This window comes from Pithys albifrons, chromosome Z (assembly GCF_047495875.1).
Source record: "Pithys albifrons albifrons isolate INPA30051 chromosome Z, PitAlb_v1, whole genome shotgun sequence".
Classification (NCBI taxonomy): domain Eukaryota; kingdom Metazoa; phylum Chordata; class Aves; order Passeriformes; family Thamnophilidae; genus Pithys; species Pithys albifrons.
Window position 1 is genome coordinate 26,857,721 of NC_092497.1, and position 143,647 is coordinate 27,001,367.

The 143,647-nt window shown below is 40.8% G+C and overlaps 5 protein-coding genes across 13 annotated transcripts in view; 3 read left to right on the top strand and 2 right to left on the bottom strand.

Moving 5' to 3' along the window:
- The first annotated feature begins 17,736 nt into the window (after positions 1-17,736).
- Positions 17,737-57,655, top strand: FAM169A (family with sequence similarity 169 member A). 2 transcript variants are annotated; one of them, XM_071581343.1, is made up of 13 exons: positions 17,737-17,904; positions 32,259-32,396; positions 33,869-33,968; positions 35,044-35,129; positions 36,514-36,685; positions 39,223-39,402; positions 40,803-40,931; positions 44,466-44,569; positions 46,776-46,830; positions 47,179-47,317; positions 53,280-53,445; positions 54,327-54,533; positions 55,301-57,655. In XM_071581343.1, the coding sequence occupies exons 2-13, from the start codon at positions 32,262-32,264 to the stop codon at positions 55,832-55,834; spliced, it is 2,007 nt and encodes a 668-aa protein (XP_071437444.1). In that variant the 5' UTR covers positions 17,737-17,904; positions 32,259-32,261; the 3' UTR covers positions 55,835-57,655. The 2 variants fall into 2 exon arrangements, with proteins under 2 accessions (XP_071437444.1, XP_071437443.1); XM_071581342.1 differs by having other exon boundaries at positions 17,737-17,899.
- A 5,436-nt stretch (positions 57,656-63,091) lies between these two features.
- Positions 63,092-67,493, bottom strand: NSA2 (NSA2 ribosome biogenesis factor). Its single transcript, XM_071580825.1, has 6 exons — positions 67,385-67,493; positions 67,008-67,195; positions 65,797-65,947; positions 65,285-65,464; positions 64,002-64,194; positions 63,092-63,357 (listed from the first exon to the last, which is right to left on the bottom strand). Exons 1-6 carry the CDS (start codon positions 67,385-67,387, stop codon positions 63,290-63,292), a joined length of 783 nt encoding a protein of 260 aa, XP_071436926.1. The 5' UTR covers positions 67,388-67,493; the 3' UTR covers positions 63,092-63,289.
- Positions 67,494-67,649: 156 nt separating this feature from the next.
- GFM2 (GTP dependent ribosome recycling factor mitochondrial 2) lies at positions 67,650-87,138 on the top strand. Of its 3 annotated transcripts, none has more exons than XM_071580817.1 (23): positions 67,650-67,814; positions 68,195-68,290; positions 68,562-68,645; positions 69,196-69,280; positions 69,629-69,674; positions 70,600-70,697; positions 71,633-71,758; positions 72,159-72,247; positions 76,215-76,303; positions 76,550-76,610; positions 76,708-76,893; positions 79,186-79,266; positions 79,980-80,128; positions 80,641-80,781; positions 80,860-80,959; positions 81,516-81,705; positions 82,857-82,933; positions 83,442-83,580; positions 83,704-83,889; positions 85,197-85,312; positions 85,586-85,768; positions 86,217-86,335; positions 86,588-87,138. In XM_071580817.1, exons 3-23 carry the CDS (start codon positions 68,583-68,585, stop codon positions 86,598-86,600), a joined length of 2,337 nt encoding a protein of 778 aa, XP_071436918.1. In that variant the 5' UTR covers positions 67,650-67,814; positions 68,195-68,290; positions 68,562-68,582; the 3' UTR covers positions 86,601-87,138. The 3 variants fall into 3 exon arrangements, with proteins under 3 accessions (XP_071436918.1, XP_071436917.1, XP_071436919.1); XM_071580816.1 differs by having other exon boundaries at positions 68,195-68,261; XM_071580818.1 differs by having other exon boundaries at positions 68,195-68,261; positions 86,217-87,138.
- On the bottom strand, positions 81,282-108,909 carry HEXB (hexosaminidase subunit beta). 5 transcript variants are annotated; one of them, XM_071580820.1, is made up of 14 exons: positions 108,545-108,909; positions 108,297-108,457; positions 105,070-105,135; positions 104,262-104,308; positions 103,947-104,057; positions 101,486-101,587; positions 99,805-99,934; positions 93,914-94,094; positions 92,860-92,946; positions 92,216-92,288; positions 91,416-91,590; positions 90,523-90,613; positions 90,203-90,307; positions 81,282-81,588 (listed from the first exon to the last, which is right to left on the bottom strand). In XM_071580820.1, the coding sequence occupies exons 1-14, from the start codon at positions 108,835-108,837 to the stop codon at positions 81,552-81,554; spliced, it is 1,659 nt and encodes a 552-aa protein (XP_071436921.1). In that variant the 5' UTR covers positions 108,838-108,909; the 3' UTR covers positions 81,282-81,551. The 5 variants fall into 5 exon arrangements, with proteins under 5 accessions (XP_071436921.1, XP_071436920.1, XP_071436924.1 ...); XM_071580819.1 differs by lacking the exon at positions 81,282-81,588 and adding an exon at positions 87,283-87,453 and having other exon boundaries at positions 108,545-108,907; XM_071580821.1 differs by lacking the exon at positions 81,282-81,588 and adding an exon at positions 89,066-89,324.
- A 30,150-nt stretch (positions 108,910-139,059) lies between these two features.
- ENC1 (ectodermal-neural cortex 1) overlaps positions 139,060-143,647 on the top strand; it is an 18,164-nt gene continuing 13,576 nt past the window's right edge. The window contains exon 1 of one of the 2 annotated variants that reach the window (XM_071581099.1): positions 139,060-139,370. The gene's annotated coding sequence lies outside the window, so the exon portion shown is untranslated. Of the gene's footprint in view, positions 139,371-140,576; positions 140,616-143,647 lie in introns of those variants that run through there. The other variant, XM_071581100.1, reaches the window with a different exon arrangement.

Sequence of the window (143,647 nt, forward strand, 5' to 3'; positions counted from 1 at the left end):
GACCATCATGATCTTTGAGGAGATAATGAATGGTATTATATATTGCCTTTTTGTGGTAACTGCTTCCATCATTTTTATTATCAACCACTGAAACTGTCTCTTCTCAATTAGGAGTCTTCCAGTGAGAGTGATGGTGCATGGAGAAAAGTATAGCACAATTTCCGAGAAGACAAACATGGGGGAGATTGTGATTAGTGATTCTGACTGTTAAGGTCTTTGGCTTCAGTTGTTCTGTTGCAAGGTATGAATGGCTGGCTTGCTCTGAAATGAGAGAACCAGGGATAAAAGCAGAATGAAGGTTGCAGCTACCTCCTTCTTGCACACACTTAGCAAAAGTAGTTTGTCTAAGGGAACTGAGCACACACACAGACAAGACCTCTTCCTGAGCTCCATCCTGTCTCCAGGTGATGGAGTGAGGTGGAAGGTGACTGCCCTTCAGACCAGTGCAAAAATTCCCCTCAGTATCAAAGAGCCCAATTTGCTGTCTCTTGAGCACAGAAAGGCAGTCCCAGAGGAAGGTACCATGTAACACATACAGAGATACACCAGTAAAGCTGGTGGCACAAATGGAGAATGGTGCTTCCTGCATGAGGACTGACCCACAGACTCTGAAGGCAAACAGGAGCTGAACAGGCCTGTACCCACAGCACCTGCTGGGGATGGGAAAGAGCAATGAGCAGGAGAAATCGAGCTGGAAAAAGTAATTTTCTCCTTTCTGTATCACTTCTAATTTCTCTCTTCCTCCCTACATTATGACCTATGTACAGTGTAAAGTGATCTATATAATCCTGGAGAGTTTTCACAATTCACTGTGTTTTAATTTTGGTTTTGGTATTGATGGCCATAATGGAACACTTTTCAAACCATTAACCATTTCAATTGTCACACTGGTCAGATTTACTTTTCAGGATCCTTCCTCTCTGCCAACCAAACTGCTTTAGTGATGGTCAGGTGGGAGTGACAGTGTGAGCTCCAGCCTGAGGGTGAACAAACTTGGATAGATTTGCTCTTGTTTACAAGAGAGGGACCAGTAAATTTCCTGGCTATGCCTCAGGAAATTCTCCTGCCTTCATGTAGTGTTATCACACTGTGGGCATTGCTGTATCCTGGAGTTCTGGGAATTTCTTGGGAGCTCAGCTGAAGTCAGGAATGGTCAATGAAGAATTGAAATCAACAAAAAAACTATGTATGGGCATTATGTCAGATTTATTAGTAAGTATTTGAAAGCCCAGATTTACATCTCAATTTGTCATGTTAGAAACAACTTCACTGTTATGTTCATGTTATGGGTTTGGCCAGGTGGGACAAATTTTCTCTTTTCTGTACAAATACATGTAGTTAGCTTCAGCATAAACCTGGGGTTTTTTGAGGGTTTTTTCCCTCTCCCTCTTCTTTTTCCCTTGGCTGGTTGAGGGGAGGAGGAACCCTTTTCACTCTGTCCTGGACAGTCGGCATTTTGCCAGCTCAACCCAGGACAGTTCAATATCATAAATAGTTAATACACAAGATATGGACCTACTTTAAAAGATCGTATTTGGATATAGAGCAAAGCAAAAGCAGTATTTTATGTTAATATTTACCTTTCACTTTTTGAATTTGAGGATTAGGTTTGGCCCACATTGAACCTTTCAAGTCAAATTTAAGCTTATCATAGAACTCATCTATTATCAGGTTATGGAAATCTGTTTCATAACATAATTTAGTTAAGAAAATTATTAATATCTTTTTAAGTCTCTTTAGGCAACCCACTGTGACTTTCAGATGAGCTCTAGATGTAGAATGAGATGGTAAACTAAAATTTTTAACTACTGTGTAGTATACCTGAATTCATTGTAAAATCTGTGCAGTACCTCAGAAACCTAAAATGTCCTCAGAAAAATTCAAAGTCTACAAGCAGAAGCAAAGGTAAACTTTTTTTAGCAACCTCTACAAAAGCTTTTTAGACATCTCCAGATATTCCCTGGGAAGAAATAAAACCCCCAACGTTGTGGTGGTTTGTTTTGTTTGTTTGTTTTTGTTAACTGGTCTGCTGTAATGCCAGTCTGGATGGCTGATTCTGGCTTCACAATTCCAGCTGTATAAGACACTGGACACTTCTGGTCCTAAACTGCTGCTTGTGTTCACAGTGGCCTGATCCTTCAACTCCAGCAGCACCAGGAGGATTTTGGGCATCCCACTGTGTATTGGTCCCCTTTAAACAGGAATACAACATCAGAGCAGGCTGTTCCTCATTAACTATAGTACACAAGTGGTGTTGAAAGAGAAGATATTTTTCACTGGGACTAATGAGCAGAGTCTTAATTGCAGTAGAACCAGGACAACAACATTTCAATTGCATCATAACTGATTGAGGTAAAATGAGGATATTCTCCTCAGGTCATTCTGGGCCTTTTGAAATTATCAGATATGCAGATACCGGTACTTTATAACTGTTCTGTGGGATTGTTTGCTCTGTGTGGCAATTCTTTTTTTGATTTCAAATACAGACTAAAAATATATACTAATGCAAAATTTGTAGTAATTTATTTACTCTTTCTGGAATTGCCAGAGACTCTGAGAGATACAGGAGATGAGGAATTATTTTTCCCCATTAAAAATGCCATATTTGGGATTCTCGTTTTTCTAAATTGGAACAAGAAGCCAAACTCTCTCTTAGTCAAAGCAGTTTGAGTCAGGGGTAAGATTTTGTTATTATAAACAAAGCAAAAGCTCCTTGTTTGCAATGAGATTGTGTTCATGTGACACCAAAACCTTCTAATGGAGAGAGCACACTGGGTAGTCCAACAGAGAAGCTATTGCAGCTTCACACTCCCAGGTCCAGCCAGGATCGAGGCCAAACAGACACACATATGCACATAGACAGAGATATACATACACACATATACCTATGCACATAGCTAGCCACACTGATGAAGTTAGACCAAGAAATGTACCACTCACACAAACACAAGCTGGACAAATGCCTTCGTACTGTTCCCTTTTGTGGCTCATCAGGATGAAAGTCAGTTGATGGGAAATGCACCTATATGTTTAAACAAAATATAGATTGCTCCAATAACTGACCGAGACCCTCACTAACTGGTCATGGATCCATAGTTATAGTTGCTAACACCTCTGTACACAAGGCCCCCAGTGACTGCAGCCTTAACTCATGAACTTAAGCACACCCTGGATTCCCAAGTGTCACCTGGATCCTCTTGCCTGCAGTTGTCTCACACAGACACAGACACACATAGAGATGGAAAAGAATCTTTCAGTTGATCCCGGTCCCCACTTTTATGCCTGGACCACCAATGCCTTCAGTAGCCAGCTCCTTCTGTGGGCTCACTCAGAGATGCTTGTACCCCCAGTATCCATGATCATGCTTTCCACTGAGTCCAGCATGGTCTTTGCTTAGTGCTCACATGCTTGTTTGCACACCTGCACTCATGCCAGTCTCTGGCAGCATGGGTGGCTGGGTGTCTGTGATGTGTGGTCCCTGCTTCAGTTTCTGGCACTCAGACACTCATGCCCAGATGTGCATGCAGAATAGATAGACCCTCACTCAGGAAATTGCTTAGAAATACATTTTAGTGAGAAGACAGAACACCATCTGACTGCAGTAACCAGGCACATGGCATCGCCAGAAAAGCATGCTGAGCAGCAACAAACAGGTTTAAGGTCACCACACCTTGAGGGGAAGCTGTGTGAAGAGTGGCTCATGTCACTTTGTCTGTTGAGACTGGAGAAGAGGAGGTTGAGGTGAGACCTCACTGCAGTTACCACTTCCTCGTGAGGGGAAGAGGAGGGGCAGGCACTGATCTCACCGTTGTGACAGAACCCGAAGGAATGGCCTGAAGTTGTGTCAGGGGAGGTTTAGGTTGAGTATTAGAAAAAGGTTCTTCACCCAGAGCGTTGTTGGGCACTGAACAGGCTCCCCAGGGAAGTGGTCACAACACCAAGCCTGACAGAGTTTGAGAAGCATTTGGATGATACTCTCAGGCACATGGTGTGACTCCAGAGGATGGTCCTGTGCAAGGCTAAGCATATTCAGCAATTCAGTGATTCTGTGACTCTCTTATCCCTATATTTCCCATACCTGTTCCTCCCCAAAACATCTGGATCCCTTGCTTTCTCCCATAAATAACCCTCATTAAATCTTAAATAATTCCCAAACACTCTTCTTGGTATTTCCATCATGGTTTATGATTTATCCTCAGAAGGCAGCTCAGCCTGACACAGTCACTCAATCACATTACCCTCCCCCACCCCACCCCCCCCGCCCCCTTCTGTCAGTGAAATGTGGGAAAATCAGAAGGGTACAAGCAGGAAAACTCATGGGTGTGGATAAAGACAGTTTATCAGGCAAAGCAAAATGCACCTATACAAAGAAACCAAAACAAGGATTTAATTCACTGCTCCCCATGGGCAGGCAGGTATTTAGTCATTCCCAGGAAAGCAAGGCTCCATCACACATAACAGTGAGCTGGGAAGAAAAATGCCATCATTCAGAATGTCTCCCCTTTATTCTCCTTCACCCAGCTTTATATGTGGAGCATGACCCATACAGCAGGTGCTGAGTTGGGCTCAGCTGCCCTGGCTGTGTCCCCTCCCACCTTCTTATGTAACCCCAGTCTCCTTGCTGGCAGGGCGGTGTAAGAAGCAGAAAGGCTTTGATGCTGTGCAAGCATGGCCCAGCAATAACCAAAATATCCCTGTGTTATCAAAACTGTTTTCACACAAATCCAAAACTTAACCACATACCAGCTACTAGGAAAATATCCAACAGCAACTCCTTCTTGCTTTGGCTTCTGTTTGGAATTTATGTGGTAATATTTTTCACTGCACTATTTTGTCTATTTTATAATAGGTAGTATGAATTAATATCAAATTGAGAAATATGCAAACCCCCACCATTTCTCAACAAAAATAAAATCTTGCCGAAGAATCATTACTTTCCTGTCTGGATAATATATATCTGTCATTTGTACAAAGCATACAACATAAAAAAAACCCCAAACAAATATAGTTCCTGGTCCTGTAGGAACATACACAAGTATTTACTCTGAAGAAGCAGAATGCTAAACACAGGTAGTAAATCTGTACTTACTTCCAGTTATCAAGAAAGGAGTTGATTTTGTTTGGCTTGTTATGATTGTTGACCACAGAACACATATCACTAAAGATTATTCTTGTTTTAAGGAAAAAAAACTTTAATTCCTTTCTCTGTAGACAAACTGAGGTTTAGGTCTTCCTGATCACAGTTGCTTCAAAATAGAACAGTTTCTTGCAGAAGTGTGGATCAGTGTCACTTACCCAACAGTAAGGTTCATTTCATTTTACATTTATATTTGTTTATGCTCTTGAGTGTTTGATTTTGCAGGATGAAAGTCTCAGATTGGTATTTGGAAATGTTGAAGGATGTGGATAATTTGAAGAGAATGGAACATGAAGATAAATTTCAGACTGGAATTCAAATGTCACCTTCAAGACTGGATCACTGGGCCCCAGCTCCTCCCCTGTGAAGACTGCTTCTCAGGCAACTCCACAGGGAACCTCAGGATGAAGTATCCTTTCTTTGTGCTTCAGACCCTTCCAAATCCAATAAATTGTTTAAGAAAAGACTTGTGAGTAATGTGGCTTGCTTGTCACAATAACATGGTGTTAAAAACAGTTGCCCTGCACTGTGGGAGAAAGCTCTTAAAAACTCTTGAGTGATTCTTTTAAGCTGAAGATGTGGCAGCAACAGAATGGTCAGGAAAAGCAAACATCAGAAAACTTGGGTAATGCCTGAGAGAAGCTCTTTGAGGGTGATAGTAAGAACTACAGGTACTGTATTTGTGAAGGAGAAATCAAATGAGGCAGGTAGCAGTCCTTAGAAAAGGACCTGAGTATTATAACACATTGCAAGCTGAATATGTGTCAGCAATGGTATGAGGAAGAACTTATTTTCATAGGTAATTCAAGTTGGACTTCAGGAGATGTCGATTTCAACTTTCTGTTGGAAGCAAGGTCATCTAGGAGTAAGACTAGGTTGCTCTAGGCCTTATCATGTCTCACCATGAAAACCTCCATGCACAGGGACTGCACAGTCTCTGGTCAACCTGTTACTGTCTTCACCATTAAAGAAGTGTTTCCTTATATCCTGTCAGGATCTCTCTTTTTTCAACTTTCCAGGGTGCATTAACACAAGTAATGATGACAGTGGTAGTTATTTTGGTCTACTTCCACTGGTAGAGTCTCATTTTTACAGTTTGCAGGTTTTGTATTTTTTCCAGTTTGGTGTACTGTGCTTGAAAGTATTCTATCAAGTTCCAGTGTTGAAAGAACAATAAATGGTGAAAAGAGGATCAGAAACATAATCAGGATGGGTTGGTTAGTGAAGAAGAAAACCCAACAATGTACAGCAGTGCATATAAAAGTGTTCCTTTAGGCAGTTTTCATCATGGCTAGGCTTCACGAACGAAGATTTGAGAAGGGCACTACCCACGCTTGCTGCAAGCGTGCTGGTGGCTAAAAAGGCCGATATGGGATAGGCAGGTCCGGTCACAGAAGGCACAGCGGAACGTCTCCCTAGGTGACCTTGGCAAGGAACGGTTCTTTCTGCGTTGTCTTTTCTCCTCCAGACTGACTCTCCGTGCATTCTCAAAGGAAGCAGCAGCGTTGTGAACGGTGTGTCTCCATGAATCCCGATTGGAGGCCAGAGTGGACCATTGGTGGCAGTCAATATGGCCAAGGCTGAGGTGTTTTTTCAGGGAGTCCTTGTATCTCTTCTTCGGGGCTCCTCTCTTCTGGCAGACAGTGGCGAGTTCACCATAGAGCACAATCTTCGGGAGGCGGTGATCCTCCATCCTGGAGACGTGCCCTGCCCAGCGCAGCTGAGTTCTCATCAGCATGGCCTCGATACTGCTGACCCCTGCCTGTTCAAGAACAGACACATTGCTCACGTAATCAGACCAGTGGATGTTTAGGAATGAACGGAGGCAGCGCTGATGGAAGCATTCGAGAAGCCGCAAGTGGTGGCGGTAGATGACCCAGGATTCAGATCCCTATAAAAGAGTAGACAGTACAATGGCTCTGTAGACACTGATCTTTGTACTTTTCTTCGGGTGTTTATTGGACCAGACTCTTTTATGGAGTTTTCCGAAGGCTTTGTATGCCTTTGCTAGCCTGTTGTCTATTTCTTTGTCGATCTTACTGTCTGAGGAAATGATACTTCCCAGACAGGTGAACTGCTGGACTGACTTAAGCTCTGAATTGCCTATGGTGATGTGAGGATGATGGAAGACTTCTTGAGGTGCAGGTTGGTAGAGTACTTCTGTCTTCTTCAGACTGACTTCCAGCCCAAAAAGCTCAGCAGCCTCTGCAAAGCAGGATGTTAAGCGCTGCAGAGCTGCTTCTGTGTGAGCAATGAGGGCGGCATCATCAGCAAAAAGCAGCTTGCGGACAAGGTGATTCAGGGTCTTGGTGTGGGCCTTCAGTCACCTTAGGTTGAATAGGCTTCCCATTGGTATGATATCAGATGCAGATGCCGTTTTCTTCATCGAGGTCTGCTGCGGCTCTTTGGAGCATCATGCTGAAGAAGATTGTGACTAGAGTTGGTGAGAGAACACAACCTTTTTTCACACCAGTGGTTATTGGAAAGGGCTCAGAGAGTGCATCGCCATATCTGACTTGTCCACGCTGATCCTCATGTAGCAGAATGATCATTTTGAGGAACTTGGGGGAACATCCTAAATGTTCCAAGATCTGCCACAGGCCTTTTCTGCTCACAGTGTCGAAAGCTTTGGTGAGGTCAACGAAGGTTACATAGAGACCTTTGTTCTGTTCCCTACACTTCTCTTGCAGTTGTCTGAGAACAAACACCATGTCTGTGGTGCTCCTATTGGCTCTGAAACCACACTGGCTTTCAGGTAGAAGATCTTCTGCAATAGTGGGTACTAATCTGTTCAGAAGTATTCTTGCAAGGATTTTACCAGCAATGGAGAGCAAAGTAATACCTCGGTAATTTGAGCAGTCTGATTTTTCTCCTTTCTTCTTGTACAGGGTGATGATGACTGCGTCACGGAGATCTGGTGGTAGTTCCCCTTGTTCCCAGCAACGCACAACAAGCTCGTGGAATTTGGCATGGAGTGCTTGACCTCCATGCTTCCAGATTTCAGGTGGAATTCCATCGACTCCAGCTGCCTTGCCAGTTTTCACCTGTTGTATGGCCTTGAGTATCTCTCCCATAGTAGGGGCTGCATCCAATTCATGTTTCACCGGTTGTTGTGTAATGTGCTGAATTGCTGAGCCTTGGACTACACGGTTGACACTGAAGAGAGTCTGAAAGTGCTCAGACCATCGGTTCAGGATGGAGGTTTTATCTGTTAGAAGCAGTTGACCATCTGCACTGAGTAGGGGGCTTTGAACCTGGTGTGTGGGTCCGTACACTGCTTTCAGGACCTCATAGAATCCTCTTTGGTCACCCAAATCTGTGCATAGTTGTGTCTTTTCTGCAAGGTCGAGCCGCCATTTGTTCTGGATGTCTCGAAGTTTCTGTTGGAGCTGCTGCATGCAAGACGAAAGGCGGCTTTTTTTATATGGCAAGATGGCTGAGCAAGGTGTGCTTGGTGAACAGTTCTCTTCTTCTTCAGCAATTCCTGGATCTCTTGATTGTTCTCATCAAACCAGTCTTTGTTTTCTTGGAGGAGAACCCTAGGGACTCTTCAGAGCACTGCAGGATGCAACTTTTAATATGTTGCCAAAGTGCTTCGGGAGAGGGATTTATGGGATTATCTTTAAGTCTAGTTTGAAGGTTTCCCTGAAAGCTGTCTCTCACTGTGGCTGTTTCAAGATTGCTGACTTGGAGCCTCCTCCTTGGAATGCTGCCTCTCTTAGGTTTGGGCTTGAAGTGGAGGTTAAGTTTGCAACGCACAAGGCGGTGGTCTGTTTGACATTCTGCACTCGGCATCACTCGAGTATGACGGACATCACTGACATTTCTCTGTTGTACTAAGATATAGTCAATGAGGTGCCAGTGCTTGGATCGAGGATGCATCCAGGTTGTCTTCAGGCTGTCTTTCTGTTGAAAGATAGTGTTGGTGATGGTGAGCTGCCGTTCTGCACAAAACTCTAGCAGGAGGTGTCCGTTGCCGTTGCAGTTTCCAACGCCATGCTTGCCCAGGACTCCTTTCCAGGCTTCAGAATTCTTACCTACTCTGGTGTTGAAGTCACCAAGGATTATGATCTTATCATCTGCAGGAACATTTTGGGTGAGGCGGCGCAGGTCTGTGTAGAATTTGTCTTTTTCCACTGGGTCAGCTTGGAGAGTTCGGGCATATACGCTAAAAAGAACAACATGTTGCTTGTTGTGTAGAGGGAGGCGTAAGGACATAATGCGATCGGAATGACCTGTTGGCAGATTTTCAAGTTTGGAGGCAATGGAGTTTTTAATCAGGAAGCCAACTCCTGAAAGGTGTCTTTCGGTTTTGGGTTTGCCTGACCAGTAGAGTGTGTAGCTGGCACCATGTTCTTTAAGGCTGCCTTCCTCATGAAGACGAACTTCACTGAGAGCTACAATGTCAATGTTGAGCCGTGACAGTTCGTGGGCAATTAGAGCAGAACGACGCTCAGGATGTCCACTATCCCCAGTATCAAGCATGGTTGTGATGTTCCAACATGTGAGTGTTAGTTTGAGCACAACTTTGCAGGCAGGTGTATGCCTTTGAAATCTCTTTGTTTTTGTTTGACCGCATGGAAGATGCCGGTTGGCCGCGGTTATCCAACCGGGTGTGGAGATGAGCTTTGTTTAGGCCACCTTTGCTAGGCCCCTCTCCGTGTGGAGCAAGCAGTGCTGTCCCTAGAAAAGGCTGCTTCAGGATGCTGCCGCAAGAGACTGTCATCTCCGGGGTCAAGTCTCTAATGACCCATATCCTGAACCGCCTGCATGCAGGGTTGGGTCTGCAGCTTCCACCTGCTTCCTATCACCTGCCGTTTTCGACCCTCACCTGTCACTACAGGGCTTTGCAATGTGGGTGAACCCTTCAGGCCTGCGCAATGGATTTTTTAGGTGAGGCACAGCGTGCGCAGAACTGGCCCCACCCTTTACTCCTAAGGTTCATCTGCCACGGCCCAGCGAGCTTGGACAGTGACAGCGAATACCTCAGGATGTAGGTTTGGTTAGAGCATCCTTCTCTTAGATGGATGGCCTTACAGGGCTAAGCGAGACCCATCTGCCCGGGTTTGGGGTTGGAGTTGTCCTTCTCCTAGGATGGTTGCCAGACGGCTAGCGAGCCCATCCTGCCCGTGGACACACTTTGTCTGACCCTTCAGCTGAGACCTGTCTGGCATGGGAGACCCTGCTGGTGGCACAAACCACCTCCAGCATAGCTCTCAACCTCATGAGGGCACGCAAGCTTCTCCCCCGCGACAAGGGGGTGTCCCCGGAGAAGCTTTAGGCAGTAAGGGACTGTGATCAATCGTGTTCTTGGACACAATGACAAGAGACAAAAAACAATTGACCAACGTAGATGTGAAGTTTGGTTAGAAAGAAGGGATTTTTTAAAACTTCAAGGTTGATTTTGTGGATTACTCTTCACCAAAATTTAAAAGAGCATGTTTAGAAAACTGTCAGAGCTGTACCTAGGATCAGACCTCTCTCAATACAAAGGAGTGGACTTATGTTTCTTCTAGTCCCATGTTTCTGAGAGAAGACTTGCTACTATTAAATGAAGAGGAACAAAAAAAAATGTAAAAATTAATACGAGCTTGTCAGATAGTCTTTCTCTCCCTCTTACACTCCTACAAAGGTCTTAAATGCTTATCTCTGTCACTTTACTACTCCTTAGTGCGGCAGTGGGTTTCCTCAGGGCCACTGGTGATTTTCTGGCCTTCACTGGGATTTTTCTGCAAAACAGAAAAAATTTAATCTGTCATCATCTAAGTACTTTGTCTTCAGAGTGCTGCCAAGGGAGATTGCTCAGTTTTCCAGACATAGTTTTAGAAGTTCTTCACACCATGTCCCCAACAACTCCTCTGTCCTCTTCCTCACACAAAATGCTAGTTGACAGTGCCTGTAAGAACTAAGACTTAAAAGTTGTGTGCATTCACTTCAGAAACACACAGCAGAAGCTGCTTTTCCCACATGGACATTTCCTCTGGAGTGTGAAAGTGTAGGTGCAGACACAGGGCAGTGCCAATACCATCACTGTCCTGTGCATCAGGATGTGCAGACACACACTCTGCAGCAACAGGGGAATCACCATACAGAAAAACGTGGTATACAGGAAGAGTTGCAAATGAATTTTAAAAGCAATTTATGCTGTCAACCTGGGGAGTAAAAAAGGCAGAAAAGATGTTTTTTTCTGAAAAAGTGACTGTCCCGTAGGTGAGGTCACTGAAACTCAAAAGAAGTAATACAATTTATATTTTACAGTAATAAACAGACATAGATATCTGAGGATGAAAGAAGGAGTTTGCTATTTTCCAGCTCTTTGATATTAAAAATGTGTGTTCAGTTAGAGCAATTCTTTTCATTCTTTCACACATTGCAGATTTCTGCAGCATTGCAATGTCCACTTCTAGATGGTAATGTTAAGTCTAGCGACAGCAAACTTTCCTTTTATTTAGTTATCCTGCAAAAATCCCATTAAAAGTTGTCACAAACCCACACACATATTTATCCATGTTAAGAATCACTGTATTAGACAAGTGAAAATATAAGGTTAGGAGATATTTTTACCTAAAAAAACCAGAATATAAGTCACATGCCTGTCACATGCACAACAACCTATGATTCTTCTGACTGTATGGAAGCTATGGAATGAAATCCTGACTTCAGAGTGACCATTTTTATTGTGATAACTTGTGTGTGGTATCTTAGGACAAAGACTGTCCTTCCTTTTTTCTTCTCTGCAATAAAATGTTAGTCCTGTCATAAGTGGGTCTTATCTATGACCAGAGGATGATTCTTGTTCAAAGAATTGACAGTCTCATGATAGGAAAGGAATATGAGGGTTTATGGGCTGACTGAAGAAACATGAGGCCACAAGGACACAACAGTGACCATTCTGACAAGACTGTGGCTTGTCTGATTCCACCCATCTGTTACCAAGTGTTTGCAGCTACCATAGACAAAAATATGTATTAAAAAAAGATTTGAAGGGAGCTTTGGAGACTGAATTTGGTATTTATGGAAAAATTCATTTAAGTGCAAAGAAACTGGGTGTACTTCTGCCACACATTAGGGTGAAAGCACAGCAGATTCTTTTTATTTTTAATTAAGGGCTAACCCTCATGCAGTTAGCTTATACTCATCAGTGGATAAAGGTGTCCTCATGGGTAGTTATTAATTATTAGTTAAATCCACACAAAGAACTGTTTCAGACTAACTTGCTCTTGTTTCTACATATTGAAATAAGTTGAGCTTGCTTACCTTAACTCTTTTTGCTCTTCAACACTTAAAAAATGTATTGTAACTAAGTTTTTCAGGGTCATCTAATGGCAATTTTTCCATTTTGTGTCTTTTCCCTCGTTCTTGTCGTGTCTGCCCTGCACAGGGCCCCTCTAACTCTCAGAGACTGTGACTACTGAATGCTTGGTTGACTTTTTGCTGCACAGAGCAGATGAGACTGGTGCTGTATTTCATTCCACACCAGGAAAGCTGTGAGGGACCATAAGTCTTGCAGCCAGAAGGAGCAGTAAGTCATGGGGCCGGCAAGAGGACAGGGGCCACAAGGCCAAGTTTCAGATTAATTCCATAATAAGAGCTTTGTACAGGCAGATAGGGTAGCAGGGCATACACATCCCTCAGAGGCCAGGCTGCCGATTGCAGGCAGTACTAATAATGGAAAAGGTGGAGGGTGAAAAACTAATGAAATCTATGTGTCCGAGCAAACAAATTTTGGCCAGTCTTAGAATGGTAAAGCTGTTTTAAAACTGTTGCAAAGTGTCTTCTCCTGGGTTGCTCTGTGATGGTAGAGTCCCCTCTAGAGAAGTTTCCACATCAGCAATTCCAAGTGGCACCTTCTTTGAAAACACTTAAGAGGACTCTGCATCACTAATGGCCTTTTGCTACAAATAACAGAGCTCACCTCTGTGGCAACCACACATCTGGGATTATTAACGTGTCTGTTGTGTGGCAACCACATATCTGACTGCAACATTGGCATGCACAAGAGGAAGTCTGTGAAGGTGCTTTACAATGCAGTTTCACTTGTGTGAGATCATAAAATCTCCACATACATATGATACAACTCCTTAACACATGGCAAGGAAGAATTGTCCAGATTTGCATTTATTTGCATTTATTTATTTTCTTTTACATGAGAAAGCTTTCTATTTGGATCATTTAGAGTACCTTTGATTTATGTATAAATGCCAATTCTGTGCTCCCAGAGTAAGAAACTTCTGTCAAGAAACTGAAGATGCAGACAAAAGTTTATGGAATAACCCCCAAATACTCCAGAAACTTCACCTCCTGGTAAAAATAATTACGATCTCTCAAAAATACTTTTATACCAGAAGAAAGAACACAGAAACTTTGAGAAAATAGGGCTAGGCAAAATAAGATCAGAGTGGGAAAGCAAACCCAACAGAAGGAAAAGAGAGATTTCAGACTACCAAATCAGAAATTGAAAAAAGTTGCTAGCTTAGGAACTGTTATTGCTATTGCATGCACTGGATATGCAATAAACTTCTGATGAGAGAGAAAAATCCTTTAGCATGTGGAATAAGCTGACCAGAAAGAAAGATGTTCCTAGCCTGAAGAGAGAGACAAAGGGTTTTTGTGATTGTATTGGGTTTGTGTGGCAAGGATTTGGTAGCAGAGGCTGCTTCTCTGAGAAGCTATCAGGAGTTTCCCTCATGTCCAACATATCCAGTTCCAGCTGGTTACAAGATGTACCCAGCAAGTGACAGAGCTGAGCTAAATATCAGTGGTGGGAGTGCCTTTGTGATAATGTATTTAAAAGGGGGTGAGAGAGAGAGATAAGCGGGAAAATGCCAGAAACTCTGCAGATAACCAAGGACAGTGAAGAAGGAGGGAGAGGAGGCAATTTGCTCCAGGTGAGAGAGCAAAGATTCCCCTGCAGCCCATGGTAAAGACCATGGTGAAGCAGGCTGGTGCCCTGCGGTCCATGGAGGTCCAAGACAGCATATGTAGCCTTGTAGCCTGTAGAGGACACCATGACATAACATGCTGGAGCAGTTTGTGAAAAATTGCATCCCATGGAAAGGACTAACATTGGAGAAGTTAGTTCCACGTGTGGGACTCCATGCTGGAGCAGAGGCAGTGCATGATGGACTGATTGCAATTCCCATTCCATGTCCCTTTGTGTTGCCCTGGGGAAAGAAGTAGAGAAATTGGTAGTGAAGTTGAGCCTGGGAAGAAAGGAGGAGCAGGAGCGAGGTGTTCTTAAGATTTGTACTTATTTCTCATTATCCTCCTCTGATTTGCTTGGCAATAAACTAAATAAATTCCTTGAGTTGAGCTTGTTTTGCCTGTGATGTTCATTGGTGAGTGATCTCTCCCTGTCTTTATCTCAAACAATGAGTCTTTCATGATATTTTCTCTCCCCTGTACAGATGAGGAGTAGGAGCTGCTGGTTGGGCATATGACAGCAGCCAAGATCATCCCACCACAGTACATCATACAATCTTTTGCTAATAAGTCACAAGGATGAAAATATCAACAGAGATGGCAAGATGACATCACTCTTAATGGAGTCAACATGTTTATGCAAAGGATGCCAAGGCTGCCTTTGTCCATGCTGTGGGGGGCTGTGGGCAAGGTTAAAGAAGAGAAAGATGGAGGATAGATGGAGCTCACATACCTCTAAAAGAACCTGTCAGTAAAAGGAATTTCAAGATGCATGTTTCTCTCCTTAAACCTTTCCTTATTTGCACATAAGTTAACAAGACCCCTAAGATTGACCTTTTCTATGGATGAAAGCAAAGAAATATAATGAGACGGACAGCGACTGTGATTTTGCCTGCTTTGTATGCTTGGTTTGTTATATTTGGATCTGTTATGTAAACCTTGCAGAGAGTAGGGTTGTCCCTTTTTCAACATGGCTTAGGCAGTTGTGAATCATTAGCAATAAAGAACTAATTCCTTGGTGGCCAAGTCTTGCTGGTCATAACTGTGCCCTTAAATGGGATTGTAGCCAGAGCTACCCAGCAATACCTGCCACCAGCTTGACAAGGATTCTTTGTCAAGACTAGTGCTCTTTCTGGTAATTATGTTAATCTCACTGCAAGTTTGTGTATCCACTCCTCTCCTGTATCATGCTTACACTGCATATTTTTAGAAGCATGTTCAACAAAGAATCCTTTGTCAAGATCTCTGTAAACCTCAAAACAGCAGGAAGTACATATTTATTTGTGGGGTTCACATGCAGATTCTTGCAGACAAGAGATGGCATGAAAGAAGTAATAACAGTTAAAAAAATTAAATTTGAATGTAAATCTATTTCTAAGCAATATTGGAGATGACCTGTGAAGGCAGTAATTTATTTTAGCATTTCTGGCTTAATTTATTTGTCTGCCTTAAGATCTTATCTGTCTTTTTATTTCCTCTCCTGAAAGATTTTTATGATAAGGATTTTAATAGCACATCCATATCCCAAGCAACTAAGAAGAGAAATACTTTTATTAAATTACATTATGTATGTTCAACTCTCCTTACCTACTTTCAAATGTTTAGTAAACAACTATGGCCAAAAGTTTTTCACAAAAAAAGGCCCAAAAGTGCTTGGTTATTCTATGAATCTGTCAGCAACAATGAAGGTAGAAAAGCACCACAAATTTCTAGGTTCTTTCCTTCATTTGTTGTGAAAGCAAAAAATACAGGAAGTGGAACTACTTATTTTAAGAATTCCTCACAGGCAATCTTGCTCCATTAAAATGTCTTATTTTCTACTACTATGTATTGCAGAACAATTTTCACTATATAACATTACATTAAATTTTTTTAAATGCAAGTGCAAAATAAAATCAGTATTACTCTAATTAGGAGAAAAAATTAAGGGAGCATAAATCTTGACCCTTTTTTTAGCCAAAAGAGTGCTGTCAGAGCTTGTAATAAATTGAGTCTTAAGATGATCACTGATTTTAAAAAGCTAGGTTGATGCTGTCTCCTAAACTCCCTTTCATAATCTGTTTCAGAAAAGTTACATTATTTTGTGTGATCAGTTGACTCTGACTGGATACCAATTGTGCACCAAAGCTGTTTGTCACTCCCCTCCTCAGCTGGAGAGAATACAACAAAAGGCTCATGGATTGAGATAAGGAAAGGGAGAGAGCACCCACCAAATACCATCACAGACAAAACTCACTCAGTTTGGGAAAAATTAATTTAATTTCTCACCAATCCAATCACAGTAGGATGAGGAGAAATAAACCAAAATATTAGAAACACTTTGCCCCATCCCTGTCAGAAAAAACACTCCTCAATGAACTTCTTCAGTATAAGTCCTCCCCAATTTGTGCCCAGCCTCCTCTGTCCCACAGATGCCATGACAGCTGTGACACCTACTGCTTCCCCATCTTAAAGGACCATTGTTTTGAGATTGCTTGCAAAAAGTGAATTTCTGAGCAATCCAAACTGCTTCAGCTCCGTGAGAATCATGCTGATACTTCAGCCTGCAAGGACACACACCTGCTGTTTGTCCAGTAGGCGACGGTCACTCCTTGCAACTGTTTTCATGAGAACGTCTCAACTGCCTTCCTGATCTCCGGACATGGACCTCAAAACATCGGGATGAGATAATACAAACACTGGACTTGTGAGAGATAGGCTTTTAACCAATTAGAAGTTCTAGGGTGTTGGGGTGAGACCTTTTTAGCCAATAACCCTATATAAACCGTGTGCTGTGTGAAATAAAAGGTCTTCACTATAAACTTCATAAGCTTGTTGGTGAAGTCCTTTCTCTTGATGAAAGTTTGTTTACTTTAGCTTTATGAAAGCCTTTCAGCAGGCATACTCCCTTGTGACCACTTCTATGAAGCAAAGGTACATTTTACAGCTGGTGTCAAGGGCAAGTGCTGTCCTCTCACAAAAAGCTTTCTTTTGCATTTGGTGTTCAACTACCTGGCATGCAGGTCTTGGGGGTGGATGCTCAGGTGCTGTGGCCAGTGGTGGTCAGTGCTGGAGAACAGGAATGAGTATGTCCCTTTGGAAAACACCCTTTTGCCAGTAATTGAGTTCAATCAATATCCCAGTTTGGCAAACAGGAACAGGAGAGAGACTTTGGGATTGTGGGTGTGTGTGGAGATGGGAAGGCAACCCTCACTGACTGCAATCCATGATGTCACCTTTCCTGCAGAGGGGATATTTCACTCCTGGCGTCATGGAGAGCTGCCCAGCACTAGAGACTACGTGTGGCCTTGTTCGTTCCTTCATGCAAGTACCATAGGTCTCTGAGGCAGCTCTGGGCTGCCTCTGTGTGCCGGGGCCATAGGACAGGTGCCACCATCCCCGTGGTGGTAAGCGTTTGTGTGGGTACCACCGAGGCTACCATGGAGCAGGCACCAGAGCTGCCGCCGTGGTGAGCGATGGCACAGGTACGGCAGTGTCTGCCGTGGCGGCAGGGCCGGTAGTGCAGCTACCGCCACACTACCTGCCGGTGCGGTGATGGCGCGGGTACCACAGCCCGCGCCGCGGAAGGCGGCAATGCAAATCCCCCACAGCGGCTATGGCGGCTCGAGGCGTATCAGCGGGAGTGCGTCAGCGGCGAGGGGCGGGGACGCCGCCGGGGAGATGATATCAGGCGCCGCGCAGCAGGATCGGACGAAGGCGGAGGTGAGCGGAGACTTACTGTGAGTGCTGTCACAGAGCTTGGCCGTCTCCGTCACCTCCGTCTCCATCTCCGACTGCATCTCCCATCTGCATCTCTCCCTGCGCCCTCGCACGCCGCCGCCGCCGAACGGGCCGGCCGAGGTGAGGTGAGGCGAGGCGCGGCGGGGTGTCGGGGATAACCTGCCGGGGCGTCCCGCATCTCGGCGCTGCCCAGCCGGCCCCGGCCGAGCGAGAGGTGGGAGGGAGGCCAACGGGAGGTCGGTGGGTGGGCCCGGCCGCTACTGTGTGTCCCCTCGCCCGCGGCAGGCGCCCAGGTGTCCGCCGCATCCCCGCCGCCGCCCCCCGCCGCCGCCGCGGGGCAGTGCCCGGCCACCGCTGCCATCGCAGCCCGGCCAGGGCCGGCGAGCCCCCCGTGGGCCATGGGCGGAGGTGGCTGCCGTTCCGCCGGGCGTGCAGCTCGCCAGGCTCCCCCGCAACGGGAGGGGCCCGCCGGGCTCTCCCTCCTCGCCTAGTCTGCGCGGGGCTTGCGCCGTGCCGAGTTCGGTGGGAGCGCTGGCCGGGCCACTCCGCGATGGCCAGGACCAGCCATGTTTTGTAGGGTCTTCCTTTACAGCTTTGAAATTTACGTGTTACAGCCACACACACGTGTAAGATCCATTTTCCATCCATGTACCTTTTCACTTACATGAAAATAATAATTGCAATGCTACAGTAGCTGTCTCCCGCAAAGATGGCTCTGTGCATGTATGTGTGCAAATACAGATGGGAATGCACAGCCACACGCACACGATTCTGTTTTCCTACATGCGATGTGTGTGTCTTTTTGAATTTTATTTTGAGGTAGAGTTGACTCATGACACAACATGGGGAAGGATCTTGCCTAAGATACTCACTGATGTAGCATTGCTGTCTTGCTTGTAGAGTGCTAATTGCAGCCTGAGAAAGTGGGTTACGGTTTTGCTAGCATTAATGGAAACAAAATATATTAACTCACCAGTTTTATACATGTATTAATGTTCTGTTCAGAGAAAACCATGAAAGAATTATCTGTAAGCTCTTCTGAGCTGTGGAGTTTTCAGTTATTAATTATCAGACGTTTGGAAAACTAATCTGTGGTGTAGAGTCATTGTCCATTGTTTTTTCATGTTTGGTGCATGCAGGAGACAGGAGAAAACTTCTTTCTGCGTAAGTGCACATACTCATTTTATGTGTTGGGCTGCACCATTGGTCACAGCCTAGTGTATAGTCCACCATTTTTTTTATGTGGAACAAGCACTGTGGCAGACTGATCAGTATAATAAAATCAGTGGTGCCTCACTGGAGGACCTTTAAAAGATTGCTACCTAACAGAGTGATCATGATCTTTCTTCTTCATCAAACTCTTCCTACAGGAACTGAGTGCATCTTCTCTCTATTTCCTTAACCACATTGGCACCTTTCTTGTTTAATTGACCTCTGCTTAATTTGAGTACTGAAGAACTTTTGGATTTTTGCCTTAATAGTGGCTAGTGAGAAGATATTGTAGCACCTTTTTCATAGGGGGCAAGCATTCGGTCAGAGAGTGTTTTATGTGATCAATATTTAAAGTCAGGTGGTGTCAATGAGCCATCTCAGTTTCATTACTGATTTATGACCTGCTGAGAACTCTGATATAGCAGCAGGTTTTAAAGTTGTTTTGCTATTCCCCTTTCCCCAATATGATCTTCATTACATTCTTCTGTTGACATCAAATGTTTTACAGTGTCTCTCTTTGTTGCTGTGCAAGATGAGTAATTAAGATGGGATTCTTCTGTGCTTTTGTAATATACTCTCTCCAGCAATGCGTGATCCATGGATACAGTAGCATGTCTTTTTGGAATGTTTCATAACTAGTCCCTTTATAAAGGGACATTAGTCTGAGAAATGACTTGGAAAATACTCTTAATTTCTTGAGGGCACGCATTAAGGTAGATAATATCTTTTTCCTTTAATGATCAATACTGTGGGGTTTTATATTTGTGTCTGTGCATGTGTTTTTTCTTTTTTTTTAATTGCCTAGTACTATTAAAAAGACAATACAACTCAAAATTATATTAGAACTCTTCTTATTTATACATCCTGTCAGCATATTTGGTTTAAATAGTTGCACTTGCATACCTAGTCCAGTGCAGAATTTTGGCCAGTGAAAAAAAGAAGTTCACTTCACTGTTAGGTCTGACACTTACTAATGCTTTTATTTTCATGTTTGATACAAAATCACTGGAAGAAGAGCATGGGATTTGGTGGTATTAGAGAAGCTCATCACAGTAGAAGAGCCCTCAATTTTCTTCACATTCTTAGGTCTTAAGAGTTGGTATCAGTCTCTTTGTGTCAATCAATCAATGAATATCAAGTAATAGTGATCATTTAAAGGTGTTAGCAATTATGTTTCTAAACTTCAAATTCAAAAGGTAATGTAAGAGCTGAAGTAATGTCTGCTTACACTTATTTTCACACTGCCATTCCTGAAATATTTTTCTGTGTAAGGTAGTAGCTTTTCATTTGCTCACAGATAAATACCTTGCTCCCTGTTTCAGAGTTGTTTTTTAGCCATGACATTTTATCAACTGTACATTCCAGAAAGCTGCAGTCATCCTTTGATCTGTGGAAGTTTGGGACAGCTATGATAGAGATGAACCCTTTATAACTGCTTTCATACAATAGAAGTGGGTTAAAATTCTATCAGAATTCAACTCTCTCAAACTTACACTTCCAACTGTTGCAGAGTTGATTAAACAAGTCTGAGTGGAAAAGCCTCCTCTAATGTGTTTCCTCTACTGCATTACTTTAAATATGACCAAAAGGGCATTATGCAGTGACTTGATAGCTATTCTCTGACATTCTTGCAGTTTTGTATGCTATGGTGAGTTTAATTTTTTTTCTGAGCATATATTTATTAAATCATTATAAATTTAGTCAGTGTTCTCCAGTGAATCAGATTTCAAAGAAGCTTTTACATAGCTCGCTAAAATATGTAAAAGAATCCTGCCCCAAAAGTGATCAGCTTTCAAATCTTCCCTAAAATCTCACAAAAATTAGTGAGAGCTGTTAGGACTAACATATCCCTTTCTTTATTTTCAAAGTTAACTGGACAACTTACTATTGCTTTAAATCTTACTTCTATATGTACTAAATAATTCCTTGAATTGAAAAATTAGAAAAATCCATTTGTCTGAATTGTGTAGTGAACTGTACATCGCACAGCTATTCAAAGTAGCCTTTCTGATTTGTTTTCAAATCTTAGTTCCTCTCCTGGTCCCTTTTTTTGTAGTAAATTAACATCTTATGTTATAATGGTGCAGGATGGGGGACCTCCATATTCACAGAGTCAGCATCTCTCACTTTTGCTTATGGTTAAAAATTGTTTAAGGACCAGGATGAATTGGGCTCACAGTTACCCTTCCTTCTAGGCTCCATTGAAACATCTCAACTAAGGGTGGTTAAATAGGTTTCTTTAATTCTGTGGATCACTGAAGAAGAAGAATAGTGGTAAGAATCAGTAGCCCCTGAGGCAGTAGAAGAATACACCCTCTTCAGAACTTCTGGCATAGCATTGTTTGTGAGCCCTGTCCTCTGCTAGCCTTTCCCAAGCACTGAGTATTGGTCTTCGGATGGTATGAAATGCTGTTTTCACCCTAAATGTCTTCATACTTCTCATATACCAGGTATAAAAATTTGAAGTCTGTTTAATCTATAGACGTGTTACTAGAAGACTAGTCTTTTAGGTAGCTCTTCTGCAGGTAGCAAATTCTGCAGATAGAGAGGTTTTAGCTTGAATAGTATTTCTCACAGCTGTTGCAGTAGTCAGCAATAATCATAACTGGGGAGTTTGAATGATGTGTGAGTCGCTAATGATAAAATAGCTGGAGATATTAACAAAATAATGTAAATGTTACTACAGCACAGCACAGCCAATTTGTAAGGATTTTAAAATGCTGGAGTAATTTATTTCTTTTGATACTGCAGCATGGAGAGTTTATGTTGTGAACCTTTAGTTTGAAGCTACATAAGGGAGTTTTTTGAAGGTGCAGGAGATAATAAACTGATTCCTGATAGCTAAGGGTTATTTAGGGTTAGTATGAGGAGTTAGCAGTGCTAATACTTTTTTCTTTTTTTTTTAAGTACAGTATAGTAGTATGTTCAGAAATCTGATTAGCTTATTTATCTTATTCCATCCCTAACAATCAGCTAAAATCTGCATTTCTAGTGAAGTTATTTGAAGCTTTTAAAGCATTTGGTTTGTTTTTTCTAAAATCTAAGTACACCAGTAACAAGATAGCCTAAGTATAGCTTAGAAGTTTGAATCTTACAGACATGTGTTACAGTGAGAAGCAGGGGAAGTGAAGTATATTGACAGAAGTGTGTAAGTTCTTGGAATGTCAGGATAGTTGATTGAGATAAGGACAGGATGACACCAGGGAGGAGGTTGTTTGCGAATTCCTTTCTGCTATTAGAGACATTTTTGCTAAAATTCTCAGACATACAGCTTCAGTCTTTTAGTGGCATGTTTACTGATACCTAATGAGTGCATGTTAATGACTGTTTTTTATAATACAGCTGTGATAAGTTGAACAAAATCAGCAGTGTCTATACCCAGACAATTGTGGGAAACAAAAATTAACTGTCCACAACTATGAGATTGCTGAAAGAAAAGGCAAAACCAAAGCTGCTCAGGAATGAGCTCTGTCTGCTAAGGATTTTGCTAAATCTTAGTTTGGATGGCAGCAAGTATGAACAGTGGGGAGAAGAGATTAATTTTGGGGGAGAGGGATGTAAGTCAGTTGATGGCTGAACAGATTCTTGATTCTGACTCTGACCAATGAAATACTCTTTTTGATGTTTTATTCTACCTTTGTTTTGGGAACTGGACTTGTACACAAACAAGAAGTACCAAACCTTGCTACCTTCTTTTTTTTTGCCAGCTTGAGCAGCTGACAAGGTGCGGTGCTTACTTTTCAGAGGGTGGAGTTTAGGTCTAGTTCTGTAGTTTGAGGTCATATGTGCCTTTTTTCCATCCTTCTGAAGATGGGATAAGGAAGACAAAAATATTCACTGCTGAGTTCAACTGTGAACTAGGCAAGGGTAGTCTGTTTGTGTGACCTTTGTAAAGATGAGGATGTATTGGTGCTGTTTAGCATAGACATACAGAACTGCTTACCCCTACTTGTGTGTTTGTGAAAATGCCTGTCACCTGGGATGGCAGGTTGAAATATCTCTTCGTAAAATGACTGGGCTTAGTCTGGGGCTCAGTAATGACTCCTTATCCTGTCTGTGGGCTGAGCATGTTGTCTAAATGCCCAATTATTTCCTTTGAATGTTGTTTTTGGTGTGTGTGATATTATTGCCATATGACATTCACCTTATATTTCCTTTGGGAAAGGCAAGGTAAAATTCTTTCTAGTGATCTGCATCCCTAGCTGTTTTTAAGTTCTTTGATTCTACACTATTTTGCTAAGTCCACAAACTACATTGTCCAGGAAGTTCATCATTCTGTGGTAGTTTTTCCCTTGTGTAAAGCAGCTGTGAGAGAATTTGCTACAGTAGAACACTGAGCACAAATAGCAGATAAAAGTCAGAAGTTTGCATTAAACACAGTGTTTTTAGCCATCTGTCAGCTTCTGATCAGTGTAATATCTTCAAAATACTGGAATAAAATCAAGAATTTCGAGGTGGCTGCCTATTCCCTTTCTTAAAAAAAATACAATTCTTAATCTACAGTAAGTTTTAAATTCTCACTGCTCTAAATGTGTTATACTTACTGCAGTGCTGCTTTCAGGATTCTGATTCTGAGGCTGTTGTGAATGGGCCATAGTGCCATATAGTCAGACTCTGAAACATCTCAATTCTGCATGCTTGGCTGATTTGTAAGGAAGGTTTATGGTTGGCTGATGGGGATCTCTTGTTGCAGCTTTGTTTATTTTTCTTTCCTGCTTCCCTTCTGTGATTTACTCTTACTTCTAGAAAGATTTCATGTTAATTTCTACCCCCCTTTCTGTATTTTCACATGAATCACTCACAAAACCAAGTGAATTGCTGGTTTCTTAGTTGTATCCTGTTTTCTCAGTTGTAGATCTCCTGTTGCAAATGACACTAAGAAGCAGGCAAAACCCAGGAAACCAACTACAGATAATTTAAAAAAGACAGAATACTACTTAACTGTTGAACTTCCTACAACTTCCCTGCTGAAAGCTATGACATCCAGACAGTTTACATGGCATAGTTGTAGCTCAGACAACTGTTTTAATAATTCCTTGTGTATGGAGAGTCTGACTGCAAACTTAGTCACATGCTTCTTACTGTTAGTAGCCATGGTCTCCATTTCTTGAATTTGCATGTTGAATGTTCTCAAAGCAGCCATAGGGAGAATTACTGTACTTTAGATGATGAGACAAATTTATTAGACTGTGCTGACATGTGTCTGTGCTTGGTTAATCTCATCTGTGCAGCTTGACGTCTGCCCCAGTTGTGGGGATAGCCAATAGGACAGCACTACCAAGTGTTTTATAAATAGATGCAAATGCATACATAGAGTTTCTGCAATTCCAGTCTCACCATGGTGTTAGGTTAGTTTTGTTAGGCTTGATAGTCCTCCATCTGTCTACCCAGATTCAGTGGATTTTTTTTTCATATGTGTAGTAAAAGGAAGAGCTTCCTTTTTTGTTCTTATCTCTGAATTGCCTGGGTGTATTTATGAGGTGGCCCTTGCAAACCAGAGGGATAATGTTAGAGGAAAATGTGAAGGATGACAAAGGAACAAGTTGGCAAGAGACATGGGTGCCAAGTGGAAGTATGATCTTCTGATAGCAAGCAGCAAATAAAGCTGCAGAATATTGTCTTGTTAGATGAGTGGAGAAGTAGGAGGCAAACCCATGCAAGCTGTGGAAGATGAGCAGGTTTAGAGCAGCATGGCTGTGTGTGTGTCCATCCCAGGTGGTCCTGCTGAGCTATAGAAGGTCATTAAGATCTTTAAGAGCAGATGATGTGGGGTCTCAACTGCAGGAGCAAAATTGGAGGGAACTGAGGATAGAGTTGTAGGACTGTAGGACCACTCTAAACTGCTGCGGCATGGAAGGGGGAAAGAGTCGTGACCAGGGAGGAAAGGTGGGTCATGAGGCATCTGTGTGGGGGGTTTGGTATTATTTTCTTAGCCCCCAAACAAGTTTGTTACATGTAGTGAAGGGAAGATAGAGATTAGAAAGAAGAGTGAGTGCTGAGTACTGGGAGATCAGATACACGGCAGAGAGAGGCAGATTCAGGAAGTAATAATCCCACTTAGCTGTATTTTTCTGTCTTTTTCATGTTAATAACTTTCAAATACAAATGGAATGGTTTTCATTTTGTGTGTGGATATATTCACCTTAAATCTGAGAAGTTGAAAGGGAAGGCATGAAAGATTTGTTAAAGAAAAACTAATTTTCTTTTTTTTTTGAGCAGTCTCATAATTTTGATTTAGTATATCTCTGGTGCGCTTTCATTGTAAGACTCACATGTCCATAGCAGTTTCCAAAACTCCCTGCTGAAGGAAGTGCTCTTCAAGAAATCAGATGATAATGTCATTAAAATGTGAGACTGGAAAAATGTGTCTACAGGTTAGTAGTTTGTATACCTAAGATCTTAGTCTTTGATTAACTAGGCTGTCTAATTAAATATCTGATTTTAATCACTTGAGCAAAATGCCAGTGGTCTTACACAGGTGCCTATTTGGACATAGGCTTGAGAACCTTACCTGCATGTGGTGGTTTTGAGACTGAAGTTGTATATCTTCTAATATTACCTTGTCACTTCAGTCTTGCTAACTGATAAGTTTTCTGTCTTGTTTTCATTAAAGCAATAAAATTTTGTAGTTGTTAACAGAGTTCATGTTTTCTGCAAATCTATCCAAAACTTGATTCAAACCTCTCTTTTGCGCTCAATTGTCAACTCTTATGTTAGCACATTTTAGTTTCAGTTTAGTTTTACTCTTTGGAAGTGTCAAATATAATTTTTTATTACATTAGAACATCGTGAATATATTTAAGTATAGAGTGAACTGTTAGATACTCTTTTAAGACTGTATTTTATTTTAATGAAATGCATATACATTTTTTCAGTTTTTTTTAATTGAAAAGTCATGTGCAAATACTTTTTTTTTAACATCGAGGACTCTTTCCATCCATATTCTTGTTTCTTTGGACAAAAGGGTCTTCAGACCCAGTATTTAGAACATTTGACCATTCTTCTTGCTGGGAAATTGAATCCTATATGTAGATTTTCTAATTCTGCCCTCTACATGTAAATTAAAATTATGTTGTGTTGGCTAATTAATGAATGCCAGGGATTGGCTATTTTTGTTTGTTTATTTGCATTCAAATCAATTACTTTGATTTGTGTGTCTGATAGAAAACCTGAGTTGCATAAGGTGCTTCAAGCAGATTATCGGTAATGTGATTGGCATATTAATTCAGAGTCTTGGTTAGTGCTGACACCAGTTTCTAGACTACTGCCCTGTATTTCCTTAAGAACTTTCTATTTGTGATTTTATCGGTGTCTTGAGTTAAACACAACAGGCTATGAGTAGATGTTGTTTGGGGTATATATTACTATAAACAAAACCAAAACAAATAAACAAACTGATTTTTCCTTTTAGGAAAAAAAATAAAACCTAAACCAGAAAATTTGTCTGAGGTGGTAAGAATTGTATTTCAGATTGATGTGTCTATATGCTTGAAAAATGTGAACAAAAGCCATGCAAACTGCAAGGAAATAGTATTTTTATGTCTTAGTGCTAGAGTGAACGTAATGGTTTTAAGACCAACTAGAACTATATGAAAACAAGCTTTTTGACTTATACCCAAGAAAAATTACCTCTAAGTATATAAATTTGTTGAGTGTGGAGGGTTTGAGTTGTCTATGCAATGTGGAATGAAATAGTGTATTATGGTTGCTTCTTCAAGCTAGTATGGTTTTCAACAAATCCTAATATAGGCTCTATTGTTTAAAATTTAAACAACTTCTCTTTCCTAAAATGTCTTCCTCTTCCTGCAGTAAATGTACATTACATGACGAACCAAAATTAACAGAATTTTAGGAGAAGGAGGTATTTGTTAAACATAAAAGCTTTGTCACAACAGAAGTCTAAATTGTTAGTTAGGGAGCAAGTTTTCTCTGTATATTGCAACATACAAGACTCATGATAGATCAAGCACATACTCTCTCTATATATATTTATTATTTATCTTAACATAGATTTAAAATTTACTTATTTTTTGTTAGAAAATTATAAACTACCTTTTTACTTATTCAAATACATCAGACTGTATTTTTTTAGAAACAAAAACCTCACACATTTAAAAACAACCCCTCTCAATTTAAATTATTTGATATTGAATGAAGAAGAAGCAAAACGAAGTTGCTTTGTGTATGTAACACAGCAAAATGGAAATGATGCTCCTGCTGCTCAGATCAAGATGGTTGCTGGTTTGGTGCCTCATCAGTGTGGGCCTGGAACTTGGCTTGGTTTTCCCTGGAACTGGTGTATATATGGAGATACATGTTTGGTTTGTTACTTGTGTCTCTTCCCATGATGCAGTTTACAGCGAGCCTGGGAGATCATAGTAAGACCATGGATATGTTTTTAACATAGAACTTGTTTTAAGGTGTGTGATGGTTCATACGAAATGCATGGCAGTCCTTGAGAAGTTTGTGGGTCCAATACTCCAGCACTTATTTGAGTAGATTAAAACTTGGGTCAGACACTACTGCAGTTTATTTTTTGTCCATGAAGGCCACTGTTTCTTCATAGGACTGGATCTGATGTGTACCCTGCAGGCTGTGGCTGGATTGATTGTCCTGGTTTAGCACCCTGTTCTGCACCGTGGTATCTCTTAACTACAAATCATAATTAAAAAAACCCAAAACAAACAGCGAGCAAATGGACAAATTAAATTACTGTAATATTTATTGTTAAACACTAATTTAAATATGAAGATTTTTCACCTGCATGATTATTTATCCCAATCATTATTTTATGTTGAAAATACCTTGGAGGATTGTTTTGAGGGTTTGGGGTTTGGTTTTGTTTTGATTTTTTGGGTTTTTTTTTGAAAATGAGCTGTGCAGTTAAGTTGTACTTATGTTGTGTTTATTTCCAGTACTTGTCAAGTTTTGATACAATTTTTGTTCTTCAAATATTTCGTGATCTCAGTAAAGTGTTACTCATACTGGTCCCTGAGGTAATGATTTTTTGTGTTTATAGATGAGGTGTTCAGGCAGATCAGGTAACATTTCTGTGGTCACATGAAATCTGTGCTACAGCAGGAAATTCATTCTGATTCCTCTAAATCCTTGGCTGTCAGCCTAACCACTTAGACTTCACTTCCCCTGAGATAAAGTCACCCAAACTCAGTTTTAAGCTATGTTTAAGCCCTCTGATGTGCTGTAAGAAGTAATACAGCTTTTGGCTTCTTACCTTTCTGCTGTGTTGTGACACATTATTTAGGGTCTTCAAGGGGATAAACAGATCTCTCGATTTGTGCTGAAATCCACATAGGAGCCGGAAGTTGCATGTATAGTGGATCTCTCCTTCATACACTTTTAAGATTAAATAGTGGTTGTAGGCATAATTTATAATTAAAGCAATTTGCATGTTGCCCACTTATTCTGTGTTTAGTTTTTTTTAACCTTAATGCTTATAGTAATATCTTGTGAATAAAGAACTGCATGTGTTGCACAGAAATATGTTCACTCATCCTGCTAAATATGTTTTCTATTGATATTCTCTGAATTGATCTGTTACCCTCTAGTGCTGCAGTTGTACTATTTCTTGTGTAGTAGCTTGCATAATGTTGACAAAGGCAGAAAGGCATGTGATTCCGCATTAAAGCAAGTATTGCTTATGAGAGTTTATTACACAGAATCTTTAATAATATTATGTGAAATGATACAGTTTTAAAGAGTGTAAGATTTATTTTCTTTTATTTGAAAAATGAAAAGCGTTAAGTTGCCTCACTTGAAAAATAAAAATTTCTTCCCCCCTTCTAAACACACACTTCTAATATGCTTTTTTGTACAAATGGTCATGATGAGTTTGGATGCTTAAGGCTGCATTGCATGTGCTCAGTGAGCCTGGCTGTTTGCTATCCAGCTGGAGTGGTACCCTGTGAGCAGAGCATGGTTGCACAACATGTGACGAGGATTTGACCTGACAGTTTTACAGTCGAGCAATGCTTGGAGGCTTAGAGCAACAAAAAGGGACATGAGGGAATGCACAGCAGAGACCTGCACTTGTCCTGCTTCCTCTGCAGCAAAAAATGTGTTAATGCTCTTGGCAAGGAAACCTGAAAAGCTATTTTCTCCTGCCCATTTTCCCTCTCCTGTTTTACTTGAGACTATCTAGATGTGGAACCATTTGTATTTTTACTCTAGAACACTGACAAACCAATTTTGTTTTCGTGAGGGACATATTTGTTGTGAGAGACATCCATTACTGTTGGAAGACATTTGTCTTTAGTAGGTTATTTTGCATTTCAAAATTAAGATGCTTGTGTTTTGAACTGTTGAACTACTTACTTATGCTTTGCTGTAGATTAGCATGGAATGTTCTTCTTTCATCACTTGTTTAATCCTTTTAATATAACTTTATAACTTTGTGAACGGTTATTTCTTCAGGGATGTAGTGAACTATTTCCAGTTGCATCAACACTGAGACAAAGTACATCACAGAAACGTATGAGGGCTTGTAACTTTACATGCCTAATCTGCTGTGTGGTACAAATGATATGAGGGGTGCTGGTTTTATTTGATTCAGTCTTAAAGATTGCTGTGTTGTTTTCTTCTGCGTAGTATGTTCTCTATAAATGCTATAAAAGAAAAAGTCAAAAGGGACTACTTATAAGTGAGTTGGGAGCGAATAAAATCAAAGTGTGCTATGTGAAATTAAATAACCCAAACAGCTATACAGAGAGAAGGTCTGTCAATGATTTTGGGGGTAATGTAATTAAAGTCTTAATTAGAAAAAAAAAATATTTTTTTGGTTATAAGGAAACATATGGTTGCTGCTAATTTTCATAGCAGTTTAATGAATGGAACTCAGATAATCTACTGAATTTCTTATTGCATGTTTTCTGCTCTAGTCCTGAATAATTTTATTCTAAAAAAATGTCAGGAATTAATACCAGAGGCTTAGAGTTTGTGGCTTGTTTGTCTGTTTGCCATGTAGTAATGAAATTTCAGATGAATTTGTTTACCAGAGTTATCCAAGCACTTAGGTATTTATTTAATAATAGTAGGGGGTTTCCCCTTTCTGCAAGCATACAGAAAATTAAATTTTGTGGTTTTCATGTACCTGTATTTCTTGACTACAGAGTTTACCTGGCCTGTTGCAGCTAACCAGGTGCTAAAACCTCATCCTCTTGTAGAAATAGTGTGTGGGTGCTGGTGTGCTTCAGAGCTATAATATGGGCAGGTAAGCTGTATCTGCTAGAGGTGGATGAATTTCATCCTTGACAGCAGCTCCTCTGCTGTGCATTGCTGCTGCGCTCAAAAGCAGACACACCTCACCTTTGGCTCTTGAAGTCAGTTTTCTTGCAAACAGGAGGAACAAATGGAGTGGGTGTCAGGTGTCTCTTGCCTGCTTCTGCCCTGTTAGCAAGGGCAGCACCTGAAATGTGGGAAGAAACAGGTAGAGAATTAAGACATGCAGCTATGTATCTGATGGGGGCAGTGAGCAATAATGGAAGAAATGTGAGAGACTGCAACAGAGGGCAAGAGAAAATGCAAATAACAGCCAAGGGGAAGGAATGACCTGAATTTGAAAGGAAATGGCTGTGAGGAATGTGTGTGTATATGTGAACAACAGCATTCATGGAAAACATTTGTGTTTTCCTCAGCAACAGCATTAAAAATGGCAGTTGTAGGTGCCAGTTAAGTCAGTTCAAAGTTTGTTGTTCAATTTTAACAGGAAAAAAAAGAAATCTTTTGTAGAATAAGCAGCTTCATCTATTTGAGCAACTGAAAGTAGTATATTATTGCTGTTTAAAAGCTTTTAAAATGCAGACTTTTAATTGCTACTGGGTGAATCACAGTAAATTCTTTTGCATTTGATTTACTTGTGTAAGAGCACTGAATGGTGGATTAAGTAGAGAGGCCTGAAGATGAGGTGGAAAAAAAAATCACTGCACACTAGGATTTAAAATAAAACTTAAAAAAGACTCCATAGTGGAGACTGGAAATTGTACAACTTGCATGAAAACTCTTGTGTTTTGAGATTGGTGAGGAGTAGCACAGCAAGACAGATCAAGATCCCTGTGTTCCTCCAGAACAGGTTGTCGTGAACTTCTGTTAGTTCAGGCTTCTGAGAGTTTGAGACATAGCTTGAGAACAGCTGAGAGGTCTATTTCTATGTATATTTTTATAGATCTGGGGCGGTCTCATGGGGTAATGGAGAGCACCCTGGACTCTGAATCCCAAGGTCCTGAGTTCGAGTCTCAGTGGGGACCATCACCTGGCAGTTCAATGCCTCCCTGCCAGCCCATCCTGTCAGATCTCGGATGCTCAACACGGTCAGCCCTGGTTAGTACCGGGTGCTGTGACAGTCCCAAGGACTTCCCTGTCACTGTCCAAGTTCACTTGGCCATGGAAGATGAATCTTAGGAGTGAAAGGGTGGGGCCAGTTCTGCGCACGCTGTGCCTCACCTAAAACATCCACTGCGCAGGCTGGAAGGGCACACCCACGTGGGGAGAGCCCTTCCCAAATCTGTGTTCCGTGAAGTCTGGCCATACATACGGTTTATAGACCTGGAAGAACCTTACCTGGAGAGCACACAGGGAATTCCAGGAGCTCTTGTTCACCTTAGTTTGATGTTCCTTTGACAGGGAACATTCAAGTCTAAGAGCTTTTAAGAAGTTATTGCCACTGTGGTTCAACTTCAGTGCTTGTTTTTGTCTTGTCACCTCCTTAAAGTGTGTCTCTTTAGTCTGTTGCAGGCTTTTGTTTTTAATGAGCTTGTATCATTTTCCATTCACAGTCAAAATGCTTTTGGAAACAACCATCTGTTAGACACACTAACTAGCTAGTTGTTGAGAGAAGTCCTCAGCCATGCTTTGGTTTCTTCAGAGATGTATTTAAATGCAAAGTCTCAAAAGTAAATGAACCCCTTCTCAAAAACATCATCTGGAAGGGAGATAACTGCATCTGCCACCTCAAGGCTGCATGTACTTGTGCAGCAAACAGCGGGTTTGTATGTTGGAAATCTGCGGCAACTGGATCTAGGGGTATCTATGGGCCAGTCTCATCCTCTTCTGCTTGTGAACATGGATTTGGTTAAGGTACTGTTTTATAGATTCAGTGACAGTAGTCACCATCCTAATTAACCGCCTGGAGCATTTCTGTTGTGGATCCAGAGAGCTGTAGTGAACAGCAGAGTGTGGGTATTCAACAGCCTTATTTATGTGTACATTATATGTCTTAAACTACCTGTGTTAATAATGTTGTTTATTTCTCCAGAGGATGTCATTCCCTGTGGATATATTGGACAATTACAGTCATGAGGACTTGGAGAACTCAGCAGAGGAATTCGTCTTTGACCTTCGGTGGGGGAATCTAAATGGTCCTGTATTCTTCTCTCTGCCAGACCACCGCAAAGTAAGAACCAGCAAATACCATAGTCCTTGTGTTCTAAATATACGTGTAGATTTAAGAATACCCACTCCTAAACTATTGAATTACATAACTGTTTTAGCAAAGCTTTTGTATTTTCCAAATTCTAAATTTGTGTGTTAAACTCTACTTATTTCTTTCTGTAATTGATTTAACTCTGGGTATCACTGACTGTGCTGCTTCTAGGCAATGGATCTGTGTGCATTAAGTAATTTAAAAAAACCCCAAACCATAACGTTAACATTTCAACTGATAATTCAAACTCTTTCCTAAAAAGGACTACTTCATGCATTCTCAAAAATCTGTGATCATCACCAAGCAATTCCTGATTTATGGAGTCTGACTGGCTCTTTTTGTTTCTCAGACCTTCAGTGTTCTTTCTTTGGTTTCAACTCTTGATTAGTCAGTTTCCCTAATTTCAGAAGTGATTCTTTTCTCTCTATTGGAAATATTCCCTACTGTTATTGAACTCTAGTAAAGGCTAGCTGTGACAAAACTATGCTTTAAACACTTACCCCTTGTGCTTTAGGTTAGTTAGTGTTGGTTCTGTCCAGACAAACGTTTCTATTAGAATTAGTACCCATAAAACCAATGGTGTATAGCCTTAATGAGAAGTGAAGCTGAGAGGATTCTCTGTGAGATCTAAAGGTCAGTGCTGCAGATTCCTTGGCAGAAACAGTCTTGACTACTTTCCTGCATTTCTGCAGGTACCGTGTGCTTAAATAGTTTAATGTCCTCATTTGTGACAGTAGCATGTCATAGTCTTCTTAAGTTGGTTAAGCAAGTTTACTTATCACACTATTAATGTCTGTTCATTTTTATACATTAATGAAATACTGGAAATATGAATTTAAATATCAAAATGCATTTCCACAAAGGTACTTACTTCCTTAAAGGAGGATTATTTGACCCTTTTCATGTTGTTTATGATGGGAAAATCAAGCAGCCAAGTTTGTAATTTCTAAAATGTGTGCTATTTAAGGGAACAAAACCCTTTTGAATCCAGCCTTCTCACCACAGTGCTTTAGAACTTGTTAACAAACAATTTTGCTTGCCAGTTTATTTCTGTGCTTAATTCTGTGCCTGCCTCACTTATCTGTTGGCTTTGGCAGCTTGCACTGTTGGGACAGTTGAAATAACATGATGCTGGTTAATTGTGGACCTTACTTCAGTTACGCATACAAATGCAAACTGTTGACAGAATAGAGAAATAATAGTACAAATTATTACTGTAGTTAAATCTGCCAGAGCATGAGAGTCAAGGTCTTTATAATGTAAACTGTCTGTAGGAAGAAATGTATAAAGTTAGGGCTGGGCTCTGATACTTGTCTGTTACAGTTACCTGTTAAAGACTCAATTTTCAACTTTCATCTTGCTTACCTTGCTAAGCATTCTCTGTGTATTTTACTAATGTTGTTTTAGCAAGTGTATTGAAATATTGTACATTCTTATTTCAGGTTCCTATTAACTTGACAACTGTGGGCTTTGTTCCTCTTTATGGTGAAGAACAGACACATAAAGTTCTTGCACTGTTTGCACCATGGGACTCACTCACAGGTTTCATTTTAAGTTTTTTGTCTCTGAGTTGTTGTTTCTTCTTTTTTTTTTTTGTAATAAATACATGTAATCAGACTCTTGCTCATTCCATGCTACTGTAGCTCTCAACTTTGGCACTTTTGCATTTATTGTTCACTGGCTTCTTGTTCACATACTATTACATTTTGTTCTGGATTCATATATACAAGTGATAGAACTTTGCACACTAATCAGAGAAAAACTGGTCTCATTGAATTCAGAAGATAGGTAGCAAAACAATGTGGTGCTTTTCTCGATCATACTACAACATGTGTCTCTTTATGTACACTTCACCTCTCCAAAAGGAATTTAGTGAACATTCTTAGAATCCATTAATTTGCCCATGAGTTTTGATGCTCTTTTTTGATAGCAATTGATCAGTAGCAACTGTAAATTTGTCTTTAGTTTGAGTTCCTAACACAGTTCTGGCTAAGATGACATCTCACTGGTTTTTGTGTTCTTTTCTCCTCCTGTCCCCCTTTCTCGCTCCCTCTCTCTCTCTCCTTCTCTCCTTGTTTCCTTCTTTTTTCATTTAATGCGATGTATAGGATTGCTACAAATGCCTATAGATCACACTCTTCCTGGCTGCTACTCACATGACCATCAGCCTTTTTACATTCATCTGACTCCCTAAAACTTGCACAGTTTCAATATCAATATCCACTAGCAACGCAAAACTGAAATACCTGTATAAATGAGACTCCTCTTGGCAGGCCCAGTTTTTAATGGAAGGAGGTGCTAGAGCACAAGTGTTGAAGGATAGTGCTTGTATCTGAAAAATAGTTCCTTTATATCATACTGCACAAAGTATGCATTTAGGTTTATTATTCTCAGTTATCAAAAAGGATTTGGACCAGGAAGCATTTCATATGGGTGGAGTGTATAGTGCCACATTTCATGTGCTAGGGTAGTAAGATACACATTAATATAGTTTCATCTTGAAGATGCTTAACTTTGTTACTATTGTGTTATTCCTGATTATTTAAAACGTTAATGAATATGTTTCTTTTGGAATAGTAAGAATCACTAACTTTTTATTTCCCTTGTTTCTTTCAAGCTGTAGCCCTGTATCTTGCTAACCAGTGGTGGTCGATTGATGACATTGTGAAAACATCTGTCCCTGCTAGACAGGGGCTCCATCAGGTAAAGCGCTCCACCATTCACCTAGGAATTAATCTTCTACTTCAAGATAATAGCAAGTGTGCGAGGTATTACATGTTTTCATTTTATTTGGAAATTAAATGGCTGTAGCAAGTCAAAGGAAATAGAGGAATAGGTACTGCAACCAGGAAAGGAACCTGATTTTGAAGACGGCACTTAGAGCAAGAGTGGCTCTTGTACAGTAGCTTCATATGTAGACTGTTTAAATGTTAATGATGTTTTTCTTTGCTCCTTAGAATGTTGTTATCTGGTTGTGTTGAAACATCTTAATAGAGTCATGTACCTATTGGTCTTATCAGGAGACTGTTAAGCGAAAATTATTTTCAGGAACTGGTTTGACAGAAGCTACTTGAAGCTGGTGGCTTGCCTGAGGCTATGGTGAAGCATGGTGGCTATATATGTGGTCTAGAAAAGTAAGTTGTCTGGTATCAGCTTTGCTGCGCATCACTGGCCTTTGTTACCATTATTGACACCAGTGTAGCATGGAGGTAGATTTTTTCCAAATTGAGAATCTGTATTTTTCTAGGAGTGTAACTTATATCTGCTCATGGAATCTGGGAACTTATCTTTGATTTTTGCTTTCTTTTTTTTTTTTTTTAATTTTCTGTATAGAATTTGGCATGTAGCCTTGCTTTCCCTATGCTTCTTAATGGTAAGATGGTGTTTAAATCAGGAAAGCTTAATTGCTTACAGGTGGGGTAGCTGAGACACTGAGCACTGGGAAGAGAGCATGATTGCTGCTTCCTTCACAATGGGTAGAATAGTGGTGAGCTTAAATTTCTTGTGTAAAAGGAACCCTGCAGGTCAGAGAAAGGGATATTGAATTCCTTGTTTCATGCCACAGAAACTGTTGTAACTAGTTTTTTCACTGCATCGTGTCCTGTTGCCTGCCACTCTATCAGCAGTGATTGAGTGTGTGAAGTCCTACTACCCTCTGAGGCTCATCATATCTCCTTTGTAAGACTTCAGTTATCTGCTAGGCTGGGAAGTCTGAGGCTGCTGTACTGCTACGGTGTTTGGTGAACGTTTAAGTCCAAAAATAGTTTTGAGTTAAATCATAGCATTCACACTCCACTGCCCTTCTGCCAGCACTTCTCTCAGCTTTTATTCATTGCATAAGAAGTGACATTGAAGTAATGAAATATCCTCTATGATAGTGATTTATACCTGACCTATTGTTATGGCTTCTGAACATCTCCTTACCCTCACAGAAACCCCAGAGAATCATCCTGCTTTAGCACTTAAAGCTTTCCTTGACTCCGTCTGCAGCTGTATTAACTGGCAACTTTGAAAAATAAGGTCCTTGATGTGTGGATATTAACTAATCTGACTGATCTTCTAAAATGTTTTTTCTGTGTTCCCTTAGGTGAAGTCTGTTGGAGAGAGGGTTGTTCTCTATGTTCTCAATCGAATTATCTATCGAACACAAGAAATGGAAATAAACGAGATCCCATTTCTCTGTCATGGAAGCAGTCACTATGCCAAGATCATGTGGAAAAATGGAGAGGCTATTGGGTTCTATTCCGTTAAACCTAAAGGTAGAACACTTGAAGACACGGATTTGGGGAGTAAAGGGAAGGAGATAGGAGCCTATTAGAAGAATATTGTGTGTAGGCTTTACAAGCTGTGCAGGTCTAATGAATTTGTGTTTTACTGCAATTGTAAAAGGTCAGATTACTGTTAACACCTCTAACTTAAATATTTACATGCTTTAGCAATCTAAGAGGGCTTTTATGTATTGTAGAATATGAAGAAATCTCTTTGAAACTGTAAAAATTTGATACACCTGAAAGTTTTTTCTCTCTTTCTTTTTCTTTTCTTCTGTAGAACAGTTATTTACGGTTAGGTTGGACTGTGCTTGGCTTGAGTTAGCAAAAGCTGAAGGCTTTTCTTTCTAGACATTATTTGTATTTCATCCATGTTTGAGTGAAATTCTTCAAAGAAGTAGTCTACATGGAAAAAACCGCTCTGGAAACAGATTGTTAGGATGAGTGGGGAAGCTCTTCTAAGCTCTTCTAGCCTCCCAAAGGGTACCCAAGTAATGTAACCTCTCTGCTCAAGTTTTCCTTTCTTGAAAAATGAGGATAATCATAGAATGGGTTGAGTTGAAAGGCACCTTAACTAACTCCTGACTTTCTACTAGAGCAGGTTGCTCAGGGCCTTGTCCAATGTGGCCTTGAACAGAAACTCCAGGATGGAGTATCTACAGCTACTTTGGCCAACCTGTTACAGTGTCTCTTCACCCTCATATTTCTTCCTAATATCCAACCTAAACCTACACTGCTTCAGCTTACAGCCATTACTCCTTGTCCTGTCACTGCATGCTCCTGTGAAAAGTCCCTCTCCAACTGTCTTGTAGGCCCCCCTTCAGGTACTGAAAGTCCACAGTTAGGGTCACACTGCAGCCTTCTCCAGGCAGAACAACCCCACCTGTCCTAGCCTTTCTGCATGGGAGAGATGCTCCAGCTTTCTCATCATCTTCCTGGCCCAAAGATAAGGGTCACTGGTGTGCTGGTTTAAAGGCGAACCAGCAGGGGAAATGAACTCACCACAAGAGAGATTATAAGTCAGAGCTAAAATTTAATAATAAAATTACACTAAAAACACTGACACAAAAGGGAAATTGCTTTCAACTCACAAAAACCCAGCAGTATAACCCAGTGTCCTGGGGCACAAACCCAAGCAGGTTTGTTTGCCCTTGTGCTGAGACCCTGTGGCTCCCCCCAGTCCAGAGCAAAAGGAAATGAAAAACCTGTTGGTGCAGGTGAGGGCTGTGGTCTGGGCGAGAGCGGTGATCTCCTCCTGTCAAGGTCCTGCTGCTCCTCTGGATCCAATGAGAAGTTCCCGAGGTCTTCTTACCCACCACTTATGTACCCTCAGGGAGCACCCAGTCCCTCCCCCTGGGCGGGGACTCACACAATGGGTGATTAACTCTGGGAGCCAGGGGGTGTTGAACTGTTGATGGCCCCTTAGCAGCTCCGCCCCCCCTCAGGCTGAGTGTGAAGGTGATAATGACTCCCTGGGCAGCTGCTGCTAATGGTCCATTGTCCTTGGGGAATGAATAGAGGGGGTAGAATACACAGCTTTGATCACCCCACACACAGTGTCAACTGGTCCCTCCTGCTCAACTAGGACAACTGATCTTAAAAATACAAGGTTGCAAAGGCTATGTTGTATAGACAACTATGTGCTTCTCTTTGGCCTTGTTAGAGAAGAGGGCAAGTTTTTGTCATGTTTCACATTGACTCACAGAATAAGATCCTGAAAATGGATTGGTTAGTTCATGGATTATCTCAATGCCATTTTATGCCATTCCTTTGTTACCACTGAGTTCATAGCTACCCTTGGAATCACAGAATACTGTGCATTGGAAGGGAGCCACAAGCATCATCAAGTCCAGCTCCTAAGTCAATGGCCTGTAGAGGGATCAAGCCCACACCCTTGCTGTTATTAGCTCCAGGCTCTAACTGAAATACCTATGTGTTCTGACAGTCTGTTCCATCTTCATTAAATTATGGATAATGTGTTGTTTAGGGAAGAATATCATTTTAAATGATATTCATTTAAAATATCAGAATTATTGTTTCAGTCTTTAAACAAAAACTGAATTAATTTTCATATTTGTCCTGAGTAGTAGATTTAATCAACTTAAAAATGCAATTAAAAATTTTTGTTTTCTCTTATTCCCTCCTCCATCTTTCAGCTTCAGTTTTAGTACAGTTTTCTTATGGAATTGTATAGTGACATTTCAGTGTGCACCTTTCCTCTCTATTTTGTCTATTCTTTTCTGGTACTACAGCTGTTTTCTGGTACATTAGTCTGTTGATCCATCTGGGCAAAACTATGAAGATTGCCCAAAAGAGGTGATAAATGACTGATAACAGCTATTTATTTTTAATAAAGTTATAAATTATTTTTATAACTTCATAGTACTTACTATTATATTTTCTAATATTTTTATAACTTGCAAAAGTCTTTATTTGAATATGCTGAGATCAATGCTACAGCATGTCAGTCATCATGCAGTGAATGATCTGTATACTGATGTATATTTTTTCCCTCTTGATTATTTCAGGAAGTGTTTGTAATTCTTCTTTTCATCAGAAGTATAAACTGACAGTGCTAGACACAATATTTGTAAGAAAGAAGCATCGTGGGAAAGACTCCGGGCTAATCATGTTGGAAGACTTTGTGGACTCCTTTACTCAAGGGCCCCTTGGCCTACGATATCCACTGTCATCCTTTGTGTATACAGGTGAGCTCTTTAATTTATTCTTATTTGTGGTTTCTTTACGTGTCCAGGTGAGTGCTGTCATTCAAGCTCCATGTTTGTGGACCTATCCTTTGGTTCTATAGTAAATGTTCTGTGCTTAAGCGAAGGCTAAAAGTCTGGATTTGTTTAAAAAAAAGTAGCTCCTGATTAGATTTTTAATCCTCTGCATAAAACTTACCCAAACTCCATTGGCTTTCTGCTACTGTGAGGTTTACCACTGTCCCATTCCCCCTACCAAGCCTGAAGAATGGGCTGAGTGTGATCTAATGTATATCTTCTTTGCAGCACCTTTTTCTTGCTCACACCTAAGCCTCATGAGATCATTTAATTCACACTTTCTGTGAACTTCTGGTCAAAAGGACATACTAGACTGTTTTTCAACTTGCTTATCAGAAGGCACACTTCTAAAATACAAAGAAAAGACTTATGGTTCTTCCATTAACAAACTAAGAGAGCTATGCTATATAGGAAGTAACATGGATTGTGGAAAATATGTTCTTGGGTCAGTGTTTGGGCAAGAAGCACATTTCTTTTGCCCTGTTTCTCAAGGCATGTCCTAGTCTTAGGCCATCTGTCAGGGTTCTTCCTATTTTTATCTGGCTTTCTTAACCCCTGGAAATTTTCTGCTTTTCCAAGTATCACTGTCTGTTGCTGGATCTGATAAGACCTCATTTTTTAGGTTTCAACCAGGAAAATTATTTGAACAGAATTCTGTGGCTATTTCCTTTCCGTGGTCAAGAAACTATACACTGAGGATCTTGTACACTGAGACTATGCATCAATAGGGAACCAGCTGAAAGATAGTAGTTTTCCTGGCAACTGCAGCAGAATAATGACAAAGGAAGCCACCTATGCTTAATACATGTGTAGGGAGAAAAGAGGTGGAAGGAAATCAGAGTAGAAAATACTCCAGAAGTGAACAATAAGTGGATGGTTAACCATGCAATGGTAACATGTTAACATTCCCAGAGAGTGCTTTTCACAAGTGCCTACAATAAAGTGAGGTGACAAAAATCACTTGACTGTATCATGTGCTTAAGAACCCTTTCATCCTGAGTTAGGTCTTGTGATCGGCAGGAACAGTGACCAGTGAAGCTGTAAAATCCTCAAGTGAGTACCTAGAGAAGAAGAAAAATCTATCCATCTTTGTTTGCAGATAATAATGGAAAATGTTTAAGCATGAATAAAGGATTAATTGAGAAGAATGAGTAGGATAAAGCAGTATTATGTTTATTTCAGACTTGATGTTTTGTTAAGCACTTCTTTCTGTGTTTATATATGTGACGGTTGATTGCAAAATTATTTGATTTCAAATGAACTTTGAAGATTCAGGTACAGCAGAGTGTATGGTATCTATAGTGATTTTTCTTATGTTTGCTCAGCTTGTAAGCAGTATCTTGAGAAGTACCCTGCGGATAAAAATGTTTTATGGGAAGTGGAGGGAGCAGGAGACTGGTTCCAGAGAAAGTCTATTATGTCTATAGTGCAAAAGGAAAATCTCAAAATTGCAGGTATGGATGCTTTGTTTTGTTGTTCTGTGACACTTTGTAAAAGTTGAATAAACACTCTAGAAATACAAGAGTGACTTCTGTGAACACTGTCTGTAGAAAGTAGATTTTTATTTGTTCTGAGACCTGTGAGATTTATGTCCTTGACATAGGATAAACATTACTTAGCAACAACTAAAACAGTGTGTTATCAACATTATTCTCATACTAAATTCAAAACACAACACTGTACCGGCTGCTAGGAAGAAAATTAACTGTATCCAACCTGAAGGAGGGACAGTATCTGTTCTTTATTTTCTGTATCATTTACATCATGCCCAGGTTCCTCACTTTCAGGAAAGAATACTATCACCTTTCCTGTCTTTTGTTATGTACATGCACATCACGCACTGTGTTGTTCCCTTAGTCTATAGGCCATCCCTATAAAATAGCCATTGAGTTAATTTAGTCCATGACTTTGGGGTCAACTTGTCATAACAGTCTTTCAGGGCAAAAAAGACAGTCTGTCATGTTAGACTGTTGCATGCTGAAGCCAGTTCTGATTTCAACACCACTGCACTTGTCTGATTTTATCCAAGTTCCTTCTTCATTGATCTGGCTGAATTTTATTGTAACGCTCTTAATATGACAGTTGCAAGGGAATCAAGTTCAGATCCCCAACTTCAGAGCAGGTGAAGACAGGTGCTGTGAGGTGCCCAGTGAAGTGATGGGCATATAACCACCGTAGAAGAGACAATATACAGTGTTATGTGACAATTAACATCACACAATTTAGTTTATTAGCTGCTCTCACCCAAAACCAAATTCCTTTGTGGTGTGCAATGGATTTACCCATCCTTCTCCATTACCCACCAAGTACACCCACGTTCCTGCGCAGTTCCACAAATGAGTTTGCCTTTGCCTGAGGCAGGAATAGCCCACATTATTTCCCCCAGCATATTTCTGTGCACTACAAGAACTTTGTCCCTTTCTACAGGGCATAAAATTTTGATTGGGCAGGGCCAGTTCGACTGGCAGATCCCCCAGTCTTGACTTACCAGGTGGCTTTTTGCTAAATGTGTCTCCTGATGTTTGAAGGTGCTGCTACCCATTGTTCCTGGATAAATTGATAACAGTTGATTGTATCATTTCATAGGAGGCTGGTGTGTGGTGGGAAGAGTGATGCTCACATTTAATGGCATGGTCTTTGGCCCAGCTGCCTATGGGTTATTTAGGAAATGAATCCTGCCATCTGATTCTGTTCTTGCTTGGGCACTTTGTCACCGTAAGATTTCCTTTTTAAGGTCTAGTGTTCCAGGTGGTTCCATGGGGAACAGGATATGTCCTCACCCTTCTAGTGGTTGCTTCCACCATTATAAGCATATGGCACTTACCCTGACTGGTTTGGGGAAATGTGGTATAGTCAATTTGCCCAGCCTCTCCATATTTATATTTCAGCCATCACTGGCCATACCAGAGAGGTTTTAACTGCTTGGTGTGTTTATTTGCAGCACGTTTCACATTCAAGAATAACCTGTGCAATAGTGTCCATAGTCAAGACCACCCCTGGATCATATGCCCATCTATAATTTACATCTCTTCCTTGATTATCTAAGGTGTCATGGACCCACCAAGCTAGAAATAATTCACCCTGATGTTGCCAGTCCTGATCCATTTGAGCCACTTCAATTTTACCAGCCTGATGCATCTGCTGGTTGTTCTGATGTTTTTCAGTGGTTCTTCTGATGTACTCTTGGGTACCTGAGCCTCTCTAACATACTTTCACAACCAAATTGTCCACCCAGACAGCAATATCTTGCTGCAACGTGGTAGCTTAGATAGGGTTACCTCTATGCTGCCAGTGTCTCTGCTTCCACCACTGCAACCACTTCCACAAGGCATTTGACACTATCCTTGAGGCAGTATGGAGCTGAAGTATTGGCCATTTTCCTCATTCAGCAATGTCTCAAGTCAGCTAGATGGCGTTCACCTCTGCAGACTGTATTTACCTTCTCCTTCAGCATTTTTGCGACTTCATGTAGCAGACACCACCACTGATCCTTTCCTACAAATGTGGCAGAGTCTGTCAGTAAACGGGGCATATTACTTCTCATTTTTGGCAATTTATTACACAGTGGGCCCTCTTCAGTATATGTCACCTTATCCTCTGGTGACATTCTGAAATCTTTTTGGGACAATCCATGACTACTTTCAAGATTCTTGGACAACTGGGATTTCTTAATTGGGCTCATTGTTTGATCAGTGAGACCCACTTAACGCCATGCAACATCAGTTGCATGATGTGCTTTAGAGGAGACGCTCTCTTTCAACATCCTGTCCAGCACAGGCAACCAGGTTGCCAGGAGGAGATGTGCTTAAGTACCAGTCCCTTCTGAAGCAGCTTGGACCTCTTCATAAGCTGCCAATATTTTTTTCAGTTGGAGTATGGTGAGCATCTGATCTTCTATATCTACAGCTCCAAAAACCTAAGCGTCTACCTGTAGTCTTGCCTGATGCTTTCTCCCAGAGGCAGGACCGTTCTCTCCAGCTGTAGAGCAGAGCATGTTTTTTACATCTTGCCCTGGCCCATCTGGTCTGAGGGCTACAAGATGAACTAACTCCTGGGTGAATTGTTCAAAGTCTTCTTGTTGCTCAGAGCCTCATGTGAAATAGTTCTTCTGGATCACTTGATAGAGAGGGCTAGTAATCAGACTGTCATTTAGAATGTCCATTCACTAAAACCACACAGTGCCTAAGAAAGCTTGCATTTTCTTTTTTACTAGTTGGTGAATACATTTCTGTTATTTTTGTTGATCACATCTGTTGCAATCTGATGAAATCCATCTTGGTATTTTATTGCTATAAACTGGATCACCTGTGCAGGTTCCCTGATCTTACTTTGTTTTATGGTAAAGTCATCTTTCTATCTCTATGGTGGTCCACTTGCCGTGGTGACTTGGAATGTCTTCCTTGAAGGGATACCTTTCCTTCATGCTTGACAGGCAACTAAGTGCCATGTCCTGCTTGTCTGCACCTCAGCAGGGTAGGGAGGAGAATCTACAAAAAATGTAAGAGCTCTGGGCTGAGACAAGAACAGTTCAGTAATTGAAATAAAATTAAATATAAATGTGATATGATAATTGTGATGAAAAGGGAGACAACAAAACCAGAGAAATAAAACTTGATAATTGATGCACAATCCAGTTGCAGTCATTAGCCCTTCCCAGTTTATATCCTGGGCATGACATTCTGTGCTATGTAATATCCCTTTGGCCAGTTTGAATCAGCTGTCCTGGCTGTGTCCTCTCCCCAGCTTCTTGTGTACCTGGTCACTGGGAGAGCACAAGAAACGGAGAAGTCTTTGACTTAGGGTAACCATGGCTTAGCAACAACCAAAGCATCACTGTTACGAACTTTATTCTCATACTAAATTCAAAACTCAGCACTGTGCCAACTACTAGGAAGAAAATCCCAGCTGAAAGCAGGATAGATAGTTAATTTTTATATAAAAGTACTACAATTTTCTATTTCCCTGTTTCCTCTTTGAAATCTTCACAGAAGAGGCCTCAAATAAGGAAAATAAGACTTTGCAGACAGAGGATAATGGTGGTCCGTCTGCAGTATCTGAAGCAAGTGGACAGAGGTCTGAGCCGGAGACACAGGTAAGTGTAGGTACACATTTTTTGATTGTGTTGTTACTGAAAAACAAATTATGAGAAATTATTTTTGTCCATCTCATTATAATTGAGTTGGCTCAAGTCCATACTCTGTATAAAAGACAAATGCTTTTATTACTTTTTTGTGGGTGTAATGTTTCCCACTGGTGTAACACCAATGGCTGAACTGAGATTAAAAATTTGTGTGTGTTTGTGGCCGGATGGGATTTCCCTATGAATGTAGCAAGACTGTACCTGCAGCTGTCGGGGTCTGTAATTTGAGCAGATTATATAAAGGAGATTATTTCAACTGTCTCTCAGATTAAACTGTCTAGAAAGGCTGTGTTTAGAGCTGCACATTGACATCATAGCTCAGTACAATGGAAAGTGTTAAGTTTGCATTCAGAGTTATACTTTGTCCATACAAAAGAACTGCAACTTTCTTTGTATGTACTTGATATTCAGCCAGATTTCAGCTACATATGGATATGTGGTCATGAATATATTTGTGTATTTTAATGTTATGGAGCTGGTTCTCTATCTCATTTGTGTTCTGAAGCCACACACAGTGTGCATGACAATAATTTGTAGCTTCAAATACCATGAACATGGATTTGTGTGCTTTAAGAATCTGTAGTATTGACATGACCATGCTTTCATAGAAGTCAGTGCTATAACTAAACATGGGTAAATTAACACTCTCAGCTATTAATATCTAAATTTAGAATTGGAGTGTAAGTCAAGCATCCCTTTTTCTAGTTGAAAAAAATGAATATTTCCCAAAACAAAACTGACAGATAAGTAGTGATGTTTTCACTCTCTCCATGACCAAAAGCTGTCTTTCATTTCTAACAATGTCTGAAGCATCAGCTCTGAGTTCTAGGTTCAGTTTCCAATAATGATCATATCAGAAAAATAATCTAAAAGAATGCATGTTTTGGTTGTAGACTTGTATGGATATATTTGGAGGAAAAAACCCCAGAGTTGTAGTAGTTATGTTTGTTATTGCTGTGAGTTAAGAACTTAAGTCCTTGTCTTTTGGCTTTTTTCAAAGGAAGAAGAAAGTAGATACTAAAGTGCTCCAAAACTCCTCATAATTTGGTATAATTGCTGGCAGCTCTATAATTGGTATCTGCAGTACTTATAACCAATTCTGCAATGTTTTGAAAACTGGTGGACCACCAAAGAAAATAAAATACCCCATATTTCCCCAAAACAGGAAAAAACATTCCCCAGCTTTCATTTTCACCTTTCATTTATTGCTTTTTATTTTGTATGTTTTGATATTTGAATAATTTGTTAGTTTACAAATTCTGATGTATTTAAAGCTCACTTGAAACTATTTCAAATAGCAGAATGTAGACTTACTCACTTTTTGCTGGTCTTCTTGCATGGTACTGAAAGTAAGGATGGAAAAATGAACTAATATGCTGATTATTGCCAGTTTCAGGTTACTTCCAGCAGTTAAGAAAGAGCAATGTGCATAACTTTATTTTAATGTGTACAGCTTGTACTCCAGAGTATCAAGTGCTGAATCCTTAGCTAACTTGCAGAAAAAATTCCAAGTATCAGGATGGTGTGGAAGAAGAAGAGATAGAAGAGCTCTAGGTAGAGGGAACTCTGACCTAACCAGACTTGGGCTGACTATGCATGCAACCTGCATTACTGCTGAAATACTGTTCTGTCTTTTCTTGTCACATTTCTTTTTTTAACATAGGCTGCTATATTCTGTTTCATGTCATGACAAAAATAAAACTATAGAACAGAATACTAGTATAAAAATAAAACTTTGCAGATAAATTTTGCCAGCTCCTGTATTGTTGTCCCATGGGTTTATGCAGAAAGGGGGAACAAACAGTAAAAGACTTCTATCATTTAATTATGTGTACATTTGTTATGAACAGAATTGTTAGGGAAAAAGCGTGGTAATATTGTTTATACTGACAGGTAACTTTCAAGTCTTCTATACTGAGGGCAGAAGTAAAACAGAAGAATTAGTCATACATGACATAAAGATAATATTTTAAAAAATTAAAATTTGTCAAGAGATAAGATACTGAGATATAAATTAAAAATTATTGTAGCTGCTGTTCCATAGCATCATTACTATGAAATAGTGATCTAGAAACATGCAACCACAGGTAAGAAAATGAAGATATTTAGTCAATTCAGAAAATTTTAGAGTAACATTAGCTTTGCTTTTGCTTCACAGGCTGACTCTCAAATAGATAAAGAATCAACAGCTGTCCGTGCAAGCACATCTGAAGGTAAAAATAACCTTGATTATCAGTATTGCAATTAATGTAGATCAGTAGTTACAGCTTTCCATCTGCTGTATTCATCTGTAAAGTGTATAAAAACACTTCAAGTGTATAAAAATGCTTTCCTCTAAGGCGCTGAGGTTCAACTCATAAACCTTGTAGGGGAATTCAGATAAAACTGTTAGGAGTCTTGATGAAGATATTATTCAGAAAAAAAGTACCACAATGAAATGTTGTTTAGTTTGACTCCATTTTGTTAATAAACTGTTGGGGGTGGGGAAATTATACACAAATGCTAAACTGAATTTGTTCAATTGAATTTATTTTGGGATTTTTTTGTGTTTTCATTCTAAGATCCTAACATAGCTCCTGCTCCCATATGGACACGAAGCAGTCAATTAAAACGTCAGAGGATAAATAAAAGTAGACAGAGACCTGGACCTGAAACTTCCAAAGAAAATGAGGAAAATGCTCTTCCTGTGTCCAAAAGCAGGTACCAGAAGCATGTATTTAAGTGACTTCTTATTATGTTGCTTGGGCAGCCACAAACTGCATCAATGTCTCGTAGTGTTCTACTGGTATTTCTTCTGCTTACTTCCTGTTATACTTGCTTGATTTTAAAACTACTAAAAATAAAGTCTGATGTGAGAAAGAGAAGTCAGGCATCATCTGAAGAGTGAGTGCTTCAAAATGTCATATCTCTGAAAGCTCAGCAGATACTAGAACTAGCAGTAAGAAAACAATGAGGGCTGAGACTGTTCTGTTACAACTGAGTCTGCGCAATGGTAAGAATACCTGTATTCTTCCAAGAGTTTCTTATGATAATATAACTCTGTGTGGTCTTTGAAGAGATTTTCCTTCCAGACTTGTTGTTATGGGGGCATATTGCAATAAAATAAACTGTGATTGTTAATTTTGGGAATTGATTATTGCTTTCACTTAATAACAAGGATCATAGGGAGCCGTATGTCTTCAAATAAACCCCTTTGTATATGTAAAATTTTAAACCATCATATTCAGTTTTACATCCTGAAAAAAACTGGCATCTCCAGGTTCAGTGATGTTACTCTGTGGAATAATTGTCAAATGTGGATGTGAAGAGTAGTATGGCTTGTGTGCCTTAACAATTCTTACAAGCCAGAGCTTGGAGTACTAATTTGCACTGGGTTCCATCCAGAAAGCAAAATTCTGTATATTTGAGTAAATAAAAAAATCTGTCTATTTGCTCACACTATGCACATTCCACCCTGTTCAGTATGTGTCTCTCACTGTCATTCTCTTCCAAGGAACCCACTGCAACCCCCAAAAACCTCTTTTGAAGAACTGAAGATGACCTGATTATTTTCTGTGAAATGACTTAAACTTGTTCCATTAGGTTTCTTTAAACAAAATGAGTTGTGGAGTTTTTTATCTGAAGTTGAAGTCTTCAGCCAGATACAGCCTAATTTTTGTGTTTAAATTGCTCTGTGGGGCTACAGATACAGTACTGCTGTGCTGCATGATCTGTGTGCTGCCCTAAGTTGGTTCAGACATGCTAAATGGTGCAGTTTGATGTTGCCACAGCTGAGAAATGCTCTGCCCTGTCACTGCTAATAATTGGCTAGTGCTATGTGAGAGGACTAGTCTGATATTGGATATTGTTAATACTTTGGGCCTTGCAAAATTAAGCCAATAAGGTGCTGCTGCTCCTTTAAAGAAGGATGGCCCAGCTGAAGTGCATGTACACCAATGCATGCAGTATGGGAAACAAACAAGAGGAGCTGGAAGCCATAGTGCACCAGGAAAACTATGACATAGTTGCTGTCACAGAAACATGGTGGGATGACTCACAACTGGAGTGCTGCTATGGGAGCCTGCAAGCCCTTCAGAAAGGATAGAGAGGGAAGGAGAGGTGGAGGGATGGCTTTATATGTTAGAGAGTCTCTTGACTGTTGAAGTTGAGGTCAGGAGTGACAAGGTTGAGTGCCTGTGAGCCAGAATCAGGGGCAAGGCCAACAAGGCTGACACCCTTGTGGGTGTCTGTTACAGACCGCCCAACCAGGATGATGGAGATGAATTGTTCTACAAGCAGCTGGCAGATGTCTCAAAATCTCCAGCCCTTGTTCTTGTGGGTGACTTTAACCTGTCAGATATCTGCTGGGACCTTCATACTGCAGAGAAGAGGCAGTCAAGGAGGTTCCTGGAGTGTATAGAGGACAATTTCCTTCATCAACTGGTAAATGAGCCTACCAGGGATAAGGCCCCGCTAGACCTACTGTTCACAAACAGAGAGGGGCTGGTAGATGATGTAGTGGTTGGAGGCCGCCTGGGGCACAGCGATCATGAAATAATAGAATTTTCAGTCCTCAGGTATGTAAGGAGAGCCACCATTAAAACCTCTACTCTGGACTTCCAGAGGGCAGATTTTGGCCTGTTCCAAAAACTGATTCAGAGCATACCCTGGGAAAAAACCCTTAAAGGCAAGGGGGTCCAGGAGGATTGGACATGTTTTAAGAAGGAAATTTTGAGTGCACAGCAACAGACTATACAGTGTGCCGAAAGGCCAGCCGGAGGGGAAGACAGCCGGCTTGGTTAAATAGGGAGATTCTGAAAGAAATCAGGGATAAAAAAAAAAAAGGTGTACAGACTATGGAAAAAAGGGCTGGCTACTTATGAAGAATTTACAGATAGAGCTAGGTCATGCAGGAAAAAAATTAGGGAAAGAAAAGTGGAATTTGAAGTAAATTTGGCCAATTCAGTGAGGGATAACAAAAAGTCCTTTTATAGATACATTAATAACAAAAGGCGGGGCAAGGAAAACCTCCATTCTCTGTTGGACTTGAAGGGAAATATCGTTAAGGAAGATGAGGAGAAGGCTGAGGTACTTAACACCTACTTTGCCTCAGTTTTCACCAGTAAGACAGGTGGCCCTCAAGACAACTGGCCTCTGGAGCTGGTAGACAGGGAGAGGGAGCTGAATACCATTCCTGTATTCCAGGAGGATATAGTTACTGACTTACTGAGCCAGTTGGATCCTAACAAGTCTATGGGACCAGATGGGATCCATCCCAGGGTGATGAGGGAGCTGTCAGAAGAGCTTGCCAAACCGCTCTCCATCATCTTCCAACAGTCCTGGCTCTCTGGGGAGGTCCCAGATGATTGGAGGTTGGCCAATGTCACCCCAATCCACAAAAAGGGCTGCAAGCAGGACCCTGGCAACTACAGGCCTGTCAGCCTGACCTCCGTGCCTGGCAGGGTTATGGAGCAGTTCATCCTGAGTGCAATCACACAGCACCTTCAGGGTGGACAAGGGATTAGACCCAGCCAGCATGGGTTTAGGAGGGGCAGGTCCTGTCTGACCAACCTGATCTCTTTTTACGATCAGGTGACCCACGTGGTGGATGAGGGGAAGGCTGTGGATGTGGTCTATCTGGACTTCAGCAAGGCCTTTGACACTGTCTCCCATAATATACTCCTGGAAAAGCTGGTAGCCCATGGCCTGGACAAGTGTACCCTCTCCTGGATTAAGAGCTGGCTGGAGGGTCGGGCCCAGAGAGTGCTGGTGAATGGAGCTGCATCCAGCTGGCGGCCGGTCACCAGTGGTGTTCTCCAGGGGTCTGTGTTGGGTCCAGTCCTGTTTAACATCTTTATTGATGATTTAGATGAGGGGATGGAATCCATCGTCAGCAAATTTGCTGATGACACCAAGCTGGGAGGGAGTATCGACCTGCTGGAAGGCAGGAGGGCTCTGCAGAGGGATCTGGATAGACTTGAGAGATGGGCTGATTCCAATGGGATGAAGTTCAGTAAGGCCAAGTGCCGGGTCCTGCACTTTGGCCACACAACCCCCTGCAGTGCTACAGGCTGGGGACAGAGTGGCTGGAGAGCAGCCAGGCAGAAAGGAACCTTGGAGTACTAATTGACAAGAAGCTCAGCATGAACCATCGGTGTTTCCAGGTGGCCAAGAAGGCCAATGGGATCCTGTCCTGTATCAAAAATAGCATGGCCATCAGGACCAGGGAAGTGATCCTTCCCCTGTACTCTGCATTGGTGAGGCCACACCTTGAGTACTGTGTTCAGTTCTGGGCCCCTCAGTTCAGAAAGGATATTGAGGTGCTGGAGTGAGTCCAGAGAAGAGCAACAAGGCTGGTGAAGGGACTGGAGCACAAGCCCTATGGGGAGAGGCTGAGGGAGCTGGGGTTGTTTAGCCTGGAGAAGAGGAGGCTCAGAGGTGACCTCATCACTGTCTAGAACTACCTGAAGGGAAGTTCTAGCGAGGTTGGGGCTGGTCTCTTCTCCCAGGCACTCAGCAATAGGACAAGGGGGCATGGGCTTAAGCTCTGCCAGGGGAAATTTAAGTTGGAGATCAGAAAAAAATTCTTTCCAGAGAGAGTAATCAGGCATTGGAATGGGCTGCCTAGAGAAGTGGTGGATTCATCATCCCTAGAAATTTTTAAATGGAGATTGGACGTGCCGCTGAGTGCCATGATCTAGTAAATGGACTGGAGTTGGACCAAGGGTTGGACTCAATGATCTCGGAGGTCTTTTCCAACTCAATCGACTCTATTCTCTTCTATGATTCTAAGATGTGTAACATGGTGTTTTTGAGCAGAGCTAAGAGGCATCCTGAAGGGAACAGAACAGGATTTCAGCCTGGTTCTTCCCTTCCATGCTCATCAGCAAGTGAAACAGGGTCTTCTGTTGGGGACTTTCTTATGGAGTGTCATCACCTCAAGATTGGCATGTGGGATGAAACCGTCCAATGCTGCCTTTACTATGACATCAGAAAGCAGACTCCTGCAAATCTATTGCATATACTTTTTGTTTGTATGTAGTAGTTTCAATTCATTTAAACAGTACTGAATATTTGAGTTAGTGTTACTACCCATCTGTTTGCTAATATAATCTGTAGCTGGTTGAAACATCTTCAGCTATGATGTGTTTAATGCCTTTAATTATTTTCCAGTCATGGTTTTTTAAATATATGTATATGCAGTGATTATAGATACTTAGTTGCTTTATATATTGTATGCTTTAATAATTCCAAAATTTTAAACAGTTTCTACTGTGTGTGTGATGGAGGGAAGAAGAAGCTGCTGCTTTTCTTACCCCGTTGTGGCTTTCAAATATGTAATGTATTGCTACTTTCTAAATTTAAAATAACAAACTTGAAGAAATTTCTGACTTCTCATAAAATGGGAGACAGATATCATCATTTTGTAATTGCTAAAGCAATTTTTCTAGTTGGGAGTTAGCCATTTTGAGATGCCATAAGTTTTCTTGATTCTTATTTCCTACAGTAAGCATGTGATACTGCACTTCATAAATGGTGTGTAGTGGGTTGACTCCGGCTGCATGCCAAGTCCTCACTAAAACCGCTCTCTCACTCTCTCTGCAACTGGATAGAGGAGAGAAAATACAACAAAGGATCCATGAATTGAGATAAGGACTGGGTATTGATCACCATCAAGGGGAAAAACAGACTCAGAGTGGGGACATTAACTAAATTTATTGCTAACAGAATCAGAGCAGAAGAATGAAAATTAAAATAAATTTTAAAAACACCCTCCTTGCACCCCTCCTTCCTTTCAAGTACTACCTCCTCCTGCCCAGCGGTGCAGGGAGACAAGGAATGGAGGTTATGATCTGTTCATCCCAGGTTGTTTCTGCTGCTGCTCATGGAGAGGATTCATTACTCTGGACTCTGTCAGGTCCCTCCCACAGGAAACAGTCCTTCAGGAACTCCTCCAGTGTGAGTCCACCCCATGGGCAACAGTTCTTCGCAAGCTGCTGTAACATGGGTCACTTCTCCATGGGGTACAGTCCTTCAGGCACAGGCTGCTTCAGCGTGGGTCTCCCACAGTGCCGCAAGTCCTACCAGGAAACCTGCTCCAGCATGGGCTCCTCTCTCCATGGATCAGCAGGTCCCTGTCAGGACCCTGCTCCAGCACGGGCCACAGCGTTCTTTGAGCATCCACCTGCTCTCGTGTGAGCTTCATCGTGGGCTGCAGATGGGCCTCTATCCCTACAGTCCTTCATGGGCTGCAGGGGCAGATCTGCTCCATCATGGTATGCTCTGTGGGCTACAGGGGAACAGCTCTGGCTCCTGGAGCACCTTTTCCCTCTCCTTCTCCACTGACCTTGGTGTTTGCATAGTTGATCACATGTTCTCTCTCCTCTCTTCTCTGACTGCAATTTTCAGGGGCACAATTACTTTTTTTTCCCTTCTTAAATGTCTTCTCACAGAGGTGTTACTATCATTCCTGGTTGGCTCAGCCTTGGCCAGCGGTGGGTCTGTCCTCGAGCCAGCTGGCTTTCGCTCTGTCAGATATGGGGAAGCCTTATATAGACCCCTGCTGCCAAAACCTGGCCACACATACCCAATACACTGGTCATGAAAGAATTTCCCTGCTGAGATCACTGAAATTAGGTATTAATCTAAAAGATTAAAAGATTTATCTTAATACCTGCTGCAGGCCAGAACTTCTAACCCACACATCTGAAAGCTCTGAAGACATGGTAGAAGTACCTAAGGTAGATACTGTTGAGAAGGATGAGGAAATAATTGTTGAAAATGAGAATGAGCCTGTGTTAGAAGCGGAGCTACATGTATCACTCCCTGAGAAACAGAATGAGAAGGAGGTGAGTTGGATATGGTGGCAATAGCAGACATGTTTGGAATACAACTACAATTTCTGTTAAATATGGTCCTTGCTACCTTGATCCATGTGACCATCAGCAATTTGATTTTTTGCTCCAGTGCTTCCTTAAGAATTGTATCTGGGAAGCTTATACTAGTATAGAATTAGTTTCAGGGAATATTCCATTGTATGTATTTTCAATGATAGAATTTATAGGATCTTCAATAAGGTGAATTTCTAGCTTGTCTACCAACCTAATTTTCTTCATTGATTTCTCTTAATCTGAAATTCCAGAGAACTGGAGTAAGGTCAAGATCTGATCCAGTATCTCTAATTAAAAAAAACACCAAACAAACCTCTTTATCAAGAAGCCAATAGCTGGTATGCTTCAGTGACTTCTCTTGACTCCTTCAACTCGCCCCCTTAAAACTTGCCTGTAGGGTTTAAACATCAAGTTTAAATCCAGCTTTTATTTTCAACTTGTTAACATCTTGAATTTAAATCTCTGAGTATCCTTTGTGCCTAGCAATGATTCCAAGGTTTTATGTTCTTACTAATAGGTAAGAAAGTGGATCTTACACTGTGTTTGGGTCAGGGGATGACTTCTGCATTCATGCATGTGAGATGCATAAAAACTGCTTGGCTTGGCTTTTAACAGTGTAAGCTATGGCCAGAAATTTAGTGCAGGTGACAACACCAAGCCAATAGTCTGGTTAAGTTAGCTACACTGCATTAAGTTCTGCCTTCTAAGTACACATTTCTGGGTACCTGAGCTATCTGCTTCTCACATTAAGCTGCATATTTAGATCACAGGTACACCCACTAGTGCTGGGAAACAATAGCTGGGCATAATCTTGACTTACAGATGTGGGGTTTTTTTAGGACACTCCATCAGAACCTCTTAATGGTGAGGTAACAGAAGAAACGGATAAGACTTCACTCATGGCTGAAGAGGAAACAGCAAATGAAGTTCCAAGTGACGAGTCAAAATTGCAGTCTGAGAGTCAAGAAAAAGAACCCTTAACACTGTTTGTTCCATTAGTCCTTGAGTCTCCAGCAAAATCTTCAGAAGACACTGTGTCAGAAAAGGTGAGAGAAGTGAAACAAAATGTGAAGTCATTTTGCTTTTAGTGTGTATGTATCTTGCAGGGTTTTTTTTTTCCTTAAGTAACAGATAGAAAGTAGCCCCTAACAAGATATGAAATTTTTGGGAGAAGCAATTATTTAGGCCAAAGGATGTAAATCCACAATGAGAATATACTAATGTTTCTGTTTCAATATGCAGAATGAGAACATATGTACATGTGATAACCAAAAAGAAAGATACGTTTGCTAAAGTTTGCCTTGACAGTGTAATGAAACTGCTGTTTCTCACTAAAATATTGGTTGACTATGAGAGAAAAGCCACATCCTTATTTTGTCTAGGAATTCTTGCCTCATGAGGTGTACAAGTAATTAATTACTGCTAAAATACCTTTCTAGAGCACAGGTTTTACTGTTTTCTGTTTCTAGTGCAAAAGCAGGTTGTTATATGCTAGCAAAAATCATAATTGTATTTGTATAAAGTATTTTTCCCCTGGGGATTAATTTCAGAATGCTTTAACTGTGCCTGAATACTGTGCCTGAATAATTTGAAAATCAGAGAGTAACTCTGGATACCAAATGCAGGTCATGAAATAGTCTAGTGCAAAAAGGAGGAAAGGACTTACTTGTTGAATCTCTGTGTAGTATTAAAAAAAGCTGAATGTCACAGTATCGTCTGAGGTTGCTGGCTTGGGGCAATTGTTGTTCAGCCTCTTGCATCTTCAGTTAATTGTCCCTTTGATGGTTTTGGCATCCTTTCCCTCTACCTGCAGGTTTTTAATGAAAATGATTCAGAAGTGCTGACTGAAGAAGTAACATCAGTAGAGAAGGAAAGCACTGGAGAACAGCAAGAATCTGAAAAGACCACCACTGAAAATGCAGCTGCTTCAGCTTCAAAGGAAGAGCTCTCTGACAATGGCATGCCCAACTCTGCGGTAACTGAAACGGCAGAAGAAGCTCTCTCTGAAAACTTACCTGCCTCATTGGAAGTTCAAAATGAGGAAGCAGGGCACAACTTGCAAGAGGCGCCTGTTGCCTTGAGTCAGAGCTCTTTGATAGTGGTTGAACTTGAAGGTGTTTCTTTTCAGCAGCCCTCTGGACAGGAAGGCCAGAAGAACCAGTTGGAAGAGCCCTCAGAAGAGTCTACAGAGCAGACGGATCACTACACGCAGACAGTGGCAGAGCGGGCTGCTGACAGCAGCTCTGAGGAAGCAGAAATTGAGGTACCCGTTGTAGATCGCAGAAACTTGCGAAGAAAGGCCAAAGGCTACAAAGGTCCACCCAAGAAAAAAGGAAAGCCAGCTTAAAAATGAAATATTGATCGTTAATTAGTTTATTTATAAGAAAGCTATTTTGTGTAAAACATTAGGGTGTAACTAAACCATATCAGGCACAGGACATGTGTCTTTAAAATTCTGGGTTGGACTTTCTTTTGTGTTCATCACCTTTTCTCACTAGACATAGAACTTCTTCATAGTATGAAAGTAAATCGCCAGTCTCCTCCTTTCATAAAAGCATACATGCTGAAGAAACACTGTTACGCTATCAAAGGGAACAGTTTGTGTATTTAAGTGATAGTCCTGGAAGAAAAATGCAGTATGAAATCTTGGCCCTATCAAGGTCCCTTAAAGTCCCATAGATGGCCATGATACTAGACATCACTACAGCTAATTCTTTTTTTAAGTAACTTTATGTTCTCTAACGTGGAAAGAAGCAGAGCAAGAAAAGTCCTTCCTTGCTTCTTGTTTGCCTCCCAGAGGTTTTCTCATAGGAGATTAAAAGAATGTAAAATTCTGTAGGTCTCAAAATATACAAGAAGGTGTAGCTCAGGCACAAGTAGATAAATGCAACACAAACATTTGTCTTCTATGAGAATCACTTGAAACAGCTGGGTCAGCAGAAACAGCACAGTACTTACCATAGCTGATTCTGGTAATGGATTTCTTGTGTGAAGATTAAGAGATGCCTATGCCATAAACTGTTTGTGGCTTCCAAAGCAAGCATTTTGGTAAGCTTAAGTTTTGCCAGAGTGTATGGAGTATAGACTACATATGGAATCATTTGAACTTTCTTCCTAACTACCTGCATGTCTTGAGTGGATAGTTGATTACTTGTTGCGTTACAGGAAAAGGATATGACAACTTTTGATCTTGTTTTGGTCTGAATGGAAGTGGTTCTTTGTTTTTTTCCAAATACTTTGCTGGTGCTGTGGGGTAACTATTAAAATGTTGTGTCTGCCAGGTGTGTGACTCCTGTGAGCACTGACATTTCAGGTAGTTGTGACATTCATTAGTGTATTAGTGGGTGTTTCAGCAAATGTATGTATGTATGTATGGCCAAACTTTGCGAACGAAGATTTGGGAAGGGCTCTCCCCACATGGGTGTGCCCTTCGAGCCTGCACAGTGGATTTTTTTTAGGTGAGGTGGCCCCACCGTTTCAGTCCCAAGGTCCATCTGGCACAGCCGAACAAGCTTGGACGGTGACAGTGAAGTCCTCAGGACTGTCTACAGCACCCGGTACTAACCGGGGCTGACCCTGCTTAGCATCTGAGATCTGACGGGATCAGATGGCAGGGAGGCATTGAACTGCCCAGTACGGTCTCCACTGAGTCTCGAACTCACGACCTTGTGATCAGAGTCCGGAGTGCTCACCATTACACCACGGGACCGCCCCAAATTCAGCAAATGCTTGTTTGCCAAACTTCCATGCCTTTAGGAATTAGCAGGTGATAGCCTGCAAATATTTCTGATTGTCACTTTCTTTTTCTAACCTGAGTGTAGTTCCTGGGATGATGCTTCCCAGTTCACAACTTTTCTTAAAAGCAGCAACCAGACTTTGCTATATGCATATAGAACTAAAACAGACTTTCCAAACATACTTCCCTCCTGAGGTTCTCCTGACAAACCGCATATTTCACTTGTCACAGACATGTAAGTTACTCTTAATTTGTTATGCGTTTCTTTTCAATAAACAAAGCTCCTCTCATAATGGGTTAAAAATTCAGAAATAAAAGAACAGTTATTCTAAGAACAGGAAATCACACATCATTTTTTGTCCTGTTTATATGCTTTTTCAAAGATGAGTGAACTAGTCTTTCACGCTGTCTCAAAAATTGAGGTACAACTATTCAAGCTTCACTTTTACCTCAATTTTTGAGACAGCGTGAAAGACTAGTTCACTCATCTTTGAAAAAGCATATAAACAGGACAAAAACCTTCAAAGCTTCACTTGAATATTTGCAATGCAGTCTTTTATCCCTTTATGAAGGTAATAAAGAACCTGGGTTTGGACTTCTATACAGTTTAATTCTACTTATAAGATATTTTAATTATATAAAATGCAGTCAAAACATTTCTTTTAGCTGATGAAGTCCCATGCTCCTTTTTAATCTGTTAAGATCAGCTTATAGGAAAAAAATGTGTTGCCTAACTTCAAACTCAGGGTGCATGAGACTACTGAGTTAAATCTGGGTTTCTTGAACTTGTGTGTAGCTAAAATATTTTAGCAAAGTACATAAGGTACTCCTTATGAACCCCATAACTGATAAATATTCAAGATTTTTCCTGTTTGTGGGTAAATACAGTCAAGTGAACCTTAAGGATTTCTAAAACTCATGAAGCTTTTTATATAAAGCATAGAAGAGAAAACTTCTGTTATCTTCTGTATGGTTTCTCTTTTACTGCTGAGATTAGTTGCATTAAAAAAACGGAGGGGCTAGCCTACCCATCTGTTGCATTGCAAACAGTTTGGGATTTGTGAGGACTGATGGCCCAAAAAGAGGGGTTATATACAATATACTGCAATTCATCTTAGGGCAAGCTTTACTGAAGATTAATCTGCCGATTTTTCAGTTGATACACTTTCAAAAAAGTTAAGGGTTCTTTTGCTTATGAAAAGTGAGCCCCAGTTATTTCAATTACTCCTAGCTGTATTTTTGATGTCTGTGTTTATTGCTTATATTCCCTGTGAGGTTGGGAAACTGTTCATGAGAAGGTAATTTCACTCACCTGGCTTTTACTTTTCAAGGCTAAGTTGGAATGGTTTCAGTAAAACTTTGAGACATTTGCATAGGGAGTACATAAATATTACAGAGATTATGATATTAAGACAGTTGTGGCTTCTAGTGAAAACAGTCAAATTTCTGATATTTCAGTGAGTCATTTTTAAATAGTGAACTGAAATTCACATATTTACAGTATACTCTTGGGTAGATACTTCTGTAAATCTAGGGTACCTGCAGTAATAGGTGATGGTCAGACGCTTATGTCTAGCAGGTGGGCTGCTGCAGCGCAACTGGAAATTCAGATAACCAGTACAGTCTTGAAAAATGGACACTGTGATTACAGCAGTACTTTGAACCAAAGGCCACATTTTATTTCTATAACAACTTCTTTGGCATCAATCATTCTGCAGTAAATAGAGTAGCAAAGTCAAAATACTGACTTCATAATGCTTTTATTGCTGTACTGATTGTCCTACTGAAACAGTAGTTCAATAGCCTGTGCATTCTGTTAAATTTATGTAAGGGAACATGTCTGACAACTGTATTGACTGGAGTGTTTATCTTGGGAAAAACAGCAGTTTATAAGCTTGGAAAATTTTTGTGATCTATTATTACCATCAAACTCCTAAATAATTTTTAAAATCCTATTGCACCAGCGACAAATGATTAGACCATCAACTTTATACAAGTTTGTAACAAATGTTGAATACAACGTGCTATGAAACTATGTGTGTATGGTGAAAGCAAGCAGCATTATTTTTGAGCTTTATTTAGGTTAGGAATAGAGCTTAAAGAACATTTTGTGACGTCAGCCTTGCACTTAAATGCTAAGTGGTTTTGTACTTGAATCAAACATCTGTTAAAATGTCTGTTTAGTACTGCTTCTCCCACATTCTTTCTTGGTCAGTTTTAATTTCATGGAGAATTCTTGTTTGCTGTTCTACTGTTCCATAGCCCTTTGCATGGAAGTGAATACATCTTACTTCAGAAGTGCTTTAACTTATTTTAAATTACATCTGACCTGGTTTGCTGCTTTTTTGTACCATTTCATGTGTAGATGTCAGTAACCAAATTGATCATTTATAATGTCATTGACACTACTTACACATAGTATCAAATTACACATAGTATAGTCTGAGTTTCAGCTTCCCTTCTTCAAGTGACTGTTCTAAAATACTGTTTCCAAGGGGATATACTTCTAAATTTATTTTCACAAATGTGGTGTTAGATGTTTTCTAAACTAGTGAAACTGTGTTTATAAATCTTATGAAACTTGTGTTACTATTGCATAGTATTGTACCTTTGTCTTGTTAGTGTTAATTTTTCGTTTTTTTTAGTACTGCCTTGGCTGCTTTTGAAATGTTTAAAGTAGTAATTAAACTTTTTCTGCTTGGTTTTTAGTATTTGAGTCCTTTCTGCTATACAGGAAACACATTTTAAAGGGGTTCAGTTCACTAGAACTGTTATTTTACCATCTGTTTGCTACAAAGGAGTTCTAAAACATCAAAGGTTATTAACTGAAAAATCTTTTATCAGTTAAAACAATTTTCTGTTACTAGCTTATGCATCAGACTTTTATTTTTTAAAAAGCAGCAGAATAGGCTCTTCTTTATATTACAGTATGGATTCTGTTGTTTATATCAGTTATGCAGGATGATGTAAACTTGGCAGTTTTTAATGGAGTTTGCTATAGACAAGCCAACTAGAAATGCTGTAATGCACTTCCTACAGTGCAGTACATTAAAATGCCTTAAGTGCAGTAATTGTTGAGCCAACAGGTCATGTGTAGATGTAAATAATCAAATTGATAATTTACAATGTCATCGGCACTACTAACATTTAGCAAGAAATTAGGTGTAAGTTTCAGCTTCCCTGCTTTACATGACTGTTCTAAAATACTATTTATTAGGGGATATACTTCTAAATTTCTTTTTAACAAAAGTGGTGTTAGATGTTTTCTAAACCAGTGATCCCTGTTTATACATCTTAGGAAAGATGTGCTTTTTTGTATATATATATATATTTATAGCACAAAATATAGTAAAGTTTTTCTTCAAGACAGCTGTAGAAAATTATTCTGTTCATGTTTTTAATATCCAGTAAAGGGTAAAGCAACAAGAACTTAAATGGAGAATTATCTGTCATAACAAAATGCCCTCTCTCCAAGCAGATAACTTACTGGCTTGTAACTCTTCTTTTCAAATCACTTGTCATTTGTGCAAAGTAAAAATCATAGTAAGTTATTAAGTCTAGACTAGGGCTGTGTGGTAAACTAATTAAACAGTTTGTAACAGGAGAAGGTTCTGTGGTATAGTTAAAGTACTGTCTCTAACAGGTCATGTAAGAAAAATTACTAAGATGGGACAGAACCAACTAGCTTGACACAGCCCATAGTGATCCTTCCATATTTGAAACACGACTGGGGGAGCATCTCTTGCAGAAGAGGCTGAGTTGCAGTTGTTCTGCCTGGAGAAAAGAAAGTTTGTGAAGATCTTACTTTGTGTACAAATACCTGGTGGGAGGGAGGTGTATGTCACAAATTAGTGCTTTAGGTTGCCTAAAGAATCACGGTCAAAGGTACTAAGAAAAACAGGTTTAATATAAATTTGCAAAAGTGTGACTTAACAAAGTTTGATGGTGAGGATTGATGTGTTACTTACTAGGTAGATGAAGCATACAAAGGAAAATTGAGTTAGAATCAATCTAAAATTATTTACAGAGATTGAGAATGCAAAAGAGTAAGGAAGATTCTCCTGCTGAGTCATAAGGTTCAGAGATGGATCCCTTGCTTTTGTAGAAACATAGTAGATAAGGATTGTTCGTAATAACACACTGAGAAAGAATTGGATGTGGCTGGAAATGGGGGTCTATCAAGGTAGGGCAGCACTTTTCTGGGACAAACATCCTTTTTCAAGCTCCTGGGCATAAGCACAGCACAGCGCAGGTGCAGGAATAGGGCTGAGCTAACCCCATGACTCCACAAAGTCTGTGTGCACATGCTCCAAGACCCAGACACCCAACCAGCTGCAGCAACACTGGTGATCCCTTCCTTCCTCTCTAATTCATCTCTGTGTCTCCCCACTTTCAACCTACCCTTTATCCAAACCCCACCGGTGTGTGTTTGTACTAGGAGATCAGGGATTAACAGCAATCTCCATGCTAAGTGTGTAATTTACCAATAAAACTTAATAAGCTTTTGTGAAGCCTGACTTTTGTCATTCCTTTCAACCACAAGTACTTATGAATCTTGGGTACTCCCCTTCCATTACGGGTGGGATGCCAAACTAAAGTCCTTATGGAATATGACTGAGTTCAGTCTTAGTTCCAGACTTGGTCAAGGGTTTATGTGTTAAGAATTTGGCAGCACTTAATCACTGACTAATTTAACCATTTACAAAGTGATTCAATAGGATTTACTCAACAATGACTTGGAGATTTGAGATTGCAGCTTCCACTGTACTTGCTATAGTGTTTAAATCAATTCACATGCACAAATGTGTGTGTATATATAGATATATACATGCATACACATATATAAACACATATATACAAAGTTATCTGCTAAAATTCCCCTTGACTTCAGTGAACACTCAAATGGCTTTACATTTCTCTAGGGTGAGGGTTGAGCCCTAAGGAGTGTGAAGGACTATCAGCCCAGGCCCTGATAACAGCTTTTGGGAACAGCAGTGGTCTTCTTGAGTATTGCAAACTCTCAAGTTGGTGAGCTCCAAGAGGTGTTCCACTGACAGGGGGATGCTGGTCAGCCCACTGTATCCTACAAGAGCTCAAAGGGCCTTACTTAGGGCCATTGTTGACTGACTTTTGTCATCAATCAGTCTTCATCCAGGCCATAAAGAATTACTGTTTTCCAAAAGTCCAGTAATAATAATATTGTTCCACACTGGCTACGATTCGGGTAAGTTATGGTCAAAGACTATTGAGGATTCTCTTGTATCCCTCTGCTTGTTAGGCATCAGAAGTTCTTGTTTATGGACTGGAGGGGAGCTTACCTGCACAGGAGCTGTTAATTGAGACCAAGACCTAAGAAGATCACATAGCAGCCTGAGGAGGAGGCATGCATCACCACACAGTATAAAGATGAATCAAAACTCACTGGTGCCTAGTTGGCATAAACTGAAATATGGGAAACTGTATTCAAACATAAAGCTGTTTAAACTAAGCTTGGACACACACTGGCTAAGGTGGCTCAGGAAGGCAGTGAATCTCCACCCTTGGATACACCCAAAACCTGACTGTTAGGTTATCCTTTGACACCTGCTACAGGTGACTCTGCTTTAAACGGGGGCTTGCATTACACAGTCTGAAGAGATCCCTTTCAACCTTAACTACTCTGATTTTATCTGCTACTTAACCTGCTGACTGCATGTGTGACCACTTGTAGACTTAAACTTTCGTTAATGCAAAAAAATCCAAAGCAAAAGTAGCCACATTCAGGCTTCTACAATGTCTTGAGAGTTGCATTTGAGAGTTTCCTTCTTATGGTGTTGAAGAGAAGGAGTGCCCTCAAACTGGATGAGCACAAACCACATGAGCAAAACATGAACATTGAATCTCTTTATTTGGACAGTGTTCTGCCAAGAGAACATAATAAATATATAAAGGTGAGCAGTTGTTCCTGGCTTAGGTTCCTCACCAGCTTCTTCTGGAATGGTTGAAAGTTCCAAAGATCTTGGAAAATTGTTGAAAATCCACTTCTTTTGTAGGAGCCCATGTCTAAGGCTTGGTATCAAATTCAACTTAAACAAGTAGAACTGCATTAATACAGCCATCATTTTCTGGATTATTTGTTACTTGTGCATATTTCCCTAAGGAGAAAAGGGAATTAAATGTCTACAACAGCTTGAAAGATCACATAGGTTAAATTTTTAATGTCTGCAAGTTCAATCCACAAGAGCAGAGCGGGACAATCCCCTCCCTACACCAGCTGGTGATGCTGTGCCTGATGTCTCCCAAGACACTGTTGGCCCTTCTGGCTGCCAGGGCACTGCTGACTCATATTCAACTTGCCACTGGAGCAGGACACCCAGGTCCCTTTCTGCCATGCTGTTCTACAGCCTCTCATTCCCTATTCTATACACAAAACCAATGTTGCCCCATCCAAGTGCAGAATCTGGCTAAGATGTCCCTACACAACTTCCATGGAAACTATAATACAATAGTTCACAGTTAGTCTTTACAGACCTGTGCCATTGCTCAATATGACACAGGAAAGTCAGCTGAATCATTTTTCTGAACTTCCTCTAATTTGAATCTGTAAGTGTGAAAGGAAAGCCTAAAATTAACACTTACAAGCGAGTATTTTTAGTAGTTGCTTCTGCTGCAGCCCAAACCTAACATTTAACAGTGGATCAATTATGACTATAGGATGAGGTCTTAAAAATACATGATGCAATGAAGACTTCGAAATTTTAAAAGCAGTTCAGCAGTATAACTAGTTAAACTTACTTACCCCAGATAACTTTGCCCCCTTGTGTCACAAGGCCAAGCTCACTCACGTTCACCTCAATGACAGTACCCTTGGTAATTACACCCAGTGTTGTATACAAAGGAGAAGATGGATTCTTCTTCACACCAAGTATAGGTAGGCAAAAAGTAGCTTTAAGCTCAGGATGTGTCACATGTGCCTTCTTGAAACGTAACCCCTGTTGCATAAGGAATGTTATAATGAGTTAGTATTTGCTTTAAGCTCTCATGACTGATCCAGACAAAAACTTTCAGTTTTATGTCCTCAGCTTTGTATGTTCTGAGAGATTGGGAACAATGAAACAACTTATAATACAGAATGCTGTCTACCTACTACAGAATGCCAGACTTACTTAAAAACCTGATTAATGACAAGACAAAGTTTTCAATGTATATTTTCAGGATAAAAATTTTTAATACTATCTTAAGAATAATACTTGCTACTTCAGATGGTTTCTTTTTCATGAAGAAAGTATTGTAACATATTAAATACTCATCTGCATAGCAATTTTATCTAGTCACTTGCACTTTGTGAAACGTACTTTACCATTAAGTACCATAATTTTTAGTGTGTCCCTAAAAAACTACACAAGGCTTCTGTGCAATACCATCAAACTAGTAATGAGGTACAATCCAAGAGGCAGCCTGCACAGAGATTGTTGATTCCTGTTAGGAAACAAGAACTGGTATTCACGTAAAAACTACACTATCTCACTGAATCCAGCTTTTCCTCCTGTGCACTGTCAGGCTGAGGCTGAGGGAGGCCAGGCACTGCTCCTGTAGCTGTGCAAGATCAGGCTGAAGCCACAGCACTTCCCTTGCATATGGTCATGACTGTGCTTCAACCTTATTTAAGCCAGAAGGAGGAGGTTCTGGAGTCTTCAAGAGAGTTGGCTTCTGCAGCTGAGAGAATGACAGCAGCTTGACAAAGATGCCTCCAATTTCATAAGTTATTCAAAATACCTTTGATTAAGATTTGAGAGCTCATAGTTTTAACTTCTTGGCATCATCCAAGTTACAGGAATAAAAGCAGGTATTTCCACACAGGCTGTGACTACGGGGCATCTCCCCACACTCATGCTAGTCAGGCGAGTAGTAGTAGTAGGTTAGATTTCTGCAAGGAAACTAACAGGAATGTTCTATGTCAGCATCTACAGCATGTTCTACCGTGTATGAAGTGCACTAGAAATATCCCTCACCACAGATACTCAGAGCAGTTAAGTCCTAAGAATTATTACTTAAATGTTGTTTAAAGCTCAAAAATATTACCATTGGTCGAATGAATCTCTCATATTTAGGAGGCTTCCTAGTAAAGCCATCTCCAACAAAACAAACTTTTGTAACCATTCTTTTCCAGGCCTTCTTCTTTCTCTTTCCTGTACGAATCACTTTTAAAACTTCTGTTTCTCCTTGTGCACGGACCTTTGGCACAGGAACCTCCCATTTGCCCTGGAAGTGGGGGAAAACAAAAAGGTCAATATTCTAACATGTCACATTGCTAAATGAAAAGTGGACAGCCAAAGCATAACATAAAATTTCCCTAAAACATAGTGGTAGACTGTACTTATAATACAATTCATAGCTTCTTATTTTAATAAGCATTTAAAGTTCTGAAAATCAAGATATTGCATATGCTCACATTGTCCTAAACTACTCAGTTACTCAAGGTTTCAGGCTTTAATTAGTCTTTGCCTGTAGGATGTTAAGAAAACTGAGCATCAGCAACAAAAAGTGGCCATCGTCAGAACTGTAGTTATCTGAACTTTGATACAGCTACTTACAGCTTTCTCTTTTCTTTTCTGTTTGATCATATTAGAGAGAACCTTGGCCCGGGATTGGGCCTCTCTGTCCAGCAGGTATGCTGGTACAGCTCCTTTGGGTGTTTTTTCATCACTCTTTTGTTTTGTATTTCTCTTCTCATGCATTTTAATGCTGCAAAGATAAAAAAACAGTATTAAGGAAAAAAAAAGGATTATTTTTTGACATGCCCTTTCACCCTATCCTATGCATGCTCAAATTTTTCTTTTAAGAGGTATTTGTAAAAAATTACGTATTTATATGTAAGAAACAATCTTAAATAATTTTCAAGGTAAACAAGTAATTTCACTTAATCTAACAACTGACAGACTGCATAAAACCTTGTCACTTCCTGCCAAGACAGGAACATAAGACATGCCTCTGTTTTAAGGAATTTCTGAATGACATAAAGCAAACAGCCAAGCATGCTGATTGATGGCAGTCTTCCTCTCTGACAAAAAAAATAACATACCACTCCTCTTCTGAGATTTGATAGCAATGCTTACAAATATGAGGAATGTGTGTTCGTAAAATAGGTAAAGTTTTGTTAATTTTGAGGCCATTGACTGGGGTAGAAAGGACCTACAAACTAGTCAATAAACCCACTATTTTTACAAGTAGCAGAGGAAAATAACTGACTGCACTTTGAAAACAACAAACCCAACATGGTGGACAGTTATTAAGTTCATTAGCAGTGAAGGATACTGTTAACAGATTTGATTTCAATTTCTGGACAACAAATAATATTTCCAGTAAAATGCTTGCAGCTGTCTATGCTTGATAGTGTAATTTATCCTTGAAGACAGGCCTCGTGCTGCTCAAACAGTGTATGTTACTGTATTTCTTCTATTAACCATTGAAATAAACTATTGCCTGTTGCCACACTAGCAGCTGATGTAAAATCTCTAAGTAAATGCATTCAGTTTTTGTCGGAATTACATAAGTCACTGTCCCAACTAAACACTACTTCTCTTGGAGAATGCCTCTAGTGGTGGAATTGTTAACGTTCACTGACAAAAGAAACAGCACGAAATGTGTTCACTGTGGCAAAGCCCCTTTCCTTCTGCGGCCTGCGCGCTATTGAAGAGTATAACGTGTGACCCAAGTAATAATTAGCTCTTTATAACGATATCAACATTTCATCCTTCAAGCCTCAGAATTACTTGAAAGTGTCAGCGAGGAGGGGGACACTCACGTCTTCTTCATCTGTATCTTCTCGGCGTGCCGCTGCTTGTGGTAGAGCTTGGCCTTCAGCCCGATCATCTTCTTGGCCTTCCGGGACCGCTCGTGCGCCTCCCGACCCTCCTTCTTCCTCCGCTTCTCGTGGTAGTCCAGCCGGTAGCCATAGCGCTTGCGGTGCAGCTCGATGTGCTCGTTCTGCGGCTGTGGGCACAAGGGCGGCGCGGTCAGTGGGGCCGGCGCTTCCACCACACGCGGGGCGGCCGCGGCCCGACGGCGGCTCCCTCACTGCGGGGTCCACGCAGCCGCCCGCACCCTCCTCGTCCCGCCCGCATCCCGCCATCGCCATCCCCATCGCCGTCCCACCGCCCCCGTCCCGCGCTCCGCTCTCACCATGGCGGCAGCCCCGTGGCCTCCTCCACAGTGAAAAGGGCGGGCCACCCGCGAACAGGCCCCGGCTGGAAACTCTCCCCCAAGAGCTTTGGTTCCTACCGGCGGAGAGGCAGGCGGTCCGCAGCCCCCGAGGGCTTTGCACCGGGCTTGGCGGAGACGAGGAAAGGGAGAAAAATGGAGAGGGAGCGGCCGAAGCAGCTCCTTTTGCCTCCTGGTCTGTCAGGTCGTGGCGAGGGTGGGGAACGCAGCAATGCGGTAAGGTAGCGGGGGAAGGGAGAAGGAGCGCGCCTTCCGGCGGCATGGCGGCTGTGCCGGCCGGGGCAGGGGCCGGTTCGGGGGTTGGTCCGGCCGCGCAGCTCCGGGCCGGGCCGTGGTGAAGCTCCGTCAGCGACAGAAGGTCCTCTGGGGCCGGCAGACAAACGCCCCAGAGGTTCGTGCGGCGGAGGGGAGGGCGGTGTCGTTTTGCGGGCGCGACCGGTTCGGCCCCGCGGCTCGGGCAGTACGAGTACAAGAGGCCTCCGCGCCCGTCCCGCGCCCCCGGCCATCAAGCGCGGCGGCATCTCCGGTAGGGGAGTGTGCGGCTCGTAAGAAAGGGGCGTGCGGGTGAGCCTGTGCGCGCAGCTTCTTACCCTTCATTGTGAAAGTACCAGGAAACACCAAATCGCTGGAGCTGTGCATTGGCGTCTCTTAAATAAGCAGCAGCCAGCTAAGAATGCTTTTGAAGCTGCTCCACTTGGGTTTTGTTTTGCAAGTTTTTGGCGATGCTTAAGAAGTTTTGGTACTTAATATTTTCTGTTGTTTCTGCCCCAGATAGGTACTTCGCCTTGCAACCCGTCTTTCTTCAAGATCAGAAAAGCTGTTTGCACTTCACTGATCGGTATTTGATGCTCTAGAGTTTATCTGAGGGCGAGTGTCAACTCTGGTGTTCATTATTCTGCTTTACTGTTTGAAGATTTCCTTGAGAAGTATACCTAGTGTTTGTCAGCATGCATTTATGCTGCATTGTTAAGGCTTAATAGCATTATTTTTAAAAATCTGACACTGATTTAACCTGCAAAATGTTGACCCGATTTGACTTGAGCAAGAGTATAAAGTTTTGTGATTGATTTATGTCAGAGTGACACAACTAACCTGTTTCTTGTCATAAACGTTTTGTGTGGTTTACTTACCTTGGCAGGGAACAGAGACGGGAACCAAAATGTTGAGAGTTGTGAGAAGAGTTTCAGTGGGGGCATTGAAGTCATTAAGTCTGTGCAATAAGGTAAACTTTCCCCAAAGTTTAGTTCTTTCTTGGTGAGCAAAGAAAGTATTTAAGTTATTCTGAGTTAAGTTTTTTGATTCTGGTGGTGGTGCTGTTTTTTAATTTTTCCCTTCCCTTTAAAAGTTGGCCTCCAAACAGAATACATGCTTTCATGTTGGAATGGGATTTCAGAATGGGGAAGTGGAATTTGTAATTTTTATGTAAGGTTTTTTGACTACGTAATATTTATCGTTGTTGAATCTTTATTATTTACAGAAATAATTAGCTATATTTAAAATAATGTGGCTATTGACAACATATTTTGATGCTATCATAGATTTTTACTGGACATCACAGATATTACTGAGGTTGTACTTGGTTTAAATCTTAGTGTGGGCATAATCTTCAAATGTCTGCTTCCAAATAGCTGGTTTTATGAGCTTATATAAATACATAACAACAGTATCTGTTCCTGTAGATTTTTTTTGGTTTTTTTTTCTACAACTGACAAAAGTGTAGCTAAATAATTAGTTGTACTGATTAATATTCTACATTATTTTGTTCTTTCAAGCATGTGTATTTCAGGAAGACAAAAATGAGAGTCAAGAGTGTGACACAGCAAAACTGCATTCTGAGAAACTACAGTGCTCCCCCAGGTAGAATTTAGTTATCGAATCATCAGTTCAGATGAATGTCAGCATTACAGTTGTCTTGAACTGAGACGTGCCTTTTCAGAGTAAGATGTTATTGTGCTGATGATACTTTTCTGTGTTGGCCTTTTTGTCTTGTTTCTACATTACAACTGTTTTGAAGAATTTTTTTTTGAGACATAAGTAGTTTCAACTAAGTACATGTATTTAGAAATTTGAGGTGGTAGCAATTACAGGTTGTCCAGACTTGTGGCTCAGAATTTTTTTTAGTAAGGTTTTAAGAAGTTTTCTTAAATATATTTTCTACATTGGGTTTGATCTTAAAAATTGTTATTTAATTTTGTTTGTCTCCAGGAGATGTTAAGTCTCTGCGTTCTGTCATTAATCCTCATATATCCAGGTATGTCATGATAGCTCATTGGTCCGATGTAACTGGCAGTCAGAGCAATTGATATGATAAAGCATCTTAAGTTGTTGCTGTGCCTGTCTCGTGTACATATTTAATTTAAATTTATTACTTGCTTACTTTTACCTGTGTGACATTTCAATATAGAATGCTTGTTGGTGTCAGGGAGGTTTTAGATTGTCTCTCATTCCCATCATCATAACCAAAACTGGGCTTTTAGAGATGCTTCAAATCCATGGTGTTGCTTGGAGCTGAAAGGAGGGGAGAGGGTGTCTTGGCAACTAGACCTCTGTGTACTTTGTGTGCATGGGAGCACTCAGCCACATTAAATGAGGACAAGGTGGCTAGGGGCTGAGTTGCCAAAGAAATGTCTTGGGAATGCAGTTTCCTTGGAAGGCTACTTCTGTCCTGAGGGTGAGGCCAGCTGGCATTAGTGGTGTGTTCATGGTGCTGCACCAGAGCAGGTGAAACCATTCTGGAAGCTACGGATGAGGTACTTCATAAAGGAAGAGTTGACTGAACGGAATCAAAGACAGCTTTGTGGGAACTTGGATCCTGTATTTGGGGCATAAAGGTAATGTATGCAGTGGATTGTTCTGGACACCAGGTGTCACAGATTGGAATGAATGAGAGAGTGGAGGGGCTGCTTCTATCTTTGAAGAGGGCAGATGGGTGAGGATGAGCCCAAGAGATGGCCTTCTCTGAAGTATGGCATGAAAACTTGTTGCAAAACTGTTCAGTACTACTGATACTCCACCATATCAACATTCTTCAGTATTAGAATGTACGCTGTATCAGATATGCAGCAAAGATACTACTAATCTAGTGTGCTGTTCTCAGTATTAATTGTTTATGCAAATAAGAGTACCATGGAATAAAAAAACTACTACACTGAACTCAATGTTTTCACTTTATGCAGAATCCGAAACATTGGCATTATGGCCCACATTGATGCAGGCAAAACTACAACAACAGAGAGAATGCTGTATTATTCTGGATATATAAGAACACTTGGAGGTTAGAAATACTTTTGATTTCAGTAACTTTGAGAGGTTTAATAGTGTACAGTAACATGCAATGCTGCAGTTAGAAGTTGGTGGAATACCTCATGTAGAAGCCAGTTGCTCCAAAGTTGTACTGCAGTTTAGTGGAATTTCATTACATGTTACATTATGGTCTAAGGGAGTTTTACTTTGAGAGATCATAGGGGCATGTTTTTCTTTTAGCACAGTATTTTTTGTATAACATTTAATGAGAGGATCTCCTTATCTTAGTTGCCGCTCATGGGCTGTTCTGGTAAAGCTGTTTCTTAATTCTCTTTTGACCTGTAAAGAAACCAGATTAAGAAAAAGTATCCATTCCTTTTGAAAACCATAGCACAGGAAGAATTCCTTGCTATAACAACTTTCACGGATTTCTTAAAAATTGAAAGGGAGTCAGCAGCCTGTTTGTGCTTGGTGTCCTGATTAAAAGTGTGGAACTGCTCTTTTTATTAAAAATTTTAAAAAAGCCCATAAGCAAAACAACTCTTACTTGGTGTTTTTCTGTTTGTTTGTTTTCACTTTAATTTTAACTTAATTATCCTCTGATTGCCAAATTTTTAAATGTCAGTCACATTCCATACAGTAAGTGCAGCCGGGTTTTTTAAAGCTGTAGTTTGTCCATGATTTTGGACTTTGCTTTAGTTGATAGATTCTCATGGTGTTACTAGGATTAAGAACATTAAAAGGGTTGTTGAAATTGCTTGTCTTTGACTCGTAGACCATTTGTTCCTTGGGAAAGGAGCCTGAGTAAATTACCTGACGTTGTATTGTTTTGAAAAAAGCTAATTTTCGTAGCTTATCCATATCCATAAAAGGAACAGTATTTCCAACTCTGTCTTGAGGTCTGTATTCAAAGATAATTTCAAATTTTGAATTACTTACCTATCCAACCCTGCTTCCTGTTTATAGATGTTGATGATGGAGACACGGTGACAGATTTTATGGTACAAGAGCGAGAACGTGGTATAACCATTCAGTCTGCTGCAGTTACATTTGACTGGAAGGACTACAGAATCAATCTGATTGACACCCCAGGTACTGCTTTTTAGCAGTACTCTTACTAGTAAGGGAGAGTGGGTGAGGTGGAGTGTTGTAGAATGTCTTAGTTTTAAATACGGTGCAAGATTTAATTGGTTCAATTGCATCAGTAAAAAGGCCTATACTGAACTTTGTTCAGGTTTGGATAATTGATATTTGCTGATGCCTAATCTAGCTCATATAAAGTGAGCTCAGATATTTCCCCACTAAATTGTTCTCACTTCTGGAATTGGATTATAGCAGTGTTGTGTACCTCAAAGACTGACGGGTGTCTTTCCTTGCAAGTAAAGAAAAAGTTGTTTTGCCATGACTTGAAAAAAAGTTCTTCAAATTTGTAATGACCTGTTGATGTAGCTTCTTTGAATTATGATGGTATAAAAGGAAGATTGTTTTTTAGGTCATGTGGACTTTACAGTGGAAGTTGAACGTTGCTTGAGAGTCCTGGATGGAGCAGTAGCAGTGTTTGATGCTTCAGCTGGTGTTGAGGTAAAAACAACTGGTAGATTTTTCTTTTGTATGTGTGCATCTGTCTCATGAATGGGGAGAGTTTTTCTCAAATGTTATGTGTTTAGTTAGTTTGTCTGTGCCTGAAGAAAGTCAAGATGCTTGTCCCTGACCAGTTTCAGTGTCCCGTTACAGGGACATACAAGTCTGCTGAATTGGAGGGTGGTTCATCTGACTTCTTCAGGGTGATGTGCAAGCAGAAAGTCCCTGTCCTGGGTTGAGCTGGCAAATCACCAACTGTCCAGGACAGAGTGAAGAGGGTTCCTCCTCCCCCCAACCAGCCAAGGGAAAAAAAAAAGAAGAGGGAGAGGGAAAAAAACCCTCAAAACCAGGTCTATGCTGAAACTAACTACATGTATTTATACAGAAAAGAGAAAATTAAGAGGATACTACAATATAACACACACTTACACAAGTTATGTATAACAAGAAATAACTTCCCACTTCCCAGTAAACATAAATTCTACCATTTTAACTACAAATCATTCTAGAGAAGTTGGTTCTTCAGAGACAGACTTAAGCAGAGAGAAAAGCTAAGAACAAACATTTTACTTCCCTCAGATAACATGATGTTAAGCCGGTGCTCCAGGCTTGGGCCTCCCCATCCCTCCTGGGACAGCAGAGTGTCTTGCTGGCACCACAGCTGTGAAGCAACTGAACTAGCCACACCCACACACCAGCTCTTACCCCTTTTGAGATGATGCAATATGGTATGGAATACAATATTATTGGCTAGAAGAAGTCAGCTGTTAGCTAGCTCAGCCCAGCTCAAATCAGCTGACAATCCTAGGCCTAGCTGAACTTTAAAGCCTAAATTTAGGCCCACCTGGCTAAACCCATAACATATTCCACCCCTTATTCCATACCATATTACGTCACTCATACCTTAGATCTATCTATTCCTGCGCTTAAACAGTCTTTGCTCTTTCCAGGGCCATCTTCCACCCCTCCATATTGTAGGCAATAGTCCATTAGGATGGGGTAGGTACTTCAGGCAGGAAAAACAGTTCATCATTGGACACCAACACCTGTTCAGCTCAGGTCTTCTTCATCTGATGGTCTATGTCCTGCAACACAGAACTCGAAATGCAAGTTACTTTTTTTTTCTCAAGGTTAAATGTCCTTGAGGCACACATTGGGATCATCCCATCCCCTTTCCAGGGGTCACTATACCCTCATTAGGGTCACCATCCCCACACTGGGGGCACTATCCCCACATTGGGGTCTCCATCCCCTTTTTAGGGGTCATCCCCACATTGGGATCACTATCCCCACACTGGGGTCTCCATCCCCTTCTCAGGGGTCTCCATCCCCTTCTCAGAGGTCTCCATCCCCTTCTCAGGGGTCTCCATCCCCACACTGGGGTCACTATCCCCTTCTCAGGGGTTTCACAATAGTGGATAACCTGGGAAATAATGTCCATGGTTAAATCCACCCCTCGGCCGAGGATAAACCTGCTTTGAGGGGTTTTTTCTTCCTCTCCCTCTTCTTTTTTCCCTTAGCTGGTTGAGGGGAGGAGGAACCCTTTTCACTCTGTCCTGGACAGTTGGCATTTTGCCAGCTCAACCCAGGACAGATAAAAAGGGAGGAGAGGAGGGAGAGAGGAAAGAAAACTTCCAAAACAGGTTTATGCTGAAACTAACTACATGTATTTATACAGAAAAGAGGAAAATTAGAGAAAACCACAATATAGCACACACTTACACAAGTTACATATATATAACAAGTAATAACTTCCCACTCCCCAGTTAATACAAAGCAAAGTCTATTACACTAGATCTGTAAGTACTCTTAAGAGACACATAGCAAGAAACAGAAAGAGTAACAACAAAAATGTTTCTACTTCCCTGAATGCAAACAAAATGCAAGCAGAAGCAGCAGGGGCAGAGCAAGGCCTGCTTCAAGACAAAAGTTGGATCACGTCCGGCCTGTACCTCAGCCATAGCAGAACTGACCAAGCCACTCCCACACACTGGATTTTACACCCTTTGAGATGATGTAGTATGGTATGGAATACAATATTATTGGCTACAAGAGGTCAGCTGTTAGCTAGCTCAGCCCAGCTTAAATCAGTTGACAATCCCAGGCCTAGCTGAACTTTAAAACCTAAGTTTAGGCCCACCTGACTAAACCCATAACAGTCCCACTCTTGCAAGGTCCACACTTGGTGTGTCCATTGTCAAGAAACGTTCAGGGACACATAGCAACAGCATTGCAAGCCTCCACAAGCCAATATGTTACCCACTGCCAGTGCCTGTTAGTGCCCTTGAAAGAGTCTTGATTAATAGTCTATGGAGTAACACTTTAGCAATACGATAGAAAATTTTGATGGGGTAGGGTTCAAAGATTTCCAGTAGTAGTATCTGGCTGCAAAACTGTACTCAAAGCAATATACTGACACAGTCTAATCCCTAACAAAAACTGGCTTGATGTAATAATTCAGTGCACATAGGACTATGGTTCTTACCTGGTAGGTGTCCCTAGTGTGGAGAAGACAGGTTAAGCCCATTGACTGATCTCAGAAGTTATGATGGAGTCTTCCCTAACTTCTCCTCATTTTTAATTTAGCTATATACTATTTTTGTATTTAGGTGGAGCTAGTCATACCTCATGTACAGTGAGGGGTGGTTGAACCTTGGGAGGTGAGCATTATGTCTGAAGTAACTTTTAGGGTAGAGGTACACATGTGATCTTGTCGCAGTTGCTGGTTCAACAGCAAGAAATCTTCTGCCTTTGTTTACAGCTGCTACGTGGCTTACCAGCTACAAATTTGGTACCACTGAGTTCCCCTCATGCAGTGATTTCTAAAAGCCTGGCCTCAGTGTTTCCACTCAGTTCCACCCTGTTTAGTTCACCTTAGCATGTATTGTGTGTGGGAAGTTGGATATGCTGACTGCGTCCCATCCAGGGAGTGGCCACTGCATTTCGCCTTGTAACTTCTGCACTGTTTATAACTTCTGTTAAGAGTGTAAATGTGACTTCCCAGTTTTCTCTAATTGTAGTCCTAGCCACCCAAGTAATTTTCCTGCAGTGTCTAATAAATCAGACTGAAATAATGTACAGAGAGACTGCTCTGCATTATAGCTCTTAATGCTTTGATCAAAATTTGGCTTCAAGATGCTGAGCATGTAATTTCAAGTCCTATGTTGCCCAGGAATTTCCATAGTAATAAACAGCAATTGAGTGGGTGTACCATTAGAGTTTGGGGTGTTTCTATTGGTTTGTGGCTGTCTTTTACAAACCTTGATTGAGGGGAATGCTTCTGGCTAGCTCCACAAGTGGAAAAAATTGAGTATCTGTCAATTTCTCATTTTCAGATTTCATGTAGAAAATCAGTAATTTTCAACCAGAATTTCTCCTTCCCCAATGGCCTTTTTAATGTGCCCTTTGGGTTGTAGTCCAAAAAAGTGAAGGCAGGCTGGAATTAGATTTTATATGGCATGAGGTGTTCCAGTAGTTCAGTCCTGTAGAGAAGTTACGTGGAAAATTATTGTCTTTCATGGGACATACCTCTTTCCTAGATAAGGGATGAGAGAACTCCTGATCACTGTAAGTCACAGCATTTAACTTGCTGTTGGAAAACATTTAGGTGCCATTAAATATGAACCAGAACTGAGAAACAGCTCCCTGCCCCAACAGCAAAGCAATTAGATCTGCTTGTGTTTTTTTCGACAACTCTAGCAAATTTTTGCATTATTTCATGTGTTGGTAAGAGACTAGGTTTCTGAGTTCAAACTGGTTTTATATATACCTAGTTTAACTTTCAAATAAAAATGCATATGATAAATGACTCAGGTGTGCAAAAATTACTAGGAAAACGACACTAGTTTTAGTGTTCTTTGTGTAGCCACAGTTCCCTTCTGTTCTGTGAACTTGAACCCTCAGTCGTACTGGGGAGTGCATAGTTCAGCTATTGGCACTAATGTTTGCATTTTGTCTTTTGCTTTAGGCACAAACTCTGACCGTCTGGAGACAAGCAGACAAACATCAGATACCACGAATTTGCTTTTTAAACAAGATGGACAAAAACAGAGCAAGGTATTTAGACACATATTTTAATCATTGCTAAAAACCTTGTAAGAGGATGTCTCTAGTAAAGGTTTCCTGTTAAGCACCAAGCAACCCAATTATGTTAGTACTTGGTGTATACTATGCAATTGTATATGCAAATGCGTATTTTTATGGAATTGTAGAAGTCATTTTTGTAGTCAGTAAGGAATGGTAGAGGTATTTTACTAATGTCATCAAGTTTTGTGTAACTTAGTATCTGGGTTTTTTATATAGCTTTACTTATGCTGTTGAGAGCATCAAACAGAAGTTGAAGACAAAACCTTTGCTATTACAGGTAAGCTTAGAAATTAAATGTTTATTTTCTTTCTTTACCAAATGGAATTCTTTTCTTCATTTTTTGCAACTATCTGAACTTTGTACTCTTTTTATAGTTGCCCATTGGGGAAGCCAAGACCTTCAGAGGACTCGTTGATGTTGTGACTAAGGAAAAAATAATTTGGAAACCTACTTCTGATTTGGATGATGGAAAAAATTTTGAGCGAAAGTTGCTGCTGGAGGCTGATGATCCAAACCTGTTCCAAGAAGTCCAGGATGCCAGAAATGCCTTAATAGAACAAGTAAAGTTCTAAAGTAAATGCATAATATATTTAAAACCATTACTTAGACAAGTAGGAAAAGTAGACTGGAGATTTAAGTGACCCTGGCTAAGAGACCTATTGAAAGCAAGGCTGACTTCAGCATTAGATCAGATTCTTCAGGCCTTGTTGAGAGTTGAATTTTCAAGTCTAAGAATGGTGATTACAGTCCCTCTAAGCAGCCTGAGTGCTTGACCATCATTATTTCTTGTTGTCCAATGGGAATTCACCATGTTGTGACCTGTGGCAGCCATGTTGGTGCTTTCCTTGTGTATATCTGAGATGATCTGTCTCTGTTTTCCCTGGAGCAGGCCCACCATCACAATTTCAAGTAGTCAGAGACAGCATTTGCTTTAACCTCTCCAAGTCAGACAATCACTCTGGGCCTCCAGCTGCACTCCAGCCCCTTTATTCGTTTCCCACTGGACTTCCTACTGTTGTGTTGGTCTCTTGTGCTGGAGAAGGTAAAGCAGACAGTGCTTCAGGTGCAGTTTCACAAGTGTAGGGTAGAGGGCACTACCCACTCTCCCTGATCCACTGGCAGTGCTCTTGTGGATATAGCCCTGTATGCAGTTAGCCTTTGTCACTGAAGGGGGACACTGCTGACTCATAGGGTCCAGCAGGACCCTCTGGGTGACTTCTGCAGAGCTGTGACCTAGCTAGTTGATCCCCACTTTGTATCAGCACATGGATTTGTTCTGTTCTAGGTGCTGAGATTCTGCGTTTGTCCTTGCTGCACTAGTTTCAGGTTTTTTTCCCTTCCAGTCAAAGTTGCTTAATACTTATTGGAAATACTAATACCTGATGGCAAAATGTGCTGATAAAGACTTGGAGTCCCTGGCTGTACAAAATTGAAGACTCCTTGCTTTATAAATAGGGAGTTGGAGAAAGCAAACACTAAACATTCAGTTCGCAACCATAGTATCTCATAGTCTTAGATGCCAAAAGATACTTGGTGCATTCACACAAGGTCTGACATGTGTGACCCAGAACCTGCAGGGTGTCCATACTTTTCTAGAGCTAGAGGTAGAAGGTGGATGGGATTTTGCAGGCTGGTTAAAATTGCACTAAATACGGTGCTGGAGGCAGCTCCATCCAATCATAAATTGATCTGTTTTGTTGGAAGTGCTGTCTTCCATAAAACTTTCAGTAACACTGTGTAAGTGCATAAACAAATGATGCTAGGCTTTCAGTTTCCTTTGGAACATTGGAATCAGAGAGAACTGTTCACCCAATTGATTCTATGATTCTTTGATTATATTGCTCTGAGTGCAGTAAACTCCTACACAATCTGGTTTTCAAATTTACCAGGATTTGCATGGAGGTGTTATTACTTAGCCTTTTATCTTAAGAAATGTATTTTCAGATAAAAAGCTTTGTAAGAACAGTGCAGGCTTTTTTCACCTTGTTTTCTGGGCCCTTCCTGAAGCAGGAATGGGTGGACCAGTAGTTGTGATAATTGAGATAACCCTGTGTTCATAAAATACTTTTTGAAATGCCTTCTACCCTGTTAAGACTAGTTATCAGAAACACTGTAAAATACAGTATTTTGAATACCAGCCATTTTACACTTTACTTTCACTTAATTAAATAAACGGTTTCCTTTATCTCTTGTGTTTTAACTATTAGCTTGAAAGAACTCTAATGGCTTATCAAGGGTTTATTACAGAACTTCGTCAATTGGTGTCATAGCCATTAGAGGGACCAAAGGGCCTTCCTGACCATGGGTGCCCCGAGTCTGTGACAGTGCAGGGGTGTATGTGAGATGAGGTTTACAGAGTAGTTAAGTTACAGGTCCAGTTAAGAGGTGCAGTTTGAAAATACAGATGTACACTTGGACATAAAAGCCTTTGACATGAAGGTCAAAATGCCCTGATACTTGTCTGTTTTTAACAGCTGAATATCTGTTGGCTTGCACAGGTTACTTCTGCTTACTTCAGACTTTGCCATGTTTGCAGGTGTGAAGTACATTCAGTTATACCTCTCATGGCTGTGACTGTATGGTTCATTTCTGTCTCAGGGAGAAGTACAAGCATTCTCTCTCCCACTGATGTTTTGCCTGACAACAGCTTTATAAGTGGGTTTCATTGTTTTTTCTCCCATTCTTTCCTGAAACCTTTATTTTCATAATTTTCTGTGGTTTGAATTTTTGATCTCTGATGTCTTTAAAAGCTTTGTTACACTCTGTTTAGCTATATATCCTAATTAAGTAAGATTTGTGACTTGTCTGTGAAACTGCTGCATGAGAAATGATAAAGAACTATTCTGTTGAAGGTTGCAGATCTCGATGATGAATTTGCTGAACTGGTTCTGGGAGAGCATAATGAAAATTTTGACTTAATATCAGCTGAGAAGGTAAATTTTACATTTCATTATTTATAAACGTGTTTGCTAGCTGTTATCTGAGGGGCTAGGTTATTTTTCCTTTAGCACATACAGACAGGATTTTGCAGATTTATCAGCAGAAAAAAAAATCAGACCAGCTTCTGCAGTGAAGTAACAGTACTGTGAATTTAGAACAGAATGCACTTGAGCTTAGTATGAGTTTATACAAGTGCCCTGTGATTCTTGGGCATGCTAGGCACAATTTTACAAGTAAGGTATGTTTGTTCAGGAAAGTGTGTTCGTTTTTTTTTTTTTTGAAAGTTATACTGCTGCAAAAGAGTTTAGTAAAAAGCGAATGGAACTTCAAGGTAGACCGAGTGCAGTTTGTGACTGAGCTGCTCATTCTTACGAACAAAAGTAGTATCTCAACCATTTTGAATTGGTTGGATCTTCACACATAGCATGTTGAAAGCTTTGAGGTAAAATATTCTGAATTTAAGGAACTGTTAGAACAGCTGAAGATCTGTATAAAATGTTTAGAAATCTTAAAACTGGTGTCTTCTATTGTAGCATCTAAACATTTGGGTTTATGGTTTGGAGCTCGTTAAATGCAGTAAAAGGAATTTGGAAGAGTGAACATACTTTTTAACTCTTTGGGGATTTGTTAGCAATCTCTGGTAGCTGGAGTGCAATTTAAGGCTAAATTGTAGTTCCCATGTTAACAGAGAATTCTTGTTTTGCAGTTACAGTCTGCTATCCGCAGAGTCACTCTTGCTCACAAAGCTGTGCCTGTCCTCTGTGGCAGTGCACTGAGGAACAAAGGGGTGCAGCCATTACTGGATGCCATTACCATGTACTTGCCCGCACCTAATGAGCGCTCATATGAGTTTCTGTAAGTATAGGTAGAAAAGGAGACACACAGAAAAAAATAAATAGGAAAGCATAAAAGGGGAAGATAAGAAATATTAACAAAGCATTCACAGTCTTTAAAAATGTTTACTTTTTTGGGGTATTAAATAACAGTAGAGATGTGTGGACAGAAAAACACACTTTAGTACTGAACCTGCTTTGGTCAGCACTGCTGGAATTGTATGCCTTTATCAAGTCAAACTTGCACTTCAAAGTCTTTTTTTTAATCTAAGGACATTCTCATTTTACAAAAATGTGGTCTAGGGATTCTGTTTAGTATTGACTGAGTCATATGACATCCTACATGTCCTACAGGAACTGGAATGGCTTAGATTATTGTTTTTCAGTACAGATTATGATTTCTTAAAAATCTGCCTGTATTAATATTACAGTAAGAAACATACTACCACTTAAATGAGTGGAAACTTAGGTAAATGTGAGTTTGAGTGGAGTAATTCTACAAGTATGCATTTTGTTGTGTTTTTTGTTTTGCAGACAATGGTACAAGGATGACCTGTGTGCCCTAGCATTTAAAGTTCTCCATGATAAATGTCGTGGACCACTAGTTTTTGTTCGTGTTTACTCAGGTTCACTGAAACCTCAGTCAGCTGTATATAATATTAACAAAAGTTGCACGTAAGTAAGATAGAGGTGTGGGGTTAGTGTAGCATTGCAATGTCTGTTGAAGTCCTAATACAAAAATTTAATTTTTAGAGAGAGAATGAGCCGTCTGCTCCTGCCCTTTGCTGATCAGCACATTGAAATACCATCACTGATGCCTGGCAACATTGCTCTTACAGTTGGGTTAAAACAGGTAATGAAAAATACTGATTCTGTAAGGGAGCTTGTTTCACTAGTGTGCTTTTTACTTCTGTGGTGTTGTATTGTACGTGTTCTTGATAATGGTGTCATATGTAAACTTGCTTTATTTGAAGTATGTTCACATGTACTTTCTCCTGAAAAGAACTATCACAATGTACAAATGTCAATAGTTGACCTGGAAGCTGCAGTGCTGATTGGAAAGGACTGCAAGCAGAAAGTGTATTTTATTAGAGTTGAAGCTTATATTTATACTCAAACTCTTCAAACACAGTGTAATGCCACAAAGAGACCTCCTGTGGGAATAGAGACTGAAAAAATTACCTAAAAGCAAGAGTTTAAGTTCAAATAAATTTGTTTCATGCTTGCTTCTGTTAGTTTAATAATTAATTCAGTACTTTATTGTCTGAACAGGTTGCATGAATCTTACTTGCACAGGTTTTCTCAAATGTAACCAGCTTTGGCATGGATTTTGGTTTTGGGGGTTTTGTTGCTTTTTTTTCACATCACCTCCTCTCCCTCTCCTATGTCTTGTGGGTGCTGATCTACAGAGTGCCACTGGAGATACCATAGTGTCATCAAAGGCTTCAGCAGTCGCTGTAGCACGTCGAGCTGGAAGAGATGCTGTGGAAAAGAAGATGTCTGTGAGTGATGTAGACAGCCTTCTGCTGGCAGGTGTTGAGATCCCTGACCCTGTCTTCTTTTGTACAATTGAACCCCCTTCCATGGCCAAACAGCAAGGTACAGTGAGGAGTGAGTTGCACAAATCTATCAGTCAGTGATCTAGTAAGACTTTTTGGTGTTTTGCACTGATGGCAAATTTTAGACCATGGTTGTTGACATCTTTTGCTATTACTTCATCAAGCAGCACTAATATTAGTACCTTTGTAGCTTTTATGTCTAGAAAGTGATTCTTCATTTAGAATTAAAAGGTGGAGGCACTTATGCTTGTCACATTGGTGTGCTGTACATTGTGTCACAAGTACAAATGACGTTGAAATGTTTGGGGGTTTTTCAGTTGGCACTCGCAGTTTTACTCTGTGGTGTAAAGTCTTCACTGAGCCAGACTTCTGTGTTTTTAGGTAGGTTTCATCCATGCAGTGTGAGTTGGAATCTTACTGTCTTTCCAACAGTCAGTACAAGAGGAATGGATTATTTGACTCTTTTTAGAAATAACGCTTTAAAATGTATCTTTATTCTAAGAAAGCTAAGCTTGGTTGGGAGTGAAGAAAAGGAGGGTTAAATATCAGTGTAGTAGAGGGTTAAGTATCAGCAAGGTAGAACAGAGACTTCGAGCAACATATCTGCAGGATGAGCATCTGCAGGATGAGATGTTACTGATTTGGGGGTCATTAGATGTTTTAGTTCGCTTTTGTTTTTTTCCTCAAAGACTGTAAGGCAGTTGCAGCAGTCTTGGCTCTTAGTTTATCATTCTGTAGCTGCTTTCTTCAGCAGTTAAGGTAATGGGGAGTCAGAAAAAAAATAATATCTGTATTTGCATTTGAACGTTTTCATGTTGAATTCATACAAGTAAATATGTAACAGTTGACAGTTTTACTTATCTGTACAAAAGGGTCAATACTTATTTACTGACTTTACGAATAATATATAAATTCCAAGCTGTCTCCATACAAGCACAAAATATCACTCTGACAACAGTATCTTAAATAATCAAAGCACTCTATAGTGCAGTTAATTTTTGTGAGAAAATCAGAAGTTGTAGGTTCCTTGTAATTTGACCTGACTTTGCCAAAATCTGTGTTTCTCTATGGTCCTTTTCATTGTTCTGAGAAAAAGATTTGGCCTTACAGGGAAAGTTGCATTTAGGGACTTACCTTAATTCTCAAACTACCGAAGTCACTTTAGATACCATGTTTGATATTTATGTACAGACTTGGACAATGCATTGAGCTGCCTTCAGCGTGAAGATCCCAGTTTAAAAGTGAAGCTAGATCCTGACACAGGACAAGTAAGATGAATGCTCTACTACTCACCTTATAACCAAGTTCTATTCTAGAACTGTTAAGACCACACTTCAGTTAGTTCATCTGCATATTTAGATTTTCTAGAATAAGAAGGACTCTCTAAATGTTGTATGTACAAAGTTCTGTGTGTGAAACTAAAACAGAGCCTTGTGGTGCAGTTGTGCTTTACAGAATAGAGGAAGTCACCCTGTGCTCTGCATCTTTTTGACAGTTCTGTATTTAAAAAAGTTTGAATTATATGGTCTTCTAAGATAATGTAAGATTACCTTTTTTATAGTGGCCACAGGAGCGGTAACTACCCTCTCACTTATGTGGTGTTTATGTCAGATGTTATGTTGTGTTATGTTAGAGCAGTGTTCTCTCTAGGGTCCTTGGAATTTAAAGGATTTCTAAGAGACAGTTCAAAGATTGCAAGTCCTTGCTTAAAGCATTTGTAATAAAACCTGAGTTTTGCATGCTTTTCCACTTCTCTCTCAACTATCTTCTCACCAGACTATCCTCTGTGGCATGGGAGAACTACACATAGAGATCATTCATGACCGAATCAAACGTGAATATGGAATTGAGACTTATTTGGGACCTCTTCAAATAGCATATCGAGAAACCATCTTACATGCTGCCCAAGTTACAGGTAAAATGAGTAAATGGAAAAAATCTTGTTTCTGGATTTGTACCTTGATTATTCAGATAAATTTTACGTATTGGGTTTTTTTCCAAATGGCTGTTTCACCTTTTTTCCCCCTCCTCCTTGCAGATACATTGGACAAAACAGTAGGAGATAAACGACACTTTGTAATACTAGAGCTGGAGGTGAAGCCCAGGTTAGGGGACAGAGCAATGACAAAACCCATCATCAGCTATGCTGAGAGTGTCATTGGAGAACTACCCAAAGAACTCCAAGGAGCTGTAGAAAATGGAATCACTAATTCATGCATTCAAGGTAAAGGAAGTGCTATGAAAGCTATGCTAGTCTAGTATTTTTTAAGAAGCAATTTAATAAGTTTCTAGAAGGAAAAACCTCTTGGTCGCTTGAAAACTAAAAGATAGTACATGCTAACATGTACATAAGATACAAAGCAAAATTACAACATTTCCTTGACTACAAAAAGTTGCCAAACACTCTTCCCTGTTCCGGGAATGGAAATCAGCGTGCCTTTGGCTTCATTTTAAGGTTGATTTCTCTTCAGTCATTCAACAGTGAGCATGGAGTGCTTTTGGTTTATTTTTTAATCTGGTATAGGGTGATGACAGAAGTGGTTTCAGAGGCCAACATATACACACCATGCTTCTATTAGTGTTACTGATGCAATTTTTGCAAATAAGTAAAATCCATGAAAGTTTTCAATAAAGCCTTATCTAATTGCAAAGTGAGGGCTTCCCAAAGGAGTAAAAGTGTCCTTGACCTTCAACTAAAAATAGGACGTATTTAATAACTGGTGGCTAAAGAGCTCTGTTTTACAGTAAAATCGATGGGTAGTGGATTGACAAATGAAAATTACTCTATATGAAGCAGCATGACATGTTTTTTCCATGTTGCTTTGTGAAATTGGAAAGCATCTCCCATCTCTGGCTGTGGAATGACCTTTAACTGTGTTCTTCATGTTTCTTGAAGACATTTCAGAACTGTGCTGTCTCCAACCTAAAATGGATGCCATAATAAAAAAAATGGTGTTTTTTCTCAGATGTTCAGGCCTCACATCCAGTCTAATATGGGTTGATCTGGTAGAGAGTCTTGGGTTGGAGGGAGATAATCTATGACACTAGAAGTTATTCATCCTTTATAGAATTGAGTTAATCCTGGAGTTTTGGTTGTGTGTTAGTATCGGGCTTTGCTGTGATCATACTGTGTTGAAAAGGAAAATGCAGAAAATACTCAGGCTTCTGCTTAAAAAAAAAGATGTCATTAATTTTTCAAATGAGGTCTTATTTCAATAGACAAGTTTTATATATTAAATGTAGTTTTAAAAGCTTAATTTTTGGGAACAGTTGTATGGCTGAGCACACTCAGGAACTTACTGTGAAAGGTATCTGTGCTTTTGATAAAGAGTAAGAAAGTATTCCTTTGTCTCTTTTGGTGTAATGACAAAATGAGGAACACAACCAGTAGTCACATCCTTTCAGGGGTGGGCAGAGAAGGAGAGAGCAAAGTAAGAAGCTTCACATTAATCCTGAACAATTTTTGGATGTGTCTTAGTATTCTGAAGAATGTGCTTTTTAATTTCTTCTCTTTTACCCTGGGCCACCCAGGACCTCTGCTTGGATTCCCAGTTCAGGATATAGATGTGACAGTGCAATCACTGACAGTGCATCCGGACACCTCCCACACAATGGTATCAGCCTGTGTCTCCCGTTGCATGCAAAAGGTACAGTGAAACTGTAAGCTGCTGAGGAATACAGTAGCATGATACACTGTGGGGAAAATCTGTGTGTACCAGTATCTGGTAACTATTCTTCTCTGACAGTGTAATGCCCTTGAATGTGGGGACTTTATAGCTTTTGAAAGTAGAGAATTTGAGAGACACTGTCGGCTTCAGTGATAAAAATACATGTAAACATCAATTTTATTTAAAACAAAAATCCAAATAACCTGCCCAGAAATGCATTGACATAATTTTATTTCCTTCCTTTTCATGTAGGCTTTGAAAAAAGCTGGTATACAAATACTAGAACCCCTGATGAACTTAGAAATCACAGTAAGTGAAGATCATCTCAGTGCAGCCCTTGCTGATCTTGCACAGCGGAGAGGTAGTATTCAGGAAATCCAGAGTAGGCAAGATAACCGAGTTGTGGTTGCTGCTGTTCCACTAGCAGAAATGATGGTACGTGATCACCTTATTAATGGTAAAACTAATTTTTTTATAAGCTTAAAAAATGGCTTCAGTTCACTTTTTTGTTACTGATACGTAAATTTAGAATGGATTTTTTGGACTGTATTTTAATTATTAAAGGTCTGAAGCAAGTGCCCAGAAATCTAGTGGTGTTTTTTTGCCCAATTCAGATTGTTAAACCAGCACTTACCTACTCAACACTAAATCAAAGTAGTAGTATGTACTATCAGAACAGGTTTTATAGAGAAGTTTTTAAAAAAATTACTGACTCATGCATGTATTGCATTTTTAATACAGTACTATTAAAAAACTAATTTATTAGTATGTTGCAGTATATTTCTGATACTCTCTCTGTGATATGACCAGCTTTCTATGCTAACTTATCCTATCCTATGATTTATCCTAAATTGAATGACCATGTTTTCTCAATTTTGTCCAGGGCTACTCAACAGTTTTGCGTTCTTTGACATCAGGCTCAGCAACATTCACGCTGGAGCTTGCCAGTTATCAAGCCCTGAACAGTCAAGAGCAGAGTGCACTTCTTCAGAGGAGGATGGGGTTGGTGTGACCAGTTTACTCTATGGAACGATATTTTCTATCCTCCATGTTAAATATTTTCATAGGTACACCAGTACATTTGTCTGGGACGAACTGGTGGTGGTAAATGATGAGTCAGCAGGTGGATGAAGAGACTGGGCTTTTAACTGTCTAAGGGGGAAGGTTCAGCAGACTGCTCTAATGACATGGCCTTGTAGTTGCAGAGCAGAGATGGAACCACAAGGTGTTGCTTTACAAATTTTTGTCTTACAGATATGATCCATAATGAGAAATGCTGCACCTCCTTTTCATGGAAATGAGCACTAAGTACACCTTAGTATGCCATCAGAACTGTTTCTTAGTTCGATAAATAAAGTTTGGGAAGTTTATGTCTATCATGAAATTACTTACAATTTTGGCAGCCTGTATGATTTGTTTTGAGCTGAATAAAAGTATATGGTTAATAAGCACTTTAAACAGTATAGCTATAAGTTTTACTCCTGTACAGGTAGCAACTAGTTATGAACCAGAGTTCAGGACTGGGTGTCACTTCTACCTGAGTTTGCTTTAGCAAGTAAGTGAAATGGATACTTGTGCAAATTGAGTAAGAGGTGTGAAGAAAACAAAACAAGAAAGGCAGAGTTCTTCCAGGACAGTAATCCCTACCTACCACTCTAAAATATATGATTTTTTTTTTTACCTTTAGGAATGAGTGAATTAAGCTGTAATGATCCTGATTTGCTATGAGCTGCAATTGTCTGATTTCCCAGAAACCTGGCAAATGAAAAAAATACTTTGAAATAAAAAAGGTAGTTTGCTCTTTATTTAAATAGTGTCTTAGCTTTATTTTTATCAACTTCAGAATGCAAAGAAACTGGAATTCATAACTCTGTGGTATCAAATTCCAGGATTTCACAGTGAAGAATCCCCATTTCTAAAAGTCTAAAATCAACCAGTTTTACTCCAACAAAGTTATCAAATAATTTTATTTTAAAAGTGAAAATTTTAAGTCTTGATTCAAACACATGGTTATACCCCAGAGGCACTTCAGGTTGTTGATAAGTCTTTGCAGCAGTTATGGCCCTCTTGCATCATGGGCACAGTATCCAATAAACACTGGTTCAGCTGCTATGCCACGGCTGTTAAAATAAAGTGAAATGCATATGACTAAAATCAAACAACTGGCTGTTTGTATGGGCAGGAAAAAAGATACTGGCACTCCCATTTTCTTAATTATGTAACAAAACTATATCCAAGAAATAACAGATGGCCTCTTCAGGGAGTGAAAAAGGGCCTATTCTTCTAATTGTACTTCAGTTCTGTTTCAATCAGAGGTGCCAAGCTATTAGCAAACAGGTTGAAAAGCTTCACTTTCAAAGGCTAGTTTTTCTGCAAAACTTACTTCTTTTATTGAAAAGAAGTCATAAAAACATGCAAATATAAATCAATTGACATTTGTACACTCTCCCGGCTCCCAACCCTAGTACTTCCTTCATATGCAGCTCTAATGCTGTAATTTTCATTAATTTTGGAGGAAGTCAGGATTTCTTCCAGTTTACACTATCAAATTATTTTGTTCTTATGTGGCTTTAAAAACAAAGTAACTAGCCTCCTGTAACATATGATGGTGCAGTAAGATAGTATCAAATGATGTTTCAGAGTTAAAAGTTACAGTCAAAAGTCTGCTTCTTGAGTATGTAAGAATGAGATACTACTAGTGTTTAGAAGTATTCCTTTGGAAGAAACTGAATAATGAAATAGCTCAACAGTACTATTGCTGCCCCTAAGTAAGACCTACTCTACTTAGTAAAGAGAGGGTTGGATCTCTGGAATATATGCCCACCTTTTTGTTTCCTTTCTCCCATCCCTATTTCTCTTCAATTTGGCCTGCTGTGTCCTAGAGGAAGTTGAGTTTAGATCTGAATAGTAGCTACTGCTTTCACTGTACTATTTCAAGAGCAGTGGCCTCAACGTTCAGCAGGCAGTTATTCTTCAGTCACCATGACCTGCTGTTACAAAGTGCTACCTCCCCATTCCCTTGTTCCCTGGTAGCCAGCTGCAGCTCAAGCCAGAGCTATTCATTCTGCTTTGGAAAGGTTCCTTGATCTTCTACAACTGTCAGTCTGTGTATACATCATGTATAAACACGTAAGTAGGAACACAATCCTTTGCCCACTACAACAGCCTGATATTAAATCAGTTCTTTGAGTTCACACAATTCAAAGGCAGCCCTGTATACATGAAAAGCAACAGAACTGCAGCTCTGAGGAATGCTCATTTTATCAGTGGAAAATGAATGGTTTCCCTAGTGTTTTTCTGGTTCAAAACTTGTATCAAAAGAATTATTTTCAGGAGGACATGTCCTTTTATTAAGGTAGTCAGTTTCTAACAGGAATTGTTCACCCTTAGGCAAGAAAGCAGTTTTTCGTTAAATTACTTTCTGATGCTAAAAATGCAACAAGTACAAGGAGTAGTGCTTAGTCTGCCCCTGCATCTCTCATGCCAGCACTGCCAGAGCAGCTGCCATCATCTGGACAGCTCCCTATACAGCAATACAAGTACCAGTGTTAAGGAAGAAGGTGGGAGATGCAGCAGAAGAGTTAACCAGGTCCAGGAACAGCATGTTTTAGTTCACTGTAAAACCTATCCTAATAGTACAGCCACTGTACACTTCATTTTTCTGTTGTACTTGTGTTTTTCCTGAGCTCGATCAAGATAAGCACCATCCTATTAAGCAATAGGACTTAAGTTTTTAAAGCCCTTTAATGTTCTTTTTAACATGTATTCAGTTAACTCTTATCTTAATGTATCTATTTTCTCATGACTCTCATGAGGGAGATAGCACAATTTACATAGAGCTGTTTTCCTACAGCATTATTTTAGGCCCCCTTGAAATAAACCCAGTAAGTCAAAACTTACAAGTCCTTCGGTCAATCTTGGTTGATTAAAGAGCTAGTGTGTACTGTCAGCTGAATGTCAGTGATCCCAACAGATAATCATGCTAAGACACCTAGACAAATACAACCACAGTGCTTTGAGTTTTATGTGCTAACTGGTGGTGTATCCTGTTCTCTAAAAAGCTGATTTCTATCTACCTTGAAATACTTCCACTCAGTGCTGAGATTTCAATGACCATCATAAACTTCTGTAGAGAAATAATATGGCATGTTTCATTCTTCCTGCAGTCAACTATGCAGCAGCATTTGGGAAAGCCTAAAAAGCTCTCTGATTGTACACTTTAAAAGTGGAGTCAAACTTGGACTTAAAACCTAGGAATCACTCATATCTACAACTGAATTTACAAAGACAGCACTAGCAATAATTAACCAATAACCTGTCTAGGTACTTTTTAAGAAAGAACTGCAGAGAAAAATGTGTTATGACTACTGTAAACAAAGTTCATAAATGAATTAAAATTTATCAGGGACTCCTTACCCACCCTTTTCAGCCCCTGAAGTTAAGGCAGCACTTGAAAGAATAGCTTGCTTAAGCTCACCTCTCAGGCACACAGCTCCACTTGATTACCTGCTGCCAGTCTCGGAATATTATTTATAACAAATAACACCACTTTTTATTTAAATGTACTTTTGTCAGTGTACGCCTCCCACATACCCTTTCATTTCCTTTTTGTCTGAAATAAGTCAATCATGGTATTAGTTTTCCCTTCAGAGGAAAGAAGATCATAGATGAGTTTTAGTATTTCACTGAAAAAGCGAGTTCTCAAAATTTCATTGCAAAACTGTCTAGAACTCCTGTCTTACTGCATCTTTTTCCTCTTCTGTTGATGCCAGGCACATTCATTTCCAGGTCAGCAGTTTAGGCCTGTACTTTTATTCCATTGGTTTTAAGACCTGAGAACCAAGTTACACTGTAGCTACTAAATCTTACCGGAGCATCCGGCATCGGTGGCTGGTCAGCCTTTTATAGGCATCTTCCAAGTTGGTCACATTCCTGCTGCTCCAGAGTCTTTCCCCTACAGCACTTGCTCGAGGCCTGTAAAGGTATACTAAGTTTTAGAGCAGGTATGGTCTATAACCAAGAATGGATAAAATTTTTTAATAACAGGTCTTATATACCCAGAAGCATTAAGTTTTACAGCTGCTCAGGGTCAGCACAGAGCACTGTTACCATTGTCATACAGTCCTGTTGGATTAATTAATGTTCCTTGTAGCTGGCTTTTTAAAATCTGATGATAAAGCAGTTCATACCATAATCGAGGTGTCAGGTTAGTTGCATCCACAAATTCCCCCCACAGGCAGGCTTCTCCACCTATTACAAGTTTCTTCTGTTCTTCAGATCCTGAATTCAAAGCAGAAAAGTGAGAATTTCTGTTTTCCCAAAAGACAGGCATTTATCAACAATTTAATTTTCTAATACTGAGAAAGGAGTGATGTTTGTTTTATCATATAAAATACCCATCCTGAACACCAACGTAGTATTTTGGTAGTCTCATTACTGAATGTGAGAACCACCAGGCTGTTTGCCCAGAGAAGCCATTTCTCCTTTCTTTCAGAAAAGATTTTACTTTTTATCCCCTGAAGAACATTCCTCAGCATCCTGACATTCCTGAGATATATCAATCCTGACAGCAACTTCATTCCATCACTGGCAGAACATTTCTTGAAAAAACTAATTAGTCAGGTGTTCTCCCTAGTCAGCTGTGAAAGCTACCTTGCACAAAATGAAAGCCCCATGGAAAGTGTAAAATGTTTCTATCAGCTTTAGACAGAGGAAGAGAATGTGTCTTTTATAAAACAGTTTAACACTCTAGAAGGTTGCTAGCATATGTCTACCAAGATCCATTTTGCATAATTCTGCTTCTAAAGCATGATGCATCTGTCCACCTTGTTCATCATCCTGTCTCACACAAGCACCAATATCAGATGTTTGAGGAAGGTAACAACCTTCGCTGTGAAAAGTGCAAAATTCTTTTTTTTTTAAGTATTTTCCAGAGTTCCAGTTGACATTAAATTCCTTTGATTACATAATAATCACAGTGATGGAATGACCACTCTAAAACAGCCTTACTCTTTCCATTTACAACTTATTATAAATCAGAAAATTTCATACACAGAACATGCATATAGAAAAAGTAACAAACCAAGGAAGTCAAGTGGTTCAACACGGTAGTATTTCTTCCAGTCTTGCCCATAACTAATGTAGTCTAAGTACCAGGGTGCTGCCAGGACAGCGGAGAACCCAGCTCCAGTGACACTGCTCAGTTCATGAGCATAGTTGTTTGCCATCCACACTTCAACTACAGTGTCTGGTTTCAGCTAAAAGGGGGAAGACAAAACAAACAACACACCCCCGCAAAAAAACAAAAAGCCATTACTGACAATTCTAATTGCTGTTATCAGGAAAAAGGATCATGAATTTCAAAACTGGCTGTTTTTTTTCTTTTAAAGAGGAACATTTGGGAAGCTCCCTTTGGTCATCCCCCTGAAGTCTAGAGCTAATTACCTCTTTGCTGGTTTTAAACACAACTCAATATGAGTGAAGTCTAGGTTTTATTATAGACAGTTAATGCTCTAACAGGATTCCTACATGCACCATATATCTGACCAGTTCTTGAAAGCCAAGCACCTGGTGTTAGGTGAGGAAAAGAAACAGGAAACTAGTAGAAACTTCCCTACTCTTTACTCTGACAATTTAAAGCATATTACCTGTGTTCACCCTCAAAAAGCACTTTCAATGCTGGTGTTCCTGTTTGACCTATTTTACATGTTCAACAACTGATAATTTCAAGGGAGGCCCCACACCAGGGGAGATTTGCTGATGTCAGAAGACTTGATTTAACTCTTAAGAGACACAAACAGACCTACTTAATAGTTTCCTTTGAAAGCCTCCCACAATGCTGTGTTTTTACACAAGAGTATCTTACTAATTTTCCCATCTTACCTGTGCTTTGTGATCAAACACTTCTTGCCAGACAAGTTGTCCTTTGTTATAGGAGGAAACAATATCCAAAATGCTATAATTTAGAAATAAGATCGGGTCTGTGAACTTCAGTAAGTACAGTCACTCAAAGCAGCAGCATTTTCTACCCTAAGGCACATCAGGCCTTTCCCATCACTGCATAGGGAACTACAAAAAAGCAGGTTCTGGTTTTGGTGTTCAGTGCTCTGCTTTGACAACCATGTTCCATTTACCATATATAACCGTGTGCACGTGCAGTAACAGAAACTGATCCTCAGAACTACCAGCAACTTGTATAGGGTGGTTAAATCCATGTTATTTAAGGACAAAAGAAATAAGGGGCTGGAAACTCTTTTCCTCCCCACCCTGTGTGCTGACATTACTGCAGATCCTAGTTTAAGATACCAAATACATTCACAGAGTGTGCAGAACTAGCCTTAGATATCCTTGCTGTGTCCTACATTTTAATGCTAAGAACTTTATGTTTGGTATATTAAATGGGTAGTCCCCAATATTTGCCAAGTTTTGAAAACAATAGAGATACTAAATCAGCAGTTGCTGCACCACACCACCCTCAGATACTGACTGTGAAAACTTGAGAAAGAATTAAAAAAAAACCAACATACTTCTGAATATAGTAAGATTCCAGTTTAGCATAGTCAATGTCAAAACCTTGCTTCTTCATGAACTCTTTCACTTCAGGGTTGGATTTCCTTAAATAATAACAAGAAAAGAAGTTAAAAAAAAGATTATTTTTGTTACATTTTAAACCAGATTTCCCAACCATTTCCACCTATGCACAGCACTAGATGGTGTCTTAGGCCTGGAATGCAAAACAGAGCAGAAGCAGCAGGCTAATATGACTTGGACATTTTGAAACAGTTTCATCCTGATTTGAAATAAAGTCAATAGTCGTAATTCTCTGGTAAAGCTACTGCAGTCCCTGTTCTGAAGTGGCAGGCTGCCTCAAACTCATAAAAGCTCTGGGGTTCCTGGCATCTCTGTGACTTGGTGGGAAGGCTGTCAGCAGGTCTGGGAACTCAGCAATTTTGTGTTTTTACCACAAAAGCAGAACAAAACTTTTGTGGTAAAGCATTTGTCAGAAGGTTTCTTTCTTTATAAAAATTAAATCAAATCCTGCATGTTTGCATTGATGCCTAAAGAGAACACAAAAATACTGATTAGATCAATTTGAATACTTATCAAAATGCTCCAAATTCTGTATGATTAGTCACTTCAGCAGAGACTCCAAAACAGGAACACTGTTAATACATGCCACACTTTTAATACAAACACAAAAGAATTGGCTTGGTAGTACTTAGTGTATTTTATTGTGGGCAGAACTCAGTGGAAAGATCTACTTTAACACAAAGTATTTAAATGTTAATTATCTTATCTAGTACTTTTCCGCCATATTAGTTCTCTTTCCTGCCTGTTAATTTTCATAAAGAAATTCTTTAAAGTACTTGAACATTTGTGAAACTACTAGTCAGAACAAAATTCTGCACATCACTTGTTTCTTGTGCCACAAATGCTCTGCCTGTAAATAGTTAGAAAGGTAGGAGTGGAGATCTTGTCGTTATGCAGCAAAAACTGTCTTGTGCAACTGAGTGCCATAAATAATGAATGTGGACAAGCTTAAGAGGCACTAGATATTTGTTCTTTGAATTGTGACCATACCAACAGCTGAAGTCCACTTCATCTCCTCCCAAATGAATGTATGCATCTGGAAACACACTGCTGATCTCTTTGAAGAATTTAGTCATGAAGTCATAAGTTGTATTCCAAATGGGATTTATAGGTCCAAAGGACCCAGTTGGCTGTCCTTTGTTGTAACAAGGAGTGAGAAGACCTTTTTGACCTAGTAAAAACAATTAATAGTGCACATTTACTTCCATGTTGCTATGCTAACTTTACTAGTAGGAAGAAGCAGCTATCCATTTTAAAAAGGTAAATATTAATTACTTAAGTGCTCACCTATTCCAGGTACAATCAAATAGAGGAAGAATGAAATAAAAGAACTTGGACAAGGCTGAAGAACACTGTAACTGGAAATGCAGACTCTGACTTTCAGGTCTGTGATTTAACACACATTAATTTATATAACATGTCACTATACCTGAAAACCAGTATTTTGATGACTACTTGAATTAAAAAATCTTAATGGATATAGGAAGGAAGCCAGTTACAGGAAACCCAAGCATAATGAGTGTGCTCCAGAGGCCTCTTTTCTCTTTGTACTACTCTGCTTTATTCAGAGCCAATAGGAGCACCACAGAAATGGTATTTGTTCTTAGACAACTGCAAGAGAAATGTAGGGAACAGAACAAAGGACTCTATATAACCTTCGTTGACACTGTGAGCAGAAAAGGCCTGTGGCAGATCTTGGAACATTTAGGATGTTCCCCCAAGTTCCTCAAAATGATCATCCTGCTACATGAGAATCAGCATGGACAAGTCAGATATGGTGATGCACTCTCTGAGCCCTTTCCAATAACCAATGGTGTGAAACAAGGTTGTGTTCTTGCACCAACTCTATTCACAATCTTCTTCAGCATGATGCTCCAAAGAGCCACGGCAGACCTTGATGAAGAAAACGGCATCTACATCCGATATCATTACAATGGAAGCCTATTCAACCTAAGGTGACTGAAGGCCCACACCAAGACCCTGAATCACCTTGTCCATGAGCTGCTTTTTGCTGATGATGCCACCCTCATTGCTCACACAGAAGCAGCTCTGTAGCGCTTAACATCCTGCTTTGCAGAGGCTGCTGAGCTTTTTGGGCTGGAACTCAGCTTGAAGAAGAGAGAAGTTCTCCACCAACCTGCACCCTCTTCCATCATCCGCACATCACCATAGGCAATTCAGAGCTTAAGTCAGTCCAGCAGTTCACCTATCTGAGAAGCATCATTTCCTCAGACGGTAAGACTGATAAAGAGATAGACAACAGGCTAGCAAAGGCATACAGAGCCTTCAGAAAACTCCATAAAAGAGTCTGGTGCAATAAACACCTGAAGAAAAGTACAAAGATCAGTGTCTACAGAGCCATTGTACTGTCTACTCTTTTATATGGGTCTGAATCATGAGTCATGTACCACCACCACCTGTGGCTTCTCGAATGCTTCCATCAGCGCTGCCTCTGTTCAATCCTAAACATCCACTGGACTGATTAGGTCACTAATGTGCCTGTTCTTGAACAGGCAGGGGTCACCAGTATCAAGGCCATGCTGATGAGAATGCAGCTGTGCTGGGCAGGGCAAATCTCCAGTATAGAGCATCACCGCCTCCTGAAGATTGTGCTCTGTGGTGAACTCACCACCAGCTGCTGCAAGAGAGGAGCCCCGAAGAAGAGATACAAGGACTCCCTGAAACAACACCTCAGCCTTGGCCATATTGACTGCCACCAATGGTCCACTCTGGCCTCCAATCAGGATTCTTCGAGACACACCATTGACGGCGCTGCTGCTTCCTTTGAGAATACACATAGAATCATAGAATCATAGAATCGTTTGGGTTGGAAAAGACCTCCAAGATCATTGAGTCCAACCCTTGGTCCAACTCCAGTCCATTTACTAGATCATGGCACTCAGTGCCACGGCCAATCTGCCTTTAAAAATCTCTAGGGATGGTTAATCCACCACCTCTCTGGGCAGCCCATTCCAATGCCTGATTACTCTCTCTGGAAAGAATTTTTTTCTGATCTCCAACTTAAATTTCCCCTGGTAGAGCTTAAGCCCATGCTCCCTTGTCCTATTGCTGAGTGCCTGGGAGAAGAGACCAGCCCCCACCTCGCTAGAACTTCCCTTCAGGTAGTTCTAGACAGTGATGAGGTCACCTCTGAGCCTCCTCTTCTCCAGGCTAAACAACCCCAGCTCCCTCAGCCTCTCCCCATAGGACTTGTGCTCCAGTCCCTTCACCAGCCTTGTTGCTCTTCTCTGGACCCGCTCCAGCACCTCAATATACTTTCTGAACTGAGGGGCCCAGAACTGAACACAGTACTCAAGGTGTGGCCTCACCAATGCAGAGTACAGGGGAAGGATCACTTCCCTGGTCCTGCTGGTCACGCTATTTTTAATACAGGACAGGATCCCATTGGCCTTCTTGGCCACCTGGAAACACTGTTGGCTCATGTTGAGCTTCCTGTCAATTAGTACCCCCAGGTCCCTTTCTGCCTGGCTGCTCTGCAGCCACTCTGTGCCCAGCCTGTAGCGCTGCAGGGGGTTGTTGTGGCCAAAGTGCAGGACCCGGCACTTGGCCTTATTGAACTTCATCCCTTTGGAATCAGCCCATCTCTCAAGTCTATCCAGATCCCTCTGCAGAGCCCTCCTGCCTTCCAGCAGGTTGACACTCCCTCCCAGCTTGGTGTCATCAGCAAATTTGCTGGTGATGGATTCCATCCCCTCATCTAAATCATCAATAAAGATATTAAACAGGACTGGACCCAACACAGACCCCTGGGGAACACCACTGGTGACTGGCCGCCAGCTGGATGCAGCTCCATTCACCAGCACTCTCTGGGCCCGACCCTCCAGCCAGCTCTTAATCCAGGAGAGGGTACACTTGTCCAGGCCATGGGCTACCAGCTTTTCCAGGAGTATATTATGGGAGACAGTGTCAAAGGCCTTGCTGAAGTCCAGATAGACCACATCCACAGCCTTCCCCTCATCCACCACGTGGGTCACCTGATCGTAAAAAGAGATCAGGTTGGTCAGACAGGACCTGCCCCCTCCTAAACCCATGCTGGCTGGGTCTAATCCCTTGTCCACCCTGAAGGTGCTGTGTGATTGCACTCAGGATGAACTGCTCCATAACCCTGCCAGGCACGGAGGTCAGGCTGACAGGCCTGTGGTTGCCAGGGTCCTGCTTGCAGCCCTTTTTGTGGATTGGGGTGACATTGGCCAACCTCCAATCATCTGGGACCTCCCCAGAGAGCCAGGACTGTTGGAAGATGATGGAGAGCGGTTTGGCAAGCTCTTCTGCCAGCTCCTTCATCACCCTGGGATGGATCCCATCTGGTCCCATAGACTTGTTAGGATCCAACTAGCTCAGTAAGTCACTAATATATCCTCCTGGAATATAGGAGGGCTATTCAGCTCCCTCTCCCTGTCTACCAGCTGCAGAGGCCAGTTGTCTTGAGGGCCACCTGTCTTACTGGTGAAAACTGAGGCAAAGTAGGTGTTAAGTACCTCAGCCTTCTCATCTTCCTTAACTATATTTCCCTCCAAGTCGAACAGAGAATGGAGGTTTTCCTTGCCCCTCCTTTTGTTATTAATGTATCTATAAAAGGACTTTTTGTTATCCCTAACTGAATTGGCCAAATTTACTTCAAATTCCACTTTTCTTTCCCTAATTTTTTTCCTGCATGACATAGCTCTATCTGTAAATTCTTCGTAAGTAGCCAGCCCTTTTATCCATAGTCTGTAAACTTTCTTTTTATCCCTGATTTCTTTCAGAATCTCCCTATTTAACCAAGCCGGCCGTCTTCCCCTCCGGCTGGCCTTTCGGCACACTGTATAGTCTGTTGCTGTGCACTCAAAATTTCCTTCTTAAAACATGTCCATCCCTCCTGGATCCCCTTGCCTTTAAGGGTTGTTTCCCGGGGTATGCTCTGAATCAGTTTTTGGAACAGGCCAAAATCTGCTCTCCGGAAGTCCAAAGTAGAGGTTTTAATGGTGGCTCTCCTTACATCCCTGAGGACTGGAAATTCTATTAGTTCATGGTCACTATGCCCCAGACAGCCTCCAACCACTACATCATCTACCAGCCCCTCTCTGTTTGTAAACAGTAGGTCTAGCGGGGCCTTACCCCTGGTAGGCTCATTTACCAGTTGATGAAGGAAATTGTCCTCTATACACTCCAGGAACCTCCTTGACTGCCTCTTCTCTGCAGTATGAAGCTCCCAGCACATATGTGGCAGGTTAAAGTCACCCACAAGAACAAGGGCTGGAGATTTTGAGAATTCTGTCAGCTGCTTGTAGAACAATTCATCTCCTTCATCATCCTGGTTAGGCGGTCTGTAACAGACTCCCACAAGGGCGTCAGCCTTGTTGGCCTTGCCCCTGATTCTGGCCCACAGGCACTCAACCTTGTCACTCCTGACCTCAACTTCAACAGTCAAGAGACTCTCTAACATATAAAGCCATCCCTCCACTTCTACTTCCCTGCCTGTCCTTTCTGAAGAGCTTGTAGCCCCCCATAGCAGCACTCCAGTCATGTGAGTCATCCCACCACGTTTCTGTGACAGCAACTATGTCATAGTTTTCCTGCTGCACTATGGCTCAAGGTACATGTCCTTCATACTTCAATTCTAGGAATTTAGCTTTACACAATAAAGGAGGGCTAAATAGAGATCAAAACTACGCAATGGTTCTTAAGATATCTAAAGCAACATGAGCCATGATAACTGAATATGAAAAAGTTATTGTATGTGGGTTGGAATCCTAAGTCCACGTTATTTGGTATACTGTAGGTGCAGCAGCAAGACCCTCCTGCCTGTGTGTTTTCTATTCTGAGCACATTTCCCCAAAACATGGTCCTAAGTACTAGAGTGCTTCTACTACCCTACTCACAAGCCTTCAGACTTATCTACAGTATCTTGAATTTGAATGCAGACAATGCATAGGTACCCCAAGTTCATAAGCAAATCCGTGACTGGCTTCTGTGCATCACATTTTTAAAAAAGCTATACAGGAAGCCGATAAGAACAATTGATTTTAGGCAAGAGAGATCAACTTTTTCTTCAAGCTAATGTAGACACTCCATATACTACCAGGCAAGCCAGTGATTTAATAATTCACTGTAAAAGCAAAGATCACTTGAGATGAAAGATTCAAAAGGAGTGTTTGGCAAATTTGGATTTTGGCTTGTTCCTTTCATCCTCATTTTAAGTTACTGAGAAAAGTCCTGAGACATGTTTCAACACTATGGCCACATCCCCATAGGATGAATACAAGATTTGTTGCATGACTAAAGCTAAAGCTATGAAACACTAAAAAAAATCTTTACTTTTGGCCAAAACCAGTGAAATTGCATTCAGTGCACATTGAATTAAGGCACAAGGTTTCCTGGTCCTTGAGTACATGTAAATACCAGCATTCTGTATCAGAAGTACTACTGTGAGACCCAGAAGAGGGTGAAGAAGTATCCAAATTTACTGTGTTTTGTACACTGGCAGATTGCCACTTTACTAATAGACAGAAATATCAATCACTTGGAAAGAACCTTCCCAAAGCATCAATGTCTATTCTAGATTAGACAGCAACTCATTATTTCTAGGCACTGCCTTATTATTCTAAACTCAAGTACTGAGTGAGGGGATATCAACAATATGAAGCCTAAGGCAGAACAGATCTGTACCTTTGCACACACATCCAACACAGGATGTGTCAGCCTTCTTTGTTCATTTTAGTTCCTCTAACGTACAAAGGTCATGCCATCACTCAACCTGCCCCTTCCTTACCTCTTATCAAGGGTCTTCCGAAGCATTTTATTGGCTACTTTGAAAAAAATCCATTTGCTTGCTACTACTCACCACAATATTTTGACAATTAATACTTTCTTGAACATACCTTTTCCCCAAGACTGTGTGTGTCCTGGGGTATCAAACTCCGGGATAACTCTAATGCCTCGTAACCGGGCATACTCAATCACCAGACGGACGTCAGCAGGAGTATAAATGAGATTAGAGGAGTATGCTCCCTGTAAAATACTCACATTTAGACATAGTTTACAAAACAAAGTATCAGCTACTCACGAAATTTGTACTAAAGTGTTGTAAAACTGCTCTCCAGTCTAATTGACCTCTTCTGGTTTATCACATGTGCAACAGCACTGACAGAGAAAAAAAACAACGAAAAAATAAACCAACAAACTCACAACACTGACATAAACCTCCTTGAGGAGGGCATCCTTTCCTCCTTAGCTCACAGTTACTGAAGAAAAAAGAAAACCTAGTTTTTATTCCATCAAGTGTCTGAAAGATACAGTTTTCAACTCTTCTGTACAGGGGCAAGTTATTTTTCCCCATTTTATCTCTGAAACACAGGGCCCTGGTTACATGACAAGCAAGACTAATGGAAAAATTCTGCCAAGTCAGAAAGAATGGTGTCTTCTTTCAAAACCTCTGCTTTTCAGTTTTGATACTGTCACCAATTTAGCATCAGGGAGTGTTGGCTTTGTGACACTGATTTTAAGTGTTCTTCCACTCCCACACAGCAAACGAATGTGACAAATGGCCCAGACTGCTGCAGTTTGGTGAAACAGATGCTTGCCAGAGAGCCAAACTACCTAAGAATACATCATGACTCTTCATGGCTAGTAGCACCTTAAGCTTCCATTTATCTGGAAATGCTTTCCACAGTTGAGTTACCCAAGAAAGGTAATAGTAATCAAGAAGCCTTTAAAAGAGAAGGTTGAGACAAAAGCCATCTTCCTCTCTCCGGATGTCAGTGGGGAATAGAACAGAACTCCACAGCCATTACTACGAAAAACCATCTGACTGCACCATGCAACATCTACAATTTTTGAATTATAAAATTCTTCAAGACATCTGCTCAAGCACTGCCTATATAATTGTCATGAGGGTCAGATTCTAGCAAGGATTTTAAAACAGAATCACAAATCTTGTACTTAAGCTGAGTCCACTTAACTATTCGGTTTGATTTGGCTTCTACTGTACCATGACTGAGCAAGAACCTAATTACTTACAACTAATTTAACAAAGTCTGCTGGAAATATAGAGACATATTGCACTTTATTTGTTTTAGAAAACAACTTCTTACTTTTGTACCTCTTAGAAGCATGGTATGTTTTGTAAAGTTAACTAGATTGCAGACAGGACAAAAGTTCTATTGCAGTAGTTTCAAACCTAGATCTGGCAGGAAACTCTCTTACATTTGAGAGACAGGAGGTCTACCAGTTAAATAAACTCATGAACAGAAATTCAAGCAGTGTTCACTACTTAATTGCATACCCTTACTGTGTGAAGTCCTGCAAACATTCAGAAAATTTGCACAAAAGAGTTATGAAGGCCATTTACCATTTATCCACCAAGAAAGACTTGGAAAAATAGTCCACACGGCCACTCAGGTAGGATCCTAAATGTGGACTTGCTGGTTTCTGGTCCTGTGGTACTGTTTCACAATCAGCCAAAGCAGATGTACTCAACCACTGGTAAACTCTGCATTTTATTTTCATGAAATATGTGCTGGATTTCAGCCCTCCCACACTGCCTCAATGATGTTCACTCACCTTATCACTTAATTCAGGGAAATAAATGCTCTGGTAAGGGAATGACTGATCATCTACTATATGCCAGTGAAGAACATTAAACTTGTTAAAAGCCATGGCATCCTGTAAGAAATAATGCAATAGAGTCTAGTGAAACACTTCACTTTCACAGAAATCCATGCAAAAAAAGAGGTCATGTCCCAGCATATCCTGCATACCTAAAAAAGAACAAACCAAACTAACAAAAATCACCCCAGACCAAACAAAAAAAGGATAGCATGTTTTACTGAATCCTAGAAGAAAACACCTCTACTTTTCCATTTGTCTGCCATCTATTTGCACCACTGCTGTCAGCTAGCTCTTGATCTAACCCCCTTCTACCAGCCTGTGTAAAACGAACTACTATAAATACTCATGAATTTCTTCCACTTAGAACACACCTGTATAATTCTCTATAGACTATCAGTTATTTCAGCTTACAGAAAAGCTTATACTTTTCTAACTAAATATTTTGGACCTGAAAATGTAACAGCATAAGGGAGTTTTCTGTAACTTCTATTTAGTACATTCCTTCTTGATAGTGATTTCTGCAGAATCCATTTTAAATGCACACAAAATAAAGCATGCTTTTTCTCCACAAAAGACAGTGCTTCCCTTATGTTTTCAGTCATTACAGTGTCAGTACTTCCATTTTTTTGAAACTGAAGATAAGATCAATGTTAACACACTTACTTTAGAATTATAACTCCAGTTGGACAGTTGGACATACACACTCTGAGTTATGCTCACTTGATAGAGTCACTAGAAGTGAACAGGCCAAATAAGTGTTCTCTGCATTGTTCATGACTGATTGCAACACAGCTGCTTCCAATCCCCTGCCACAATACAACTATTTCCACATCTCTCCCATTCTTATTTCACCACCATATGTTTAAAGAGTTCTTCAGGAACTCCCACCAAATCCAAAAGGATATTTATACCTTGTCCATTCCCCAAAATTATCTTATCTGTTTCATTACACTGCCAAAGTTTTAATTGTCACATCTTCATTTATTTCTATCAAATACCATCCTTCCACATAGAAAAGTACATCTGTTGACCTTCATCTCAGCCACCCTTCTCTCAAGGACAACGCCCTCCCTGAAAATACAGTACAGCAGCAGAACACAAACAGGAAAGGTACCTGAACTGCTGCTCTAAACATCTAATTACCACCTGTCAGAGAAGAGATTACTGATGCTTTTTGCTACCCTGGATTCAAGCAGGGACAGAGGTGGGAGGAAAAGCACACTTGTTCTTAAATCAGCAAAATGGCATAAAACGTAGCTGTACTAAAGTATTAGAGAGAGAGACACAGCCACAATTTAAGGAAAGAAAACAGAAAAGTAACTCTTACAGAAACACAAAACTGGTTGGAAATGCAAGTCTCTTTGGACATCTCTTTTAGACAAGACAATAAACAACAGCACAAGTATCTCCTTGAGAAGCACCTGGCGATGCAAATGAAATATTACGTAAGCACTACTTGCTGAACAGACACTGTCCTTGAAGGAAAACACAAGTAGTTAAAAATTGGACAAGTACTGAGCATAGTTCAAGAACAACCTCAGAAACGAAGACTAGTTTTACCTGTACTCTTCCTGCCCATCTTAAACCTGTTTTGCAAAGTTCTGCAACACGGAGAGGAAATTTCAAGTATTACTTCATTTTGGAGAAGCAAGACAAGAGACAAAACAGGGAAATGTCTGTTCTTCTGCTTCAACTCCTTCCACTTCAGTAATCACTCCTACAAGGATTTCAACAACAAAATAGGAGCGAAAGACAAACCCCACAACTTTGGCTGCTATACTTATAAAAACTCATGACCTTTCTATCACAGGGGGAGCATATGACTCTTAGTGTGCTTACATAAGCTTTCTGGAGAAAGGGGTTTTTTTGTGGTATTTTTTGTTTGGTTGGTTGTTGGTTTTTGTTTTGTTTGTATGTCTGGGTTTTTTTCTCAGTAGCTTCCATTGAACATTTTCAATATCTTCCCTTGCTCTGTAACACTTAATCACTAGCTTGCTCTTAGCAGCCCAAGAAAGGACTACCAAAGCCTGGCTACTGAAAAGACTGGACTCTACCTGAAATCACTGGCACCGAAGCCAGAACTTGCAAGGTCTCCCACATATTACCTGGTGACAGATATCTCAGAACATGCTTGCAGGAAATACTGCATGAGTTGTTTTAGGCAATAGAAAATACAGAGACTCCAAAGTACCACAAATCCCAGCCCCTTTAGAGATTCACTAATTATTGTGTCTGCCCACTTGACTCCTCTCCAGTCAGTTCTGACCTTTGCTTATCAAAGTTCACTCTGTCCTTTTAGAACTCAGACCAGGTGGATTTTAATTCCATACAAGCTCCAGTTGCTACCTACTTCAGTGGACAAAACACAACAAAAAAAAGCCTTTGTTATAATGATACAAAACTGCCCACTTACCAGGTTTGTAAGAATAGATTTCCTTGGTAAATAATGCCTTGAAGTGTCCAGTAAGATTCCTCTATGAGCAAATCTTGGGAAGTCATTGATTTCAGATTCATTGACAAGAAACTATGAGAATAAAATTTAAAAATTAGAATTCCCATTTAATATTCACCATTTCAAAGAGGAAATGTATTTTTTTTCAGAAAATGATTCTTGGAAGTCTGTTAACAAACTGAAAAGCTACTGACTGAAACAGGCAAATCTGTTGTTTCTAGAAAAGAACCAAGTAAAGAATGTGGTTGTCTGTTATTAGTTAATAGCAATACTTACACTTCCATAGTCATCTTCATGAACCAGCTGGCTGAAGGTTTCCAAACCTGGAAAAATAACCAAGAAAGGGATCTGGAATACACCTCAGTACTTGCCTTTAGTTAAAAACAGGACCACAACTATTTACAGGCATTCACACAGCTAGAAAGAATGCTTAATAGGTGAGTTTCTTTCTTTTTAGCAGTTTCCTTAATTGGTCAAGCCCCACTATTTTAAAAATTTCAAACAGAGAACCAATCACATACTCCATTACACACAGACAGAGAACACTATCACTACAGCTGTAGCAAATTAATCCTCAAATAGTAAGAAAGTTACTGAGAGTAAGGTAGGAATTTCTTGTATTTACATGCATCTACTCCTGTCATTTCTGTAACTGGTGAAGTTTCGATTCAGCAGAAAAAATCTCTTCATGTAGACTAACAATCCAGTCAAGAACAGCAGACTGGAACTTCAGCATGATGATCCTCTTGGTAATGTATTCAGCATGTCCAGTTGTTAGGTGTAGTCAGAGAAGAATCTGCTCACCCTATAGATTAGAGAGCTTTTAATCACCCAGAATTTGCTCTGACTGGCTGATTTCAGGCACAGCGACAGTGCACTTACAGTGCACCACTGGATCTGAAATGCTGAGCATCTGGACTGAGGGTCTAACCAACAACATCTGAGTATCCTTCTGGCCTGACCAAGCTTACTTCCAATGACATACTGAATGAGAGCACAGCTCAGTGATCAGCTGGTTCTTAGTCTGCCATGGAGTCTGTATAAGCCCCCAAAAAATATCTCTATATGAAAAGTAACAGCTTACCTCTTAAAGCACCCCATACTTCATAAGCTTTCAGTATAGCCACAGGCTCTGTTACAGTTAAATGATCTAAAGAAAAAAAAGGTTATTCCTTAAGAAAACATGAATTGACAGGACAATGCTAAAAGGCATCAAACAGATTCTTCAAGTACCATGTCTCTCTTTTCTGATATAATGCAAGCTACTGTTCAGAGAGTCAACAGTTAATCAATAAGAAGACAAGGAATTGAGATGCTTAATAATGCCAATGTTGAAATATTGTACATGGGCCAAAATTCCAGCCAAGTTTAACTCATTTAAAACATAACAGATTATATTTTTGCTTTTAAGGCATAGTGATAAGGGTTGCATAACTATGCCAGAACTAACCACAGAAAGTTTACTTCTCCTTTTACCTTCCTTCCATATAGATTACACTTACATATTTTTTTAGAGATAAAATTTGTCCTGTAATATTGTCTAGTGCTAACTATAAAGCTCTAATTACAAAGGTAAAAAACTAATAATCAGACCATAGAATCATAGAATATTGTGAATCGGAAGCGATCCCCTAGGATCAGTGAGTCCAACTCCTGGCCCAGTACAGGTCACTCAAAAAAATCACACCATGTGCCTAAGAGCATTGTCCAAATACTTCTTGAATGGAAACAGGCTTGGTGCTGTGACCCCTTCTCTGGGGATCCTGTTCCAGTGATCAATATCCAACCTGAACCTGTCCTGACACAGCTTTATGTCATTCCCTTGGATCCTGTCACTGGTCACCATAGAGAAGAGATCAGTGCCTGCCCCACCTCTTCCTCTCACAAGGAAGTTGTAACTGCAATGAGGTCTCCCCTCAGTCTCCTCTTCTCCAGGCTGAACGGACAAAGTGCCCTCAGCCACTCCTCACACGGCTTCCCCTTTAGGCCCTTCATCACTTTCATTGCCCTCCTTTGGACACTCTCTAATAGCTTAGCATCTTTCTTTTATTATGGCACCCAAAACTCAAGGTGAGGCCGGACCAGCGCAGAGTAGAACAACTGGCTGGCAATACTGTGCCAGGTCACCCTACCAACCCCAACATCTAATGAACATGTGTATTGGGGCAGTGAGAAGAAGTAAGGTAAATAAAATGAAGAACAGTACCAGAAGGAATCTATAGCAATTGTCCCTTAAGTTTGACTAACGAAGTATAAAGTACTGGTGAGAAAAAAAGCTAAAATAATTTTGGTTTTCCATGTTAGGTGATTCAGTAGATTCTAGTGAAGAAACAAACGTATTTTAAATATATTTTTGAAATCACATACATATAGATGTATAAAAATATACTATATCTATAAATCTATAGATTTATATTATTATTTAAACAGCAAAGCAAGAATAAACCGACCAGAATTGCACATCTGACACCACAGAGAAAAAATTAAAGTGGTGAATTGCTGTACAAAGATTTATTTGGTCTGTGTCAGTATGAAAGAATGCTTAGCTATAACCTACAGAGTTCAAACATTTATCTGAACTACCAGAGAAAAGCCATTCAGTAACATGAAGAAAGTACCTCAGGCTTCCATGTTAACATGCTGCATATACTGGAAGGTTGGGGTAAGAAAGAGAACTTAGAAGAGTACTGCAATCTCCACAGGTCTTTCTGTTGTAAATTGTAAGGAAATTGTCATCAATTGTCAAGGATTTATTTCCATGACAGCAGGCTTTTTTTTAATGAAGAGATACCATACCTAACTGAATGCAGATCAAGCTATTTGGAACCTTTTGCAAAAGCAGGTTAAGAACTCAGCAGGGAGAAGAGCAGCAAACTTGTGTTTTGATTACATACAATACTTTTGCTTTAGCATAGTCACTGACTGATACATACTATCTCTATTAAGGAGACAAACTATCCAAACCAGGAAGAGACCAGCATTTTTCAGAATTTGTTCCTTGAAAAAGCCAGCCCATTAAAAACCAGAAAAATAAAGATTTCATGTAGTCTGGAAAGCTCAGCTTATTGCACAAGGAAAACATGCTATTTGTGACAGGACACTCATTTCTTAGAGCAGAGGGAAAAATTCCTGACTGGTCTAAAGAATGCTACCTGGAAATCACATGATCTGACAGACCGTATGACAGAAGACAAGAACCAGCTTTGGTTGAACCCTGCAGTTCACAATCCAGCTCAAAGTTCAAATGGTAGTATAGCAGCATAATAACCTGTCGGTGGCAGAAAAATGCTAAAGCATTAGCATTTTTCCTTCTGTATTTTATTTGCACTGAAATGTATTATAAGCTTGCACACAAAAACTGAACTATTTAGCTATATGTGCCAAAGACATGAGTAAATTTAGTATCATTATATTCTACTACAAGTCAGGTGGCATAAATCCTGCTGCAGATGTATGATTTAAGATTAAAAGGATCTTTTTCTAAGGATCTGTATCCTGGATACCAAACAACTGTCTTGCCTAGTACAGAAGATTATCTCAAAACAGAACTAGATGAATTGATTATGTTGATTCCTGTGGAAGCCTGCCCAGACAAAAAGCAATCCTATCACTCATCCTTATTACTGTTAAGAAAATCCTCTGGTGATTAGTTTGTTATTTAAAGTACTTCTCCAGTCTGGACTTCAAACACAGAACTGAAGAAACATAGAAAAACAAATCCAGTATAAACATCATGTTTTTAAATACTTTCTTGTATCTACTGATAGAAAGCAAGTTTATAACACTGCAGGGTGAATAACAAGTTCAACAAACACTCTCTGCTTTTCCAGAAAAACCAGGAAATACCATGTGAATATCTCAGTATTAAGTAGCTTCAATTCAGAAGCAGTAATTTCTAAGGACAGCATACGGGTAAACAAAGAGAAGCTTCACACAACACCCTATACTGAAAGGGATGAATTCCTGACTACGCATAGATCTCACCAAACATAACTGGGTATGGCATAGCACAGTAGCTCTGATTCCAAATGCTAATTGCTAGTTGCTATAAAGGACACTAGCAGGTAAAAGCGCTGTATGGTAGCTAAGAAATCACAGGCGGCATGTGTAATGATTGTCTGTGAGCTCAGCTTTCCCACAGCATCAGTAATTATCTTCTGGTCGCCACTGTTCTGAAACGATCTTGAGCGCTTCGTGAGCCTGTGCTCTCCAGTTCCTTAAAAACAAAGCCCTGCTGACTTTCTCACCGCACACGTGATGTGCAAACCAGCGCCTAACGGTGCCGGCGGGGCCGCGGACGAGGGTACTCACAGGCCTCGCTGGAGCCGAGGTGCGGGTAGCTGTCACAGCCGGGCTCCGGCGCCTCGATCACCACCTGCAGCTCGGACAGCTCGGACAGCTCGGCACGGGTAGCCAGCGGCCTCCGACCCCACCTCCGCCGGCGGGAATGTCCGAACATGTATTCGTAGTACCTGAGGCAGAAACACAGGCGGCGGGGCCCTGAGGCGGCTGCTCCCGCCCGGCGCCGCGGCCGCAGCCCCTGGCCCCGCTGCGCTCACCTGCGGAAGGCGTCCTGCAGCGGCGCGCAGCCCGTCCCCGCCGAGGAGCCGGCGCTGTGCACCAGCTGGAAGCGGCCGGGCGCCACCCGCAGCTGCCGGGGGGACGTACGGAGCCACTGCGGCAGTGGCCACAGCGAGTCCTCCGGGACGGCGCCCGCCACCAGCTCCCAGTCGGCCGGCGCCGGCTCGGCCTCGCCCCGCGGGGCGCCGTGGCGGAGGCTGGTGCTCACCAGCACGGCGGGCACCAGGACGAGCACCAGCAGGAGCCCTACCAGCCCCATGGCTCTGCCCATAGCGTGCGGCTGCGGCGGCGCCCTCAGCCCGCCGGGTGCCGCACCCGGAGCGCCCCGGTCCCGCCTCCGCCATCACGGGGCTCCAGACCCGCCCCCCGTCCCGCCCACAGCGACGCGGCTCGGGCAGGGCGCTGAGAGCGGTGGCTGCGCTGTTCTGAGGGCTGTTCTCATGGAAAAATTACAATAAACTATCAGAGAGCGTGGCGAAGGATCTAAAGAAGAAGCCTTGTGAGGGGCGGCTGAGGTCGGTTCGTTTGCTCAGTATAGAGAGGAGGAGACTGAGGGGAGACCTTGTTGGAGCGTTCAGCATCCTCACTAGCGGAAGACCAGGGGTAGGCACCGATCTCTTCACTCCCGCGACCAGTGACAGGAGTCGAGGGAAGAGCACGAAGTTGTGTCAGAGGAGGTTTAGATTGCATATTAGGAAAAGGTTCTTCACCGAGAGGCTGATTGGCCACTGGAATAGCTTCCCTAGGGAAGTGGTCACAGCACCAAGCCTGTTTGCGTCCATGTGTTTGGACAATGCACTTAGGCACATGATGTGATTTTTGAGGTGGCCTGTGCAGGGCCAGGAGTTGGACTTGATGATCCTAGTGGGTCCCTTCCAGCTTAGCATGTTCTATGATTCCATGATGGTCCTGCATGTGGAACCACTCCACAGAAAAATGAGGAGGAGTTGGATGAGTCAGCTCAATTACTGCATGGAAAGGCTTTCTGTGTATTGTGTTATAAACAATATTGTGAATAAGTAGGTGTCTGAGTTGCAGTGAAATGTTTCAAGCTTTGACCATACAGACCAGGTGTTTTGGTCGGTCTTGGGAATTTTGCAAATTTTGGGAAGTTGTGAAGCATTCAAAAGGCAAATCAAGTATTTCAAGGTTGGAAGTCAGAGTGGGGAGGAACTCAGGCTTCAAACCACCTCTAATTGAAGGGTTAATGTGAATACTGGAGTTTTATTGCTATTGCTTCAGCTGACGTGCCAGTTAAGGCCAGAGCAATGACATCTGCCTGCTGCTGCTGCAGAGTAACTGAGAGCCGCTCTCAGCCACTGTCCCTCGGCGATCCCCCTTGTGTGCAATGTTAGCTCTGTAGTCATGTGCTCCTCATTGTGACATAGGCTCTACAGTTTTAATAAAGTAAATAAAAAAAAGAAAAAAAAAGAAAATGTCTCCGTAATGAAAGTTACATCTGTTTGTGAAAAACAGATCTTGCCATGGGATTGCTAAAAAGCAAACACCCTCTTCTTCAGAAGGGTTGCCCTCCTCTTTCAAGCTGTCTCTGCAAGTTTGGAGGAGCAGCTCTTCCCACTGTCTGGAAGGCTTCCCAATAGGTTCAGGTGCCTCACCCAGTTTGAGAACAATTGCAGGACTGGTCTGTATAGCAGTTTATGGGGAGGTGAGTCATGGCTGCCAGAAGCCCATACTGCGGCTCTCTGGTCACTCAGTCAGATTTCATAGAATCATAGAAATGATTGGGTTGGAAAAGACCTCCAAGATCATTAAGTCCAACCCTTGGTCCAACTCCAGTCCATTCTCAGTTTAAAAACCTCCAGGAATGGTGAATCCACCACCTCTCTAGGCAGGTCATTCCAATGCCTGATTACTCTCTGGAAAGAATTTCTTTCTGATATCCAACTTAAATTTCCCCTGGCAGAGCTTAAGCCTGTGCTCCCTTGTCCTATTGCTGAGTGCCTGGAAGAAGAGACCAACCCCCACCTCACTAGAACTTCCCTTCAGGTGGTTACAGACAGTGATGAGGTCACCTCTCAGCCACCTCTTTTGCAGGCTAAACAACCCCAGCTCCCTCAGCCTCTCCCCATAGGACTTGTGCTCCAGTCCCTTCACCAGCCTTGTTGCTCTTCTCTGGACCTGCTCCAGCACCTCAGTACCTTTCCTGAACTGAGGGGCCCAGAACTGAACACAGTACTCAAGGTGTGGCCTCACCAACGCAGAGTACAGGGGAAGGATCACTGCTCTAGTCCTGGTGGCCACGCTATTTTTGATACAGAACAGGATCCCATTGGCCTTCTTGGCCACCTGGAAACACTGTTGGCTCATGTTGAGCTTCCTGTCAATTAGTACCCCCAGGTCCCTTTCTGCCTGGCTGCTCTGCAACCACTCTGCCCAGCCTGTAGCGCTGCATGGGGTTGTTGTGGCCAAAGTGCAGGACCCAGCACTTGGCCTTATTGAACTTCATCCCACTGGAATCATTTATGTGATCTGACACCACCAGCAGCTCCGGGGAGCTGATGTAATCCCCTGCCCAAAACAAAAAGAAGTGATGGCACACTGGTAAGAGGGGGAATAAACAGCAGGATGAGGGGAAGGTTAAGACTTTGCCAGGCCTGTTGGGCCTATGCACTGCTCCTGAAGGGAATGAACCGCAAAACATCCTGGGTTCGTAATTTGCTCTATCTATCCATGCAACTGGAGGGCAAAGGCTTGATGGAAAGTGTTTGATGCAATCTATACACAGCAGAATGTTATTTAATGTTGTCATGTTATATGTAAAAAACACTTCTTTATTATGTGATTTTGAAGAGGCACACAGGACATAATGTCTGCATATCTACCCTCCTGTCCCCTCAGTGCCATGAGATATGTGGAAATGGCAGTGCGTTTTTTTCTGGCTTTCTCAGAGACAATTGTTACCCTTTGCTGTTCAAGCAGTGTCAGAGTTTCAAGTTGCCTGTTACATGTTGCCTGGCATGATTGTCTTCTCAGCTGTGCTGACTCCACTGTTTGTGTTGCCTGGCTCATTTTCTGAGGAAACATGATTTAGTGTTCTTTAATAACTGTAAACAATCTGAGCTTGCTCTAGCATTTTTAGACACTATTACATTTTAAGTGCTGTGATGTAACTCAGATATTGGGTCTGGGGACTGGTTCTAAGCTCAGAGGAAAGAAGTAAAGGATAAGCAGGGCACCGTAGGATTGAAGAGTATTTGACTGCAGTCTTCTAGTTGTTGTCTTCAGGGACCAGCTGATTTCAGTGGGGTTTCTGCTGAACACAACAGAATGTTGAAACTGCAGAGCTGGGACTGCAGTTGTTTCCATCATGAGAACAATGAAAGAAGACATCAGTGTGATTCATGCTCTTAAAAAAAAAAAACAAAACGGAGGTCCAGTATCAACTCAGTCTTGGATATGGAAAATTAATATGCTTTATATCCTTAGCCTGTGATGGAAATTTGATATTGTGTTCCTGAGAGGAATGGAATTTGATCCTTTATTGTAGACATTTTGCCTAGATTGTAAACTGTGTTAGAATGGGAATGTACTCTTATCTATGCTTGTAAAGACTCACATAATTTTATAGTTTGCATATACCTAGTGAATGAGCATTAGAAGTACTATTTTGCATTTTTGTGGAAATTTTTAAAACAGAACTGCAATCATTGGTCACTCAAATAAGGCACTTGCATCTCCTGGTTCTATTAGAGACAGCTTTTCCATTCTCTAAAGTAGAAGCTGAATTCCATTTAGTTATAGACTAACACTTTCTTCTAGGAGGTCTGAAAAGAGGAAGAAAAATGCTACAGTGAAAAAATGTTATAAATATAGCTGAGCTTGACTTGTACCACAGAATTGTGCAGATTCCTTCACACACACACACTGTGTTAAATAGGAATAAAAACAAAAGCAGTTTTGGACATTAAGAAGTCTCAAAATCTCACCTTCCTAACCAAAATGGTGGTGCAGGGCTGCACAGCACTAACTTTTACAGGAGGAAATTATTCCATTTGTGCAGCTATTAGTTCTTCCAATTGTTCTGTGGCTACAGCAGTCACTTCAAAGTGACAGGAGACCTCTCAGTAGAGTCTCCAGGTGTGCAAAGAAATATACCACATACTCCCCTATATGGGGTGTGTGTGTGTATATATATAAATATATATATATATATATATATATATATATATATATATATATATATATATATATAGTTGACGCCTCTCTTTATTTGAAAAATAACAAAGCAGCAGAGAGCAAACAGTGACTTTCTATCATTGAGTAATATTTTGTGGCCACTGCACTCTGGTCAAAATACTGGAAGGTTACTACCCAGTAAACCAGGGTGTAAACTGAGGCCAGACTGGGAATTGTACATCAGTGTCTCCTGAAGGCATTTTTTGAGTATGTTAAAGGTTCTTCCATTAATTTTTGAAATAAGTTAATCACAGTTACCAAGAAGTATGAGTTCCCATTATTTGGAAACCAGGTGATATTTTACTTTCTGCATTTCCAAGCTAAGCTAAATTTCTCAGTTCAATGAAACTGACAAATCATAAGTAAATGATTTCGTCATGGTTGTAAGAAGGTTTTCTGTTCCACTAACTGAGCAGTGGAGCATACCCTGTAAGTATGAGTAGGACAGAGCCTTTGCAGATGGGACTGAATCTTTACATGCAGTTGTTTACTCTCTTGCTAAGGTACCTCAGCTGAAGGTCTTGCCTACAAGAGGGTGTTGTGACTAGAAAAGGTAGGATGGTAATTTCATACTACAAGTAGCTGCTCACATTAATTTTCTCTAGGGAAAGATTATGAAGATTCTGCAGTTTTGAAATGGAATAAATTTCAGTGGGAAGTTGCTGCACTGTGTATTCCTAACCTACCTTATACATGGTCTTGTCTATGGTGATTGTATGTTCAGATTCTTCCAGATGTATGTTCTTTTGTATCCTGGCCACTATTTACAGCTCTGTTTTAAAAAACATCCTTTATTTATGAGGGTCATCCTGGCATCTATCAGATCTAGAAGGCTGGAAACCCCAATAGCCTAGAAATCCTGTATATTAACAAAGAGTGCTAGAATTATGGGCTTAGGACTGTCTGACTTCAAGTATGTTTGTTGACAGAAAAGAATTTCAAAATGGAAAATTGTACAGGAACTATGTGTGAGCTACATGCTGAGAATGTTGGTACTGATGTTGACATACATAATTAGGGATAAGAGCTAACTAAAACAGGATGTTTAACTGATGTAACTTCAAGGAAACTCACAGGCCAAAAATGTTTCAAACAATAGCAAGGACAGTTTGTGAATGGAGGCGCATGCCAGATGCATGATTAGTGTAAGTATGTGAACCAGCTACAAAGCAGTCTGTGGACACAGCATATATAATACACACATATTGTTTTGTAAAGGGAATTCTGGTTTAGGCTGCCAGCTTCACTGTGTATTATTGTCTGACTAGTGTTTTAGTACTTGTTATGTTGTTTGGATATAAGGATACAAGGAAATGAGAATGATTCTGATACTGAGTCAGGTCTGTGGCTTCAATGGTTAAGCCCCTAAAAGGTGTGAAACACATGTTAGGAGAAAGTGCTAGCATATGCTAGATGCAGAAATGTTCTAGTCTACTGGCTGGCTATAAAACTTCTCATGGTCTTTTGTTAATTTGAGTTTTTTGTTTCATAGCTGTCTGGGAACTCTCTGAAAGCGAGGTCTGGAGCAGTGGCTGCCTCTGGGTTTGGGGACTTAAGATTCATGGAGTTTTCTATTCTGACACAAAAGTGTCTGCTTGCAAATAGATTGTTCTGGAATCTTTGGTTTCATCAGCCCTAGTTCTTTGGTCTTTAGCAATTGCAAGGAGATATCAGAGGAAGAAAAAGGCTGAGTAAGGCCTTTTGTACAGTCTGTTTTCGGTAACAATTTGTGTCTCATCATTTCCTTTGTGCCTGATGATTTCTCAAACCGCTTCACACACAGTTTGCCAGGTAGGACATGGTAGAACTGTCCTGGTTTAGAAGCAAGGTAGTCATCAAAAGTGTAACTATTTTGAACACAGAGGAATAAGGACTATTAAGGCACAAGAATTTCTTACACTTCTAGGACTACTTCCTTGAAGATCTCCAGATCTTGTAGCTCCTGCTGATAACATGACAAGGCAGCATAGTTCATAAACCAGGTACAGAGCTTGCTTGTTAGATGCTCTGTCTTCTGGAAGTGGGCCAAGCTCAGTGTTGTGGGTTGACCCTGGCTCGATGCCAGATGTCCACCAAAGCTGCTGTCACACTCCTCAGCTGGACAGAACAGAGAGAATATCAAAGAGTTCTAGAATGGTTTGTGGTGGAAGGGATCTTAAGATCATCTAGTTCCAATGCCTCTGCCACAGGCAGGGACACCTAGAAGATGGATGAGAGACTCTAAGATGAACATATGATGAAAAGCTCATTGATGAAGATTAGAACAGGGGTAGATTCCCTCATCAATCATTGTCATGGGGAAAACAAACTTGACTTGGGGGAAAAATTATTTTTTACTAATCCACTCAGAGTAGAAATAAAACTAAATCTTAGAAAATATCTTTCTCTACCCCTCCCTTCTCCCTGGACTCAACTTGACTCACAGTTTTCTCTACCTTCTCCCCCTAAGCAGTGCAGAGGCTCAGGGAACAGAGGCTGTGGTCAATTCAATGCATGTCTCCGCTGCTCCTTCTTCCTCAGGAAGCATGCTCCTTACACTTTTCCACTGCAGCAGGGTAGTTCCACAGGGGACAATCCTCCATTAACTTCTCCTACATGAGCCAATCCAACAAGCTGGAGGGTAGTTCCACAGGGGACAGTCCTCCATTAACTTCTCCTACATGAGCCATTCCCACAGGCTGCAGGTCTTCACTAATTGCTCCACTGTGCGTCCCTTGCATGGAGCATAGTTAACAAAAAAACTGCCCCAGTGTGGGTGCCCCATGGGATCACAAGTTCTGCTAGAAAACTTGCTCCAGAGTGGGCTCCCCTCCACAGTTCCAGAGATCCTGCCAGAAATCTTCTCCAGCATGGGCTTTCCACACAGTCAGTCTTCTTCTGGCATCCACTTGCTTCAGCATGGGGTCCTCCACAGGCTGCAGGTGGATATCTGATGCACTGTGGACCAACTTGGGCTGCAAAGGAACAGCCTTCCTCACCAAGACCTTGGTGTCTGCAGAGCTGTTGCTTTTTCATATTCTCATTTCTTTCTCAGGCTGCAGTTGCACAAGGGATTTTTTCCACCTTCTTAAATATATTATCTCAGAGGTGCTATCGTTGTCACTGATGGGATCAACTTTGGCCATGACAGGTCTGTCATGGAGACAGACATTGACTCTGTTGGACACAGGAGAAGCTTCTGGCAGCTTCTCACAGAAGCCACCCCTGGAGCCCCTCCGCTAACAAAAACTGGCCACAAAACCTCAATGTGCCAAACTGTACAGAAGCTTTTTCTTTTTTTTGGGGGGTGGAGGTTACATCAGAATTCTAAGATCTCAGGAGACCAGAGAGCATCTAGATAACCAGACTGGTGAATCAGGAAGAGGAGCAGTACAGAAAGGCACCTGCTAATGCATTATGAATCAAAGGCAGACACATGGACACAAGTACTGTACATTTGTTTGAGATTAAATTGCTGTCAGAGCATCTTAGTCATTTATCTGTTGCATCATTGTAATAAATTACACATTGAAAACACAGATCCTTTATCCCTTTGTGTACACTAAACTGTCTGTGTATACAAGCTCTAAAACAGGTGTTTTCTAGGAAAGTGCCTTGTCAGCACTGAATATGAATGTGAATGTGGCAGAATAATTGAAATGGCCAGAAACATCTGGTAGGAGTCTCCACACAATGTCTGAGGTGCAGAACCCTTGCAAATTTTATATGTTGGAGACTTCTTTAATAATCAAAGAGGACAATGTCTGTATAGAAAGGTACTTATTTTGTTCATTTTTCTGTTTGTTAGGGTGTTTTTCTTTTAATTTAAATTTAATTAAGCCTAACAATATTATGGGGAAAGATGGCAAAATTTTTCCTGTTCTGAAACCATGTCTTCGGCAGCAGGTGGTGCTATGTTCTCACTGAAACAGCACCTCGTCTCGTCTGCATCATGTTTTTAGCTGATTACAAACCGTCCTGGGATTCCAGGCACATGGGTTTTTGCTGAGTTCCTCCATGCTCTGAATATATGGCAAAATAACTATAATTGCATTTCATCACTGAAGAAATCCATGCAAGAATTGTCTACTTAATGATAATTTACATTTTGTGTAGTAAACATTCAAATCTACTGATTATAGATTGCAGGTTAATAGTAAATTGTGTGGTTGTTACAGCTTTCAGTGCAGAGGGATAAACATGTGTCCTCTTTAAGGACACTAAAACAATTTTCCAGTGACAAAAAAAGCTAACCCAGCCATGTTCAGAGAGGAATGAAGTAAAATCATTATTTCTCATGACCTGAGTAGATCTTGTTTTGTTTCTGCTTCCTTCCTCACTGTCACTGAAAATGCTAAACTTAGGATGAACTCCATTGCTGAGGCCTTGGAAAAGTTTTCATCTCTTTCTCCTAATTTTACTCTGCACTAAGCCTCCACTAAACAAACACAGTGGTTTCAAGTGGAGACCCAGTTCTCGAGGGAGGTTTACACTGTGTCTGTTCTGATGAAATGTCCAATTTGTGGACAGTACAATTTAGTCAGAGAGGATGACGGGCTCACAGGTAGAACTTCAGAAAGACTTTAAGAAACTTGAGGACTAACAGAAACCATACAAATTTCAATGACCTGTGAATCAGAACAGGCTGGTAACTTCTTCAGTGGAGCACTGGAACAAGCTTTCTGGAGAGGCCACAGTGTTCCATTCATAGGGCCTTTGAGCTTGGCCAGGTACAGCTGAACCTGACCTCATCTTGTCTTGGTGTTAATCCACTCTTTGCAGAAATCCTTTCCTCCCAAAACTATTTTATCAATGTTGTTATAGCTTGGTGCCAGCTACTGTAGATCTATTTTATATGCTACACTTAAATTAAGAATATGCACTGATTAATGACCTAAATGTTTGTGATAAAGAAGTTATTAGGGCCAGTACCCTAATGATACTCTCTTCTGTTCACCTTGGATACCCTAAAAAATGTTCAGCTGCTCCGTCCCACCTGGCCATGCTATGTCTCTCTCTGCTACAGCTGAACAGAAAGATCCTGGAGCTTCACTGTCATCATGTCTTGGTGTACTGGGGTATGTAGAGTGAAGTAAAGCTGACTTGAATATGGAGCAAAGCTATCACTGCATTTATGTGGTCCTGGAAGGGAAGTAACTCTTTTAGGAAGAGCACAAGAGAAGAACAAAAAAAGGTTCATGTGTCACTCAGTGCTCCAGTTTTTCCATGAGATAAAGTCCCTTATGTCAGGTTCTGGCTCAAGGGTGGTCAGATCATCTAGCAAGACGGTGTTAGGAAAAGATGAAAGGCAGACATCCTTCAAGAATGTTTGGGATGTTTGTGTTACACTTTTTGTCGTCTATGACACTGTTCTGCATGCCATCCTTGTCTCTAAATCGGGGAGACATGGATTAGATGGGTGGATCACTCAGTGGATCAAGAATTGGCTGGATGGTCAAAATCCACCAGAGTGGCAGAGTTGTAGTCAATGTCCAAGTGGAGTCCAGTAATGTGTCGAGTTCCTGAGTTGCTATTGTGACTGTCCCTGTTTCATCATCTCTGTTGATGACCTGGACAGTGGGATTGAGTGCACTCTTAGCAAGGTTGCTGACAACACCAATCTGTGTGGTGCAGTTAACACACTGGAGGAAAGGGATGTCATCCAGAGGAATCTTGATAGTCTTGGGAGCTGGGCCCATGTGAGCCTCATAAAGTTCAACAAGGTCAAGTGCAAGGTCCTACATCTGGGTCAGGGAAAGTCCAAGCACAAACATAGGCTGGGTGGAGAATGGCTTGAGAGTATCTTTGAGTCAAAAGACTTGGAGGTGTTGGTGGATGAGAAGCTCCAGGTGACCCAGCAAAGTGCACTTCCAGCCCAGAAAGCCAATTATATCCTGGACTGCTTCAAATGAAACATGGCCAGTGGGTCAAGAGTGGTGATTTTGTTCCACTACTCTGCTCTCTTGAGACCCCACTTGGAGTACTACATCCAGTTATGGGGCATTCAATATAAAAAAGATGTGGACTTGTTGGAATTAGTTCAGAGGAGGGCCATGGAAATGATCAGAAGGCTGAAATACCTCTCCCATGAAGACAGGCTGAGAGACTTAGGGTTATTCAGCCTGGGGAAGAGAAGGTTCTTGGGAGAACTTGCAGAACATTCCAGTACCTAAGCAGGGCCTGCAAGAAAGCCAAAGAGGGACATTTTATAAGGGTGTGTAGTGATAGAACCAGAGGGAAAGGCTGTAAGCTGAAGGAGGGTAGGTTAAAAGTAGGTATCAGAAACAAATCCTTCATTGTGAAAGTACTAAGGGACCGGGAGAGGTTGCCCAGAGAAGCTGTGGATGCCCCAGCCCTGGAAGTGTTCAAGGCCAGGCTGGATGGGGCTTTGAGCAGCCTGGTCTGGTGGAAGGTGTCCCTGGACATCACAAGGAGATTGGAACTAGATGACCTTTGAGGTCCCTTCCAGGCCAAACCATTCTATGATTCTCTAATCTGTTTGGTACCTGTAGGTCCAAAAGGTCAGATAATGTTGCCAACCACTAATGTGTTCTAGTTTATTGCCCCATTAGATCTGGTATATTTTTCACTGGCAAATTGTTGCTAATTTTTCATTTTTTTAAAACAGGACTATGATCCCAAAAAGCAGAAAGCTGCATGCAGGGTAGTCTGCTAAGAAGAAAATAATCTAAACCCATTATTTGCGGTGTCAAACACAGACTCCGTGATGCAGGATGGTGTGGATGGGGGAATACGGAGGAAGGAGATATGAATTAGCCTCCTTAGGCTCATTTCATTTTTAACATGAACTTTGATTACAGAAGAGACATGCTTTATGAAGCAGTAAAGAGGCCAATGCACACAAATGCTTCCACTGCTCCTTATAAAATGAAACAAGAACATGTGTTAGGATCACAGCATATATGCAAACAGGACCCAGGGCACATACAAGACAGATGCATTTTCTAGACAAGAAAATCAAAGATAAATGTATATCCTTTTTTTTCCTTGAACTTCATGAGAACTGTGAAAGGAATACCCTATGTTTTAGACAATAACATAAGTAACAGTATATTAAAAAAAATCTCCTGAGAGGAAAACTTTGAGGATACTGTTTTGTTTTTAACAACACTTGTCTTTCTCTTGGACAATAGAGTGTTGCAGTGAGAGCTTGCAGATGCTTTCAATAAAAATTTATAATGGCACACAAGTGAATGAATTACTCAAAAGACAGAGGATAAGGCCAGTTCTACATGCCACACATTTTGCAGCTGTTCTGATTTAGCTTGGGATTGTTCTGTTTCTGACTTGGTTATTGTGGTTTTGGCTGGTGTGTTACATTTGGAGAGCTGTGTCTCCTTTCCAAAGCATCCTAACATAAACACTACTATTAGTATTTATAGTCTGTGTGTTCTTACCTTTGGGGAAAAAAATTGAGCATAAATGTGTAAGTCTTGTGTGCTGTGTCTAACAAGCTGCTTGTTTTGAATTTTCCTTGGTATGTGTTTATACTGCTGTAGTCAGTCAAGTTTAATGTCATTCTTTTAGATGTGCTATAGACATATTCTAAGTGACAGATTTGGTCACTAGAGATGTCAGGATATTTAGCAGTGCAGAGAAGATGAGTTGTTTTTACTTTCAATGGCAGGAGGCATGCAGAGTCTCAAGATAGATTTAACCAGCCCTTCCTTATAGGATCGAAAAAGGGAGAAAAAAACAGTTATGTTTTCAACACAGAAACATTGCAGGGAATGTACAGGACATTTTTCTTCTAGCACTGCACAAGTGCATTACCTCTCTATTCTTGATGGTATTGTACACAGAATATTTTTGTGCACTTTGTCCTTCTTGAGAACAGCAGAATAATTGTTCTGCCATTTTACAAACAGAATCAGATATGTTCTCAGTCTAGATTGCTTTCTATTTAATATAAGAGAACAAAGAGTTTGTAAGAGAAAGGGGAAATAATACATTGGCAATTAGTCTGATACATACAGTGAGATATTAATTACCTCCTTAGTCTTGTCACAGCTATCCCACTCATTATGCGCAAGTCTTTAGACATAGGATGTGAAAAATTGCTTCTGGATTTGGGCACAAACCACATGGAAGAGTCATTCAGCTGCCTATTCCCCATCAAGGGAAGTGAGTAGTCAGTTTTTTACCAAGGATAATCTACTGTGCTGTGCTACTAAATCTGTAACTCTAAATGTCCTGGTCTTGTAGCTGGCTGTAGAGTTAACCCAAAGTTTTCTGACTGGTTTAAGGGGCCTGCTGAAATGCCAATCAGTCAGGCAGTCACTGGAGTTGTCTTTAGAAAAGAGAACAGATGGCTGCATCAGAACAGGTCTTAACCCGCAAAGTAGGGTATGTTATTGATGATCACCCTAACTTGACTTCTGAGGAACTATCAGTGATGGTGGATCAACTGTCATATTTTTTCATGGACAGAATGATGAATGTTTTCCCATTTTTTGAGTCCTGTCTAAGCCTTGGGTTATGTTTATAATCTCTGTTGGGTTTCAAGTAAGTACAAGTGTCCTAGTTCAGCAGGTGGGACCAGTTAACTCTGTGTGGGGGTGATCAAAGCCATGTATTCTACCCCCTCTATTCATTTCCCAAGGACAATGGACCATTAGCAGCAGCTGCCCAGGGGGTCATTAGCACCTTCACACTCAGCCTGAGGGGGCGTGGCTGCTAATGGGCCATCAACGGTTCAACAATACCCCCTGGCTCCCAGAGTTAATCACCCATTGTGTGAGTCTCCGCCCAGGGGGAGGGACTGGGTGCTCCCTGAGGGTACATAAGTGGGGGTAAGAAGACCTCGGGAACCTCTTGTCAGATCCAGAGGAGCAGCAGGACCTCAACAGGAGGAGACCACCACTCTTGACCAGACTATGACTGCCACTCTCGACCAGACTACAGCTATCATCAGCACCAACAGGTTTTTCGCTTTCTTTTTGCTTTGGACTTGGGGGAACCACGCGGGTCTCAGCACAAGGGCTAACAAACCCCTTTGGGTTTGTGCCCCAGGGCACTGGGTTATACTGCTGGGTTTTGTGAGTTGAAAGCAATTTCCCTTTGTGTCAGTGTATTTATTGTAATATTATTATTAAATTTTATCCTCTGACTTATAATCTCTCTCATGGTGAGTTCATTTCCCCTGCTGGTTCACCTTTAAACCAGCACAACAAGTTACAGGGTCTTGTTATTCATAGGACTGAAATTAGTTTTATCCTTCCAGCCATTATGTATATAAAAAAAATTTGGAAATATTTTCTAGGTTTTTAGTGGGTATATTGTAAACCTGTTTTAAAAGTGGGTGTTTAGTAAATTTGAAACAAGATAGACAAATTAATCATTTAACTATGAAACTGACTTTAGGCTCTACAGGTTTCTCCGAGATGTTATTAGGACGGCCTCCCTTTATGTGATCGTTGAGATGTCTGGGGTTTTTTTAAATGGCTATGTTCCTGCTTGGGATTTACTGAAAAAGAAGGTATGGTACGACAAGTAGTATGTAATTTGAACCAGGACTCACAATGAATTGAGGTTAATGTTACTTTTTAGAAACAGGAATTATAAGATCACATTATGATGCCATTTTGAATGGGACTGTAAAATAAATAGATTATTGTTGCTTTTTTTCTCTCCTTTTTTTTTTTCAGGGCTAAAATCAGAAATGTCATACTGATACACCAATTACTCTAAAAATGTGTGCTTTCACTTGGTAATACTCACATCTCTGTATATCCTGTATTTCATTAATGAAAGGTACTTTCATTACAAGCAATACTAGTGGTTACTGTCCAACTCGTATGTTAGTGCCTATTTTTAAGTGCCATTCTTAAAATTCTTCACTTCTACTTTGCTGTGTGTTGAAAGTCATCCGTATACTGTCTCTTCTGACATCTTGGTGAAACACGGTTTTTGTGACATAGTGTCTGCTGCTCTTCCTCTTCTTTATGTTCTCACCTACTTGCCTTTTCATTCCCTCCTCTGTCTCATACTTCTACTATTGCACTAGAAACCTGGCTTTTCTGAGAGACCCAAACAAGCTTTTCAGATGTCATATGGCCCTTTAGGAACTGGCACTTTAATTTGAAATAGTATTTGAAAACACATTTCTGTTCCTTATACAGCGAAAAACAAAACACAAGAAAAATCCCACAGTGCCATTCCAAAATGGAAGAATTAAAGGATAATATTTTTCAATGTCTTCAGAATATTTAGCTAACTGCTTGATATGTTTTTGGATATGGTTACAGTTACCAACAACTTTTGTACTAATAGTTTCCATTTTATTTCCATTAGTTGCTTGCTCTGTTTTTTGTAAATATTACCTACAATTATGTGCCGTTTACTGCTGGAAGAATAAGTAAGTGCATATTTAAAATGCAGTCAAGTGAAATATTAGTCTGAAATTGAAATTCTAAGTGCATGTCTTTAAACATGATAGCACTGATGATTCAGTCACATGATTTGCCATTAACTGTATCACAAACATTTCCTGTAGCTTAACTTGCTATTCCTGTCCCTTGCCCTCCTGAAATAAATGGACTTCTAGCAACACTTTTGACAATACTTTTGTCTACAAGTAATAAAACATCTGGATATTAGACTAGATGGATAAAACAGTTCCATGTAATAATACGTATCTGGCATTCATACAACCTTTGTATAATGCATGTTTTTTTATGGACCAGATGTGGTATTTATGTGTTATGAGGAACAGAGGCATGTTCTCTCATACGTTTTATTGCATTTAAATGCAAGGTATATTTTAATAACTCTCAAAGGGAATTGTCTCCTATTGATTAGAAACTGTCAGTGTGTTAGACATAAACCTGAAAAAGCAAATGAATCTGTCAGAAAACTGTAGATGAAATTTAAGCTGACATTAAGCTGTATATTTATTGTGAGCTGGGACAAAAAAAATGAAGAGAAAAAGAAAAAGGCAACCAATAAATTTCTACTTATTCCTCTAGTGAAGGTGCTCTATAAAATCTTTGATCTAAGAGTTGTTTATTTCTTTTCTAGGACTGTGTTCTGTTAGATTTGCAGGTCTATGGAATAATTATTCTTTTATGTCTTTATTCTTCATCCTTTCACATTTGTTCATTAAGACAACAGCTTTGCACAAAAGCCAGCTGCAAAGTCTCCATTTTTACAGTCTTGCATGGCATTTTCTCGTAAGTTGAATTGAACTTTAGGTGGAAAAGGGTTTCCCCTGAATCATGTTCACCTCGTTTTCGCTATTGTTAATTTCCAAACAACCCTGAAAAGCAGGTAACTGAGCTGTTCTCTCCTCTATGCCTCTTCTTTGTCTACGGCTTTTACAGTTTTCAGCCTGAATCATCACTGGTTTCTAACAATGGCACTTGGATCTTTTTTCATTTACCACTCCCATTTCAGGACATTGAGCTTTGTTTGCATGACATTTTACATTTGCTGTAATCCTTGGTTCCATGTTCTTTTATGTGATTATTACTTGTACAAGAGCTGTCATTGTCAATCTCTTGGAGTTCCTTTAGTTTGATTTTTTTAAAATTATTTTTACTCAGCTATATCTCTCAAAAAAAATCCTCTTCATGTGTGTTTCCAAATATGTATAGGTTATTTTAAAGCAAATGCACTGAGGCCAGACTTGACAGTATCAGAACATCACTGTAGCTCTTCTAGTGCATCCTTCCTTCCCTTAACTTCAGTTGAAGGGCAGGAAAAGCCTGAAGGGATGATAGCTTGGCATCTATGAAATTTATGTTTTTAAAACTTTGTTAGAGGACCCCCAACTAATGCAGTAGTTTGCTTAATTATCTTCTGCAGTAGTGAAGGCCAGAAATCTTGAAGCCATCCTTGGCCTGAAACTGATTTCTACACTTGCTACCCTCCTTACAGTTTGGTTATGTGTCACTGACCTTTCACAGTCCCTACAGCACTGCCAGCCTTCTTCCTTAATTCAGCTCTAGCTCTGCTGAAATTATTATTCATTCTTGTACTTTTTCCTGTCTCAACTTTTTCACTTCCTTCTTTTACAGTTCTCCTAAACCCCTATACTCTTAAGTTTCAGGAAGCACCAAATACTGTGCTTAGATTGTTTTTTCATGTATATTCTTCATCCTTCCCTCCAGTCAGGCATCTTTGAATTTAGGTTCAACATCAGGCTTCTGCTTTTCAGAACTCTCACTGGATTTGCAATCCTTTTTCTGTGATGAGCAGAGTGGGTATACATGCTTCATTCAGTAACAAGACTGATGAAGACAGAAGAAAATCATGGTGTAGAGAAAAAGGCCTGATGTTCAAGTCCAAGATCCAGTGTTTCGGTCAACCTGTTCATTGTAGTAACGTATCAACTGACACATGCTGTCATAATCTATAGTCCTGACAGAGAGAGATTGAGGCACTAGTATATCTCAGCCTTAATATATAATTCAGATAAAAGGGACAAAATGAAGTGGTTCCACTAGGAAAAAAATAATAATTCTAAGCCAAAAATATTAGAATGCTCTCAAAGACAAAACTGGCAATTTTTTTTTAATTTGTCCATCCCTGTTTTCAAATAGACTCAGCCTGCTTGTGCCTGATATCTTTATTGGCCACTGACATCATCCCAATATGCAAGACACACCAGGCACCACAGGAAACCAGTGTGATCAAACATAGACCATCTGACTGAGCTCAAACACAATAAAGAAGTGTAGGGGAGACGGAAGATAGGAAATACTACCAAGTATAGAATCACCAACTTGGGGATGCAGAGCTTGGCTATTATTGAAACATATCAGGCATGTGAAATGCAGTAAGAAGAGCTTCTGCAGATGTGTTGGCAGCAAAAGGGAGACCAGGGAAAACAAGGATCTGGTGGTGAATCAGGAAGGTGATCTACTAATGAAGGGCATGAAAGATGCTGAGGTACCCAAAGATTTATTTATTTAAGTCTTTACTAGCAGAATCTCCTGCTAAGCTTTGCAGGTTCTGCTGTATAGTTCTGTTCCATCTTTTTGTCAGTGACATGGATTCAGGAGATGAATGCACCATTAGTAAGTTTGTGTATGATACTAAACTGGGAGGTGATTTTGGCTCTCTTGAGGGACAAGAGGCCTTGCAGAGGGATCTAAATAGAGCATTACGCAATCAGCAATGGCGTGAAATTTAAGAACAAATGCTGGATTCTGTACCTGGGAAAGGGTAAGGCTTGACACAAGTAGAAATTGGAAGAGGAGTGGCTGGTGAGCAGCCCTGCAGAGAGGAATCTGGAGTGCTTGTCAGCAGCAGCTCAGTGCGAGTCAGCAGAACGCCCTGGCAGCCTGGAGGCCAAAGGGCAACCTAGGGTGCATCAAACACAACACTGCCAGCTAGTCAAGAGAGGTGATTAGCCACATGTATTCACTGTTGGTGCAGCCTTGTCTGGAATACTGTGTACAGTTCTGGGCCCCATGATTTGAGAATCAGAGAAGAATGTGAAAGTCCTTGGATGTGCCTGGAGGAGGGCAACAAGGCTGGTGAGAGGGCTGGAAGGCATATCCTGCAAGGAGCCAGTAGGGGCTGTGGGCTTGTCTAGTTTGCAGAAAAGGAGGCTGAGGGGTGACCTCACTGCTCTCTACAGCTTCCTGAGCAGGGGAAGTGGAGAGGGAGGTGCCCAACTCTTTTCCTTGGGATCCAGTGATAGGATGCATGGGAATGGTTCAAAGCTGTGCCAAGAAAGGGTCAAACTGAACATTAGGAAGCATTTTTTTACTTCGAGGGTGATGAAACACTGGAATGGCCTTCCTGAAGAGGTGGTAAATGCCCTCAGTCTGTCACAGTGTTTAAGAGGCATATGAATAATGCCCTTAACAACATGATTTGACTTCAGGTGAACCCCAAAGAGTTCAAGTAGTTGAACTAGATGATCATTGTAATTCCCTTTCAGCTGAACTAGTCTATTCTACTATGTTTTGTTCTATTCTAATAAAGCTCAGAAGAGGATCAAAGTAGAAAATACTTAAATAAGATGAACATGTACAAACCCATGGAACCTTGCAACCATGGAACAAGTGGGAGCAAGTTCAACAAGTGTGAAGTCCTGCACTTGCAGCAGAAAAGCCCTATGCATTTGTACAAGCTGGGCACTGGCTGGTGTAAGACCAGAACTGGGCCGCCTGGTGAACAGCAGGTTGAGCCTGATCTGCAGTGTGACCTCACAGAGAAAAAGGTTAGCATCATCCTGGGCGGTATAAGCAAAATCATCAGTGGGTTGAGGGAAGTTAATATTCCTCATTGTCGAAGATATTTCAAAATTTGCCTGGAAATTTTCAAAAGGGCCATGAATAACCTTACTGCAAGAGTAACATTCTTTTCAGCAAGAGGTTGGATTAGAGACCTTAAAAGACCCCTCCCAGCCTATGAATTTGCTACAATAGGGAAGATGATCTGATATACTTCAGCCAGCTGAGGAATCTCAGCTCTCAAAATTCATTTAATCATTTAATGGGTAAGTGCAAAGTAAATTCTATGGAGTTTATGGAGTTTATATTTAAAAGTGCTTTGTATATAAGAAAGACTTTAATTTTGAAGTATTTTTAACTTTCTGTGTATTCATAAAATGAAATATTGAACCTTTAATATATAATAAATGTAATTATTGAGACAAACACCTTCCCAAATCCCTTAACTTTACTGTGAATATTTAATTAATTATGATGACTTCATTTAGAAGTATTGTGTGGAGCCAGAGGATTGTGCTCTGAAAGACATGACTATGGAAATTCTGAAACAAAAATATATCTAAACACTAAATCACAATCCAAAGAGCTACCACAGTATAACTAGAAGGTTTTTGTAGGCAGTATTGCTCAGTATACTGAGTAAGACTTGTTGAAAAGAATTTCAAAATTTATTGTGAAATATTTTGGAGAAAAGCTTTTTTTAAGTGTTAAAGAAAACTTTGCAAAATATCAGATTTCAAAAAATACCCCAACCCAAACAATACATTTAAAGTGAACTGTGGATTTTAAGAGCTGCAGAATGGTTTTGATTGCAGTTATAAAGTAATATTTTCTTTGTATAGACCCCAGTAACAGATGTTGCTTTCTCTTTTGCAGTCTGTAAGTAATCTCTTTTGTTCAATGAGCTCTAAGGCTTGTGTATTGTATGTGCAGTTTAATTTGTCAGAAGTGGTCAGATCATGTTATTTAGCTCCAGCTTCTTTTGGTCCTTAGTATTCATATGACCTGGAAGCTTTGTGTAAATGTTCTTCATAGCACTGCTGTAAATAAATGGTATCAAACATAGATTATACTAATCTATAATGCCTTTTACGATTATCATTTCCAAAACTTTGTTTGGTCAGCTGAAGCGTGCTTAGAAAGCCACCTCTGTTCAAATCAACTGTGTAGATGGGGGAATGTGCAGTCAAATGGCACACAGTGCTGAGCTGCTCTACTGATGCTGACAGTGCAGAGGCTTTAAGGCAAACCCCTGGATAGACAAGACTTGTATTACTCACATTTTTTTGTTTCTGAAGTAGCACACGTGTACTGCCATTTTTCTGCTTTCCCTCCCTGAGGCTATTGAATGTAAACAGTAAAAAGAAGCAAGAAGGTGATTTTTGCCTTGGCTATAGCTGCAACTGGAGAAAGGGAAACAAGGAGAGGAAGACAGTTTTAACCATCTGTCCACTGCTCCCAGTTCTGCCAAGAGCTGTTGTGCCAAAGTGCCATATTTTAAGAAGATTGCCTAATATTCTTAGGCATATGCTTTGTCATATGTAGTTTTATTATTTTTAAGACTAATCACACAAAAAGACACCCTAGTCAAAAATACATACTTCCAGGCAAAGAACTTGAAGTCATAACTACATGTTTTTATAAAGTTCAAGTTGATTTTTTATGAAAAATGAGATTTGAATTTTTATATTATCTTAGGTTGCCTTGACACTTTCTTCTAGTTGTGCAGAATTATCTAGCTTTGAATCTAACAATGCCCATTTTACAGGCTTTGCTATTCAAAAGGAAATGGGAAAACACTTAGGCCCTGAAAGAGTGGGAAAAGTCAGGAAGTAGGCTTGCAGATACTACATATACAAGGTGGCACAGTGTTTTTGGGTTTTTTTCAGTTCAGAAGTCAGAATGATTTGAAGTCATTTAGAGGTGTGTCTTCCAAGAAAAGAAACATGTAGAGAATTTGGTGGTTTGCTGAAGGCACCCAATTCTGTTGCCAACAAAGGCAAATGGTAACTTGGCTCTGCTTCTCTCAAAGCGTGGTTGGATGCCTAAAAAAATGACTGTGTAATACCGTATGATTGGCAGTTCCTGCTTAGGAAGCCAACAAATTACATTGCAGAGGCATTGAACATGGGAGCACTAGCAAACTCCCATTGACTTCCCAGGAGCTGGGTTTTAGTCTTAAATGAATAATGTTGAAAAAATGTGCTTCAGAAACTCTGAGTTAATCTGTTGGTTCAGATCAGGGTGGGATGGATAACTATGCCTGCAGGCACTAACAGGTCAGACCTATTTTTCATGGCTGTGGAATATACTGAAGTTAAGTGGATCAGATAGGGCATGTGGTACCAAAACCTATCAGTGTGGAATCTGTGCAATCCTTCCAGAATCAGTCCATTGCCAGGGTGTGACTGAGTATATTTTGGCTATGCAATTGGCAGTCTCCTCTCTCTGCAGCTCTTTTTACCTTTATAGACAAATGCTAGTAAGCTAGGAGGGCAGCTAAGAGAAATATATGTTGTTAACATACAGGCTGATGTGTGTATGTTGTTGAAGCACACACAGCCTGAATGCACTGTGCAAAGATGGAGCAAGACATGAATGTGCAAAGAGAAAAAAAATATATGCAGAAAACAAGAAAGGAAAAAATATTACTGTCATGTATTTATCAATAAAGTATAAGTAATTGTACCATAAGTAACAAGAAAAGAGGGGTAAGGGATGTATTTAAAAAGGGAAGAGGGGAAATTGTTTTATATTTGTGAGCCTAGGGAATAGAAATGCATTTCTGTTTCAGTAAACATAATTGTTTAACTCTGTAATAATTAGGGAGACAAAACCACATCTCCAATCATTCGTCTACTCTCTTCAATGAAGCCAGGATATACTTGTTCCTTTTTCAGATATCTTATGTTTGTTCATGATAAGGTATTCCCCGAACAGTGAGCTTAACATGATTTCTCATTAGATTTGAGCAGTGTCTTGCCTTGCCTGGTGCCATGTGCTTGTCTCTTCATCAGGCAGGGAGGAATTTCATGACCTGCCCTGCCTGCAAAGGTACTGACTTAGATCAGGCATCTGCCACCTCACTGCAAGGAGAGTGGGAGAGAAGGCTGCAAACATCTGCCCGGAAGTTACAATGGTTGCAGTTTAAAAAGAAGTGTCTAAATTATTGTACGTAGCAAGTACATAGTTGAAAGTGATGGCTATTCCACAGCAGTAGATGCTGTAATTATAACAGTGGGAGAAGAGTGAAGATTTAAAGAGATTTCTTCCTCCTACGAGCCTTGTTGAAGTAACAAATTATTAAACTATCCTTTTCTTTTGGTTCCTTAAAATATTGGACAGAATTTTTTTCTTTGAGCTATACTAAAAGGAAAAATTAAGGAGTCTAAAGATTTGTCCTTGATTCAATTTATTCTAAAGATCATGGACAAAATTTTAAGCTTTATATTTGGAGGGGCTGGAAGTCCTGTGTTTTAAATATGTTTTCATTTCTACAGTCTGTTTATTGAGATGCATTAGTGTGATAAAGCTAAACCACATCACATTACTTAATGCATGTTTCAGAGGTTCATGTGTTAATGCTCTTTGGTGGGAAATAACATGTAGGAAGCCTAGAAAATTTGCAACTGTTTTGCTCTAAGACAACTCTCTTGCAGAAACACATCTTTACAACACTTTTCAGAGAAGCAGCATGAATTAATATTATTTATTGATTTTATAAAAACTGAATGAAATCGGTTGTGTCAATCATAGAGGAGAATAAGTTGGTGGAGTTTTTTTTTTTCTGGTTTGGATTTTTGTTTAGGTTTTTCTGTTTGTTTGAAATATTTCTATTTTTTTCTTTTGAGCTGACTGTGATCTGGAAAAATCAATGGCATCTGATGAAACCATTTACAAATTTAGTCTGACATTTTATACCTCTCAGATTTTTCCCCATTTAATATAATGGAATCTCAAAGACCTCCAGCAGATGGGAAGTTTCTTGAAATGTACTTGAGCAGAAAACAAATGGGTGGTTTTTCTAAAGTATCTGAATCACAGGAGCTTAGGTAATACTCCAGACAAATCTTAGGGTTCTATTTGCATGCGAATGCAACTTTCATTTGCATGAAAAGCTGGCAGTCCTATTAATGTTTATCGAGATTTTCACCTACTTCCAATATTCACACGAGCAATTAACATGTAAAATTTGCTTGAGATTTTTTTATGTCAAATTTCCAAATCTGATGAATTTTTATATTATTGGTTGTCCATAAATTTCATTTTTATGTTTCTAGATGGGAAAATGCAACTACACATGTACACACACAAGTTCTGGCTGGGCTTGTGCATACCATGACTCTGTGTGTGCATGAGCGTGTGTGTGCTCTAAGTGTATGGGCAGGTACACAACTACTGAGGACCTGCCCAAGTATTTTGCTAAACTATTACTTTTGAACTACAAAATCCATTTATGTATGCTTGACAACTGCTGTGTGTGGGCCACTGTATAAGGCTGTCAGTCTCTGCTTCTGTTTATTGTGATATGACAAAACCTTCCAAACATTTTTCTACCCAGAATACTTATGATATGTGTGGTTTATCAAAATAAGGAATGAATTACAAAGATGTCTAGGGAATGTACTAGTAGAAATCTTCTATTCTTTTAGCCATCACAGGATAGAATTGCTTCCACAGCTGAATTTGCATTACTCTTTAAGGAAAATCCAATCAATTATTTGGATGTGATGAGTCACCAGGCTTTGTTATTCTATTTGAACAAAACTGTAAGCTCACATACAGATGAAAGTATGTTCTAAAAAGGAAATTACCTGTTAACTGAAACCTTAAATAGCTTTCTTTAAGAAAGCTCAAGTAATCAGTCAGCCATCTTCCAACTATGCACCTCAAATTCTTTCTAATTTAATGTATTACCTCTTTTACATCTTAAAACACACGACTTATTACAAAAGACATCTTCTGTCTTTTATATTTCCAAACTACTCTCTTTTCTTTAAGCCAAAATATACATACATTGACATGCCAAGTGACTCCTTCTTCAGGTAGGAAAGTAAAAACATGTTCAGACATGCCCTGGAGGTTGGGAAACTGCCAGAAAATGTTTAACTCAAATAAAGAATCGAGTTTCATTTTTACTACTTTCAGCAGCAATCAAATCTTTAATTGAACTCCATTGCCTAAAATGAAGCAGAGCTTTGAAAACACAAATCAATAACTAGCATTAAATGCCACATTGACTGTAGTAAGAAAATTTTGAAGCTTTGCTCATTCTACACATTATTCCAAGTTTAAGTCCTTGAACTTAACTTGGCTTAACTAAATCATCAAAATTAATATTTAAAGCAAAGAAGTAATTGGCTTTTTTGGAATACAATTCACCTAAGAAATCTGGTTTCCTCTTACTGTTGAAAGTGTAACTTTCAAGGCTTTTCTTATTATACAACATTTCTTCACTCAAAAGCTCATTTTATTTTTTTAAAGTTTTGCTGCACACCTAAATGCACCACACTGCACCAACAGTGAATTAATCTTCTACAAAAGCTTGCTCACAAAAAAAGATAAAACAATTCAAACCAACACCATGAAGGATTTTAAACCTTTGTGTAATACACGGGCTCTGTGGCAGCATCCAGTTCTCTGGTTTCCTTTGTACACAAGAACAATAAAGTCTCAAATAAAGGCTTTGCGAGAGCACATAAACAAGCCTTTTAAAACAAGTAAATGTGTCCTTTTAAGTCCTCCTTAGACAGACACAGTCTGATGAGGATACTGAGGCTATTTGTGCACATAATGCTTGGGAAACAAGCCCTGCTGTAGGCAACATGTTCAAAAGTTTGATCTAAACCACAGAAATACCAGCTCCATAGGACACATTTAATTTTGTTAAAAAGTTTGGAATCAGATTACTTAGCCGTCGTAACCATCAAACTTCACAGATTAAGACTAGGTAACTGAGTCCGTTTTAACCTTCTCATGTTCTGCCAAGAGGCTTCAAAACTGTTCCTTTAAGTGTTCTGAAGCATCTGCAAAAATCCTATTTGAGAACATCCAGAATTAATGTGACTTCAAAACTACTAATAATGCTGTTCCAGATGTTTGTGGTGAAATGCGGAGCAGGAAAATTAATAAAGTCATACTTACACAAACAAGCTTGCTTTAATATACGTGTCTGGATCTGTCCTAAACCCATTAAAACCAGAGAATTCTGTACTCTTTCTCCTTAAAGCAATGGTCTCCAACAAACCATGTAAAGCTACCAAATTTCTCATGTATTCTTATCATCAAGCTTTTAATATTGGAAACAATACACACTCTACAATTTTTTTTGGTTCTGTGGACCAATTTCCGTCACCTCACAGCCTCTTGTGTATATGATAATGGCAAGCATGACTGCAAGAAATTTGTTTGCTCTCATTATAATTTGGTACAATGGATAATAGTAGCATTGAGACATAGACTTTTGACAGGTGAGCAATCCAGACTTATACCTAAGGTCCTGATCGACCTATGTATATCCATCCATAAGGACAAATTAATTCAAGGTCTCCTGAGTGTTGAAAAACAGATGGAACAAAAAAAGGTTTTCTCTCACGTTTGCTTTTATCCCCCTAAGTGCTTTGCTGTATTTCAGTCCCCATGCAATGCCTTATTTTTTTCTGGCATCTGTCTGTGTATGGCTTGATTTCTTCACCAGGTCTAAAGAAAATAAAAGCTCGTTCCATTCTGACTTAAGGACAGAATATCACCTAAGTGAGTGGAACAGTGAAACAAGTAGCCAGGGGTTTGGTTTTTTGGTTTGTTTTTTTTTTTTTTATACATAGATGTTTGTGTTTTCAGACTTCAGTGACTCAGAGTTGCAAAAAAGTCTATATACTCTCACCCAGTATCAGAAATCCTTGCCCTTAAATACATTCACTAAACTACTTAAATAGTCCTTAGGTATTAAAAGTCCTTAGATACCTTGTATTTAACTGTGTAATGCTAGTCATGCATGTAAGGGATAGCTACTTAGATGTGTATTTCTGTCCTTAAAATGCCAAAGCAATTGTTTGCATGAGTACATTTTTATCTTTTTGCTTTTAATACTAAAATAAAAGATGAAGACAAGCAAAATGTCTCCATCATTTAGGGGCTTCCCTAGATGACAAGCTGTTCTATTTTAAGAACCTAGTTCTTTCTTGAAGACTAAACATTTTAATGAATAATATAAGGCAGAGCCCTATTCTCAGAGCCCCATGAGTGTTGGTCAGTTCGAGGTGGGGGTCAGGAGAAACCAGACCGTGGTCCCTGCAGAAGTGGAATATGTAGAAAATTCACACAAGTCCTTATGTGAAGTTTCTGGTACAGCATGGTGGCTTTTCAGTGCACAGTGGTAAAACCTGAAGTAAGAAGCCAGTTTAGCTGTGACCACTGGGGGCCACTGCTACTTAGCAAGAGAGAAGGGAAGCCGCTGCAAGGGCTGGAGGCTGCAGTGTCTGGAGATTGCTCCTGTAAAGAGGCAAAAAACTGCCGCTGTGTGGAGTGATTGTTAAGAGACGGGAATAGCCAGCAAAGGAATGCACAGCGAACTGAAATCTCCAGACAATGAACATATGAATGAGGTACTAAGACTTTTGCCTAATGTCACCATAAGTGATGGCAGAAATGGCACCAACCACTCACTCTCTGGTGGAACTCCCAGTCCTGTGCCAATCCACAGATCTTCGGGAAGTGGCTTGCATATCAGTAATAATTGGAACTTTTCTTGCAAAGAGGTAGAACAAGCAATGTGGACTAGGTAATAAATGTCAGGTAGCAGAGACTTTTTTTGGAAGTAATTAGAGAGCAAGATAAAATCAAAAATGATAGGATGAGTGGAGGAATTACATACAAAAGAGAAGTCTTCCCCTTATAGTCAGAGACATATTTTTTTCCTCAATACTACTTTTCTTTTTAAGTCCTTACTGCTGAAACAGTAAATTCTGGACTAGATGCAACAGTCAGATTTTACAAGGGTTTCTCCTAAGGATCAAGAAGCCTTAAGTAAAAATTTTTCTCACCTGAGACATGAGTATTTATAGCATTATTTACAGACAAATTGACCCTTGTGAAAATCTTTTTTACAAAACATATTCACTCCTAAATGGAAACTGAGGCCTGATATTTCTTATCTTTTTGTATAAGATGATAGCATAACTCATTGACTTCAAATGGGCTACTGTTCATATACTTTAAAAGTGACAAGGGACTCACACCCCACAACAATTTATCACACTGACATTTCAGAGAGGAGAAGTTGCATGTCGCATACACCAGTATTTGCCCCTTAGTGTTACTGATTTAGACAGCAGCAAGTATTTTCTTTTCTTCATTCCATGAAGGAATGACATTTAAGGGCCAGCCTGACTGAATGTAATCCTTTTGAAAAATAAACATACACAGAGGTGAGAAAAGGAAAACATAACAAAGAGGGTGTCTTACCATCAGAACTAGTGGACAAAGTGGTGTAATTGTTGCTAAGAAATACTGAATGTTGACCTCCCACCAAACACTTTTAGTATGTCTCTGGCACTAAATAAGCATTATAACACATTGTGCTGTATCCACCCAAACCTCTGTTTGCAGGCCAGCCTGAAGACAGCCATCAAAGGCAAATGATAAGAAAAGCAGGTGCAGGGGACTGAGGGGTGTTTCCAACCCCACACCCCTGGGAGAGCTCTGGCACTGGTACTGCTATTGTGCATCGTTAATTAGATCATCCTAATTAATTCATTCAAAGTGTAAATTAGGAAGGCAAGAAGATAAATTACACTAATACATTTAACCCCATGCTGTTTATTTAGCAGTTGAACAAAATAATGTGTTAAAAAGAGTTTAACAAGGCAAAAGCCCAAGACACAGCTGCTTATATAGCATTAAAAATGAGATCTCAGACTGTGCTGCAGGAATGTACTGCTTGTTTGCATTTAAAAGGCTTGTCAAGATATCTGTTCTGGCAAACCCTGCTAGTGTAGATGCAGCTGATACTAACATATTTCTATCTCCCAAATGAAATAATCGGCACTGGTAACTGGATTATTTTACGGGTACAACTTTTCCAGCATTAGAACTCTTGCTGATGCTGCTAGGGTAATCTGGAAGAGGCTTTAGCTACATAGCTATGCCTGTAAAACATTTAAATGTCAATAACCCTGTATTATAAAGTCTGCTATACGTTCAATGTTCCAAGAACTTGTCTCAACACAGAAGCCAAACCAATTTGAATAAAGTGCAAGGTGAAATTCATTCAGTTAAAATGGCAGTGCTCTCTGCATAGCAAGCTGGATTTGAGTTGAACAAAGAAGTTGTTGCTACCCTAATGTTTTTGGAGTCAAATGTGACACTTACAATTCTAGAGATAAAAATATTTAAAATATTAAAAACAAAACAGAAAATTATTTCTGTTTTGCAAGGCTACACTTTAATTCCACAGTCATTCTTTCAGACTTTTTATTAAAACCAAACAAACAAATAAACAACAAAACCAACCCTAAGATTACCAATTTCACATGATTCTAGAAGCTGAGGCTTTGAGAAGAGGGCCAATTATCTTGTGATTTGTGATAGGATCATGATATTTAGCAACACTCCAAAGATCCTATCTATGCAGTCATACAAATACTAGGAGAAACATGTTTCAACTAGTTCAGAGAGCATGTTAAATTATGTCCTGGGATAGGCTAGGCCAGCTTTGTTTTCAACAGTGTTAAAATACAGATTGGCCCATCTACAAAACTGGCTTAGGCAGAACAGTTTAACTGTGACCTGACTTAGTTCTCAGACCAATGTAAACCAGGCCAAAGATTTACATTGGTCCAAGTTAATTTCTTGTGTCTTTTTCCCATGGTAGCTACACGAGCATTCTTATTCTACATGTGCTCTAAGATGTATTCAGCCAAAGCTATCTAGTACTAACTGCTGTGCAAAAAGCAGCAGAGACACTTTGGGTACTCTTTGTCACTTGAGCACAAATATAGCATCTCCAGTGAGCACATTCAAGGGAATAACCGTTGTGGTTTGTTAGCATGGACTATGGAGTTACCTTTTCTTCTGTCTCTCCTCTCACCAGTACCACCACTGCTTTGCACAGTGCATGCACATGTTTTGCACACACAAGAGTCTATCTGGCTGTGTACTTTTTTCCCCAACAGATGACCTGTACCTTCATCCAGTCATTCTGCTCTGATTAACATCAACAGGTTCCATATTTCTTAGAGTACAAGGAAGATCAGTACTTCATCTGGACACCTGCTTACAGGATTATTGCCCTGTTTTCTTCATACTCTGGGCATCCTTATAAGCCCTGTATGTGAATCTCTTTGTGGATCTCATTTTTCACTGAGCATTTCTTATAGCCATAATTCAGGTGTTGCTAAGCAATAGATTATGAAACATTAGTCTACAATTTCATTTTTTCACTCATGGTGATAACTCTGCCTGCTTGAAGTTTTTCCTGACACTGTGTGAAGTAGCATATCCCTATGTTTTTAGTTGCATAGAATGAGATAATCTGACATCAGATTATGAAAGATTCACCACAATGGACAAGATTTATGTGGAATCTCTGCAAGTTTAGTTGGAGGAAAATACAGGAAAATAGGATGAAGGCATTTTATGGCTATGTCATAACAACAGAAAAAACCTGGACTCATAACATGGACAAAAGAATGTGCAACAAAGGTTGAACATTCGCAATCTAATCCAAAATGCTCTGGCGAACATGACTCAAGTGAGCACTGGTGTCTGTGATACCCCTTGTGCAAGGTTGTTTACAATTTACAATAGTTTCTCACACCTAACAACTAGAAACATATTTTGTTACATACAGATGTGCAGCATTTTTAAACCATGCAATCTGCAATACCTGATGTCATAATAAAACAATATTGTAAAAAGAAATAACCTGTGAAACAAATTATTGTTTTATCTGCTCCCTGTTCAGCCATGCTTACCAGGCTTGCATATGCCCATAAGGCTGTCTAGAATTACAGATGTGTCCTGCTGTACACCAAGTGTGTGCTTATCTGCAGACTCTGGAGTGCAGCAAAAGGAATATAAATAACCCCCTGCATGTTAGCACATTGCTTGCAGGGCTTCCTTTTTTCTTTTCTTTTCTTTTCTTTTCTTTTCTTTTCTTTTCTTTTCTTTTCTTTTTTTCTTTTCTTTTTTTTTCCCTTTTTTTTTTAACAGGAGTAGTTTGGGTGTCATCTCATTATGAGGACAAAAGAAATTCTCCAAACTATTTCTTTAAACTATTATATTCAACGAGGAATTTCCTGCTGGTGGGAGTAATTGTTCTTATCTTCCTTAAAGCCTCTTTGAACTAATGCCTTTGCTGTAAGTGGTATTAGCAAATAGTAAACTAGCAGTATGTGCAATGTTTAGTATGGTTACTTGTGTTTTTTTTTTGTACAGAGCCGAACAATACTATTATGTAAACATTGTTGTTATGTCTAGAAACTGTTTATTGTTGAAGTCTGCCTCTTCCACGAGCGCGTTTTTCACATACTTTGTTAACTGGGAAATAATTAAAGCCAGACCTGGCTTTGTGGTGCCGTAGCTCCCCGGTGGGCAGCAGCGAGGCGGTGGCTCGGTGCCGGGGGCGCGCAGCGACGGCACAGCCCGGCAGCGGGGACTCCTCGCCAGCACGCTGGGCATGGGTTTCCCAGAGCCTGCTTTGCTCGGCCTTCGCCATGCGGTGGGACACGCCATGAGGGGCCAGAGCGGCGCTGCCCTGGGGCCCACAGGCCTCGGACCCCGCCCGTCCGCGCGGGTCTCCGCACCCCGCGCAGCTCTTAGGGTGACTGCAAAGGGGTCACACCCCACTGTTCCGCCCGAGCGCTGCTCCGCTGGTCGCCCCGCGGAATGCCGGGGTGCAGGCCCCGGAAGCGCGGAGCTCGTACCGCGCCCGGTTGGTCCGGCCGGTCCCGGATAGCCCGCTCGCCGCTCCGGCCGGGACAGGCACCGCGCAAGCAGGGCCGGCCGGCCGGCAGCAGCCCCTCCACAGCTGCACCTTCCTTGGTACCGCCTGGGACACCTCCAGCGAGCCCTGGTCCTGCCGTCCTGCCCCCGCTTGTCACTCACACACTTTGCATAAATGCTCCCCCCGCCCCCAGCCCATATACTGCTTCTTCGCTCCGCCGCTGGGGCAGAGCTGCGGCCAGCTGTACCAGCAGTAGCAGGAGCCCTCTTTTCCCTTCCTCCCATCCCTCTACCCTGCCTCCCGCCCTCCTTTCGCGGCCGCCTCCCGCCAGCGGCACCAGCTCCGCCCGGCGCTCCGCGGCTCCCGGCGCCGCCGCCTGCCCTCCGCGGCACCGCCGAGCCGGCACGGCCACGCTGCCCTCCCATGCGCGGCGCTGCGCAGCCCACGGACCTCCGCGCTCTCCCGGGAGCTGCCGCAGTAAGTGGTGGCCGCCGGGCCGAGACAGCGCGGGCCGCGGAGGGAAGCGAGTTGGGCATCGCGAGGGGGCAGAGCCGCGGCGTGCTTGGGGCAGGCGCTGCCTCTGCCCTGCCTGCGGTGCTGCTCGGGCCGGGGCCGGGCTGCCCTGACGGCCTCCGGCACAGTCGGAGCCCGGCCCTCCTCGACCCCGACCGGAACGCCAGACACCATCGCCCCTTCCGCAGGCAGTGGGACACTGGGCGGCCGGAGAGGGGACATCTGCCGTAGTTGCTGTCTCCGGTAGGCGGCTGCCCTCGGGAAGTGACGGGTGCTGTTAAGAAGGCTGCTAGCGTCCCCGGTGGGCTCCAGCTTCCTGCTTGGGGTCCCGGGAGGTCCGGAGCATCCATCCGCGGGCGTGGGGCAGGGCAAGGGAATGAGAGAGCGCCTCACTGCTCCCTGAGCGGACTGCGGCGCTGCTGTCCCTGCTGTGGCACAGAAACTTTTGCACGTGGTTATTGCTCTATGGAGGAAACTAAATGAATTTTATCTTTTCGCTCTATTTTTTTTTCCATCTGCCTGGGAAGAAACCCTGCAAGTTTCTTTTCAGGGACAGAGTGATTTGGGCGTTCTTATGGAGCGAACTGGGGGGACTTTAGAGTTGCGTTTCTTTGTCTGCGTGTGGTGAATGTAGTGCATTCCTAGCAGGAGCAGCGTGTTTGCTTTCTATCTAGCTGCAGGTTCTAGGAAACCACTGCGTTTGAAGACTGGGTAGGGTCACGGTTTGGCTCTGTGAAACTGATAGCATCGGAGCAGATTTAGCAACTGAAAGCGGTGTTAGTTACATCAATGGGATGATTAGCAATTTCCTCTCTTTCAGCGGTTTCACTGATTCTAAAGAAAAACAAACCATCACCTTGTAATTGTAGAGTCATATTAAAATGAGCCTGCATCAGCGATGTGTCAATAAGTTGAAGATACTTCATTTTTCATTGGATTTAGGCTGAGACCTGCATGTTGCAGAGCTGTTAAGTAGGACAAGGAGCTTGTTTAGTCTTAAAGTAGTGTTTACTGCTAGGCTGCTGTGACAAGTAGACTGTTGAAGTGTAATTATAAATCAAAGTCTTGGTTCAACCTCTGTTCCTAGATAAAATCTATATCTGTAATTTGCTGACCACTTCTTGTCTTTTACATACAAATATTATTATTTCTGAGGAAAAAATACCTGAAGGGATTTGATTCATCCAAGATGAACATTTGCACATTAATGTAAGTTACCTCTGCTGAAGTATTTGAGGCTTGAGTAATTTCCATCACCTAACAGAGAAATTGGAGACATCATTTATATGTTTTAATATTCTTCTAAGATTCTGGACTGAGCTAATTGCCAGAAACAGCAAAAGAACATTTACAGAAAACACTGCCTGTTAGTAAATTATGATAATCCCTTGTAAGGGTGTTTGTTCAAGTAATCCGTGTGTGAACTCATCTTCGCAGCACAGGAGAGGAAAAAGATATGTATAGATATGTATCTTTGTTCTGTCTGGGGAAATATGTTAGCTTATCTTAAATGTGAGTTGGCATACTTTGAATTCTTCTCAATAGATGACATTATGATAATAAACGCAGTTTTATAGGAAGAGTTCAAAACCAGCATATATGAAATCTGCAAGTGCTGCTCACTGAGAGACTCAAGTCTTCTATTTTAGTGGGGTGGAATAAGGCTGAGTGCCTTATTCACTAGCTGGTAGAGAGTGGTTCCTATATGTATTTTAATTTTTTTTAACAGCAGTATTTGTTTATGTGGCTGTGGGTGGGCTTGGCTAATGCACAGTGATCTGTTTCTCGCTTCTGCATATGGTCTGTAGTTCAGTAGCTTCCAATGTATATATAACTGCAGGGTGTTTTTTTATGTTTGCCTCTGTTTTGTTGTGGTTGTGGGCTCATTCTGAATGGTGTTGAACAAGTGGTGCTTATGGGAATACACAGCCTGGTGAAAGATCTGAATGCCTGCATTTGCAGCCTCTGATGTGAACTTTACCTGTCCTATTTCTGAATCCCGTGCGCATGATGAAAAAGAGGTTTCAGTATATTCCGAATTCCCCAAATGTGTGAGGGAAAGCGAGGACCTGTGTTTTCAGAGAGATCCCGACATGCTTAGACTGTGGTGTCTACACATTCACTTAATTGGAATGGAGGGTGGGGGGCAATGAGCATCTTCAGATCCTGGTTATTCTGTTGTCTGTGATCAGTGGGGCATTTAACTCCCATCCTGCACCCTGGTGAGGAAACCTTGCAGGAGCAGGTCCCCAGTGTGAGGAAAACCAACGCAGAGAGATCCAGTGAATGCTTTGCATGCATTATAGTAGCATGTGAAATAATGAAGTGCTTGGAAAAGTTTAAAAAAATTGACAGTAAAGGGTTCACTTTCCTGTCTGTGTCTTCAGGCTGTTTGTACACTAATATTTCAGGCCATGACCCTTTCTGCAATCCTTCAGTTTCAGCAGATTTCAACCTGTTTATATAGTCAGTGCCATATTTTTGGCTCTAGATTATGTGGGTAGTATTAGTCTGAGATTAGTACTCAGGATCCTTGAATGCTATCTAAGTGTTTTGGGGATTTTTGCCAGATAATACAATTGCATTAAAGGTAATTTAATGTTCCTAGTAAAAGAGTTTGTGTTTTGAAGACATACCAGCTTCCTAAAGTTGTTTTGTGCTTAGTGGTAGTGCATTTAATAGGTTGGTCTAGGGAACATTGGTAAAATACCTTTTTAAATTTTTCATGGTAGAGTGAGACAGATACTCTCTGCCTTGTGGCTCTGATGTGTAGGATTTCTCTTTGTCTTGGAGGATTTGGTATTGAACACTCTCTTGGGCTGTCTTGCTTGTTTTTTTCAATGTCAGTTAAGTTTTATCAGGCAAGTTGTGCTTAAGATTAAAGATAATGGACTATGTTAGTTTTACAGTAAGGCATGTCTTTATTCCTTAATTTCTCTTGGGTCTAGGAGCTTTTTTTTTTTGCTGTAACTGAAAGGAAAGGTGTATCACAAACTTACTGTTCAACATGACAAATCAGTTATTCTCTATATTAGCAATTATGGTACTGGTTATGCTGCAGTTCATCTGCAGGTGTTGTACATCTCTGTGTTCCATGTACACAGATTGCTTGTTCTGAAATGGAGTCTACTACCCAAATTAATCACATGTGGGTTTGATTTTGTTGATGTTTCTGGTCACATGAACCTACAAAAATCATCATGGCTAGGCTTCGTGAACGAAGATTTGAGAAGGGCACTACCCACGCTTGCTGCAAATGTGCTGGTGGCTAAAAAGGCCGATACGGGATAGGCAGGTCCAGTCACAAGAGGCACAGCGGAACGTCTCCCTAGGTGACCTTGGCAAGGAACGGTTCTTTCTGCGTCGTCTTTTCTCCTCAAGACTGGCTCTCCGTGCATTCTCAAAGGAAGCAGCAGCGTCGTGAATGGTGTGTCTCCATGAATCCCGATTGGAGGCCAGAGTGGACCATTGATGGCAGTCAATATGGTCAAGGCTGAGGTGTTGTTTCAGGGAGTCCTTGTATCTCTTCTTTGGGGCTCCTCTCTTGCGGCAGCCGGTGGCGAGTTCACCATAGAGCACAATCTTTGGGAGGCGGTGATCCTCCATCCTGGAGACGTGCCCTGCCCAGCGCAGCTGCGTTCTCATCAGCATGGCCTCGATACTGCTGACCCCTGCCTGTTCAAGAACAGACACATTGGTCACATAATCAGACGAGTGGATGTTTAGGATTGAATGGAGGCAGTGCTGATGGAAGCGTTTGAGAAGCCACAGGTGGTGGCGGTAGATGACCCATGATTCAGACCCATATAAAAGAGTAGACAGTACAATGGCTCTGTAGAAACTGATCTTTGTACTTTTCTTCAGGTGTTTATTGGACCAGACTCTTTTACGGAGTTTTCCGAAGGCTCTGTATGCCTTTGCTAGCCTGTTGTCTGTCTCTTTGTCGATCTTACCATCTGAGGAAATGATGCTTCCCAGATAGGTGAACTGCTGAACTGACTTAAGCTCTGAATTGCCTATGGTGATGTGGGGATGATGGAAGACTTCCTGAGGTGCAGGTTGGTAGAGAACTTCTGTCTTCTTCAGGCTGACTTCCAGCCCAAAAAGCTCAGCAGCCTCTGCAAAGCAGGATGTTAAGCGCTGCAGAGCTGCTTCTGTGTGAGCAATGAGGGCGGCATCATCAGCAAAAAGCAGCTCACGGACAAGGTGATTCAGGGTCTTGGTGTGGGCCTTCAGTCGCC

Coding starts and splice junctions, on each gene's coding strand:
- FAM169A (XM_071581343.1), top strand. CDS start 32,262: ATGTCATTCCCTGTGGATATATTGGACAATTACAGTCATGAGGACTTG. Junction 33,969..35,043: donor ACCATGGGACTCACTCACAG/GTTTCATTTTAA, acceptor GTTTCTTTCAAG/CTGTAGCCCTGTATCTTGCT. Junction 46,831..47,178: donor CCGTGCAAGCACATCTGAAG/GTAAAAATAACC, acceptor TTTCATTCTAAG/ATCCTAACATAGCTCCTGCT.
- NSA2 (XM_071580825.1), bottom strand. Junction 64,195..65,284: donor AGAGATTCATTCGACCAATG/GTAATATTTTTG, acceptor CTTATGCAACAG/GGGTTACGTTTCAAGAAGGC. Junction 63,358..64,001: donor AGGGGGCAAAGTTATCTGGG/GTAAGTAAGTTT, acceptor TTTTCTCCTTAG/GGAAATATGCACAAGTAACA.
- GFM2 (XM_071580817.1), top strand. CDS start 68,583: ATGTTGAGAGTTGTGAGAAGAGTTTCAGTGGGGGCATTGAAGTCATTA. Junction 72,248..76,214: donor ATGCTTCAGCTGGTGTTGAG/GTAAAAACAACT, acceptor CTTTTGCTTTAG/GCACAAACTCTGACCGTCTG. Junction 76,894..79,185: donor GAAATGCCTTAATAGAACAA/GTAAAGTTCTAA, acceptor ATTCTGTTGAAG/GTTGCAGATCTCGATGATGA.
- HEXB (XM_071580819.1), bottom strand. CDS start 108,837: ATGGGCAGAGCCATGGGGCTGGTAGGGCTCCTGCTGGTGCTCGTCCTG. Junction 108,458..108,544: donor CTGCAGGACGCCTTCCGCAG/GTGAGCGCAGCG, acceptor TTTCTGCCTCAG/GTACTACGAATACATGTTCG. Junction 101,588..103,946: donor AATCTATTCTTACAAACCTG/GTAAGTGGGCAG, acceptor TATTTCTTACAG/GATGCCATGGCTTTTAACAA.